Source organism: Schistocerca serialis, chromosome 6 (assembly GCF_023864345.2).
Source record: "Schistocerca serialis cubense isolate TAMUIC-IGC-003099 chromosome 6, iqSchSeri2.2, whole genome shotgun sequence".
NCBI lineage: Eukaryota > Metazoa > Arthropoda > Insecta > Orthoptera > Acrididae > Schistocerca > Schistocerca serialis.
In genome coordinates, this window is record NC_064643.1 from 178105737 (window position 1) to 178249915 (window position 144179).

The following is a 144179-nucleotide window of genomic DNA, read 5'->3' on the forward strand; positions in this document are numbered from 1 at the left end:
ACTATATTTCGAAATGTTAAAGCCCTCTACTGTTGACATAAATCAGCACTTTTACATAATACTTCTAACTGGAACAAACAGAAGCTGCCTTTACCAATATTCCAGATCACTTTAATGTACGAATAAAAATAAGTCAAAAGTTAAAGAACTATTGTTCATGGTTTTTCAAATATGAAGTGTACAGCCGTGTAAACAGCTTTAGTCCATTACTATCACTACAATTTTTGTACCTATACCTTTAGCTAAAATAAATAGAATCTACTCTTGATAATACCCAAGATCATGTTAACATAACAACATAAATAAGTCAACGGTTCATCTGAAGGTTTGTTATTAATTAAAATTTAAATATAAAGGTCCTAGTCATAGAGACAGCTAGATCTCACTGCAGATACAATAACTTTGTATAATTGATTCCGGGGTATTCATGTTAATGCCAACCATGACAAAAAAAAATTGCTGTAAACTGCCTGTATTATATCATATCACCTGAAGTTTATTCTTGTAGTAATTTATTTATTTACTTATTTATTTTTTGCTTTCATGTTATCATCAGTCTGATTAAAATATTTGCCCTTAAATCGACTTTAATACATGTAATGAAGAACAAATTACATCTCTTGTGCAAAGTAGGCCTATGCCATATCTTTCTGTCAAGATCTTTGTTACAAGCTACAGTTTTAAAGCGCATGATGGGAACTGGAAAATTCTAGCTGTCAGAGTGTAAATTAATATAGTTTGTGAGGAAGTGTGTTGTTGTGGTCTTCAGTCCTGCAACTAGTTTGATGCAGCTCTCCATGCTACTCTATCCTGTACAAGCTTCTTCATCTCCCAGTACCTAATGCAGTTTACATCCGTCTGAATCTGCTTAGTGTACTCATCTCTTGGTCTCCCTCTACGACTTTTACCCTCCACGCTGCCCTCCAGTACTAAATTGGTGATCCCTTGATGCCTCAGAAAATGTCCTACCAACCGGTCCCTTCTTCTAGTCAAGTTGTGCCACAAATTTCTCCTCTCCCCAATTCTTTTCAATACCTCCTCATTAGTTATGTGATCTACCTATCTAATCTTCAGCATTCTTCTGTAGCACCACATTTCGAATAACAACTGCATATCGAAATGGAGGCAGACAGATGGACACTCACCGAAAAAGCCGCCTATACTGACGCAGTAAGTAAAAACCTAAATTTATATCCATATCGACAGATGAGCTATAGTCATGGTGATACATGAAAGTGTGTTCCATCTTTGTGTCATAGAGCCAGCCTATAAATGGATGGACTGATATCAAATAGATACACTAAATTTTCATTTATATGTTTACTTCCCCAGCCATCGTGCGGTGTGTGGCGAAGGGTACCCCATACCACTACTAGTCATTCCCTTTCCTATTCGTCTCATAAATAGGGCGAGGGAAAGAGACTACCTCATGCCTCCCTAAGGGCACTGTTTCCTCATATCTGACTTCGTGGTCGTTATGGGAAATCTACGTTGGCGGCAGCAGAATCCTTTTGCAGTCAGAATAAAATGCCTGTTTTCAATAGTGTTCCTTGAAAAGAATGTCGTATTCCTTCCAGAGGTTCCCATTTGTGTTCTCAAGGCATCTGCCCTTCATTTTGGCGGGAACCAATAGGAGAGCTTCTGTAGGGCTGTATTCTGAGGGAAACCAAGCTTTGCAATCTCGTTCACGTTTGGGATGTGGCGATCAGTAGACAAATGATTTGTTATTTCTTATGTCAGCATTTGCGGTACCTTTCGAAAATACATCTCAGAACGTTTCGGTTTGCAGGAGGGAAGGGGAACCATATCGCCCAAGACCCTTTTACGTGTCTGGAATAATTAACAGCTCCCCTTAAAATGAGAGCAGTGGGTTGTCAGGCAGGCGTGGTACAGCCCTGATGGGTGTATGAAGGTTACCCACCCGGTGACAGCTGATCACATGCGTCCTGGTGGCGATGACGTTATGGGAACGGAGAAGAGAGTGAAACATACTACTGCCCCCATAGACCGACAGGTCTCCGCAGGATTAGTTAAGGAACAGTATACCACCACGACTAGGTAATGGGCGCTGGATGTCTTCAGACATTTGCCCAATGGTTACCAACTATTTTGGTATTAGGGGAAGTGATTACCTAGTTTGTGGGAAGCGAACAGAGACGTCACGGAATCGTCTGTAAGAGTTACCTGGCGAGTGTAATACGACTGCACGAGAAAAATTACTCACCTTTGAAAGGGACTCTCTTGATCAATTTAATTAATGAGAATATCAGTTTCACATCAGTGACGTGCTGCACGACGAATGGAAGCGAGGGCGAGAATACCGTGGATATGGTTATAGGGGTGGAGATGTAATAAGGCGGGTTTTCGAGGCAGAGAATTTCCGTCTCCCACCTACACAGGGACAGATGATTATTATCGTAAATAAGTCAGCTATATTGTTGAATGTATAATGTAATACCTAGTATGAACCTGACATTTACAACTACTCTGTGCTGTTACCCTGAGAGACATTGTATGTGATGAGATATTTGTTTCTTTTAAGAGGGGTCGCATGTGAGGGGGCATCTTGGGACAGAGAGCTCTTTGTACACCGTCATGAGCCAAAAATGAGTTTAATGGCTCTGAGCACTATGCGACTTAACTTCTGAGGTCATCAGTCGCCTAGAACTTAGAACTAATTAAACCTAAATAACCTAAGGACATCACACACATCCATGCCCGAGGCAGGATTCGAACCTGCGACCGTAGCGATGGCTCGGTTTCAGACTGTAGCGCCTAGAACCGCACGGCCACTCCGGCCGGCAATGAGTTTAATATTCTTGCCCTATGATGCAGGACGTGGCGGCTATTATGCTGACGAGAACAAGGTTTTCCACCGGTTGAGAGAGTACTTAGAGGAAATATATCCGAGGCCATAGTTTTGTACAGTGTTTTTACAAGAAGTAGCTATACGTCAGCAATGTAAAAACGCGTGAAGGGTCAAATTTCTTCTATCTTCGGAAATAACTCGTATAAAAGGGACTAATCTACATTTGGCATTAGATATTCTAGGCGTATTGGCGAAACAACATCCTCGTCTCGTAGTTTTGAATCTGAGGAGTCACGGGTAGGATTGCAGCTAGTCCAAATTGCCCCACATATTTTAACAAAAAATGGTTCAAACGGCTGTAAGCACCATGGGACTTAACATCCGAGTTCGTCAGTCCCCTAGACTTAAAACTACTTAAACCTAACTATCTTAAGGACATCACACACATCCATGCCCATGGCAGGATTCGACCCTACGACCGTAGCAGCAGCTCGGTTCCGGACTGAAGTAAGGTTTCCGTAATTTCCCTAAATCGCTTCACACAAATGTGGGATGGTAGCTTCGAAAAGGCACGGCCAGCTCCCTTCCCCGTCCTTCCCTAATCCGGTGGGACAGATGATATCGCTATTTGGTCCGTTCCCCAAAACCAACCAGACAATCTCTCTCTTCCTCTCTCGCAGAAATACCATAGGTGGACAGCTGCCAATGTTGTTGCAAGGAACAACGTAAGTTAAATGTAAGGAAGAACAATCAACAGCAAGTTGTTACAGAAAATAATGACCTCAGATCAATAGTGTTACCTGAATCGTTTAATAACTTCTCCTTTAGGTGCCACAAACAATATACTTTTTACATAAATGCCTGCGTTTCCGACCTAGCAGAAAATTAAATAGTTGTATGATACTGTGATAGAGCAAAGGTGGAACGCATGCCGTACGCTCGGATGCGAACGCCAGAAGGAATGAAGACAGACGCTAAAATATCTGCTCGTCATTTAAGAAATAACATTTAAAAATCGAAGATTAAGCAAAGCTAAGTCAAATTGCTTGTCTGGCTTCTGAACTTCTAAAATACCTTCATGAGTAAAAATTATATAAATATTTTGTAAAATTAATAGCCCCTTGGGTTCTGATATGACAGTACCCCACTGTTCATTGTTATCGAAAGTCTCATCATACCTGATGGGCTCGATGATTTCCGAGTGATAGAACCCAGTACATTGTTCTCGACGGCGAGTTTTCCCCATAGACAAGATCACTGCCAGGAGTTCCTAAGGGAAATGTAACAGGACCGCCCTTGTTCTCTATACACATGAACTGTCTAGGCAATAGTGTCAGTAGCAACTACCCCTAGCTACCTGTGGGTTCATTCTGAGCCGAAAAACATTTCCGCATCGAACTTGACGTGTGTTTTATGCCGCCTCCATGGTGTTACAATTGTAAGAATCATCATTGTCCATAAATACACCGACAGACGCTGTACGGTGCATGGAATCATCAGTGAACATAAATACTCCACCAGACACTTTACGCTGCATGGCAGATCCTGATATATAGCACCCTTTGTCATTCCTTTCCCTGTCCCAAATCAAGCAGTGTAAAAACGACTGTTAGTAATATGCTGCCTTCTTTACTTCTTGCTCCATGGGCGGACTTAATAATATGGAGAAAACATTACAAACATGTCTCAGTCCTGTCACAGCTAGTGCGTTCCTCTCGTGTTTCTCAGGTCTGACAACTGCAGTTTTATTTCTGCACAAGTTCTACATTAACTTTAACTCCCAGTGTGTCATGTACTGTATCACAAATTCAGGTTTCAAATAGTGTATTCCAATCAATACTGGCGAAACATTTTTCCATATTCTTTTCGATAAAGAAATGAAATGAATATAAAATGCCTTCTGGAAATCTTCGCACATAACTTTACGCTGATTCTTAGATTTTTAAAGAAAAACCGTACCCGTAAAAACATCTTCCGAACGACAACAAGTATTTACTTTTTGAAGGCCGCCCAAGACATTTGTCAAATCAATACAGTATATCTACTTTTTTAATCTGCAGCATTAACTGCTACCACGTGAAGACAAAAAGATAATTTCCAAACATTGAAACACGTCATTTATTTGTTGGCATAGGATAGCCTCAAACAAAGCCATCAATTTACGTTTCTGAATGACAAATTCTTTTTTAATGACACAACGAAACCGTATGACCACCACCTCTTCCGCAGGAGAACCGTCTTCCATCTTCAGTGTCTCCGTTTCATCGCGTAAACACACCTTGTCTGACATCAGATCATCAGAAAAACAGAGATCCCGGTGTAGGCGATACGCGTCATCGGGGAAGAACTCGATGAGATCCAGTTCTTCTAACAGGTCAGCCTCCATGTCCAGTACGTACTGTTCCATTTCCAAGTCATCAGCCATATAGCAAGGTCAATATCCGTATCGAAATCTATATCCATATCCAGATCCATATCGAAGTCCAGTTCCAGATCCATATCCACATCGAGATCCAACGGCCACCTTAAAGAAAATGGAGGTAAAATTACTTTGTGTTAAAAGATATGATACAAATAATAATACTAAAACATTTTCACCTTATGTCATTACTGTGTAGAATTTCGTCAGTGTAAAACGACTTCAGTGATTCACAACAGTTATGTTCATAGCGTAGAACTCCATTTAATGGACATCATAGTGTTCACAACAAACAGAGTTAACCAAATATTTAACAAAAGCAAGTTTACGTATTTACAAAATAAACCCTTAACATTGAATATCCGTGGGCTACAAGTAAAAAATGCATCAGACAAGAAAACTGCAGCAACTATAAGTGTATACATTTCTTATGCCATACCACACACGAGTTAACGCGTCACACGCGACAGTCCGCAGTCTATGCAGCCCTAGTACTCAAGCGACCTCATGTCTTTTTCGTCACAACCGGTGTCCATCATCGACTGGATGTCACAGACGTTTGCGAACGTGCTCGCGATATTGAAAATTACATGATGCTTGATAGTCCTGAATCCATCACGTTTTAATATCGGGTCAGCAAGATCACATATGTTAACGGGATATAGCATTTATGAACAGAAAGAAATCCACACGATCGCTATAAATGCTTTGTCTCAATAAGAACACGTGCCTAGTGCTCTTCCAGAAATTTATTTCGTACCTTTTACCACAGACTCCCAACATAACGCGCCACTGCTTAGCGAATCGAATGCACAACAAAAATTTCAGTCGTCGCTTCGAGTGTTGCCTTCATGTCTCGTGTGTCGTAATTGGCAAATGGAACAGTGCTGGCCAATTACAGATCTGCTGGTTTCAATCGACGGAGGTGTCTCATGATACAGGATGTGTTTAAATTTTACGTGGTTTGTCTTAATCACTTCGCACTTATTTCGTGACAGCTGTGAAAAGGGTATGGGCAGTATTCTTCCATCTGGTATCGTTGTCCAACCGCAATAAATTCTAATTTTCTAAATACACGCTATCAACAATATAATTTTCCTTACGTTAATTTCTGTTACATATAGCACAAATTTCACATCTGTTACGCCTCCCATACGACAACGGAGGTGTGACATAATTAGACAGGATGACTCAGGTCTGGTGTCTCACTAAACCGAAGCTGACGCTCACTGTCCACCTCGGCGGTGTATCTACCTTGAGGACTTTGCAGCAATGCCCCCCTCCCTACAAGCACTGACCTGCTATAAGCTGGTTGAACAGTAACCTCACTGATATAACTAATGAAACGTCACATAATTTGTTCTTCGAAAACACTTGTTACTTACATTTCACTTGAGAACATCAGCCCCCAAAGAAACCTGAAAAAGAAAATGAAAGAATATGCATTTTCGTAACTATTGAAATAGGGTAAGTTATTTATTTAGAGTAATAATAAGCAACACTAGACTGAGGTCATCAGAGCGACTCCTGTATCAGTAATCCTCAGCATAATATATTTACAATAGCAGCTGCTAATCGATATCGTCATTTTCAAACACCGAATTAACTAGTTTTATACACAAGGCTCCACTACGAGGTAGTATAAATTGCCCGTTTGTCAAGATATTCAGATACTCCAATAAAATGTTCAGCTTTTATTTGCAACCACTGACGTCAGTACAGCGATATCGACCAGTAGCTTTTAGTCTGAGAAGTGTGTGAGGTGGCAGAAGCCAGAAGAGGCTTACCAGGCGAGGATCGCGAAAGCAGCCTCCTCGAACGCAGTGCAGAGAAACTCAATCATCTTGACACGCAGCTCAGCACCAAATGAGTGTTTCCGTGGTTACCCCGGCTGTAGATCCATTGTCGAAACGAAAGACAAGCGAGTTGCACCACCCGCGATTGTTACGTCAAAACTGTGCTCGAGGAACGCACGCTTCAATTTCTTTATTTGACCTTTACGAGACGAAATGCAGCCACAACAAAACATTCGTAGCCGTCTTTGCCTTGGATGACACAGTTTAACTCGGACGTTTGAAAACTGTTTACACATTAACCCTGCATACATTCATAAGCGACACGTAAAAGTTACGCGAATCTACAGAGACTTAATCCTCCGTTATTCGCGCGAAAATTCGTGACATGGTCACTATCGCGGGAGTCAGGTGTCATCCAAAACTCGGGCGGTCTATTTGTATACTTTGATCAGTCTTTCTGACTAATTGTATGGTTTTTTATTGCATCTAAATCTAATACATTTATGATTCGTGCACAGTATAATATATTCTAACGTTTCAAACAGCTCGACCTTTCGAAGAACAATATCTGCATCTGAATTACTGGCATTACATGGTCCCTCTGGTTGCTTACTAAAGTACGGTTCTAAATTCCAAGTGTAAGCTGTCTTTACATCAACCAAATCAAACTCTTTTACCCCATACTTTGCTGGTTTCATAGGGATATATTGCCTGAATGGAATGGGCAGTTTCCTCTAAATGCCAAAAGCTGTCGTCAAGAGTATGATATTCACCAGGTGAATAATAGTTTTTGGAATTGTTCGTGAATAGTTCAAGTAGGAGCCAACTTGTCAGTCTCTCGGCGAAAATCTCTATCACGGACATTATCAAACCTAAGATATCTCAACAAAAACCTGAATCGGTTTTCACTTATGCATAAATAACATGATTCGAGTACGTTTCCCTTTGAACTCTTTCTAGAACATCTCAAAGATCCACACAGATATAACAAACCAATGAAATCTCTTATCTCTATTGCATCTTGATCTTTAGCATCCCTTTCCCCAGAGAAGTTACCATGCACTTCACTCACAAATATATTAGTGCATATTGCGATAATGCTGATTATGTGTTCATCCAAGAACAAATTCAGAATTTCTTTTTCTGTCTTTTTTGTACTAGCTTGATTTTTTGGTCCAGCCAAAAGCGTAATAATATTGCAAGCTCTGCTTCTAACAATGGTAGGATATTTACTTTTTCTCCGTTTAGTTATTCCATCTTTCGCTGAAAGGAATGCATCTTCTTGAGTCACTTCTTCCTGTGACTCATATTCATCATTCTCTGGCACTTCTCTGTTCCTGAATCATGAGTCAGCACTATCACTGTGAGCATCTTCATTACTCAGCTCATTGAACCATTAAAACCATACATTAGAATCTCATCCTGTCATCTAAACTCTGAGGGTTTTTTCTTTATTTTGACATTTCTTCCACAATCTAAAAATAAAGAGAATACTAGGTAACATGGAAAGTAACTGCAGTCAGTTTCAATAAGTCCAAATTTACGCACATGAAAGATCGATTGAATCTAGGAAAACAATAGAGTAATACAGACTTACTTTGTTTCAGACTCTAGCAGCAGAGCTCGCTCGGATGACAAGTGTCCTCCAGACTATAATAATGTTTCATAAACAATGTAACTTTCGTAACTGAAAGCCAACAATGAATGGAGCTAACTGTTAGAGAGTTAACAGAAATGTACAGAAAATGGCGCGGACACAACCCTGCCCTGTCAGACAAAATTGAGAGGGAAAGTCATGTGGATGACGAGTGTCATCCGCGCGAGCGACAGAGGAATAATAGATACTTGGGATATACAAATGAAACAGCACATATATTCTGACGTTCCTTCTTCGGTGGTCCTTTTTTCGTCATACATCTGGTCTACAGCTGAGTATCCGCTTCTTCCAAAAATGTTTCCAGCATAACACGGTCCACCATGCGTGAGCTGCCTGAACATTGTCGCAATATATTGACGTAAGCATTGTCGTGGATAAGACTCTCAAGCCACGGTAAGAATCGAAATCTTTTCATGGCGCAAAGATCTGATGGTTAACATCAGTGTCACAACTTTATGGAGATTATAGCACATGTTTCATATTTACTTCATCTTGTCTGACGTGTACATGGTTTTTAGAGGTACGAGGCCGTACATTTTTGTAATATAACTTTGTCTAGTAGAGTGACTGAGACATTTCTTTTCGTTCTAGTAAAGTCTGCATCGTCAAGACAGAGATAATGTCAGCGGCAAGTAATATGGTATGAATTTCTGTCACACTCAGATTTCCCTTTTTCTCTACCACCTCATATTGTGGATCCAAAGAAATTGCCCACCTCTATAGTGGAGCAAAGTTCTAGAGAAATTTCGATTATATTTTGAGTTCCATTTCTGGTCTCGTAGCAATGCTACGGTATTTGTAAGGTATATGGTCTTCCAGCATGTTGCAGTAGCTATGTTTCAGCAACATCTGTTAATCACTACAACGACAAACCTGTCCAAAGTTATTCACTCGATGACAAGTTTGGGGCCGAGACACATTCTAGAACCATCGTAACATAGTGAAAAACGGTATTTCAGACGATGTTAAAACCATATCACAACGTGCAAAGGACAGTTAAGGCGGGCACAGATAGTTATCTGTTATAAAAAAAAAACTAAAATTTGCAACTGTGAAGTGCTTTAGATTCTGCTTGTACCACTACACCACCCTGGTACACTGGCTTTGGACAAATCCACGTACTAGCCTAGCACGCCTCTTTCCTCAATCCAAATTTCCGTTCGTCGCTTCAGTCTGTCCAACATGTCTCGTAGATTTTTTGTCTGGTTCACATAAGCTAATTTTACAGTCCAGCTGAGATGTAATAGTGTGGGATAGTCTTCGTAAAACCGGTCACATATTCTTCTAGCCCGATGAACTTTACTGTTGCCGTCTTGATAAACCTGTACGAGTAATGTCCTCTTGCGAGGTGACATATTTCAAATGTTCATGACGTGCAGTTGCCATGGCAATCATCTATCGATAACAGGTTGGAATGGACCTCCATTCTCTGCCAGCAGCAATTCCTGTCGCGTTTCGAAGCGATTTCGATTCACAATCCGTGAAACGCGTATCGGGTCCCTCTCAGTCAGGATCGTTTCCCGAGCACAATTCTGACTACGTATTTCGTGGCCACTTGCTTAAACATCGCCGGTTGAAGACACAATGAATAGTCCGCCGCGAACACCAACAAATCCAGGTGCTACACAAACCGTATGGCCATTGTCACACCCAAACACGATTGCCATTTTCTGCTGTCACTTACTTAACGTTTACCCCGTTTACGTAAATGACCGCTTGAAACATATATGTCTCGCTGATCTCGACTGCCTTTCGCTAACGTAGAGCCAATGCGCACGCGGTTGAGCGCGGGACTCGAACACTGTACCATCTACGAAGGCTTAACGATTTATCTCCGGTTGCGCAATGGGGTGACTAATCTTTTGTCTGGCGAACTTAAATAACCATTTTCCGGACTGGGAAGGAGCGCCTGGTCCCCGGCACGAATCTGCCCGGGGGATTTGTGCCGAGGTCCGGTGAACCGGCCAGTCTGTGGATGGTTTTTAGGCGGTTTTCCATCTGCCTCGGCGAATGCGGGCTGGTTCGCATTATTCTGCCTCAGATACACTATGTCGGCGATTGCTGCGCAAACAAGTTCTCCACGCACGCGTACGCCACCATTACTCTATCACGCAAACATAGGGGTTAACTCGCCTGGTGTGGGACGTACCCTGAGGGGGGGGGGGGGGGGGGGGATTCCACCGGGGTCCGAACCGCACAATAATCGTGAAAGAGTGGTTCGGTGTGGGGCGGCGAAGGGGTGAAGTGAACTGCGGTAGTCGTCGTGGGGTTGTGGACCACTGCGGCTGCGGCGAGGACGGAGCCTCTCCGCCGTTCCTAGGTGCCCGGTTAACATACAACATACATACAACATACAAGTAACCATCAGTCCGACGACAACCGTATTAAGCAGCGGTAAACCTTAGTAAGGCCGAGACATCCGATACCCGTCGTTACATATGGGGTGCTGCACTCATTGTGGCGAGTAACCGTCCACTCTGGCTCACTAAGTACTGAATACGTCGAAGCTACTCTCAGTTACCAAACAGTGTCAGCATTTCCGATCAGTTGTTGACCGAAGCTGTGAAAGGACCTTCATGATTCGTTGTTGTCGTTTTATGTTCCGACGTATCCATGTGAAGCCTGTAACTGGAGAGTCTGTAGCACCAAGACTACGTGTGGACTTCATCCTTCACAGAGAGTTTGTTTGCGTCATATTCTGCCCATAAAATTTCCTCACAGTAATCGAGTAAGTATACGTGTAAATATCACTTGACCGTCTTTGGTACACGAGGGTACCCGGATCTCAGCTAGGAGCTTCTTGGATGGAGGATAAGTGGAGGAAATTAATCGTAATTTACTTTAAAATATGGCTACGTTGTCTGATCTTCAAACATGTTTATGTAACCATATGAAAATGGATACCTGCTACTTATAGCGCTCGAAGTGGCCGCGTGGTTTCAGGTGCCATGTCACGGACTGCGCAGCCCCTCCTGCCGGACCTCCGAGTGCTACCTCTGGCATGGGTATGTGTATGTGTGTGTGTTGTTCTTAGCATAAGTTAGTTAAAGTAGTGTGTAAGTCTAGGGACCCATGACCTCAGCAGTTTGGTCCCTTAGGAATTCACACACAATTGAACATGTGCTACCTTACTGTGCTTCATTATCATAAAGACACCATTTCTCACCGCCAGTTAAGAATGGTCGGTATTGTCAACAGCCAATTGATGACGAGCAAACAGAGATATACATTTGGCCACTAGATTTTTGTGATTTTGGCTTCGAGTATGCGGTACACACGCCCGATTTTTGATTCTTACACGTTGCTTGCAAATGTCGCACGATGGTGGAATGATCACATTTGATCTCATACATCAGTTGTCGAGTACACTGATGTCGATCATTGTGGATTAATGTTTTAAAACGATCTTCGTAAAACTCCGAAGGTCTCCCGGAACGTCGAAGTCACTGATGTCAAAATGATCGTCATTAAAACGAGAAAAGAATTTTCTTGCAGTTCTGAGTGGAATGGCGGTAGCCCCATACATGGCGCAAATCTCCGGTGCAGTTATTCCTCTACTTAACTGAAACAAAAGAATATGGCGGAAACGTTCCGATTTTTCCACTTGGCACTCCACTTTTTAGCCATACACAGTGCCACCCACTATCTTCAAATGACAAAACGGCAATATTTAAACTCAAATAGCAATAGTGATCTACAAATAAAAATGACAATCCATAAATAAACCTATATCAGCCGGAATACCATAGTGCGAAACAAGAACTTTATGCACTTATGCACCAAACTAATGTTTAGATGAATTTACAGCCTTTAGATTTGTGTGAATTATCGTGTAACCGAAATTTGGCAGTTTCCGCTTATTTCTCATGTGGATGACTTCACACTTTTCATTAAAAGGGTCGTTTGCTACTTTTAGTACCACACATATACCTTATATGAATCATTTTGGAATTGATTTTGATCATCTAATGACTTTGCAAGGAGGTATGTAACAGCATCACGAGCAAACAATCGATGATGATTGCACAAATTGTGTGGATCAGGAACAACCAAGGGCCTAGAACACTTCCTTGCGGAAGTCCACATATTACTCGTTTCACTCGATGATTTTCCATCAGTTACTACGACCGGTGAACTTTCTGACAGAAAATCAAGAATCCAATCGCACAACCGACCGATATTCTGTAGCACGCCAATCAACTTGAATTCTACTGTCGATAGCACTCATTACGTTGTGAGGAAAAAGAGCTAGTTGTGATTCGCAAGAACGAAATCTTCTGAATTTGACTTGGCTGTTTGTCAATAAATAGTTTTCTTTGAGATAATTAATAATCTTTGAGCACATTATATGTTCCAAAATCTAGCTGCACATCGACATCAGTGATATTGGCCTGCAATTCCACGGATCGAGCCTATTTCCTTTCTTGGATGTAGGTACTACTTGTGCAAGTTTGCAGTCTTTAGGTTCGACTCTCTCAATGAGTGAGTGGTTGTATGTGATCAACAAATATGGAACTATTGTATGAGCATCCTCTGAAATGAAGCTGACTGGTATACAGTCTGGATCGAAGGCCTTGCCTTCATTAATTAATTTGAGCTGCTTCGGCACACCGAGGATGTCTGCAGAAGTTACCCTTCTTGGCAGTTGTTGTTGACTCGAATTCTAAAGTATTTATTGCATCTTCATTGATGAAGGAATTTCGGAAAACCATGCTTAGTAACTCTGCTTTATCGGCAGTCATGAGTAACATTACCGTGATTATCGCTCAGTGAAGGTATTGATTGTGTCTTGCCACTGGTGTACTTTACGTACCACCAGAATCTATTTGGATTTTCTTCCACATTAAGAGACAGAGTTTCGTTCTGGAAATTATTAAAAGTATCTCGCATTGAAGATCGCGCTAAATTTCGAGCTTCTGTAGAACTTCGCCAATCTTACATGCGTGAATTTTGTAATCCCCGTTGTGAAATGATACGTCTACTTGTGTTGTGAGGCTCGATGCGAATTCGTTTAGAAAAAATTGTGAAATCATTTCCCTCGTCGAGGAGGTGCTGGCGCCTCTTGTGCGTACGTCCTTTCTAAGCAACTTCTTCCTTCGCGCGAACCGTATTGAGAGTCCACCATTAGTCGCTGCTCTTCTGGGGCTTATACAGAGACTTAATACCTTTTGAACACTCTTTAACACACGTTATGAGAGGGCCATAGCCGGTGGCTTGTATGGAATGGTTGGTCGTTGCACGAAACAGTTACGCAGTGTTAGAATACGTCATTCGCAAACTAGCAGTGCTACTGTTCGTTTAAGTGTCGCTACTGGTTATCAGTAGCAGCAGAGACGTTTGCATTAGTGTGACAAGTCAGCACCATGGCCCAATAAAGCTGGAGACTTTACATGAAACTATGTCTGGTTTTATCAACGGCTGCTTACAGATTGCTGCAAACATTATCCCATCGGACGTTAAAACAAAAATCGCTGTTGGACATATTTTTACACTTGGGATGGATGATCCTTTGGTCATAATGAAATGAAATGACTGTGTAACACTGATAGCCGGGAATCTCTATCTCGGGCAGTTCAGTAACCAAGTTGCAAATGTTTCCAGGTTACTCTACGATGAGCGACTTGCATATCGATGATGATGAAAAGATGATAATGACAACACAACACCCTGGCCTGTTGCATGTCAGTTGGGTTGAGCACTCAGATAAGGAGGCGGACAATCGAGATGTACTCACAAATCATGGATGTCCTACACAGCGCCGGCCGCTGTGGCCAAGCGGTTCTAGGCGCTACAGTCCGGAAGCGCGCCGCTGCTGCGGTCGCAGGTTCGAAATCTGCCTCGGGCGTGGATGTGTGTGACGTCCTTAGGTTAGTTAGGTTTAAGTAGTTCTAAGTTTAGGGGGTTGATGACCTCAGATGTTAAGTCCCATAGTGCTTAGAGCCATTTGAACCATCTGCCCTACACAAATTTACTCTATCATTTTGCTATATAATGGCAATGTATAAATTTAGGCTATCATTTGGCTATATAAAGACAATACACACCGACTGGACAGACATACGGAAGCACCAAATTCTCAACACATTACCACGCCTATAACGGTGTAAAAAACCAATTGGCATTGAGAACAGCTTCTAGTAAGTAGTCCCTATACGGATAAATATAGGTTCTTCGCGGTTTTCAACGAAATTTTATACCCCTACGGCTGCAAGCTAGTCGCAAGTTAAAGTAACGGTGATGCAGGTAGCTAGCCATGACGCCCCCTTCTCTCCAACGTAAACCTGAAACACTGAACAGTATTGACATCTGACGCCTGTTGTGGGCAGGCGAGATGCAACATTTCACCCTAGTGAATACGAGGTACGTGAATAGGCGTCACCACTGGGGCAACTAGTAATATACCATGGGATGGGTCCATGAAGCCAAAATGGTCTCATACGCCTTCGCAGTTACACCACATTACTGAGTCACCATGGAGCCCATGAAATAAGACGTTGTGGCTGCCCAGATCATGACCGAACACCACGCCACGTTTCATTCTTGCGACGTAATCTTGGCCAAAAGTTCGAAACAGTGTGCAGGAAGACTCATCCAACCAAATTATTTTCTTTCACTGCTCCACAGTCCAAGTTTTGTGGCTTCGGCGCCACGTTTCCCTTTTACGAGCATTAGCATCACTGATGAGTGGGTTTGGAGTACCTGCTTCTGGAGTTTCCTTCGTGTTATTTTGATGCTGACGGGCTTCGCGAGTGCGACATTCAGTTCTACGGTAACTTTTTCCACAGTCCCCGACTTACTTTTCTGTCACAAAGCTCTGGTGCCTCTGGATCACGGGGTCCCGGGTTCGATTCCCGGCCGCGTTGGAGACTTTCTGTGCCCGGGGACTAGGTGTTTGTGTTGTCCTCATCATTTCAGTACCACCATTTGTGACAGTTGATGCATTGGACTGTGTAAAAATTGGGACTTTTTGCGGGCACTGATAACCCCGCAGTTGAGCGCGCCACAAGCCAAACAACATATCGTCACAAAGCTCTTCAATGACCGTCACTTACGATTACTCAACAAACTCTTTCGTCCACATTGTGAGTCAGCATATGACGTGTCTCTGTTTTACCACCACGCTATAAAAATTTCCGATGTGGTGCCTTGTGAAACAACAAACACTTCGGCTACCTTGGCTACGGAAGCACGATTTATACGAGCACCAACTATTTGCCATGCACGAATTCAGTTAACTCCAACGTAATGCAGTCACAACTACACAGAACACTGTCCTGAACACCACTGACACTTGCAGCGATCGATGACGTTGGACAGAAGGCGTTCATGATCATGTACAACAGCGGAACCTCCAGGCTTGACTATCATCTGCATTTAGGCTCATACAATTATTTCTCGCGTTGTTTCCGTATTTTTGTCCAGCAACTGGACATCACTGTAGGTCTTTCAGGAAGACCAGTTAAAAAAGGTCTAAATTGCAATAAACTCTATTTAAAATTCTGTGAACGTGTGTAAATTTGTATGTAAAATACGTCACTAGGTGACTGGAAGACACTTAGTAAAATTTGAAATGATTGTATGGTGTTATTGGTTGCGAGACGTAAAGGATGTGCATCTTCATTTGCGCAAAGACTGATCCATAAAATTTCGGGCGAGCAGCCGCATAAATTCGACTTCTTCTTCTAATATTTCGGCTCAGTACCGTCAAGCTATCTTCAGAATGAGCCGAGGTGGCTGGCTTATAAACCTCCTTGTAAACCCGCGGACCGCACCAGTCCCCATGCGGCCACAGATACACAAGGCTTCAGAGACGTTGATCGGTGGCAAAGAGGTATCACATATGCATGGAATTACGTCCATGACTGCACAGTCGATCCACACGGTGATATCGATGTATCACTACGAGCTGCACCGTCGCCACATCCTTGTGATTTTAATAGAGAAATTGCCAGATTCCACGATTTGTCCAAGCTGAAACCGCTATCTCTATTAATTAAGTTCGTCGCTAACCTAATTTCAATTGCTTCCTTCACTACTGAGTCCCAGAACCAGAAGTCGAGACTAAAATTTCGAGGTTATCGTACTCCATTGAGTGCCCAGTGTCAATACAGTGCTCTGCCAACTTTTGCCTGAAATATTCATGGAATGCTTTGAACAACTTTTCGTCAGTAAAGAATCTATGAGTGTAATTATGAAACAATGGTTCACATGTGTCGATGATATATTTTTTGTTGGCCAGAAGAGAACTCGCCACATTTTTTCGTGGTTTAGTCTACATATAAACGATTAGCGCACAAGACACACTAGTGGCAGATTCATAGTGTGCTCAGACCTAAACTGATTTTAGTACACCGATACGTAATACACAGAAAAACAACTAAAAAACCATTGTACCTTCTTGATAACAACACCCAGCAGCACAGAAACGTGTAGGTTTTCACTGAACGGTGCACCATCTGCTGACTGTTCATGTGTATAAAGATTTCAAAGCATAGTTAGATAAGGTAAAACTTACTGTCATTAAATGAAACAACAAGTTTACTGTTACCAGTCACCGTGGTGACTGGTAACAGTAAACTTGTTGTTTCATTTAATGTCAGTAACAGTCACGGTAAAGCCTAACCTAAAAATGTTCGCATTTAAAGTAAAACTTACTGCCTCGACAAGAAGCTATAGCCAGCCCTCATTAACCACATCTTAAATCAAAAGAAAAACTGAAAATTATACCACCTCTGTATGCTTAGTTTGTTATCTATAAGATTCCCCAGTACGAAATGAATATCACAAGCGAGAGTATTTTAAATATCAAAGATAAGGCTCAATTACTAGCCAACAGTGATGCATATAAAATTGTTTGTCCCAAATGTGAGTTTTACATAGATCTTTCAGGAAGAGACGTAGTCAAGTAGGCTGATGATGAACGTAGCTGAAGGATGTAGAATTCTGACTCCATATTTTCCGGACGTATACAGAGCGAGTGTCAGAGTTACCAGTCGCTGTTTCATGTTCTCCACTTAGAAATCAAAGGCAAAATCCTTTTGGAAGATTTGAATTCAATAAACCTCTAGCACAAAGTCCACACATAATATAAAATGAGCTCAGCACTTTTCCCTAAACTTAACTTACACCTCCAATCTCCCACCCCCCACCCCCCACCCCACACACTACACGTTTGTCTAATTCTCCCCCTACTGTCTGTCCCAATACAATCCTCCATTTTTCCTCTGTTAATTCATTTTACTGTGGTGTCTATAGTCTATATATTCAGTTGATTTATTATCCGTAGATCTTCTTTACAGCAGTAAATAATTATTCATATCACTGACAAAAAATTTAACATATCTATTTCCTGTTAAAGGTGTCAGTTCTATGTTTTACACTATTCTTGCATAACCTGGGACATGTAATACTTGTTCATTCTTCAACACGCTTGTATTAAATTTGGTTCATTCTGATTCTTAATTTAATACAAATTGATACGTATGGTACTAAGTTGTTTCACGATACGTAAATCTTCTCTTTTGTTGAGTATTATTCATGTCAACATTTTCTTCCTCCTCTTACTCCTCAATTTGGCGCACACATTGTTTTTCCTTGTTTAGTTTCAATGTTTTTCTGGTTTGTTCGTTTTACATTTATTTGCAGTCTATCTTTAATCTTTTCAATTTCGTTACCATCAGAGAGATACTATACTCTATGTGCGCACTTCATGCACGCTGAGTAATTTACACTACTGGCCATTAAAATTGCTACACCACGAAGATGACGTGCTACAGCCGCGAAATTTAACCGACAGGAAAAAGATGCCGTGATATGCAAATGATTAGCTTTTCAGAGCATTTACACAAGGTTGGCGCCGGTGACGACACCACCTCGCGCTGCCATGAGGGAAGTTTCCAACCGATATCTCATACACAAACAGCAGTTGACTGGCGTTGCCTGGTGAAACGTTATTGTGATGCCTCGTGTAAGGAGGAGAAATGCGTACCATTACGTTTACGACTTTGATAAAGGTCGGACTGTAGCCTATCGCGATTGCCGTTTATCGTATCGCGACATTGCTGCTCGCGTTGGTCGAGATCCATTGACTGTTAGCAAAATATGGAATCGGTGGGTTCAGGAGGGTAATACGGAACGCCGTGCTGGATCCCAACGGCCTCGTATCACTAGCAGTCGAGATGACATGCATGGCTGTAACGGATCGTGCAGCCACGTCTCGATCCCTGAGTCAACAGATGGGGACGTTTGCAAGACAACAACCATCTGCACGAACAGTTCGACGACGTTTGCAGCAGCATGGACTATCAGCTCGGAGACCATGGCTGCGGTTACCCTTGACGCTGCATCACAGACAGAAGCGCCTGCGATGGTGTACTCAACGACGAACCTGGGTGCACGAATGACAAAACGTCATTTTTTCGGATGAATCCAGGTTCTGTTTACAGCATCATGATGGTCGAATCCGTGTTTGTCGACATAGCGTTGAACGCACATTGGAAGCGTGTATTCGTCATCGCCATACTGGCATATCACCCGGCGTGATGGTATGGGGTGCCATTGGTTACACGTCTCGGTCACCTCTTATTCGCATTCACGGCACTTTGAACAGTCGACGTTACATTTCAGATGTGTTACGACCCGTGGCTCTCTCCTTCGTTCGATCCCTGCGAAACCCTACATTTCAGCACGATAATGCACGACCGCATGTTAAAGATCCTCTATGGGCCTTTCTGGATACAGAAAATGTTCGACTGCTGCCCTGGCCAGCACATTCTCCAGATCACTCTCCAATTGAGAACGTCTGTCAATGGTGGCCGAGCAAATGGGTCGTCACAATGCGCCAGTCCTTACTCTTGATGAACTGTGGTATCGTGTTGAAGCTGCATGGGCAGCTGTACCTGTACACGCCATCCAAACTCTGTTTGACTCAATGCCCAGGCGTATCAAGGCGGTTATTACGGCTAGAGGTGGTTGTTCTGGGTACTGATTTCTCAGGATCTATGCACCCAAATTGCGTGAAAATGTAATCACATGTCAGTTCTAGTATAATATATGTGTCCAATGAATACCCGTTTATCATTGCTTTTCTTCTCGGTGTAGCAGTTTTAATGTCCAGTAGCGTATTTTGCAGTAGCATGCATTGTGCGGGGCCGTTGGTTGTGAAGGAATTCTGGCAGGGAAAAAACAAAAGTTTCCAGATTTTTATTACCTGCCTTTCAGCTTCAGTTTACGTAGAATCCCCGCTTGGTCTGACTACCCACCACAGTCAAACAACGAGCTGTTCATGTGGATAACACTCAGCTACCCCTGGGTAAAAATGGTGAATGCATTGCGCCGCTACTCCCGCGCTCCACCGAGAGGGAAGCAACAGTGTCTGACGGATCCATATCGTAAGGTCCTTGGGTGATCAGCGAGGAGACTTAGTCACGAAAGCGACGCGCTCGTTTCTGCTGGCTCCCGAACCGAACAGACGCACATACGCTTGTGTGCCTGATGGTTTCCTCTCAGCCCCCCTGTTTCATCTGAACTGACGACGTCCTTCTGAAGACGCTGTATACCGAACTTGAATAAATCTTCATTACGATTTAATTTGACATTTTGCTTCTAAACGAAGGAACGGCCCAACCTCGCCTGTCCTCTCCTGACCATCCTAAACAGCATCAATATTGTACCCTCTTTGATGACGATAATCAGTTAAAATCTACATTTACGGCCTTGTAAACCGAAAACTGGGTAACAAAATGAATTAATACTCTAGAATATCTATAATTTTTCATTTCACTGTGCATCATTCCGAATGGCAGTTCCATCCCAACTCCTGTTTGTTCTCTCTCTTTCCCGTCGCTCTATTCGAGGATCATAGATGCTGAAGGAGGTATGTACATTCAACCTCGTTTTGAGAAAATGAAGCACAAGATTCGGAAAGTGGCACTCTCCTTAGCTACGTTTATCTTAAATTGCAATTTACCTACACGTTATTCACGCGGAAGACTAAAATGCATTGAGTATGTACTACGTGGTCCATGATCAAACCGCTGGATAACGTACCGCTTCGGGATTCCGTGTTCTTCCACTGATGAGACAAAACATTATGGACCAAGTCCTTCACGAGATTAAGTGCGTCCTGCTTAAGCTGCGAACACTTGACGCGTTAAGGAATGAACACTACTGACAAAAAAAAAAAAAAAATAAAAAAAGTGCAGCACTCAGATGACGTGGTCTGTTAACAATGTAACTTCGTACACACACACACACACACACACTAACAATCGACGAGTATGTAGATAGTAGAGCTGAAATTCTGTGTGAGAGGTCGCACTATGACGACAGTGCCTTTGTGTTGTACGTGATGGTGTTGTTACCGGTACTGGTAGGTGACATTAAGGGCCTGGGCAGCTTCGGATGTAGGTTGCTCACTGCTGAGGGACACGCAGTGCCATTTAGTCGTGTGACATAGCCTTATCAGCAAGTAGGAGAATCTGGAAGATGCCTCGTTGTGGGTTTCCATTGGTCAACTCAAGACGTACATTTTGCTAAAGACCACAAAGTTAAGATAAGAGAAATATCAGTCCTTCAGAACCCAGATTTGCGTTGCATTGCAATGATTCTTCATCAGACTTCGAGAAACGAATCGAGAATAGACGCAGGTTCTTTTACTGACTATACAATACACATCCAAGGCAGCAGCAATGGAGTGTGATGAGTAGTATCACTGTATTCCTGACTCCCAATTTCGTTCGTCGCTCGCAGTTACAAGGCTGTAGAAGTATTTAAAATCAGGATATGATAAGGAATAATAACAATATTAAGTAAGAGAACTGTACCTTTAAATCAGATGTAATTAGTTAAGTTATACAGAGAAAACAAGGCCAAATTCCGCTTTCCGTGAAGAGAGGAGAGGTAGCAAAAAGAAGGAGACACATGAAGCTGGTAGAGTCCTAGCAATGCTTTTTAAAACAATTTCGTAACGAAAGGACTACAGAGATTTTACTTATACTTCACCTATTTACAAAATTATCTCACAGCTTGGGAAGCGGGTGGCACTCTTTTATAATGTTCTACAATAATAGACATTACATTCGAGTGGTTTTAACAGTAAGGCTTTTCAACAGTTATTGATAAACATAATAATCTTGGTCTGAATTTATCTCCATCGAAAACGTCTCCAGACTTTGAAGAAAGTATTATGAATGCTTGAATTGCAAATTGTGGACTGATGAAAGAATCGAAGGGTGTAAATTTCATCTAATACAGAGCTGGTGGTGCAAGATACAAACATTGACTACACTTGCAAGAAATGAAATCTGGAAATTTCAGTCTTACGTATTAGGCTTGCCAATGCTGGAACCTGCTGTGGTTCGTAATTGTTTTGTGTAGGACTTAATGTCAGAAATGATTATATCTCAAAAACTACACACTTCTTGTGCCTACTTAGTGGATACTTATGTAGACGAAAATGCAATCATTGCACCATTTGTGTAGGCAGAACTATGTTGCAATAGGAAGAAAACCCCAATTCTTGCGAATGTTTCTGCAGAACGGGTAATAGTTAGCTGTAGTCCTGCAGCCCAGATATACAAAGATTTCTTGGGGATGCAGCTAGAAACAAAAATTGCATTCAGTTCCTCAAAAAGGAAGAAAAAGGCTTGTATGGCTTTAAAACACTTCACGATGCAGCAAGTGAGGCACTTCAAAGCTGGAAAAATTACAAGAATGCAACACAAGAAATTATTTTTCGCAACTGGAAGTGTAATGCTATTGTATATATAATACTGCCATTAATCTGTATATTTTAAGATTTTTTGTTCCGTAATAATTTTGAAAAATTAGACAAATACTCTAAAGACAGTAAGCTTTTCTTGAGTGTAGTTTTTCTGTTTAAAATAACCTCTTTGACGTAGGAGGAATAAATGTATTAAAACATATTTTGTAAATAATTATGTAATATTTCAAGTACAACTGTAATTAATTATGTCAATTTTGTATGTATATGCTGTCATGCAATTGTAGATGGTTAATACGTAGGGTTTTTGTAAGCAGAAATGTAAATTGAAAAGGTGTAGGGATCATAGGTAGAACGGAACTCCGTTCTGTGGTGGAATGAAAAAGGTGGTGGGGCGCGCGAGTCAGATTTGGCGCGCAAGTGGCTCATACAGTCGGTAGCTGCCCTGCAAGTAGTAAACACGCATTACGTTGGTCAAGCACTAGAGGCCCCGAATTTACCTGCAACACTGGGTTTTGGCCTCGGACGTGTTCTACATGATTGGCGCAGTACGGCAATAAATTAATAGCTCAGAAATTTGTAATTTTATCGTGGCCACCAAGAGGAAGACAGAGCTATGTACATCAAGAGCCGTACCTGCGCAATGTTACTACGCGGCACCGCCTCACGCCACCTTCGACATCAGTAACAGGCAAAGTACTTTATTTAGAAGTCTATCACAGTATGAACCATCCATCTTCAATCAGTGGAATATAAGTGTTAAATTTACCTTTGTGTTTAACTGTAATTTTCCTATTTCATTTACCTCAGTAGGGTCCTTACCTGAACGAATTTATTCCGAGTATCCGGATGTTTATTGAAGCTTGAATAATAGTGAATTACTGGCAATAGTACTGTTTTGGTAGTAAATTCCTGAAAATCATTATTATATACTAAAGCTTGCACCTATCAGTTTAAGGGCCACCGCTTTGCGTGACCATGAGGACAAGTTTTCAATAGCATTTCTGAAAGTAAAGTCACATAATTGTTTAACTGCAACAATCTTCATAGTAATTGTTCGTGTTGCTTCTCCATGTCAAAGGACGCCAAACAAATATTGGTGTTAGTAAAACATTAACAAGTAACAGTCTTAAAGAAATGAAATTTAGTCGTGTTAAATAATAGTTTTGGTCATAAGAATGATGGCTATAAGTTTAATATTTTTTTTGTATCCTCGTTGAAGCATATGTGTGTCTTCTTTAAATAATTACTGAAGTACAGTGATAAATTCCATAAGTAACAGAAAGTGGAATTAATAGTACTTACTGCCAAGTGACCGTAGTAAATGGAAATTAAGTGGCTGTGTTTAAATTACGTAGTAAGTGAAAGTAGTTACACTCCTGGAAATTGAAATAAGAACACCGTGAATTCATTGCCCCAGGAAGGGGAAACTTTATTGACACATTCCTGGGGTCAGATACATCTCATGATCACACTGACAGAACCACAGGCACATAGACACAGGCAACAGAGCATGCACAATGTCGGCACAAGTACAGTGTATATCCACCTTTCGCAGCAATGCAGGCTGCTATTCTCCCATGGAGACGATCGTAGAGATGCTGGATGTAGTCCTGTGGAACGGCTTGCCATGCCATTTCCACTTGGCGCCTCAGTTGGACCAGCGTTCGTGCTGGACGTGCAGACCGCGTGAGACGACGCTTCGTCCAGTCCCAAACATGCTCAATGGGGGTCAGATCCGGAGATCTTGCTGGCCAGGGTAGTTGACTTACACCTTCTAGAGCACGTTGGGTGGCACGGGATACATGCGGACGTGCATTGTCCTGTTGGAACAGCAAGTTCCCTTGCCGGTCTAGGAATGGTAGAACGATGGGTTCGATGACGGTTTGGATGTAGCGTGTACTATTCAGTGTCCCCTCGACGATCACCAGTGGTGTACGGCCAGTGTAGGAGATCGCTCCCCACACCATGATGCCGGGTGTTGGCCCTGTGTGCCTCGGTCGTATGCAGTCCTGATTGTGGCGCTCACCTGCACGGCGCCAAACACGCATACGACCATCATTGGCACCAAGGCAGAAGCGACTCTCATCGCTGAAGACGACACGTCTCCATTCGTCCCTCCATTCACGCCTGTCGCGACACCACTGGAGGCGGGCTGCACGATGTTGGGGCGTGAGCGGAAGACGGCCTAACGGTGTGCGGGACCGTATCCCAGCTTCATGGAGACGGTTGCGAATGGTCCTCGCCGATATCCCAGGAGCAACAGTGTCCCTAATTTGCTGGGAAGTGGCAGTGCGGTCCCCTACGGCACTGCGTAGGATCCTACGGTCTTGGCGTACATCCGTGCGTCGCTGCGGTCCGGTCCCAGGTCGACGGGCACGTGCACCTTCCGCCGACCACTGGCGACAACATCGATGTACTGTGGAGACCTCACGCCCCACGTGTTGGGCAATTCGGCGGTACGTCCACCCGGCCTCCCGCATGCCCACTATACGCCCTCGCTCAAAGTCCGTCAACTGCACATACGGTTCACGTCCACGCTGTCGCGGCATGCTACCAGTGTTAAAGACTGCGATGGAGCTCCGTATGCCACGGCAAACTGGCTGACACTGACGGCGGCGGTGCACAAATGCTGCGCAGCTAGCGCCATTCGACGGCCAACACCGCGGTTCCTGGTGTGTCCGCTGTGCCGTGCGTGTGATCATTGCTTGTACAGCCCTTTCGCAGTGTCCGGAGCAAGTATGGTGGGTCTGACACACCGGTGTCAATGTGTTCTTTTTTCCATTTCCAGGAGTGTATTTATTCAGTGTCGAAAATTGACTGCATCTTTTTGTGTAGTACTGTGCCCGATTTGGGCTGGCGGCCATTTTGTTAAGCGGAACAGTTTATTGTTATAACAGGCTTTGTCTGATAAAAGGTTTCCAAAAGTAATTATTGTCACTGCTTTTCCCACAAACTGTATGATTCGGAGAAAAATAGTTCGATACTTTTGCATTAGGTTGAACACGGTTAAAATCTCTCTCCGAGAGTCGATGGTTTGGAGTGACAGTGCTGCGTGGTTTTGTGGTGGTGTTCCTGCCACTACTTACTACACTGTTCTGACATTCCGAATCGTGGATCTTCCGTCTTTACAGTGGTGGAACTTAAACGTTCTGGTACCGTATTGACGAGAACGCAAAAGTACCGTTGCAGAAGTACTAACTAAAATGGGAAATTTTGCCAACTTTAGAGATGAGTGAACATGGTAGTGTATGACAATCAGTTTGTCAATACATTTAAAAATGTAAATTTTTAATTACTTTGGAGGTGTCAGACAGTTTGCTCCCTCCCTGGATAACACTAAACGAACTGGTAAGAAACCTCTAACTTACATTTAAGTATTAGAGGGTCATTATCCTATAATCCGTAAGTGCAGGAGAATTAGAGATGATTTTCTTGTTGCCTACGATAGAAGCGAAAAAGTCTTATAACTTCTACTAGGACCGTACACGTACCTACTTGCGATGAAGGAGAGGACTGGACCACAGCTGGAGGTGCGGATTCTAACTGGATGAGTAGAACAAACAAATTAATTTACAGGCAGCAGTACATTACAGAAGCAATATGTATGTAAGTTTAGGCATGGATTAAAATAAAACAAAAATACCATGGAAATAAAAAAATTACAGGGAAATATGCGTATACACTCAATTTAAAATATGTCAAGAATGGTCACAAAGCTGTAAATCGAAGCAACGCATTTGAAATCACTTCAAATTAAGAATCGATTTTATGCAATGTTGTTTTTGTTGCTGTGGTCTGCAGTCCAAAGACTATTTTTACGCAGCTCTCCAACGCACTCTATCCTGTGCAAGCCTCATCTGCGAAAAACTATTGCAAACTACATCCATTGAATCTGATTTAGCGTGTATATCCTTTAGTCTCTCTATACAATCGCTATCCCTCACACTTCCCTCCATTACAAAAATGATGATTTCTTCTTTCCTCGAGATGATTCCTGTCTCTCAATACTTACTTTTATTCAAGTTTTGACAGAAATTTCTTTTCTACCCTTTTGTATTCAGTACCTCCTCATTAGTTACTCCATTACGCATCTTACCTTCTATCTTCTATACCACCAGATTTTGAAAGCTTCGATCCCCTTCCCATCCGAAACCATTCGTTCACATTTTACTTTCGTACAATGCTACACTCAAGACCAAATACCTTCATCAAAGATTTCCTGACACTTCAATTTCTGTTCGCTGTCAAGAAATTCCTCTTCTTTACACTTCCTCCATCCCCAGGTATTTTGCTACCCTAATACAACAATCGTCTACAACTTTCAGTGTACCTCTTCCTAGTGTAATTCTTTCATTTTGACGCTTACATTATAACTTCTTTCCAAGACACTACGAATTCCATTCCACCTGCTCGTTCTTCCTTTGCTAGCTCTCAAAGAACTGCGAACTAAACGCGAACTGCGAAGTTTTATATCTTCTCGCTGAACTTGAATTCCCTCTCCAAATTTCTCCTTCGTTTCTTTTACTGCTTACTCAGTTTACAGACTCATTAACATGAGGGATAGACTACACTCCAGTCTCATTCCCTTCTGAAACACTGCTCTAAAGCATGTCTTCCGACTTTAATAACTATAGCCTGATTTCTGTCGTCGATATCTTCAACTCCTTTTACTTCATTCTGCTACCTTCAGGATTCCAAAAATTGTTTTCTAGTAAACCTTTCTATAAACCTACAAAAGCTGTAGATGCAGGTTTGCTTTTCTTTAACCTATCTCCTGAGATGAGTCGTAGAGTTAGTACTGCCTTGCATATTCCTATAGTTCTCCGGTATTCTACATCTACATCTACATTGATACTCCGCAAGCCACCCAACGGTGTGTGGCGGAGGGCACTTTACGTGCCACTGTCATTACCTCCCTTTCCTGTTCCAGTCGCGTATGGTTCGCGGGAAGAACGACTGTCTGAAAGCCTCCGTGCGCGCTCTAATCTCTCTAATTTTACATTCGTGATCTCCTCTGGAAGTATAAGTAGGGGGAAGCAATATATTCGATACCTCATCCAGAAACGCACCCTCTCGAAACCTGGCGAGCAAGCTACACCGCGATGCAGAGCGCCTCTCTTGCAGAGTCTGCCACTTGAGTTTATTAAACATCTCCGTAACGCTATCACGGTTACCAAATAACCCAGTGACGAAACGCGCCGCTCTTCTTTGGATCTTCTCTATCTCCTCCGTCAACCCGACCTGGTACGGATCCCACACTGATGAGCAATACTCAAGTATAGGTCGAACGAGTGTTTTGTAAGCCACCTCCTTTATTGATGGACTACATTTTCTAAGCACTCTCCCAATGAATCTCAACCTGGTACCCGCCTTACCAACAATTAGTTTTATATGATCATTCCACTTCAAATCGTTCCGTACGCATACTCCCAGATATTTTACAGAAGTAACTGCTACCAGTGTTTGTTCCGCTATCATATAATCATACAATAAAGGATCCTTCTTTCTATGTATTCGCAATACATAACATTTGTCTATGTTAAGGGTCAGTTGCCACTCCCTGCACCAAGTGCCTATCCGCTGCAGATCTTCCTGTATTTCGCTGCAATTTTCTAATGCAGCAACTTCTCTGTATACTACAGCATCATCCGCGAAAAGCCGCATGGAACTTCCGACACTATCTACTAGGTCATTTATATATATTGTGAAAAGCAATGGTCCCATAACACTCCCCTGTGGCACGCCAGAGGTTACTTTAACGTCTGTAGACGTCTCTCCATTGATAACAACATGCTGTGTTCTGTTTGCTAAAAACTCTTCAATCCAGCCACACAGCTGGTCTGATATTCCGTAGGCTCTTACTTTGTTTATCAGGCGACAGTGCGGAACTGTATCGAACGCCTTCCGGAAGTCAAGAAAAATAGCATCTACCTGGGAGCCTGTATCTAATATTTTCTGGGTCTCATGAACAAATAAGGAGAGTTGGGTCTCACACGATCGCTGTTTCCGGAATCCATGTTTATTCCTACATAGTAGATTCTGGGTTTCCAGAAATGACATGATACGCGAGCAAAAAACATGTTCTAAAATTCTACAAGAGATCGACGTAAGAGATATAGGTCTATAGTTTTGCGCATCTGCTCGACGACCCTTCTTGAAGACTGGGACTATCTGTGCTCTTTTCCAATCATTTGGAACCCTCCGTTCCTCTAGAGACTTGCGGTACACGGCTGTTAGAAGGGGGGCAAGTTCTTTCGCGTACTCTGTGTAGAATCGAATTGGTATCCCGTCAGGTCCAGTGGACTTTCCTCTATTGAGTGATTCCAGTTGCTTTTCTATTCCTTGGACACTTATTTCGATGTCAGCCATTTTTTCGTTTGTGCGAGGATTTAGAGAAGGAACTGCAGTGCGGTCTTCCTCTGTGAAACAGCTTTGGAAAAAGGTGTTTAGTATTTCAGCTTTACGCGTGTCATCCTCTGTTTCAATGCCATCATCATCCCGTAGTGTCTGGATATGCTGTTTCGAGCCACTTACTGATTTAACGTAAGACCAGAACTTCCTAGGATTTTCTGTCAAGTCGGTACATAGAATTTTACTTTCGAATTCAATGAACGCTTCACGCATAGCCCTCCTTACGCTAACTTTGACATCGTTTAGCTTCTGTTTGTCTGAGAGGTTTTGGCTGCGTTTAAACTTGGAGTGGAGCTCCCTTTGCTTTCGCAGTAGTTTCCTAACTTTGTTGTTGTACCACGGTGGGTTTTTCCCGTCCCTCACAGTTTTACTCGGCACGTACCTGTCTAAAACGCATTTTACGATTGCCTTGAACTTTTTCCATAAACACTCAACATTGTCAGTGTCGGAACAGAAATTTTCGTTTTGATCTGTTAGGTAGTCTGAAATCTGCCTTCTATTACTCTTGCTAAACAGATAAACCTTCCTCCCTTTTTTTATATTCCTATTAACTTCTATATTCAGGGATGCTGCAACGGCCTTATGATCACTGATTCCCTGTTCTGTACATACAGATTCGAAAAGTTCGGGTCTGTTTGTTATCAGTAGGTCCAATATGTTATCTCCACGAGTCGGTTCTCTGTTTAATTGCTCGAGGTAATTTTCGGATAGTGCACTCAGTATAATGTCACTCGATGCTCTGTCCCTACCACCCGTCCTAAACATCTGAGTGTCCCAGTCTATATCTGGTAAATTGAAATCTCCACCTAAGACTATAACATGCTGAGAAAATTTATGTGAAATGTATTCCAAATTTTCTCTCAGTTGTTCTGCCACTAATGCTGCTGAGTCGGGAGGTCGGTAAAAGGAGCCAACTATTAACCTAGTTCGGTTGTTTAGTGTAACATCCACCCATAATAATTCACAGGAACTATCCACTTCTACTTCACTACAGGATAAACTACTACTAACAGCGATGAACACTCCACCACCGGTTACATGCAATCTATCCTTTCTAAACACCGTCTGTACCTTTGTAAAAATTTCGGCAGAATTTATCTCTGGCTTAAGCCAGCTTTCTGTATCTATAACGATTTCAGCTTCGGTGCTTTCTATCAGCGCTTGAAGTTCCGGTACTTTACCAACGCAGCTTCGACAGTTGACAATTACAATACCGATTGCTGCTTGGTCCCCGCATGTCCTGACTTTGCCCCGCACCCGTTGAGGCTGTTGCCCTTTCTGTACTTGCCCAAGGCCATCTAACCTAAAAAACCGCCCAGCCCACGCCACACAACCCCTGCTACCCGTGTAGCCGCTTGTTGCGTGTAGTGGACTCCTGACCTATCCAGCGGAACCCGAAACCCCACCACCCTATGGCGCAAGTCGAGGAATCTGCAGCCCACACGGTCGCAGAACCGTCTCAGCCTCTGATTCAGACCCTCCACTCGGCTCTGTACCAAAGGTCCGCAGTCAGTCCTGTCGACGATGCTGCAGATGGTGAGCTCTGCTTTCATCCCGCTAGCGAGACTGGCAGTCTTCACCAAATCAGATAGCCGCCGGAAGCCAGAGAGGATTTCCTCCGATCCATAGCGACACACATCATTGGTGCCGACATGGGCGACCACCTGCAGATGGGTGCGCCCTGTACCCTTCATGGCATCCGGAAGGACCCTTTCCACATCTGGAATGACTCCCCCCGGTATGCACACGGAGTGCACATTGGTTTTCTTCCCCTCTCTTGCTGCCATTTCCCTAAGGGGCCCCATTACGCGCCTGACGTTGGAGCTCCCAACTACCAGTAAGCCCACCCTCTGCGACTGCCCGGATCTTGCAGACTGAGGGGCAACCTCTGGAACAGGACAAGCAGCCATGTCAGGCCGAAGATCAGTATCAGCCTGAGACAGAGCCTGAAACCGGTTCGTCAGACAAACTGGAGAGGCTTTCCGTTCAGCCCTCCGGAATGTCTTTCGCCCCCTGCCACACCTTGAAACGACCTCCCACTCTACCACAGGTGAGGGATCAGCCTCAATGCGGGCAGTATCCCGGGCAACCACAGTCGTAGTCCGATCAGGGGATGCGTGGGACGAGCTGGCCGTCCCCGACAAACCCCCATCCCGACCCCCACAGTGATGCCCATTGGCAACAGCCTCAAGCTGTGTGACCGAAGCCAACACTGCCTGAAGCTGGGAGCGAAGGGATGCCAACTCAGCCTGCATCCGAACACAGCAGTTGCAGTCCCTATCCATGCTAAAAACTGTTTTGCTAAGAACGTCTGAACTAATCTACAGAGAGCGCAAACAAATCGACAAAATTTAAACGGTTATTAAAATACAAGATTGCCTAGTAAATGCAGTAATGCTGCTACTTGCGCACTGCTGACACTGCTCGGCGGCGGAAGGAGACTAAGCGAAATTACACTATTCAGGTACTAAAACACGATGCTACACTCTCAAATACTATAATACGCCCGAAATTTATGAATTAAACAATGCAAGAACCAAAAACACGCAAAGAAATTAAGAGTTAAACTATGTAACAAATGAGTGAGCTAGGAGTATACGACTTGCTGCTCAGCTGCTTATCCAACGGCGGCAGGGAGCACACTGACTGCGACCAACCGACACTGGCCGTTCAAAACAAAACAGTAGACAAACGACTACGCGAATTTACACTATTCAGGTACTAAAACGCGATGCTACAACTCTCAAATACTATAATACGCTCGAAATTTATGAATTAAACAATGCAAGTACCAAAAACACGCAAAGAAATTAAGAATTAAACTATGTAACAAATGAGTGAGCTAGGAGTATACGACTTGCTGCTCAGCTGCTTATCCAACGGCGGCAGGGAGCACACTGACTGCGACCAACCGACACTGGCCGTTCAAAACAAAACAGTAGACAAACGACTACGCGAATTTACACTATTCAGGTACTAAAACGCGATGCTACAACTCTCAAATACTATAATACGCCCGAAATTTATGAATTAAACAATGCAAGAACCAAAAACACGCAAAGAAATTAAGAATTAAACTATGTAACAAATGAGTGAGCTAGGAGTATACGACTTGCTGCTCAGCTGCTTATCCAACTGCCTTCTATAAGGCAGGCTTCTGAAGTTTTTCAATTCTTCTGTAAACAGGTTGTGTTATTATTTTGGAAGAATGACTTTTAAAATTGATAATTCGGGAAAATTGACTCCCATCGGCGTTTGCTTTCTTTATAATTGAAATTGTTACATTCTTCTTGAGATCCGAGGGTATTTGTTCTGCATCATACACATCGCACACCACATGGAATAGTTTAGTCAGTGCGCCCTTTGTATCTCAATTCAGACGGAATGTCGGCTACTGCAGGGACCATGTTTTCAGTTAGGTATTTCACTGCTCTGCAATACTCTTGACTTTCATATCTCTTAACTCGTCTTCATCTGTTTCCTCTTCCCTATCTGATAATATTCAAGTTCATTTTCCATTCATGAGCCTAGTACAGATTCCGTCCATCTTTCAGCTTTCCCTTCTTTGCATACTACTAGCTTCCCATCTACTTTATAATAAGTAGTAGGTTATCGAAGAAAACGTAAAACATGGGAAATATGAAACAACAGTACGATAAACGCATATCACTACACCAATTTCAGTAGCATGGAGAAAATAATTAAACTGTCAGTCCGGTAGACAACAATAACGTTATTTTAAGATTTCTTTAAAAAAATATATATAGATCCGCCAAGGAAGAGAACACTCAGATAACAGAACAACTACCAGAAAAAATGGAGAAATCAGTAAATCCAATGAAAAGAGGAAAACTCCAAGTGTATGACAGAATAACAGCATGTGATTCCACATGCTCGTCAAAAGACAATAAGAAATTAGAATTTATTATTAGATTAAAGAAAATGATTCACTTAAGGTTAAAAAGTAATTCAGATAGTTCTATAATCAATGAGTGCGCAAATTTGCGCACCAGTTTAATTTGTGATGTGATGGTGATTGAGAAATCATAACCAGACAATGATGATACATAGGTGTATAAGTATTTTGCCTCGCTATTTGCGAGTTAGTACCTAGTTCCATAGAAAAGTTACCAGTTATGAGCAAAATGGCGATTTCTTTTACAACGAGTCCATTTACGAGCTTGAATACTTTCACATGAATAAATAAATAGAGACAACGCCAAACAGGCCATTAGAAGACGCCAGTGGCTGCGATTTAACATTCTAGAGTGTGTTTCATGCAACCCCTATAAAACACATTACTAGGGTGTGCCATAGAAGGTAGTGTGTACATCTACCTGTCGAGTGTTATCTTTCGGAGCCGATGTGTTAAATAGCACGCAACGAAACAGTGGCCCTTACTATATGGATCGCCATAGAGACGTCGACACGTCAGGTGTCTGTGCGATGGGTACAGTCAGTTCCCGAGTCACGTGGGAAATAGACTGGGCGCCGTGTTGCAGCAGTGTTTCTGGGTGGTGAAGACCCACAAATTTTGAAGAGACTGCCAGTGTTCTGTTAGCAAACAATTTAAGCATGTTGTTGTTCGCTAGTCGCTACAAATCGATTAAAAAATACTACCATGACAGAACGAAAGTTCGATTGCAATCGACACACAAAGTAATCTATGTTGTTGCTCGGGCAACGCTAACTCACTGCTGATATTGTAGTATCATCTGACACAATCACAACTCCCTCACCTTTTTTCACTTATCTGTACAAAATCCTGTGTGCGGATTTCTCCTGTTTACCGATCAATGACAACTGCGGGGTTAATAATCTGTTAAACTGAACATCACGTTTTTCCTCTCCTTTCAGTGTATAACACTCCTGTCCGCTACTGCTATACCATAACCTCGAAGCTGGAGGCAGTTTGCAAAAGATAATTATTTTGTTAATTATGGTATAACGCAACAGAGCAGTGTTACGCTCTGAGAGGAATTTTATTATGTTGACCGTACTGTACCTAACGGAGGTGGCTTATCGGAAGTGAAAGTCAGAATTACGTAAATATTTGAACAGTACGAACAAAATTTTGCCTTATCTGCACTGTTCAACTGATAAAGAAAACGGTCGCCAGCCTAACTAGGCAAGAGAATGGATAACATTCTCGTTCAAGAAAATAGTTATTAGTAACTCTAATGGATAAACACAACCTATACTTGGTCACACGCGAGTGCAATGAACTCTGACACATACATATGTTTATGGTAAGATTGAAACTAACAGAGCAGCAGAAACTATTTGCAAAATTATAACAGATACCGAAACACACTATTACTTTCAGGGCTTATACAAACTGAATGGTCTTTATAACGTTATTATTACTATTCACTGCCGAATCATTAATTGGATATAAGTTAAGTCTCTCTCAGTTAAATACTTTATAATTTAAAATGAAAATTAATTGGAATCCACTAACAGGTTGCTTCTCATCATCATTTGAATAAAGAAATTATGGTTTTCATAATTAGTGGTCTTCCCATTACTTGTTACCCAGCATTAATACAATAGACAAACTGTGGATCCTGTTATATTATTAATATGCATTTCCTATACACAAGAGGGACATACACTTAACAAACATGAGTATATAAATTTTCACAACTGCAGTTTTCCACTTTTTACTGCAGTGAAACACAATATAGGCAAAATTCCAAGAAACTGACTCACTTTCTGCGATTTACAACAGGCAGTAATGTGATCATTTACTAAGCAAAACTTAATAAGCCTCAGTCTTAAGAACTTTTAATTTGAAGTTGACAACAACACATTAATAAGCAGTTTTACTAGGAAAATTATTTTCAGGAAGTATCATTAACTTTAACTCACTCTCTTGCCACATTAACTTAAACTTTCTCTTTACTACGTTCAAGAGGCATCAATTAGAAAACTGGGTTTTAATGTACTTTCAGTAAGGACACTAGGTAATCGCTTTAGTTCAAACGGAGAGGAACCTGAGAGGTGTTATGATGAGGAGAAAAATCAAGGTAGGTACATAAATTCAGAAATAAATTACCTTATATTTGAGCACATTAGCACATCCATTAAGCTGATCCTTCACTGTACATCATTATAGTATTACGTTACAGTGATTGCGCAACGTGGTGGCAACTGCATGTTGGTAGGTGGATTCGCAGACAGAATTGCTGGACTCTGTAATTTCTTGGTGGCGATGATAGATACAAATTCCAGAATAGTTCCAGCTATTTATCCATCCATCCGAGGCACTGGAAAGTAGCAGGAAAAGCCTCTCTCGGAACCAGCACAATATGCATCTTTTACTTGGCAGTGCACAGTTTGGTAGCTCGTCCCCGACTCGTAGCTCGTCACCGACTGACTCTTATGCCACCTTTTCTACCTAGGCCAACCACAATTCGCGCGCGCTACACAGTTCCATTCCCGAGGGGAACCACTACACCGTTTACATACAAACTAAGAACCCTAAGTGAGGATCAGCAATTTACATAACAGCAAACAAACACATTAAATAAAACAGAACATTTGCACATATCGACATCCCTACAAAAAATTATTCACACAAAATTACAATTATATACAGTAAGTTTTGTTCCCTCCAAATAGGACGAAGCATTTAAATGACAGATACACTATACAGCACAGAATCAAATCATGACATCAAAGTTTTAACAAGGAAAGGAGTAAACAATTTTGTGTTATCGTTCAATCAAACAATATTTACAGAAGCTTAACGGTGTAATATTAAATGAAACAAAAGCAAAATAAATCAGTAGAACTTAGAGCTATGGTGTTACAAGTGCTGTCGTATCATTTGCTTCAGCGAACTTACTGCGGTTGTAATTTAGTTTTTCGTTCAATATGTCTCTTTACTGAAGTCTTTCTACAAATTTCATTTGCGTAACTTTGAAATCTGGCTGTTTGTCTTTGGTTCCCATCAACAGCCTGATTATAGCCACAGTGCTACAGGAGAGGCCAAGGCTAAATACGGCTGCGAGTGTGGGAGGAAGCTAACGCGTGCGTCATACCATGCAAACGAAGATGTAAGACAAGTGCTGATTTTCGCAAAGAATACACACTATCGGGTGGAAATGTATTACGAGCTGGAATGATAAACAGCGGAAGAGTTATAACATGACGAGCTATCTACACAAAATTACACAAAGAATCGGCAGATACCAGTCACCATTTTTATGTGGTTTATGGACTACCAGGAAACATTGTGCAACGTACCATACCATTTCTCGTCCATACTGTACTGTGCTGTTGTCTACAGACGCTTAATGTGTACTAAATAATTCGGAAAGAATCTGTAAAGAACAGTTACCTAATGAGTTCAAACTCAAATGGTTCAAATGGCTCTGACCACTATGGGACTCAACTTCTGAGGTCATTAGTCCCCTAGAACTTAGAACTAGTTAAACCTAACTAACCTAAGGACATCACACACATCCATGCCCGAGGCAGGATTCGAACCTGCGACCGTAGCGTTCTCGCGGTTCCAGACTGCAGCGCCTAGAACCGCACGGCCACTTAGGCCGGCACCTAATGAGTTCAGTGTGCTATTAAAAATTCAAATCTCCCTAGTAAAAGTCAGAAAATGGTCGCCTTGTTATTATTTATTTTCACTCTGTTCTTCTGTATGCTAAATAAAAAATAATAGTCCAGAAAACTTCCGTTGTTTAGTTCCTGAATATTGACACAAATAAGATATAATTTAGTGAATCACTAACCAGATAATAACTAAAAAACTACAGTGTGTTTTGACCGTGACCTTGCTAAGAAATAGGCTATCAGTATCCAAACAGCCTGCACACTGTACAGTGACCATTGTAATTTCACTCCTTTCATACAAATATCACTTCCTACTTGCTCATTAATTTCTTCTTCAAAGGTCCACTTCACTGAGACAATGCAGCAACCACAACTTACATCGGAATAGTTAATTATCATGAGTGTTCCCGTTTCCATTTGAACACCTAAAAACCTTAGACTTTCTAAGTGTTGTTTTCCGTAAAGAAGTTTTGCAGTGTCTGAATCTAGATTCACTGTTAAAGCTCTTTGACAAAAACAGTGCCTTGTTGTACAAAACAAGTATAAACTCAGAGGCTTTCAGAAGTATTTTTGTCTGTACTAAAACAAATCATGTGTTACTAAATTCATCTGTGAGACAAGGAAACTAACTTTGCTTTATTGCAGAGTCTGGACCTTATTTCACAGTGATTAGACATTAGCTACCTTGCTGTCAGTTGGCAACTGCTGTTATGAAATGCTAGAGGGAAACTACATCCTATCTAGTCTTATGTAGGGCTACTTTTATAATGTAACATATAATGATGCTAATGTGAACAACTGTGAGGCTGTATAGATGCCTACATCATCTTTATAAAATTCTGATATAAGTACTGATTTAGCAGAAATGTATATTATTTCAGTAATGGTCTGAACCACATCTAGTTGTCACAGTACTAATACTTTGGTAAACTGCAGCTTGTTACTAGTGTAATGAACTAAAATAATATTACACAAACCTTTAATTAAGTAGCAAAATTATTCATTTATTGTTATCGCTGTTACTTTCAAATGTAATGAAGTTTTTATCTGGCGACTCTAGAAATTGCTATTTTCGTGCCTTTCAGTAGCACTAATCATCTATGAGTTCAGAAATTAATGAACCTTTACTCATTAAATATCTCTGTCAAGAATGTGTACAGTTAACAGCACATTTTTATCAACTGATGCTCTCTAGCCAACACAAATGTATCCAAATTTGAGGTCTCTTTCGTTAAATATTTCAGGAGATAATGACGTTAATTTTGCCAAGAAATCTTTACATACTTAACAGTAGTTCTAATTAAGGTGGCTATTAAATAACAAAAGATCTTTCACTTCATATTTTCAAAGGAACAGTAATTATCAAAGCGAAATCTATCTTTACATATAGATAAAACCTTAAGTTCTATGCTTGGTTGCTAACGTGGTGTTTCACTATACTTTTTAGAAGTGCCAATGTAAACACGAAGATTAAACTTAGAGCTGCTGGATGTGAAAACATCAAATATTCGGTTCATATTCCTCTTGATGTACCAACTTCGCCATTTAAATTCGTCTTGAAGTATTCTTATGCAAACGTCCCTTTGCAGCTGGGAATTATTATTTGCAGAGAAATAACGTCTACACCATTTCCTTACACTCTCGTCATGTAGTCTTCCTGGCATACAAAATCTCTAAATTGTGTAGTTACTCTTTACGCAACTTCAACCACTGAATTTCTCTTCACAGTCAAAGGAATTATTTTTATCCCCACTCTCAGAGACGTAAATACTGAGTCTTTCCATGCCGTTTCTAGCTCTTTCAGACTGGTCTTACTACGCAGTTCTGATAATGCGACCACACTGAATTAGCAACATTATTTGCCTTGCTTTCTGCTGCAGTAGTTCGCGCTTCTTATTCTTGGCGGGCTCCACATCACTGTAAGGTGGATTCGTATAATCTCTTTGAAAATTATGTGTATGTATTCGGTAGATCTGTCTACAGCAATGTACACATAAAGTTAAAATGAATGTAAATTTATAAAATTATGTTAATTATTTTAGAACGAACTTATTTTCAATTTAAGCAAAAAAAATTAAAATTTTTGTTGGCATATAATGCAGAAAATGTTCTCAGTACCCTTACGAACGGGCTCTGTCACAATAAACTCTGTGCATGCAGAACTGGATAACCAAGGAGGAGAATGTCCCTGCCTCTATCTTTTGAAGAATATATACAACAAGGCTGCAACTGCCATTACATTACATCAAAGGAGTGAAGAGCTCAGAACTGAGAATGGAGCTAGGCGAGGTGACTTTATTTCACCGTAGTCATCCTGTACAGCCTCGGAAGAGGACTTCACATCATCAGTTCGGATGAAGAAGGAATGCGCGCAAACAGATCTTATCTATAGATAAGTCTCTATTTATTTACTTTTTTAGATGAGGTCATCTAGCACCACGTTAAGCCTCGCAACATTTGGCAGCGAACTTCACTTTCTTTGAAGTCCAGATTTCCTCCATTCTGTATGAGTGGGCTTGTTTACGCTCCTTCGTCCAAGGGGCATCGCGTCCGTCATTGACAATGCAAGAGAAATTGTAATATCCATCCTTCTTTTATTCATATTCGTTTGAACAGTGTATTTTCTCTGTAGCTTTGGATTAAGTTCCATAGGAACAACTTTTATTGGTTATTTACGATGTCACCAATCATCTGAGACAAAGGATATGACAAAACATTCAAATCTTTTGTCATCGCCTGCAGCTGGGATTGTGGGTGTATTAAGTACCTTTTGCATACAGAAGACACAAAACATTTATTGCAATTACATTATCTTTTGTTCTTTTATTTGATCTTGAGCGTTTATAACGTTCGTGTATGCACTCCTTTACATCTTCATACTATACCTTGCAGGTGACTACGCTACATTTCCTTTATGCTAATTACGTTGTATGTCATGATGAATATCACCAAATGTCGTAAGCAATTACAAAATGGCGTCTGTTTTCTCGCATTTATGAGGTGGAATTGAACTTCCTTGCTGTCGTCTCCGACTTCGAAAAGACACAAAATAACACACAGGGGGTGAAATAAATCTTACCCCTACATATCATGGGTGATAGCGCCTGTATAATGTTACGTATCGATATGAAATATTGCTACAATAGAGGCACAAAATAGAATTGAAATATCACCAAACATTAGGCCAGGGCTGCACCAAGTGCATCTGGACAGACTATTACACCACACTAGTACATTCAAAGTTGGCCACGAAACAAAGAGAAACGTGTGTGTGTGTTAATTGCATTTAGTCAATGTATTTACAAGAATGATGATTAATTTATCTAGCTGAAAGACTAAGATGAGTAACTAAAAGTATATATTAACATTAGTTTATTCGAGTCAGTGAAGTAATAAGAAAGGTAATGAACTTACCTGACTGGAAGAACAAAATGAGTACTTTACTCCTCAAGGCAAGATGCTGGTTTTACTCCAAATGATTTTATAATTTCATAATGAAACACAGGAAAGAAGGTTGAAAAAGCCTTAAAACCAGTCCACAGATTGTCTTTTGATTATTACAACTGCTACAGCAGACATTATTAATGTCACAAGCTTGTTAGATTCAAATGAAGTTATAGTACTTTACGTTCAAGACAATAAACCAAACATTGTGAGATTAATCTCTGGCTGGTGCTATAATTACCTTTCCGCCACTTTCCGCTTGTTCCAGGTTTGCTAGTTACTTGTAACATGAGAAATGGATGTTTGCAACATGGTTCACAATCTCTATTATACTGTAGGTTCGCCCTATAACTGGCTAGCTATTTCTGCTCAAAGGTTAGACAATGGCAAAATATACCCTTTGTATCAGTACCATGCCTAATAAACCACTAAGACTATCAAACCAACTGTGCACTAAGGATAGGTTCACTTATTTTAACAATGCTTTTTATTAGTGCTTATTTTATTAGTGCTACCTAAAATTTCATACTGCCAACAGGTTCAGACAATCCTAGGTTATCTCTTCGTTTAATTTTCCTCTTGTTTACAATTCATGATAAATGACCTACTTTGTGTTGAGATACCCCATTGTCTGATATAAGCACAGAAACATGAAGTTAAATCATGTGGCACAGTACTGGCTCATAACAGATGACTATGTTAAGCTCCTGGCCACCTTCACTACAACGAAAAAGTTTCCAGGGCAGATGCCTGAGGCCTCCTGCCTTCCACCAGCACCTCCTACTCCACCCCCACCTCTATCCCGCCTCCCACCTCCCACAACCCGCATCCAGCCTCCCACCTACAGTCCCCCGCCTCTTACTTCCTGCCTCCCGCCTGCTGCCTCTCGCCCCCTGCCTCTCAACTCGCACTGCCCGCTTCCTGCATCCCGCCTCCTGCCTCCCACTTTCTGCCTCACACGTCCTACTTTCCGCCTCACGCATCCCATGTACTGGGGGTGGGAAGCAATCAGTGGGCCTACTTTGGCGACTGCCGCCCCACCCTGCATTAGGCCGTTAGTGCGCAGTTTTATGGTGACCATAAAAATCGCGTTAGCCAGGACAGGAGCCCAATGGCGCTGGCGCCTGCGACGGCCCAAGCGGCTTTACGGGAAATTTGCGAGTTCCCGGGTCGCCACTACCTGCGGTGCATTCCTTTTAAAGTCGCCGTTAATGTGACGTCACAAGAATTCTGAATATCACTGGGAAGCTTCTCTATTATTACTTCGCAGTAATCCATTTTATCTTAGCTTTTCACAGATGTTTGTTTGCAGAAGTTTTGTACTAAACTGGAACTGTTACAGTACACAAGTGAGTTTCTTTTTTTGGTGCTGAATGTAACAAGCTCTCACTTTGAGTTTCCACAAGCTAGTATAGGAGGAAAGACAAACAGATAATTAATGGATCAATATACTTGCTGCCTATATGATGTAGATTTCAATAAGATAGCGTATAGTAGAGTAGTAATAAAATGCAATATACATACTCTTCTGTGATATTAGCAGCTTTGCTTTAGGGAATAAGCATGACTGTAATACACAATTTATAATTTTGTGTATGAGGCACTTCCAGGCATAAATGGCAAGTTAAAGACATTAAAAATCATCTTTTATTTAACAAACCTGTTTGTTTATATGGACCAAGACATCCCTTTGTGTATCTATGAACAAACTTGGAATCTCTCTAGTCTAACTTGAAATGTTATGCTATTAAGGAAAATTCTGAGCAAGATTTCTTTACTTTCTTTGCTGTCATTAATCTTTTGGCTAGTTGGCGTGGCCTATTAATATTTCCTATTTTCTCCCAAACTCTTCATTTCAAAGTTGCATTTCCACCCTATACTCTAAATTATTTGTTGCAATTATTCCAATTTTTATCTGCATCAATTATTTTTAACGCTCTAATACTCCCTCCAGAACCTTGGAAATCATTCTCTGTTGTCTTAATGGATGATTTATCAATCTGTCCCTTCTTCTTATCAGTTTTCTCCATATATTCTTTTCGTGACCTATTCTGTGCAGAACCCTTCTAGAGCAACACATGTCAAAAGCTTTGAGTCTCCGCTGGTCCAGTTTTCCCACTTGATTCACATCCGCACAGTGCTGTGCTTCAAAGAAATTTCTAGTTCAAATTAAGGCTGATATTTAATACCGGTACTGTTAACGTGTGCTTATCTATTTCTAATGACCTACTTGCTTTGCTGTCATGAGTTATTTTGCTTCCAAGGTAGCAAAAGTATTTCGCTTAATCTACTTGTTCGTCACCTATTACGATATTAAGCTCTTTGCTAAACTCATTTCTCTACTTCCTCATTATTTTCGTCTTTCTTGGGTTTACTGCCACCCATATCCTATACCCGTTACACTGTTGACTGGAGTCGTCCAATCATATACTTCTTCTTCACTTTCTTCGAGAACACAATGTTATAAGTGAATCTTGTCACTGATATCCTCTACTTTGAATTTTAGTTCCACTCCTCAAAATTCCTTTTACTGGCCTCATTGCATATTCGATGTGTAGGTTTAACTATAGTGGTGAAAGACTGCGCCTTGCTTTACGCCGTTTTAAATCCTAGCACTTCGTTCTTAGTCTTCCATTATTATCACTTCCGTTTTGTTTTCGTACACGCTTAATACTACCTGTCTTTCCGTAAGGCTTACACCTTTTTTCCCAGAATTTCAAACATTTTGCACCAGTTTTCTAGGTCCACAAATCCTATGAAAATAGTTTGATTTCTAAAGTCTCATTTCAATTAAAATTTCACAGCATGCTTAATCCGTCCTTCTGACGACCATTTCTGTTTCAAATTCTTCACATTTTACCTGCGAGCATTCACTTGAGCTTCTCTGTATTTCATATTTATTTCATTTTTATGTGACTTATACTCGTACTGCAGTATTCCTGCCACATCCTGAATGTTTTGTATTTGCTTCTTTCATAGAAGCATTTAAACAGATCACTGTTATCCGTAGCTTCTTCAACGTTAACTTCTTGTCCTACATCTTTGATTAGCCTTTATAGAGATATCCCTTCCTCTCCAGCAGAACCGACTACTGTTGTATTATTATCGTAGTATCTACAGATTTAGAGAACTTCCAACAGGCTTCATCATTTCTAAGGGCTTTAGAATCCCACTTCATGTCAAATTGATTCTTCTAGACGATTGCCTTAAACTTAAACTTTCTCTTCATCATTACAAATTGTGATGAAAAATTATATGTGTTTGAGGGTTCGCCTTGCCATCCATTACCTGATTTTGGCATCTCTTTCTCGCCATTGTGTAATCCACTTGGCATCATCCCGTATTTCCAGCCTGTCTCCAAGTACAATTATTCCTCTTGTGACATTTGAAAAGTGTATTTATGGTTACCAGTTGACGGTTTTCTCCTCTCTAATTCCTACTGCCAAGCCATACTCTCCTGGAGACAGCCAGTAACGCTTCAGAGATAAAGGCATCGTTTATCTATTTATTTATTTATTTATTTATTTATTTATTTACACGTCAAGTTTCGTAGGACCAAATTGAGAAGCAAATCTGCAAGGTCGTGGTACGTGTCAGTGGATACATGAAATTACGACACAAAAGTAATAACAGATAAAAATAAATGTTTACGAACCCGAAAAAAGTCAGTCCATAAGTTCAAGTAAACGCAGTCAACAATGCAACAAGAATCAGCTTAATTTTTCAAGGAACTCCTAGACAGAATAGAAGGAGTGACTCATGAGGAAACTCTTCAGTTTCGATTTGAAAGCACGTGGATTACTGCTAAGATTTTCGAATTCGAGTGGTAGCTTATTGAAAATGGATGCAGTAGTATACTGCACACCTTTCTACACAAGAGTTAAGGAAGTCCGATGCAAATGCAGGTTTGATTTCTGTCGAGTATTAACTGAGTGAAAGCAGCTTATTCTTGCGAATAAGCTAATATTGTTCATATTGTTAACAAGAAATGACAGTAAGGAATATACATATATATATATATATATTGAGAGGCCAATATCAAAGTACCCAGACTCATGAAGAGGGGTCGACAAGAGGTTCGCGAGCTTACACCACTTATTGCCCGAACCGCCCCTTTTCTGAGTCAAAAATATCCTTTTAGAATGGGAAGAGTTAGAGTTACCCCAAAATATAATACCATACGACACAAGCGAATGAAAATAAGCAAAGTAGAACAATTTTCTTATCGAACGGTCACTCACTTCAGACACCGTTCAAATGGTAAAAATGGTAGTAGTAAATCTTTGAACAACGTCCTGAATGTGGGCTTTCCAGGACAGCTTAGTATCTATATGAACACCTAGAAATTTGAACTGTTCAGTTTGTGCGGATGCACAAACAGTACCCGAACTCTTACGGCACTCGGCAGAACGCAGCGAGTAATGAGTATAGTGGGCAGGGGCACTATGAATATAGTGCGGGACAATAAGTTAGGAATGTGGGCCTCACGGGAGGCGTGTCAGAGATAAGTCCCTGCAGTCGCACTGTCCTATATGTTCTCGGTGGCTCAGATGGAGCCGGCACGGTAGCTCATTGTGTTCGGTAAGAGGGCTGCGTGCTCTCTGTAATAAAAAAACTGAGTCAAGGAATCAACGATCAGCTTCAACGAATGTCTTGTGACGTCCGCCCAGACCAAACGCAACGAACTATATCGAAAAGCAAAGATGGATAGAGCGTTTGCCATGCAAGCAGGAGATCCCGGGTTCAGGTTCCAGTTAGGGCACACATTTTCAACTGTTCCCGTTGACTTATATAAACGCCTGTATGCAGCTAAGGGTATTCATTTCATTGTAATTTCATTCTAATGAGCTGCATTGCCACCGATGGTATCTGTTCTTTCGGACATGTCCGAATCTAAGTATGTGCTGGAGTAAGCCCCAGAACAAAAAAATTATATATATATATATATATATATATATATATATATATATATATATATAAATTTTTTTTGTTCTGTAGCTTGTGTTGTATTGTATGTTAACCGGGGACCTAGAAACGACGAAGAGGCTCCGTAACCGCCGCAGCCGCAGTGGTCCACAACCCCACGACGACTACCGCAGTCCACTTCACCCCTCCGCCGCCCCACACCGAACCCAGGGTTATTGTGCGGTTCCGCCCCCGGTGGACCCAACAGGGAACGTCTCACACCAGACGAGTGTAGCCCCTATGTTTGTGTGGTAGAGTAATGGTGGTGTTCGCGTACGTGGAGAACTTCGTTTGCGCAGCAATCGCCGACATAGTGTGACGGAGGCGGAATAAGGGTAACCAGCCCGCATTCGCCGAGACAGATGGAAAACCGCCTAAAAACCATCCACATACCGGCGGGTTGTCCGGACTGCGACACAAATCCGTCGGGCGGATTCGTGCCGGGGACCAGGCGCTCCTTCCCGCCCGGAAAGTTGTGCGTTAGACCGCACGGCCAACCGAGCGGGCTGTTCTGTAGCTTACTCCAGCACATTGAGTGTGGGCTCACAAATTACACTACTGACACCTGAACCAGTGTTCCCCGGATTCTGAATGCGAGTGTAGTTCCAAGCAGTACAAACAGTGACAATCTTCGTAAGTACCATTGTTGTCGTCAAAGAGACCTTCTTCGTACAATATTTCTTTTCCAAAACTAAGTTTACTCTTTGCTGTTTTCGGCTATTTGGAATGCAAGTTGTCTCTCATTCTTCATAGTTATACCAGATATGCGCGACTCCAGTAGTTTCAGTTCACTCTCCAATCTAGTGTTGAAAGTTGGCTGGAATGTACCCAGTCCTTTCTGAACACCACTGAACATATTGTTCGTATTCCTAATTCGTCTTCTGACCGTAGTCTGGAGAACTCCGAACGCTTTCGACGCCCGCAGCCTTTCCATCTCGCCTCTGGTAACATCATCTATAGCACACAGTATCTGCACCACATCCCGACTGTCTTGACGATTTCCTTCCTTAACTGCCTGCCATCAGAAAGGGGAAATCCTCGTACTTATATCTGGCCTACGAAAATTCATTGCATTTGAGTAGAATTGCACATTTATCAGTTCATATTTAACGTTTCGTTTAATTCATTTTATTATACTACACTCCTGGAAATGGAATAAAGAACACATTGACACCGGTGTGTCAGACCCACCATACTTGCTCCGGACACTGCGAGAGGGCTGTGCAAGCAATGATCACACGCACGGCACAGCGGACACACCAGGAACCGCGGTGATGGCCGTCGAATGGCGCTAGCTGCGCAGCATTTGTGCACCGCCGCCGTCAGTGTCAGCCAGTTTGCCGTGGCATACGGAGCTCCATCGCAGTCTTTAACACTGGTAGCATGCCGCGACAGCGTGGACGTGAACCGTATGTGCAGTTGACGGACTTTGAGCGAGGGCGTATAGTGGGCATGCGGGAGGCCGGGTGGACGTACCGCCGAATTGCTCAACACGTGGGGCGTGAGGTCTCCACAGTACATCGATGTTGTCGCCAGTGGTCGGCGGAAGGTGCACGTGCCCGTCGACCTGGGACCGGACCGCAGCGACGCACGGATGCAGTGCAGTGCCGTAGGGGACCGCACCGCCACTTCCCAGCAAATTAGGGGCACTGTTGCTCCTGGGGTATCGGCGAGGACCATTCGCAACCGTCTTCATGAAGCTGGGCTACGGTCCCGCACACCGTTAGGCCGTCTTCCGCTCACGCCCCAACATCGTGCAGCCCGCCTCCAGTGGTGTCGCGACAGGCGTGAATGGAGGGACGAATGGAGACGTGTCGTCTTCAGCGATGAGAGTCGATTCTGCCTTGGTGCCAATGATGGTCGTATGCGTGTTTGGCGCCGTGCAGGTGAGCGCCACAATCAGGACTGCATACGACCGAGGCACACAGGGCCAACACCCGGCATCATGGTGTGGGGAGCGATCTCCTACACTGGCCGTACACCACTGGTGATCGTCGAGGGGACACTGAATAGTGCACGGTACATCCAAACCGTCATCGAACCCATCGTTCTACCATTCCTAGACCGGCAAGGGAACTTGCTGTTCCAACAGGACAATGCACGTCCGCATGTATCCCGTGCCACCCAACGTGCTCTAGAAGGTGTAAGGCAACTACCCTGGCTAGCAAGGTCTCCGGATCTGCCCCCATTGAGCATGTTTGGGACTGGATGAAGCGTCGTCTCACGCGGTCTGCACGTCCAGCACGAACGCTGGTCCAACTGAGGCGCCAGGTGGAAATGGCATGGCAAGCCGTTCCACAGGACTACATCCAGCATCTCTACGATCGTCTCCATGGGAGAATAGCAGCCTGCATTGCTGCGAAAGGTGGATATACACTGTACTAGTGCCGACATTGTGCATGCTCTGTTGCCTGTGTCTATGTGCCTGTGGTTCTGTCAATGTGGTCGTGTGATGTATCTGACCCCAGGAATGTGTCAATAAAGTTTCCCCTTCATGGGACAATGAATTCACGGTGTTCTTACTTCAATTTCCAGGAGTGTATATAATGACCTGGTACTAAAGTTGTTGGTAGCGTTCTCGCTTCCCACGCCCGGGTTCCCGGGTTCGATTCTCGGCGGGGTCAGGGATTTTCTCTGCCTCGTGATGACTGGGTGTTATATGATGTCCTTAGGTTAGTTAGGTTTAAGTAGTTCTAAGCTCTAGGGGACTGATGACCATAGCTGTTAAGTCCCATAGTGCTCAGAGCCATTTTTGAACTACCGTTGTTGAATTGAAACAGATAGTAAAATAAATAGCTTCATTAATATAAAAGATCACACAGAAAAATAACTAGAGTCTACATAGGGGCAAAATGTAATTTTAACCTGATACATTGTATGTCATTGTAGCCTGAAACTCCTACTTTGACCCATTCAAGAAACGTTCAACTTCTGCGTGCTCTAGCATCTCCCATCTCTCAAAACATAGCTAAAAGGATGATTTACAAAATAAGTTATACTTTTCTCAAACATGTAATTACGTCAATACTAATGAATGTATATACGTGAATAAAAGTAAACAAGTTCGAGGCTTACCTGTGAGTTTTTCGCTGGCAGCTCGTCGCTATGTACATAGGAACAGGTTTGCCAATCGATCTATCTATACAGGTTAGTGCAGGTTGTACCACTTAACCGGTTTCGTCCATAGCCTTGCTGCGTCATTTTACCCGGATATGTCCTTAACAGCCTGACTTACCCTACGTTTGTTACTTTCACTGAACACTGACGTATCCCTCGATACACTACAACATAATAGTCTCTCTCTATAAACTTCGCTGCATCTCTGTCTAATACAACTGTCGCACTGCTGGCTATAGAGAGACGACGCTGTCGTCTTCGACGATGATTTCACTCTGGGCTGAGCGGCAGCCCGCTTTGACGTAAGCAAGCGTTCTCCCGCGGCGGCGTACGGAAAGGCTTGTGGACGTGTCTAAGTCACCGTCTGTCACTAGCTGTTGCCTCTAGCAGCGCCTGCACTTACTAGTTGTTCCGTCGCGAGATACCATCCTTGCGTTAGCACATTGTTCTTTGGACAACACGACAACTAACGCCGGTGATGAGGAAGAAATTTCGGAAAATGTACGTTTGGAACAAAACGTTGTGTGGAAGTAAGTCACTGACTGCGAAAAAATCAGAAAAGAAGAGAATATATGCGTTTTCGGTGTAATGCTACAGGAGTATGTTGAAAATTAGGTGGATTGATAGCACAAGGAAAGAGAGGATCTCCACAGAATCTGCGAGGAGAACAGCATATGGAAAATACTGACAAGAATGAGAGACAGGATGATAGGAGACCTGTTAACAGATCAATGAATAAACTTCCGTGGTACTGGAGGGAGCAGTATAGGGTAAAAACTGAAGGGGAAGATAATGACTGGAATAGGTACAACAACTATTTGAAGAGAGAGTGTGGAAGTACTGGTCTAACAAGGGAAACTCCCCATCGCAACCCCCTTAGATTTAGTGGTAAGTTGCCCCAGTGGGTAGCCTGTCAAAAACTGAACACAGACCAAGCATGAAAACAGGAAGAAGGTGTAATAAACTGAGAAAAAAAAGCAAAATAGAAACAGCGAACGGTCCAAGGTTAACATGTGCAACATTAAGCGAAGAAAAAAGAATCGATTGCGTTGTGGTTAAGTGCTCGTGGTATAGTGCTGCAAAGCGGCCAAGGAGTGTTCAAACCTCCCTCGTGGCCTTTCTCTTCCTCTCAATTCGAATTTGTGTCTGTATCGTGCTGTAACGTCCGTTCGCAACGGCGAGGTATGAGGAAGGGACCTATAATGAAAGTTGATGCCCTACAGCTACTCTATTAGCAGCGGAAAGGAAGTGGCTTTCGAACGGGAACCGCAAACATTTGATGACAAAGGCGATAATTCAACCGAATCCTCCACAGGAAAACACGTCTGGTGAGTAATAAACGGCACGAGAGACAGTACGTGTGTCATAAGATAGGACCTGATCTTTATGCGTCGTGAGTGAGTGAGATATGCCTCTTTGCCCGATGTAGGTGTTCATATGAATATGAACGTGATCACTCCCAAGGAAATGATGAAAACATAATAGTTTGCCTCTAAGCTGCAACAAATGAACGCAACAGTTGCACAATCACTCAGTTTCTCCGAGCTTTGTCTAAACATGTTTTTAACGTTGCGTTCCGTTTTGAATATTTTGACTCTTGATTCCTTTCCTATAACACAGTTCACATCCATTTATTTGGTGTTTCTATTTCTGTGAGAGGTCTATGTGGTATCTGGCTTACTCTCACTATCCGTCGCATTTACTTCCAAAGCTAATATACTCTTATCACATGACTTGTACACTACTGGCCATTACAATTGTTACACAACGAAGATGACGTGCTACAGACCCGAAATTTAACCGACAGGAAGAAGATGCTGTGATATGCAAATGATTAGTTTTTCAGAGCATTCACACAAGGTTGGCGCCGGTGGCAACACCTACAACGCGCTGACATGAGGAAAGTTTCCAACCGATTTCTCATACACAAACAGCAGTTGACCGGCGGTGCCTGGTGAAACGTTGTTGTGATGCCTCGTGTAAGGAGGAGAAATGCGTACCATCACAATTCCAACTTTGATAAAGGTCGGATTGTAGCCTATCACGATTGCGGATTATCCTATCGCGACATTGCTGCTCGCGCTGGTCGAGATCCAATGACTGTTAGCACAATATGGAATCGGTGGGTTCAGGAAGGTAATTCGGAAGCCGTGCTGGATCTCAACGGCCTCGTATCACCAGTAGTCGAGATGACTGGCATCTTATCCGCATGGCTGTAACGGATCGTGCAGCCACGTCTCGATCCCTGCGTCAAAAGATCGGGACGTTTGCAAGACAACAACCATCTGCACGAACAGTTCGAAGACGTTTGCAGCAGCGTGGACTATCAGCTCGGAGACCACGGCTGGAGTTACCCTTGACGCTGCATCACAGACATGAGCGTCTGCGATGGTGTACTCAACGACGAACCTGCGTGCACGAATGGCAAAACGTCATTCTTTTGGATGAATTCAGGTTCTGTTTACATCATCATGATGGTCGAATACGTGTTTGGCGACATCGCGGTGAACGCATATTGGAAGCATGTATTCGTAATCGCCATGTGTATCACCCGGCGTGAAGGTATGGGGTGCCATTGGTTACACGTCTCTGTCACCTCTTATTCGCTTTGACGGCACTTTGAACAGTGGACGTTACATTTCAGGTGTGTTAGGACCCGTGGCTCTACCCTTCATTCGATCCCTGCGAAACCCTAAATTTCAGCAGGATAATGCACGACCACATGATGCAGGTCCTGTACGGGCCTTTCTGGATACAGAAAATGTTCGACTGCTGCCCTGACCAGCACATTCTCCAGATCTCTCACCAACTGAAAACGTCTGGTCGATGGTGGCCGAGCAACTGGCTCGTCACAATACGCCAGTCACTACATTTGATTAACTGTGGTATCGTGTTGAAGCTGCATGGACAGCTGTACCTGTACATGCCATCCAATTTCTGTTTGACTCAATGCCCAGGCGTATCAGGGCCGTTATTACGGCAGAGGTGATTGTTCTGGGTACTGATTTCTCAGGATCTATGCACCCAAATTGCGCGAAAATGTAATGACATGTAAGTTCTAGTATAATATATTTGTCCAATGAATACCCGTTTATTATCTGCATTTCTTCTTGGTGTAGCAATTTTAATGGCCAGTAGAGCAATGTATAGTACGACAACTGCCAAGACTACAGAAGGAGAACGAACGTTTTAATGGCCGGACGATAAAGTTATGAAAAAAAAATAAAAGTCGCATGAGGGGATTTAGAACCCGGCTTGGTCGCTTCACCGCCCAGCACTCTGATCACTTAACCACGTCGCCATAGTTCCTACACCGTCCTCAATATTGTACTTGTTAAGCTTGGACCATTCATTGTTTCTATTTTGCTTTTTTTCCACAGTTCAGTAGACTTACTTCCTGTTTTCATGCTTCTTCATCTGTGTTCAGTTTTTGAGGCGCTATCCTCTGAGCAATCTTACCACTAAATCTGAAGGGGGGGGGGGGGTGCGATTGGGGTAGTTTCCCTCGTAAGAATAAGTTTGCATAGGGGTGGGAATTTTTGGCAGACCGCAGCAAACCACAGAGAGAGCTTCAAATGATTCACGTTGCGTAGCGGGGAAGGAAGTGAGATCGGTCTGCGAATATCGTAAATTCTTTCGAGGGAGAGACATTTTGCCCTCCCGTATTCCTTGCTGCCTACGGCTATGTTTTCAAGCAACGTCTGCAGTGAGAGGGTAGGAGGGGGAGGAGGGGCAAAGCGCTTCGTTCGCTCTAAACAACGATGCCGCAAATACCGCTTAGCCGCAGGCCTACCACGGCAGCTTGTGTAATTGCGGGGGATACGGACTTCGCGTAACTGGTAGAGCAGGATATATGGTCTGCGAGATTGGCCGCACTGAGCCACATCCCCTGCAGGCGGTATACTGTGTCCGTGGCGGTACCCTCTTGATGACAAGTTACCGAGTGCTCGGTCAGGCTGCTGCAAAATAAAGGTGCTAAATCCGGGATTTTCACTTGTTTATTTACATATGTAAGCCGACTTCCAGTACTCCCATTCTATACGAGAGAGATCGCCTCCGCCAGGTAAATTCCCTTCGAAAATATAGAACCTAACACTTTATGTGATGCTCTTTCACTGATTGCTCCAAAACACAAGGGTGTGTCGTGATATACCGTGTACTTTCTGAAGTACAGTGCAGCAGAAAACGTTTATCGTCTCACATCACCAGCTGTGAACTGTTGTTGTTTTTGTTGTGGTATTCAGTCCTTAGACTGGTTTGATGCAGCTCTCCATGCTACTCTATCCTGTGCAAGCTTCTTCATCTCCCAGTACCTACTGCAACCTACATCCTTCTGAATCTGCTTAGTGTATTCATCTCTCGGTCTCCCTCTACGATTTTTACCCTCCACACTGCCCTCCAATATTAAATTGGTGCGCTATTGATGCCTCAGAACATGTCCTACCAACCGATCGTTTCTTCTTGTCAAGTTGTTCCACAAACTCCTCTTCTCCCCAGTTCTATTCAATACCTCCTCATTAGTTATGTGATCTACCCACCTAATCTTCAGCATTCTTCTGTAGCACCACATTTCGAAAGCTTCCATTCTCGTCTTGTCCAAACTATTTATCGTCCATGTTTCATTTCCATACATGGCTACACTCCATACAAGTACTTTCAGAAACAACATCCTGACACTTCAGTCTATGCCCGATGTTAACAAATTTCAATTCTTCAGAAACACTTTCCTTGCCATTGCCAGTCTACATTTGATATCCTCTCTACTTCGACCATCATCAGTTATTTCGCTCCCCAAATAGCAAAATTCCTTTACTACTTTAAGTGTCTCATTTCCTAATCTAATTCCCTCAGCATCACCCGACTTAATTCGACTACATTCCACTATCCTCGTTTTGCTTTTGTTGATGTTCATCTTATATCCTCCTTTCAAGACACTGTCCATTCTATTCAACTGCTCTTCCAAGTAATTTGCTGTCTCTGACAGAATTACAATGTCATCGGCGGACATCAAAGTTTTTATTTCTTCTCCATGGATTTTAATACCTACTCCGAATTTTTCTTTTGTTTCCTTTACTGCTTGCTCAATATACAGATTGAATAACATCGGAGAGAGGCTACAACCCTGTCTCACTCCCTTCCCAACCACTGCTTCCCTTTTATGTCCCCCGACTCTTATTATTGCCTTCTTGTTTCTGTACAAATTCTAAATAGCCTTTCGCTCCTTGTATTTTACCCCTACCACCTTCAGAATTTGAAAGCTGTAAATTGGAACAGTAATTTCCTTAACATTTTGGCAGTAATATCCACCCTTTCTGACACTTGTGTGACACAGCTTCGTTCTATATCATGTCAATAATGATCCACGTAAAACGTTTAGCATTATCGTCATAAACATGATAGTATTGAAGTACTAGACTTTGTGGCTCCCCCGCCACAGAATTCATTACTCCGCGTATTTTGGTGACGTCCAACGTTTCTTTTTGCTACAGGATTATTAGTATTGCAGCTATGGTTGTTCTATCAACAAATACCAGTTGAACGTTGTTCTTCCATTTCAGTCTGTAGTTCTCAGGTATCGTTCTAATGGGTACTACACTTATCTCCTATCTAATATCTGCGTTTCTTTCATAGTACAGCAATGATACTCCCTCTACAAAACGAAGGAACTTCACCTCTGGTGATTCGATTTGGCGTGACTGATCTGATGTCAGGGTCCGGCGATCGCTACCAGACAGCACCAAAAGCGAGGCTATTACTTTCTATTCTTGCAATAATTTTTCCGTACGTTAAGTTTTAATGTACTTTGTACGGATGCACAGAAATATCTGAATCTGGCCAATTATAACTTCATCTGACTTGAGAAATTCAAAGTTGCATCCTTCATATTTAAACTCTCTTACTTTTCCAGTACTTGTCTAGTTATAACAGTGTTGTAGTTCCAATTTTTAAAAATGCCATCACTTATGTTTTATCTATCAACATTCTCATTCTGTATTTAGAGGCAATTTGACTGAATTTATGTTCTTCAATTCGTACGTTTTCTTCGGGTTTTCCTATTATAAGCCTGCATCAGCAAATAGCGGCGCCATGAAACTAAAATCATGACTTCTTAATGCGTCGCTTAATATACTAAGCCATTTGCGAGTGATATTACGAATACCAACTTTGAAAAGAGTAGGCGAAAATGGGCTGCCTTGTCTGACCCCGTCATTAGTAACGGCAGTTTCTGTGCAATTCCTTACACTTCGGATACTTATTTTGTTATTTTTTCGTTGTGACTGAATTGCCGTAATCAGATGTGCTGGAACTCTCGTTTACTTTAGCAATTCGTAAAATACTTTTTGTTTTCCCTTGTCAAACGCCTTTTCATAATCGATAGAAACATAATAAGATGGTAACCTTACTTCACTCCTTTTTCCAGTTTCTTGTACCAAAGTCAAAATGCAATCAGGACATGATCTACTTTTTCTAAAAGCATGCTGGGTCTCGAACTTAAATTCTTCCAGTACTTTCATCAGCATCTCGTTTATAATTTTAGGATACAGTTTGTAACAGGAAATTGGCCAACGTATTCTTCGGTAGTTTGCCTTTTTTTGTAAATAGGACATACAAAAGCTTCATGCGGTCCATCTGGCACATGTCCGGTGAGCCAGTAAATATTCATAAAATTTAAAATTCTATGCTTTAGTTGATCAGACGCATATTTAATCAACTCCATGCTTATACAATCAGTGCTCGGCAACGTTTTTTTCTCTTTCATGGATCACATTTTCAGCTCTTCCCTTGTTACATCTACAGAGCCACTGCCATTGGTATTTATTTCCTTTCTTCTTTACTATCACTCCATACACAAATAAAATACTTCAACCACTCAATGAAGAGGTATTCCGCAAATTGGTGAGGAAACGAATTTGGATATTTGGAAAACACTGACAAGAAGAAGGGACAGTATGACAGGACATCGGTTAAGACATCAGGAAATAACTTCCGTAGTGCTAGATTGAGCTGTACAGGGTAAATATGTAGAGGAAGACATGCGACAAATAATTGAGCACGTAGGTTGCAACTGCTATTGTGAGATGAAGTAGTTGGCACAGGACAGGAATTCGTAACGGGCTGCACGAAAGCAGTCAGAAGACTGATGACCCACTAAAGAAAAACTATGGCTGTTTCTAAAAACTTTGGAAATCTAACTGTGATTCACTTAGAAGATTAAATTTATTCAAGTAATTGCCGCCAGATTTTCTAGGCTTTCCTCTGACGTCATTCATTGGAGGCTATGGATGCTTGTTTCTACTGCAGGTCCAAGTCTGCCTCTCGGACAGAAAACGCTGGTTCTGGAACAAAAATTGCTGGCCCCCATCCCTCCCCCTCTACTGTTCTGTTGTGTTTAGTGGTTTTTTATGTCCTCTCCTCCCTATTCCCCTGGGTTTTCCACGTGTATTGTGTCCTAAGGTTACCTCCTACCCATTTCCCCTCTACTGTCATTCTCTAATTCCCGTATTGTTGCATTAAGTGGTTTTCCGTGTCCTCCTCTCCAAATTCCCCACAAGTTCCCAGTTCTGGAACAAAGGCTATGGTCTTTTAAGGTCACCCCCCTGCATATGGGATTCCCAGTTCTGAGACAAAGGGTATTGTCTCCCAGTGTTACCCCTATGACACAGGCCAATTAGTAGAAAACTCAAATTCTGGTGCAAATTCAAAAATAGTCCAGCTGTGCGAGTGGGTTTCTCCACCACTCCTACAATGTCACTATGCAAGCTGAGCTGTTGTCCTAAGCTAAATTGGTGAGAAATTGAAAAATAGAGGATCGTACATTGTCATGCTGGAATTGAAGAGGACTGAACAGAAACACAGCACAGCCTGCTTTTTAAAGAGATTTCTGCATTTTCCCCTAAAATATTTTTTTTTACTAATATAACTGCTGCACAAGTGCTCTTTTGGCCACAAAATAAAACTGCGACAAAATCACAAACATCTTGGTGATCAGATATATAGAGACAGTACAGTGGCACTGTAGCAGGAAACTCAGACTATCAGTATTGCAAGCGATGTCTGATGACAACTAGATTAAGAAGGTATTGGATTCTTCATTAATGTGAATCGTAAGTGCAACCCAATTAAACTGATAAGCTTATGTGAAACTAATTGGCTTAAGTCTGTTTGGGAAGCTGCTGTGTTTGAATTAAGTATAAGATTCATTTGTATGTTGCATTATTTTTGCTATCTGTCATTTACTTAACAAATATGTTTGCTTAAAGGTACAACGTACTGTTTTTAAAACTCGATTTGTGATTTTTTGCATCACCGTGAATCTCGGGTTTTGCTGCTGTATCTTTTCAAAAGCCGTAGTGGTGTTAGCAATGTTACTATTGAATCCAGTGGATAAGATTAATGCTTTCCGTTCTTTATTTTTTTTTTAATTTTACCAATTTAGAAAATCAACAATTGTATAGCAAAGTTTCATGCAATTAAACAGTAAACCTTAAATTTTGGATTATATGCTTTTTTTTACACCGAAACTAGAGAGGAAAATTCAAGTTGTCCATAAAGTCCCTTTACAATTCAAAATTTTATTACAACGGCAGTTGTTGAAATATTTTAACAACAATTCTGTTATTGTAATCAGTGTTTATAAAAGATTCTTTGACAGTGTTTCATAGAAGTCTATGTGGGTGCCTTTATTTGCACGAAGCAAATCAAGACGGTACTCGATTTCTTGCCATGTTCGCTGGTGGCAATGGCATTACAAATCCTTTGCTCCAAGTCAACAACGTCCCGTATCTGCGTTGATACACGATATCTTTTATATACCCCCATAAAAAAGTCCAAGGGAGTAATATCTGGCGAACGCGGTGGTCAAGGAATTGGCTCGTCCCTCCAATCCAGCTGCCTGGAAATGTTTCATTGAGGAACCGACGAACATGCAGCCCCCAAAGTGGTGGTGCACCATCTTGCTGAAAAATGATAGTGGTTCTTCATATTCGGTCAGAAGGTCGAGGTAAACATCTGCAGTAATTGTTGACTCGTTGAAGAAAAATGGACCAATTATTCAGTTGCACATGATTCCATACCAAATATTCACTTTTGGACTATCCCGGTGAAGCTCCCTAGTCACATAGGGGGTGTTCAGATCCCCAGATTCTCACATTGTGTCTGTTAAATGTCCCAGAAACATGAAAAGTTGTCTCGTCACTGAAACAAACTCCCTTGAGGAATACTTCATCCTCCGAAAGGGGTTCCAGCATGTTGAGTGCAAACTCTGTCCGTTTTGGCATGTCATTTGGCTGAGGTGTCTGTAACAGTTGCACTTTGTAAGCGTACAACCGTAAGTTCCTGTGGAGGAAAAAATGTTCAAATGTGTGTGATATCTTATGGGACTTAACTGCTAAGATCATCAGTCCCAAGGCTTACACACTACTTAACCTAAATTATCCTAAGGACAAACACACACACACACATGCCCAAGGGAGGACTCGAACATCCGCCGGGACCAGCCCCACAGTCCATGACTGCAGCGCCTCAGACCGCTCGGCTAATCCCGCGCGGCCTTGTGGAGGACCTCATCCACAGTTGAAGGTGGTAGTTGCAACTGTCTGGCAGCAGTGGGGATGGACTTTGTAGGTGAACGAGTAAAGACGTTTAAAACGCGATCGATGTTTTCCTCGGAGGTTCTTGGTAGCCTGCTCCTCCCTTTATCTAACACTGTCCCTGTCTCCATAAATTTTTTGTGCCATGCACGGATTGAAGGGCGTTGGTGGATCTCTTCCATACCTCGTTCTGAATTTACGTTGAGCCTGAACAAGAAATTTTGTTAGAATATTTCAACAACTGCCGTTGGAACAAAATTTTGAAGTTGTGAAGGGACTTCATGGATACCCTGTATTTCATGCACCTTATGTAAGCAACCCAACTTACGTCATCGGCACCATTTGTGGAAGCTGTAAATCTGGCTGCATATCTTAAGGAGCGTGAAATATTTTCCACTCCAGTGTTAGTTTTGCCCCCTGATAAATGCTGAGCTTTACAAGTTAATTAACACAAAATTTTCCCTTGTAGAGCCAGCGGAACATTCAGCGTAGGGGCATGCGCATCTCAAATAAGGACCTGTGTAGCACAAAAGGGAAACTGGTGCACGGCCTCCCTTTGTCTGAGCCTTCGGCCCTCCGGCATACCGTGTCCAGTATGTGCACACACGTACTCATCGCTGGTAGCACTGCCCAACATGCGAAAACATGGTGCCCGTTCTTTGCGATGCCATGATAGATGTTTTAGGTCTAGCACATACTGCACGCTGCAGAGGCAAAACAAAGGCACGGCAGAGCCGCAGAGATTCCACCAGCGCGCAATGAGAGCCCAGCAGGGGATCAGCAAAGCGCTGCTGCGTCCGCCACGTACCTCACGATGCAGTTAGGTTTAGATTTTGCGTCTGACTTTCGCACAGTGCATGTAAAAGCAGTGAAACGTGGAAATAGCAAATATCTGAAAAAGCGAAGAAAACATGGCGATTTCACGGAAGTTCACGATCAAGCATTCATGGAAAGATTCGTACGAAATAGGGACTACTTCAAATAGTTTCGCACACTGACAGATGAAGACACAAAAGCCAAACCAAGTGACATGCGGGACGCCATACCTACTGAAGTAAAATATGTAATATTTATGAGATGTAGATGTATTTTTTTTCACCCCTCCAAATTTGATGCCGGCCGCTGTGACCGAGCGGTTCTAGGCGCTTCAGTCCGGAACCGTACTGCTGCTACGGTCGCAGGTTCGAATCCTGCCTCGGGCATGAATGTGTGTGATGTCCTTAGCTTAATTAGATTTAAGTAGTTCTATGTCTAGGGGACTGATGACCTCGGATGTTAACTATCATAGTGCTTAGAGCCATTTTAAACATTTTTGAACCAAATTTGATGCAATTTACTGAAACCAATTTCATACATAAATTTAGGACTGTAAATAAATAGTGTGTATGATACACTGACGGAAAATATCGCAACGCCAAGAAGTGGTAGGGGAGCGCCGCTAGGAGAGGCTTAATAACCCGGAGCTTGTTCCCATGAAGGGAGGACCAGTGGTGAAGCCAAAGTGACACCACCAGCTGACAGATGGTAACACAGAGATCATCGGAGGGAATATAAGAAGTAGTGGGCAGAGGTATGAGGACTACAGCCTTGGCAGCAGCGTCAGTAGCCTCGTTTCCTGTCAAACCGACATGACCAGGAACCCACACAAACATCACAGTGGCTCCAGCAGTAGTGAGCAAGGGACAGCTTTCCTGTACCTGTTGCACTAAGGAATGGACGGTGTGCAGCATACAGAGGCTTTGAAGGGCGCTGAGAGAGTCTGACCAGACGACAAACGAAAAACCTGTGTCGCCGAGTGTACTGCGTGACCCGATACAGTGTGAAGATCTCTGCTGTGAATACTGAGCAGTATTCCAGAAGTCGATACCGGAAGACATCAGTGTCAATGACGAAGGCACATTTGACACCACGGTCAGTCCGACGGCCATTAGTGTACACAAAGGTACTAGCGCGAGGTTCCGTTCGAAGGTCGTGAAACTGAAGCAGATAGAGCGGGCCTGCAGTAGTGCCCTTAGGAAGTGAATGACGGCCAAGGTGAACACGGGCCGCTGCACGAAGCCAAGGTGGGGATGGGTTCGCACCCACCAGGAAAGTTGCAGGGAGCGAGAAGTTAACCTGCCGGACCAAGAGCCGGAAGTGGACTCCAGGAAGTAACAGAGAAGAGGGACGTGCCCCATACTGGCGATCAAAAGAGTCATCGAAGAAGGAGGCATAGCGTGGGTGGTCACACCTGGGAGACAAACGGCATGCATATCTACTGAGGAGGAAGTCACTGAGATAGGACAGCAGTAGTGTGGCAGCCTCTGGATACAGACTCTCAGCTGGGCTAGTGTAAAAGTCGCTATTGGCCAAATGGATGCCACGATGGTAGATAGTATTGAGACGACTTCAGAGGAACAGACGTGCACACCTGTAGTACAGTTTCAAACGGGCAAGGGAGCAGTACAAAAGGAGGTGAGTGGTTCGATCTGCACCCCAGGAAGTACCATTGAGGACACGTAGGACACTGAGGTACCACATATAGCGGGGTGCCAGGTACGACACGTGGGAGGACCATGAAAGCTTCCTATCGAGAATTAGCTCTAGGTATTTCGTAGTTTCAACGCACGGAAGAGCAGCAGACACAAGATGTAAGGACGGTGGAAGACTTCAAATGCTCCACCAGAAATTCATACAAACGGTTTTGTCAGCGGAAAAATGAAAGCCATTGGCGATGCTACATGAGTAAAGACGATCGAGACACCGCTGAAGACGCCGCTCAGTGAGACAATTCCATGAAGAACTACAATAGATGGCAAAATCGTCAATGAAAAGGGAGCCAGAGATACTTGGCGGGAGACAGGCCATTATAGGGTTAATATTGATAGCATAGAGGATAACGCTCGGGACTGAACCGTGACGCACTCCGTTTTCCTGGATAAAGGTGTCCGATAAAGGCATAACCCACACGGAACTTGAAAACTCGGACTTTTAAAAATTCCTGCAGGAAACGAGGCAGGCGGCCACGGAGAGTATGAAGGATACCATTCCTCCAGCAGGTGTCATAGGCTCTCTCCAAACGCCACTGTCTGGGATTTCCGCAGAAAACCTTTCATGACATGGGTGAACAAAGTGACACCATGGTCAACTGCAGAACGGCGCGCTCGAACTCCACACTATGCGGTGATTTTTAAATTGCGAGACTCGAGCCACCATACCAGCTAGGCATGGCTCATACGTTCCATCATCTTGCAAACACAGCTGCTGTGAGGAATGGGGCGGCAGCTAAAAGGAAGATGTTTGTCCTTACCTGGCTTAGGTACAGATATGACAGTGGCTTCACGCCAGCGTTTGGGAGACATGCCCTCTGCCCAGATGCAGTTGTACGTAATAACCAGAAGTGCTTGCCAGCAAGAGAAAGGTGGACAGCGTTTGGCCCTGGGGCAGAGGATCAGAATGAAGTGAGAGCATGATCTAGCCCCCTCATAGTAAAGGCAGCATTGTAGCACTCACGATTCGGAGAAGAGAAGGGTATCGTCCGATTCTCCTCCAGTTGTTTCCTTTGGAGGAAAGCAGGGTGATAGTGGTAGGAGCTCGAAATCTCTGCAAAATGGCGGCCCAAGATGTTGGAGATAGCAATAGGGACCACGATGACATCGTCCGCTACTGTCAGACCGGGAATTGGGGAATGGATCTTTGTCATAGAGAGCTATTGGAGGTTCGCCCACATCACAGAAGAGGGATTGGAACTGTTAAAAGAACTAGGGCATTTATGCTATCCCGAAGAACGCGACGACACTGCACACGCATGTGTTTATAATGAACGCACTTCTCCGTCGGGGATGATGGTTAAAAACGTGGGGAACACGCGAATTGTGGCACGCTTTAGTCCACCTAGGGACCAGGACACAGCATGGTGAAGTGGAAGTGTGAGGAATAGAACGCTCTGCAGCGGTGGGGATAATTTGGTCATCACAACTGGGGAAATCTTGTTCGTCGAAGGTCGCCAGCGAGGAGCAAAGCCTCCAGTAGGTATTAGTTAACTGCCATCTGAGTGTGCATAGTGAGGTACGATGCTGTAAACGGATAGCACATGGAAAATGGTCGTTCGAGTATGTGTCAGAGAGAACGGACTACTCTCGACGATGGGCAAGTTGGGCAGTGCAGAAAGATAGGTATAAATGCATTAGGTGTGCGATGAGTCTATAAGGAACGTGTAGCTTCTGTGTTGAGGTAGAAGAGGTTCAGGTGATTAAGAAGGTCAGCCAACAGAGCACCTATCGGATAGGTTCTGGGAGAACCCCAAATGGGATTGTTGTTGTTGTGGTCATCAGTCCTGAGACTGGTTTGATGCAGCTCTCGATGCTGCTCTATTATGTGCAAGCTTCTTCATCTCCCAGTACCTACTGCAACCTGCATCCTTCTGAATCTGTTTAGTGTATTCATCTCCTGGTCTCCCTCTACGATTTTTACCCTCCACGGCGGCCTCCAATACGAAATTAGTGATCCCTTGGTGCCTCAGAACATGTCCTACCAACCGATCCCTTCTTCTAGTGAAGTTGTGCCACAAACTTCTCTTCCACGCAATCCTATTCAATACCTCCTCATTAGTTACATGACCTACTCATCTAATCTTCAGCATTCTTCTGCAGCACCACATTTCGAAAGCTATTCTCTTCTTGTCCAAACTAGTTATCGTCCATTTTTCACTTCCATACATGGCTACGCTCCATACAAATACTTTCAGAAACGACTTCCTTACACTTCTTCAGAAACGATTTCCTTGCCATTGCCAGTCTACGTTTTATATCCTCTCTACTTCGTCCGTCATCAGTTATTTCGCTCCCCAAATAGCAAATAGGAAGGTTTATCTGTTTAGCAAGAGTAATAGAAGGCAGATTTCAGATTACCTAACAGATCAAAACGAAAATTTCTGTTACGACACTGACACTGTTGAGTGTTTATGGAAAAAGTTCAAGGCAATCGTAAATTGCGTTTTAGACAGGTACGTGCCGAGTAAAACTGTGAGGGACGGGAAAAACCCACCGTGGTTCAACAACAAAGTTAGGAAACTACTGCGAAAGCAAAGAGAGCTTCACTCCAAGTGTAAACGCAGCCAAAACCTCTCAGACAAACAGAAGCTAAACGATGTCAAAGTTAGCGTAAGGAGGGCTATGCGTGAAGCATTCAGTGAATTCGAAACTAAAATTCTATTTACCGACTCGACAGAAAATCCTAGGCAGCCCTGGTCTTACGTTAAATCAGTAAGTGGCTCGGAACAGCATATCCACACTCCGGGATGATGATGGCATTGAAACAGAGGATGACACGCGTAAAGCTGAAATACTAAACACCTTTTTCCAAAGCTGTTTCACAGAGGAAGACCGCACTGCAGTTCCTTCTCTAAATCCTCGCACAAGCGAAAAAATGGCTGACATCGAAATAAGTGTCCAAGGAATAGAAAAGCAACTGGAACCACTCAACAGAGGAAAGTCCACTGGACCTGACGGGATACCAATTCGATTCTACACAGAGTACACGAAAGAACTTGCCCCCCTTCTAACAGCCGTGTACCGCAAGTCTCTAGAGGAACGGAAGGTTCCAAATGATTGAAAAGAGCACAGGTATTCCCAGTCTTCAAAAAGGATCGTCGAGCAGATGCGCAAAACTATAGACCTATATCTCTGACGTCGATCTGTTGCAGAATTTTACAACATGTTTTTTGCTCGCGTATCATGTCGTTTTTGGAAACCCAGAATATACTCTGTAGGAATCAACATGGATTCCGGAAACAGCGATCGTGTGAGACCCAACTCGCTTTATTTGTTCATGAGACCCAGAAAATATTAGATACAGGCTCCTAGGTAGATGCTATTTTCCTCGACTTCCGGAAGGCGTTCGATACAGTTCCGCACTGTCGCCTGATAATAAAAGTAAGAGCCTACGGAATATCAGACCAGCTGTGTGGCTGGACTGAAGAATTTTTAGCAAACAGAACACAGCATGTTGTTATCAATGGAGAGACGTCTACAGACGTTACAGTAACCTCTGGCGTGCCACAGGGGAGTGTTATGGGACCATTGCTTTTCACAATATATATAAATGACCTAGTAGAAGTTCCATGCGGCTTTTCGCGGATGATGCTGTAGTATGCAGAGAAGTTGCAGCATTAGAAAATTGTAGCGAAATGCAGGAAGATCTGCAGCGGATAGGCACTTAGTGCAGGGAGTGGCAACTGATCCTTAACACAGACAAATGTAATGCATTGCGAATACATAGAAAGAAGGATCCTTTATTCTATGATTATATGATAGCGGAACAAACACTGGTGGCAGTTACTTCTGTAAAATATCTGGGAGTATGCGTGCGGAACGATTTGAAGTGGAATGATCATATAAAATTAATTGTTGGTAAGGCGGGTACCAGGTTGAGATTCATTGGGAGAGACCTTAGAAAATGTAGTCCATCAACAAAGGAGGTGGCTTACAAAACACTCGTTCGACCTATACTTGAGTATTGCTCATCAGTTTGGGATCCGTACCAGATCGGGTTGACGGAGGAGATAGAGAAGATCCAAAGAAGAGCGGCGCGTTTCGTCACAGGGTTATTTGGTAACCGTGATGGCGTTACGGAGATGTTTAGCAAACTCAAGTGGCCGACTCTGCGAGAGAGGCGCTCTGCATCGCGGTGTAGCTTGCTCGCCAGGTTTCGAGAGGGTGCGTTTCTGGATGAAGTACAGAATATATTGCTTCCCCCTCTTATATCTCCCGAGGAGATCACGAATGTAAAATTAGAGAGATTCGAGCGCGCACGGAGGCTTTCAGACAGTCGTTCTTCCCGCGAGCCATAAGCGACTGGAACAGAAAAGGGAGGTAATGACAAAAAAAATGGTTCAAATGGCTCTGAGCACTATGGGACTTAACTACTGTGGTCATCAGTCCCCTAGAACTTAGAACAACTTAAACCTAACTAACCTAAGGACATCACACACATCCATGCCCGAGGCAGGATTCGAACCTGCGACCGTAGCAGTCGCGCGGTTCCGGACTGCTCGCCTAGGAGGTAATGACAGTGGCGCGTAAAGTGCCCTCCACCACACAGCGTTGGGTGGCTTGCGGAGTATAAATGTAGATGTAGATGTAGAGCTCCTTTACTACTTTAAGTGTCTCATTTCCTAATCTAATTCCCTCAGCATCACCAGAGTTAATTCGACTCCATTCCATTATCCTTGTTGTGCTTTTGTTGATGTTCATCTTATATCCTCCTTTCAAGACTCTGTCCATCCCGTTCAACTGCTCTTGTAAGTCCTTTGCTGTCTCTGACAGAATTACAATGTCATCGGCGAACCTCAAAATTTTTATTTCTTCTCCATGGGTTTTAATACCTACTCCGAATTTTTCATTTGTTTCCCTCATTGCTTGCTCAATATACAGATTGAATAACATCGGGGAGAGGCTACAACCCTGTCTCACTCCCTTCACAACCACTGCTTCCCTTTCATGCCCCTCGACTCTTATAACTGCCACCTGGTTTCTGTACAAGTTGTAAATAGCCTTTCGCTCCCTGTATTTTACCCCTGCCACATTCTGAATTTGAAAGAGATTATTCCAGTCAACATTGTCAAAAGCTTTCTCTAAGTCTACAAATTCTAGAAACGTAGGTTTGCCTTTCCTTAATCTAGCTTCTAAGATAAGTCGTAGGGTCAGTATTGCCTCACGTGTTCCAATATTTCTACGGAATCCAAACTAACCTTCCCCGAGGTCGGCTTCTACCAGTTTTTCCATTCGTGTGTAAAGAATTCGCGTTAGTATTTTGCATCCGTGATTTATTAAATTGATTGTTCGGTAATATTCACATCTGTCAGCACCTGATTTCTTTGGGATTGGAATTATTATACTCTTCTTGAAGTCTGAGGGTATTTCGCCTGTCTCATACATCTTGCTCACCAGATGGTAGAGGTTTGTCAGGACTGGCTCTCCCAAGGCCGTCAGAGCTCTAATGGAATGTTGTCTACTCCCGAGGCCTTGTTTCAACTCAGGTCTTTCAGTGCTCTGTCAAACTCTTCACACAGTATCGTATCTCCCAATTCATCTTCATCTACATCCTCTTCCATTTCCATAATATTGTCCTCAAGTACATCGCCCTTGTATAGACCTTCTAGATACTCCTTCCACCTTTCTGCTTTCCCTTCTTTGCTTAGAACTGGGTTCCCATCTGAGCTCTCGATATTCATGTGAGTGGTTCTCTTTTCTCCAAAGGCCAAAGGGGATAATGTGTATTAAAGTCAAGCAGCAGAAAGATGTGAGGCAGCTCCTCAGTAAGCCGGAGCAGGTCGTCTCTTGTGACATCGAATGATGGAGGGATGTAAACGGTACAAAGGGAAAAGCGCAAGTGAGGAAGCAAAAGGCGAACTGCAACAGCTTGAAGATGGATATTCAGGGGCTGTGGTTGACTATGGACGTCATACAATAAGAACAGCATGACTCGCCCATGAGATGGAATGCTGACCTCTGGGGGAAGGTGAAAATGAATCAGGAAGAAATTCGAAAGTTCAAATCGGTCTTGAGAACGCAATTTTGTTTCCTGGAGGCAGAGAACAAGTGGACGCTGCGATTCTAAATCTTCGTTGTGGGATCGAAGGCCGCGAACGCTCCATTGGAGGAGAGTCATGATGAGGTAAAAATGAAGGGGTGGTACCTCGCCCTCAGCCGAGTGCCAGCCTTCGAAGACTCGCTGCTAGAGGGCACAGAAGCAGGAGGATCTTGCTTCATGAGGTCCACAGAAGCGTCGGCTTCCAACATAGAAAAACGGTTGGTGGTGCGCCACAGCGACACGGAAGCCAGCCGGGCTAAGGTATCACCGTCGAGGATGATCTTCGAGTCGGCGAAGGAGAAAACCGTTGGCGTTCTTCGAGCCCTTCCGGGTAGCAGAGGAAGAGTCAAGTTTTGGCTGTAGAGGCATAGGAAGTCTTCACGGGAGACCTTTCCAGCCTGCCGGTTGTGTAACTGGTGGGTTCGCCCCGTAAGGCGAGAATTTGATGGCTTTTTGCACAGCTGGATAAGGAGACGTCAATTCTACCATGACACTCGGCGATTTCACAACCTTTAAGCTGAATTTGACGTCACATGTCTGTGTGGCCATGTCCTTCATGGAGCGAGATGTAGCAGGAACAGTACCGTATGTGCCAAACCATAGAATGCATGGTTTACGACTAGCCAATAACTTGCGAGCGACCTGGTAAGGTACTTTTTCCTTTACCCGGATCTGCTGGACAGCCCACTCATCGAGATACACAGGACAATCTCGAGCCGAGGAGGCATGGTCACCATTGCAGTTGATACAGCAGGGAGAAGGGGCAGGCAGTCGCTCTCATGTGCATCCCTACCACAGATTACACATTTTTCCAGGCGTCGACAAGACATTTGAGCGTGGTTGAAACGATGACACTGGTAGCAGCGCATTGGGTTCGGAATGTGCCTTCTCACTGTGGTAACTTTATAGCCTGTTTTGATCTTGGACGGGGCACCATTCTCTCAAAGGTGAGAAAAAGAGTACGGGTGGGCACTAAGGAGGAATCTACTTTTTTCATCATCTGATGGACGGCAAATACACCCTGATCAGAGAGGTACGTTTGGATTTCGGCCTCAGTCAGACCGTCGAGCAGCCTAGTGTGAATAACATCATGGGAAGAATTCAGAGTTCCATGGGCTTCAACAACAAGAGAATAGCCTGGAGAAGTGAAGCAGCAAGCAATTGTGCTTGATAATCAGAAGTAGTCTCCAAGAGCGAAGTGCCATTCTGTAAACGACATAAGGATTTCACAAGGCCGGCAATTCCATCAACAGGTTTCTGAATAATAAACCGATTTATCATTGCGAAGTACTGACCGTCTTCAGTACGTGAAACCACAAGGAACCGTAGCGCAGCTGGAAGGGTCTTTGAATCTGTTTGCATTTTGTAGACATTAATTGTGTAGATGATTGGCTCATTGTGAGAAAATCCCCCATGATTGTTCACACCTAAGGTCGCACCTCCGGAACACCTGACAGAGGGAACAATCGGAAATTTTGGAAGGTAGCATGTGTGGCAATGACCCCTCTCTGGGCCTGGCATGTACCAGGGTGTAGGAATTACGCGTCATCCTGGAACCTGTTACGCGTCAAACGCGTGGGCTGGCTTTCGGGAACGCACCGGGAGGAAGAAGAAAAAAGAGAAAGCGGAGGAAGGAGAGGAGAAGGTGAAAGAAGAAAGGAAGAAGAAACGGGATACAGTGGTCAGACTTTTGTCCGATACAGGCAATGCGAAACATTCCCGAGACATGTACCCCAAGAAAGGGGAAAAGTTTTGTGTTAGCAGAAGAACCAACATCGTGTTGCGAGTGGAGGCCGAAATGCACGCGTTTTAGCTCACGCAGGCTGGCGTGAGGAGGGAAGAACTATACTGACGTGAGGTGTGGAACATGACAAGGAATGAGAATTCAGAAAGCGGACGTAATTAGTTTCATACTTAACTTTAATCCATTAATGATGAACGTCGCTCTTGACGGTACATGATTCACAACATTATCTGTTCAGAATACATTCTTGAAGATAGTAATTATAGTAACTGAATAGGGCGCCTTGCTAGGTCGTAGCAAATGACGTAGCTGAAGGCTATGCTAAACAGTCGTCTCTCGTCTCTGCAAATGAGAGCGTATGGGTCAGTGAACCATCGCTAGCAAAGTCGGCTGAACAACTGGGGCGAGTGCTAGGGAGTCTCTCTCGACTAGACCTGCCGTGTGGCGGCGCTCGGTCTGCAATCACTGATGGTGGCGACACGCGGGTCCGAAGTATACTAACGGACCGAGGCCGATTTAAAGGCTACCACCTAGCAAATGTGGTGTCTGGCGGTGACACCACAAAAAGAATAACAAGAGGATAGACATTGCAGATCGGTAGGGAAAACCTGGGGCCCCGTGGTAGCCAAGCACGAACCAGCCAAAGAGCGGCGAGCCCCCTGGAGAGGGGGGGTGGGGGGGGGGAAGTAAATCTGCGATCTCAACGTCGTGGCCTATCCTTGTTAGTGATAAGGCTTTTGTGTACCGTACGTATTCCCTAAAGAGTAACGAGTATTCCAGGATACTCGAAGCACCGTTACGTTATCTCCCGAAACGATTCGTTACTAGCATATTTTCATCCCCGCACATCATTTGTGCCGTCTTCGTATTTCTCCAGTTTCTTGTGCTCAACGGAACGAGTCGTTAGTGACACGAAGTATCGAATAAATTTTGTCATTCTGCTGCATTTTCGTTCGCACATGTAGTTTGTGTCCTATTCGGGTGGAGTCGGCAGTATTCGTAATCCTCCAATTAGTTCTATTCAGACGCTACGGTTTCCGCCGTGCGGCAAATAGTCGTTTCTTTTTTTTTCCATGCTCCACGGCGTTTAACGAAGTTTCTAACAGGGTTATAAGTGGACAGACCGCAGCTGTTGCCTCGTCACGGTAGCAGACCACCCTACGGCAGAATTACGTCTCAGGCCGTAGTGGCCTACGTGAGGCAGTGGCGTGGCCACTCTATTTGGAATTCCATTATCTGACAAAAAAGTGAAGCAGCATGAAAAGGACGACGAAATGAAACTGCACGTGCTGAGAGGGTATGTGACGTTGGTTGGATGGCTCATTTAAGGAGGCGAACAACAACGAGGTCATCGGTCCCTGCGGATTAGGGAAGGACAGGGAAGGAAGTCTACGGTGTCCTTTCAAAGGAACCATACCGGCATTTTCCTGAAGCGGTTTGGGAAAACCACGGAAAATGTAAATCAGGACGGCCGGAAGCGGGTTTGAACCGTCGTCCTCCCCAAAATGTATGTTATTACAGTGATCTCAGAATCGACTATACGAAGAACTTGGCAGTATGAGCCCAGTAATCCGGATGGCGTTGCACACCTTATGGGCTGAATGTATGCAGTGACTCGCTTCGGAAGGGTATGGTATCCTCTCCTGAGACAATCTGGCCCTGAACTGTTGTCATCGGGTCTTCACATCTTGCATACGGCTACTGCGACGGAGTTGACCTCTGAGCAAGCTCCATACTGTTAGTGACAGATTTGAGCATCTCGCTGGCCAAAATGAACTTCACGCAGACGGTGCGTAGACATACGTGCCATCTGCAGACGAGGACTGTCCCTTTGAAAAATTAGACGATGATAGTATCGCATGACAGGTGACACAGGAAAACCCTGCATGTGTGTGACGTTGCGTTCTGTCTGGGACAGTGCAGAACCACGATTCATCATTGAACACAGTGCGACGTATTTGATCAGCAGTGCATGGTTGCTGGTCAGGGGGCCACTCGAAACGCATCTATTAGTGTTGCGGTATTAACAGCAGCCTGCGCATTGGGCGGTAATTCGCTGGTCTACATGCAGCTACTCTGTAACCAATGACGCGGGAAAAAACAGTATGCTGTAGGGAGTCCATTATTTCTTCTCGGATGATAGACGCAGTTGTGTAGGAGTCATGATGAGCTCGGTGCTCAGTATGGCGATCCTCCTTTGTGGTGGTCGATCGCAACTGCAACAAGTAGTGTGGCTACCTTTACATTCCCGTACTGTCCAAACCCGGGCCACTGTTACACCCGATTGCTCCACGAATCAGGCCCCAATCAAACACTCTCAGGCTCTCATAACGCCGTCTCACTCCCGGACACGGGATCTTCTTGCCCTTATAATGATCACTCAAGATCCAACGCTATTCGTGCCATTTATGTACCCTAAAAAGACAAGCCTACAAACATTATTTTACTTTATTTATTTATTTCTCAAGTACATACCTGCTGCCTGTTATATACAGCATGTCGTACTTTGTGTGAATTTACATGTTAAATTAAATTTAGATGGCACCTCTATAGACTGTGTAAGAAATGCAAAATTTCTAGGAATGAATATTGATTCTCAGTTGATATGGTGTGAACACACAAAGGTACTTGCAAACATAATGTCATCAGCATGTTATGCCTTTAGAACCATATCATCAGTGTGTAACATGCAGTGTCTTATTCATATGTACACGCAAGTCTTAGCTATGGCATTCCATTTTTGGGAACAAATGCACAAAATATGAACGCAGTTTTCAAACACCAGAAAAGAGCCATAAGAATAATAACCAAAAATACTAGTTGAGCTCGCTGTAAAGATCTGTTGAGAACACTGGGGATTATTTTAATTGCTCCATGTGAACACATTTACCAGTCAGTTTTACACATCAAAAGTAACATTGGTAATTACTGCACAAACAGCTCTGTCCATTACCATGCAACAAGAGATACACTCAACTTACATCTACCAAGAAAAAAAAACAAAAAAAAACAAAAAAACATAAAACTCAAAACAGAATTTTCTACCAAAGAAGAAAACTGTACAATAAATTGCCAAAAGAGACTAAAGAAATTGAAAAATACACTTATTTAAAACGGTAGCTAAATAGTACCTGTTATGCAATACATTTTATACATTGAAGGATTACTTAGCTAAAACAGACTAGGGGTTTTGATAAAAAAATGTTATACAAATAAATAAATAATAATAATAATAATAATGATTATAAAATATCCAACATTCCACATAACACCTTCACTTTATGTTTTTTTTTTTCGTTCTTCCTTTCTAGAAATACTTGCCCCCAAGCTGTGCAAGTATGCATAGCACAATACTAACTCAACATCTTACTCATTATGGAGGGATGATGACTCAGTTTATCAGGATAGCAAATGGGAACTTGCAGTACAGAAAATGGCCCAGAGATCACCATTGTGGTGTGTGTGTGTGTGTGTGTGTGTGTGTGTGTGTGTGTGTGTGTGTGTATGTGTAGAGAGTGAAGTGTTATGAAACAATGTGTGTATAGTGTGTTCAAAAAATGGCTCTGAGCACTATGGGACTTAATAACCACTCAAAGACGGCAGGTGGCCGCGCTAGCAGTGAAGGGTATATAAACAGTGGGATTTAGATCTTTGCGTAGTTCCGAAAATTGAAAAAAATTAGTAGTTATTTACGTTATCGAAAGTAAAAATTACGTTGTTCTTTGGTAACAAGTACAATAAATTGTGAGTTCAGAAAATATAAAAGGTTTTTTGTTAGAATTTGCGTCTCAAACTTTCTGCCAATGAAAAGCTTCACGTCTGAACGTAGTCACCGTCGCCCCACTGTATCTGCCACGTACAAGATTCGAAAGCGTCCATCTCTGTGCCCTCCGACAGTGTTCCATCACATCTGATAACTTTTGGAAATTATTATCTCAAAATATACCAAAATCGTTACACACTGCTGGATTATTTTCCTGTCTCAGTGACCCATGTGGTATCGATAACAACGCATAGTTTCAAAGGTTGGCACTACCACGAGACACAGACGACAGCGCCCTCTAGCCGGTTCTGTCGAGGTCTACGAGCTCCGCGACTGCTTTAGCGCATTTCATCAGGTGCAGCCAGCCAAGACACTTCGCTTCAGTTTGCTCTCCATGCGACGGGTCGAAGACTTCGTATCTGTACAAAGTTATGTATTCTTTCTCGCACCACTGCAGTACCGACGTAATTTTTCTGCTCCCGTTGCTACCCACGCGCCGCCTCCCAGGCGGAATACAAAAACCCAACTTAACTCCCAGCCCTTGTGAGGCAAATTGAGGAGCTAAACTGGCACACGACCGGGAGACCACGTTCCCCTCCGTATCCCCATCCAGTGATGCCTGTAGACTGAGGATGACACGGCGGTCGGTCGGTACCGTTTGGCCTTCAGAGCCTATTCGAGCAAAGTTTTTTTTTAATGACACAACTTCACGCTCATTAAAACGTGCATCAGTGTAGAACAATCTACCTTGTCTAAGGTCCACAAATAGTAGTTTACTAACTCTTCTGCTTTTTTGGCACAATGTTCTTAAGTTAGTTCGTACTTCTCCAGTATCATTACCTTTCCTAATCCCTTGACCTAAAAAACAAAGTGGTCCAACTAGGACAACATTAAATAAAAGCCGCACATAGACTGTGACTCGTGGCAGGTTTGTACATGTGTACAGAATGAAAACATTGGAATCCCAGTACTGCAATCTTCATCGGTATAAACTTGCTGATCTTAACCACCTGATGGCTGCTCATGATTCAAAACAGAGCAGGGCAGCATTTATACACCATTAACCGAAGCAGGTGTACCCCGCCCACACGAGTTTGAGGACAATGCCCCGGCGATTTCAGCTAGTGGTTCACGTCATCCTGGGAATATTTTGGAAGAAGCACGAAGAATGTTAAAACACTAACCTTTTGATATCTCTGCAGTTTCAATGAAATATGGAAGTTCTTTGCAGCGCACCTGTAGTTTGAAGTTACATTTATGTGCTGCTTATGAATATACGGGGTGTTCGTAAATCCGTGTCAGAAATTTGTAGAGTGGAGTGGGTACGTAACATATTGAACAGGAACGCGTGTCCGGAAACCAACGACGCTACAGAGCGTCAAAGTTATACACGCCGGCGCCGGTAAATGTATGCATGTGCAGGGTTATTCCGCGATGATGTTACAAATTTTCAGGGATGATGGACAAGGATAATTTGTTTGAGGTACGGGTCTCTTACCGGAAACGAACCAGTCAAAAGTTATACGTGAAACCGTTCTGATACCTCTGACAGTGGAGAACACGTACCGGTAGTGTTGTTGGTAAGATTGTGGGGTAGGCAACTTTCACAGGTATGGACCAAAGCAAGGAAAAACTGCCCACTAAACATGGGCTCTAAAATGCATGCCTTACGAGCTATGAGAACTTGTTCGATAGAGGAGATGTGTTTCACGCTAGCGGTGATGAGCTAGTGCTCTTAGCTCCAAGAGTGTGCATTTTAGAGCCCATGTTTACTGGGCATGTTTTTCTTTTCTTGGTCAGTACTACGACCTCTGCATGCTGCATTCTTAGAAACAATGACACCGTTACATGTATTTCACTCTCAGGGGAATCAGAATGATTTTCGTCTGTAACTTTCAACACGTTCGTTTCCGACCCTTATCTCTAACTGATACATTTATGCGTCTCCATCGTCTTTGAAAATTTGTAAGATCACCACGGAATCACCCTATATATACACACACATATACAGGCGCCGGCGCCGACAGCTTTCCCACTGTAAGCGTCGTTGGATGACGTTTCCGGGCACGAGCTCGTATTCAAAATATTATGTATACACTTGGCTCTACAAGTGCTAGAGGATGGTACCGTCAATATCCTAACAGCCTGTACTAGGACTGAATGTGCAAATCACTTTCAAGTACCAATGTTTGTCAACAACAAGAGAGATTGCCAAATACATGTTCCCGCAGCTATATTCTGACAAGCAAAGATCATAAGAACGCCCAAACCATATCACTGACCCCTGCCCTGGCGTACGGGACTACAAGTCCCACCGCCACACCTTCACCTGCCCATGTTAGGCAAAATTCTTCTGCCTGACTCATGTAGTACTATCACCGTCAGAGGGTGGTACGGGACTACAAGTCCCACCGCCACACCTCCAAAGTGAATTGCAGTGACGGAGTCACTGCCCTGTGGAAATTTACTGCCTCACCAACACAGTTAGACCGCAATAGACCGGTGATGCTGTATTGTAACATATCACCCCGGACTACAAGTCCATATAAAAAAAAAAAAAAAAAAAAAAAATCACTGACTGCACGCAATTACAATAGATACTTAGGAGGAGCCCCAATGTGGATGTTAAGTATGGCAAGAGTAGCCGCAACACGGCCACTGCCCTCGCATATAACGACATCGTTTTGTGAGAGGATTACTATTTCCTTCTTCGGGGCAGACGGCCAATTACAGTCGCAAAAGACAAACTGATTTTCTGCTTTACATCCCTAAGATACTTAGCAGTCTTATTCCCTGGGCCAGACTGCATGTCCAGTTGACCGTTCATTGTGTCTCTGCTCTGTCGGAAAAAGTAGGACCCAAGGCATTTCGCCACTACACTGTCTGCAGAATTGACCGTGGCTGCGATACTACTTGCGCCATTAAGGGTTCACTTCTGCAAAATCTTAGAAACAGATCCACAGCTACCCGTATTGAAATAAACGTTCATGATGCAAAGCATCCTGTTCTCCAGATGTGAAAATATCATCTGATGTAACATGGAACACATCCCGTTTTTCGTGACTGCAATAATAGTCTTATTCATACCAGAGGCCTTTTGCTTTATTTTCAAAAATCTTCAGGGTCATTGTAAAAGCCGTGGGTTTCCTTCCTTGCATGTTTAGTAAGATCATAAACAATTCAGTTATTATTATTAAACATTTACGTTTTCAATTACTATTATTACTCAAGGTTCTTTTGTCTCCTACTTCATTTGCTGTAGTTGTTCTATACACGGTATGTTCGATTTTTACAACATTATTTTTAACTGACACAGAATATACGAGGTATGTCCACAAAGTAAGTTCCGTTTGGTTGTATAAAACAAACGTGTAGAGATGCAGAAAAATATTTATTGTACATAAATCTACAACTGTTAAACTACTTTTCTACATTGCTTCCGAAATTTTGTAGGCACTTGTCGTAGCGTGGCACAAGCTTTTGTATGCCTTCTTCATAGAAGGTTGCCGCCTGTGTATTCAACCACGTGGTAACATGTTCTTTCAGCTCGTCATCATCGATGAAGTGTTGATTTTAGGTGTAAGAAGAGAAGAAAGTCGCTAGGAGCGAGGTATGCGCTGTACGGAGGATGATCAAACGCGTCCCAGTGAAATTCCCGTAAGAGTTGTTTGGTCACATTCGCCGTGTGAGGTCGGGCATTAGCGTGGATAAAAAAAAACAACACCTTTTGACAGTAATCCTAGGCACTTGTTCTGTATTGCGTGGCGCAATTTCTTAATGGTCTCACAGTAAACATGTGCATTGATTGTTTGGCCTCGTGGTAAGAAATCAATCAGCAAAATGACTTTTCTGTCCCAAAACACGGTGCACATGACTTTTCGAGGTGTCAAAATTAGCTTAGGCTTAACCTTCGTTGGGGATGAAGTGTGCCTCCATTCCACTGACTGCCGTTTTGTTTCAGGGATGTCGTATGATACCCTAGTTTTATGCTGCGTGACTATCCGAGAAAGGAAACGATAGCCTTCTTCACTGTAGTATGTCAAAAACTAAAGTGCACTGACCATCCGTTGTTTTTTGTGTTGTTCAGTAAGGAGTTTGGATACCCAACGTGAGCAAAGTTTTCGAAATTTCAGATTTTCAGTAACAATTTTATGAATTAGTGATCGTGAGATTTGCGGAACTTCCGTAGCAATGACACTAAGTGGAAACTTACGGTTGAGCTTAATCTTCTCTTCAATTGCGTGAACCAGTTCATCAGTAACCACAGACGAGCGTCCACTTCGTTCTTCATCGTGCACTTGATCACGTCCTTCAGTGAACAGTCTGACCCATCTTCTAACCATTGAATCACTCATAGCATTTTGTCAATAAACCTCGCAGATTTGCTGATGAATTTCCTTTGGTTTAACTTTCTTTTCATTTAGAAAACGGATCACAGATCTGATTTCACACGCGGCGGCATTTTCAGTTACGGCTGACATTATAAAGAAGCACTACAAAGCACACGTCGGCAGCAGCGATCTGAAAATCTCGCACATGTCTTCTCCTTGAGTCAGAGTAACTTCGCGCATGCTCGGAACTGCGATCGTAGCGCTGCCGCGGATAGAAACGGAGACGGAACTTAATTTGTGGACGACCCTCGTATTTTAGTTTTCACGTTTTGTAAATCCATCCTCACCTCGTGTACTTTTTTTTTTTTTTTAATCGCGCCTTGTGGCAGTTGAGTGCAGTGTGCTAAACGGTCAATGACGTAAGGAAAGCACATATCAGACGCAGATGGATCGAAGCAGTCCCAAGGAAATGTAGCTCACCGTCGAAGGACTTCTTTAGAAAAATCCTAGTTAGAGCTATTCTTGAATTTTTTCGACTGTCCGGGAACATTGCCAAAATTAACTAACGGAAAATTTAGTGTCGAATTCTAAGAGCAGTTGGGTGCTTATCGCGCGCTTTATTCGCAAGAGCAAAAACGTAGCAGAATTAACAACAAACTACGCATAAAGACCTTACAAAAGAATTTGCTTTGAGGAGAGTGTTACTCTTAAAATTCCGATAGCATACCTTCCAATGAGAGTCTATAAACATATTACTTCTTCGAAATGACTCACATGACGCTCACAATGGTGAAAATAGCAAATTTCATATGAGTATGGAAAAGGCCGCTGTCAACCTTTGATCCTGCTCCGGAAACTGATTCTAGAACACTTCGTGTACTTCATACGCGCCTCACGTTGGGCAGCGGAGTACAGAAAGATGTCAGGAAAGACAAGTAATTTCTATGGCGAGAATGTGCTCCAGTTTCCACCAACTGTTAATTAACTGAAGGAGTACTTGTGAAATATTTCGACCACCTCTCCAGAAGTTTTGTCAGGCGGTAGCAGACATCTGAAGGCGTGACTTGCAATCGCGATAAGGGACACGACGAGCCGACTGCCTCCCACTCCTGTGGGTGTATTTCGATGGTGCGGCTATTACACCTGTCGGAGGTCGTGGCTGGACTTGACATACGGTGCAGAACCAGTGGATGCTTACTGGGTGCCGTCTATGTCAGTGAGAGTGCCCTGGATACCGACTCCACTGAGTTAGTAGCAAAAATACAGTAAATTAAAAAGTCATTGATAATGCGGCAGTTTCTCACGCATCCCAGTATTTGACGTCATATCTCCTCAGTTATTTGCCGTGCGTTGATATAGTTTTCAAGGTACATTCAGCGGCACATGCAGATCCTGTCTGCGATATGTGTTGCGAATAGACGTAGCAGTAAAGCAGTAATAAATTTAAGCCTCAAGCCTGATTTGGGATTTTTTGTCGCATCCCAGAGCTTATGACGTCATATCCCCTGAAGTATGCGTCGTACAATCATATAATTTCGCTGGTGCATACAGTGGTACATGTATGTGCTGTCTGCAGAAAGTGTCGCGAATACCGTTGTAAAGGAATAATAAATTAAGACGGTACGCCTGATGTGGGAGAATTCCTGCATCAACAGCGAAAACTGTTTTGCTTTCAATATTTTGTGGAGGTTGTCATTGAGAGAAAGTTTAGTAAAGGTTTGAAATTATGTGTAAAGTTTGCTGGCAGTCGCTAAGTGATCTCATTCTCAAATACTGGATGAATTTGGTGTGCCTATTTGTTTTGTCATGAACTACATTCCATTTCTACCCCAACGCCTTTGATAGTTAGGTGGTTCTTACCACCACAGCGATTCTTCCCAGACAGTAGGTGATACACGTACCACGTTGACCTGAAATCGGTCCAGTGATATAGAAGGAGATGCGAAAGATACACACAAACGAATACACATAGATAAAACGACGTAATATTTTGGCTTGAGCTGACGGAGTTGGTGCTCATGTGTGCATGAGGTGTGCTTGCTTGTGTGTATGAATGGTGGGTGTTTCTCTATTGCTGGTGAAGGCTGTGGCCGAAAGCTTTATGTAATTTATGTAATTTCCTTTTAAGTGTGCCTGTTTGAAACTTAACATGTCTTCCTTAGGCCAAGTAGCAATCTATCTGTTCCAACGTTGTTAATATTCCTACATGGAATATACCAGGGTAGAAGTACGAAACCGGAATTTCCCTATAGATGGCGCTAGCCGTCAGTGTAGGGCCAGTGAGACCGCTGTTTGCAGAGCTATCTGCGTCTTCAAACGGCTGACGACGAATGTCAACACGGGGTAGCCCAAGTTCCGTACATCGGTATCTTCTTTAAGGGGAGACGGAAGGCAAATGGACTTCAAATATTCGATTTTTATATTTTAGCATATTTGAAATGCCTGGTCTGTCCTGCCTGAAACAGTTTTTATTTTATATAAATACGACAATTTTTTCGTGAGATATGATGGTTTTCCTGACGCTCTGTGCAATCTGACATTTAAATGCCACGCCTTGCTTTTGCACCGCGCAGATAATGAACAGCATTCTTTTACTCCTTGTATATTATTTCATGCTGCTATTGTTTTATCGCTTCAATGTTTCCTACCCTGTATCTACTATCGATACTCGTTTTTTCGGATCGTGTTTGTTATTGGTTTCGAGCGTTAATGGTTATACTTAGTGAAGTTTGTTGTGAGTGAAGTACTTGTTGATTTGTATTTTCTTTTGTTTCGCGTGTTTTCATAAAAATGCTGCGAATAAAGAAATTCTCCCCTAAATTAAAATTCGGACGAAATAAATACGTAAAGGTGAATGAGGTTAGTGCGTCAAAGGACCCAGGAATGTTAGACATAAAGAAAATCAGCACATCAAACAAGAAGCTTGCGGAGATGAACATTCGTTTGGAAATATTATGGTGAACCTCAGGATGCTCTGTGATTTCATTCCCAAAAATACTTTGTGCAGAATATGTGGTGGTGTCGTACCTTTTGGTGAGAATCAGCGTCTTCATAAAGGGGTTGTGTCAAACCTGACATTGAGTTGCACAAAATATGGTACAGTTGCTACAACAATGACATCAAAACCGGCAAATAATAATTTATATGAGAGCAACATAAGGTTAGTTTATGGTCTCAGATATATTGGTAAAGGGATGGAGGTAGGAAAACTCTTATGTGCATTACGTGACATTCCAAATCCGCCTGCAAAATTTATGACTTAGAATAATATTATTGGTACTGCTGTTGCTGAAGTTTGTAACATCTTAATGAAGGAAGCAGCTGAAGAAGCACTCAAGGAAAGTGATGACAGTGAAAGTGGTGATATTTGTGCATGTTTTGATGGCAGCTGGCAGAAACGAGGACACACTTCACAAAATGGTGTCGTGACAGCTACATCATTTCTTACTGGCAAGGTAATTTATGTAGAGATTCTAAACAAGTACTGTAAGACTTGTGGCAGTGGAACTGAGAGAGAGCATGAACATAACTGTCAGGTGAATTACACTCGTCCTAGTAGTGGGATGGAAGTAGAATGAGTTCTCAGGATTTTTAATCGTTCAGTGGCAAACGCAAGTGTCAGATACACACAGTATTTAGGGGACGGTGACAGTAAGGCTTATGACCGGGTATGTGCAGAACAACCCTATGGTCCTAATGTCACAATTTCTAAATTATGGTACATTGGGCATGTCCAGAAGAGAATGGGGTCCAGGTTGAGAAGATTATTGAAAGAAAAGTCAAAAATAGTATTGAATGGTGGTAAGAAGATAGGGGTAAAGGTCGCCTGACAAAGATTACAGAACTTTTATAACTTGGCCATAAGAAGTAGTTTAGGGAATTTAGAAAACATGAAAGAAGTTGTATGGTCTATCTTTTCCCATAAGCTTTCCACAAATGAAAATCCAGTGCACGGTTTTTGCCAAAATGATCCTGACACTTGGTGCAAATAAAGGAGAACTGCCAGATATGACCACAAAAAATTCTTTACCCGCATCAGTAACGAATGAAATTAACCCCATATTTAAAGATCTTTATAAAGATACCTTGTTGAAGAAATTTCTTCATGGGAAAACCCAAAACTAAAATGAATGTGTGAATTCTGTCATTTGGAACCGGTTACCGAAAACTGTATTTGTTCAGCTTACAATCCTCAAATTTGGTTCAGTGCTCTCAGCACTATGGGACTTAACTTCTGAGGTCATCAGTTCACTAGAACTTAGTACTACTTAAACCTAACTAACCTAAGGACATACACACATCCATGCCCGAGGCAGGATTCCAACCTGCGACCGTGTGGTCGCGCGGTTCCAGACTGCAGCGCCTAGAACCCCACGGCGACTCCGGCCGGCAAAACTTGGTTTTTATGATGCTATTTTATGCTTCAATCGTGGTGCAATTAGAAAACTGGATGTTTTGGAATTAATGGTCATAAAATCTAGTGGAAATACTGCAAAATTCTTGGTGCAAATAGATAAAGAGAGAATCTGCGAAGCAGATATTACTAATTTAAAATGCGCAAAAGAAGCCAACAAAAAAGCAGAGGGACCAAAAGAAGAAAAGAAGATTAGTATTATTCAGATGATGCTCAGTATGGTGCAGGAAAATATTAGTGGTAAGTAATTCTCATCAATAACTACACTAGAATTGCAATATTAAACTTTTTTTCTTAGAACTACATTTTTTACTTTCAGGTACCACTATTCGATAAACTAATGGGGTTAGAAACATGACATTTGGTCAATTTTTACTGCAGATGGTAATAAGTTATAACAAGTAAATTGAGAACCACCAAATTAATGTACAAAAAAAGTTAAATTTTACTAGTGAAGGAATAATTTTTTTTCTTCAAACCCATAAGAGGTATTATGTTCATTTTTAATGTAAACTGAGGTATATATGTTATATATATGCAGCAAAAATTTCATTGTCTTATCCCCTATTCGAAGGGTAAAATAGCATTGACAGAATAGGGATAAAAATTGCCTTCCGTCTCCCCTTAAACCCTAAACATGTCCAGTTTTGTGCCTGCGAACTACGATTTGAGGACAGTATTGTTCTTCTGTTGTCGTTTGAAGAAAACTGCTGCATAATCACATCGAATGCTTGTCGAAGCTTTCGGCGAATATGCTCTTGAGGAAACACAGCGTTTTCGTCGTTCAAAAAATTCGAAAGTGGTCATTTTGAGGTGATAAATGAAAAGTGCGGGAACCACCGAAAAAGTTAGAAGAGAACAAATTGCAGGCCCTATTGGATGAAGATGATATTCAACAGGAACTCGCGGATGAATTGAATGTGACGCAGAAAGCTATGAGAAAGGTGCAGATAGCGGGAAATTGGGTTGAGCATGAACTGAATGAAAGACAGCAATCAAATGCAAAAATCACTTGTGAAATGCTGCTCGCCAGATACAAAAAGTCGTTTCTCCATCGAATAGTGGCCGGCGAAGAAAAATGCATATATTTTGATAATCCTAAGCGTCGTAAGTCATCGGTGAATCCCGGCAAACCATCGATATCCACTGCAAGACGAAATCGCTTTGGAAAGAAGACAATGCTCCTTGTTTGGGGGGGATCAGGTGGGTGTCATCGATTATGAGCTGCTAAAGCCTGGTGAAGCCGTTACCACAGATCGCTGCCGACAGTAAATGATCGCTGTACATCGAGCATTACGTGAAAAACGACCGGAATATGGAAAAAGGCAACACAAAGTCATAATGCTCCATGATAACGCCCCATCACACACAGAAAAACGTGTCAGAGAAACGATCTAGGGGTTCATTTGGGAAATAGTGGAGGACCCGTCTTATTCACCAGACTTGGCTCCGTCCGAGTGTATCTATTTGCATCATTGGGACCCGCTCTCGTTGAACAGTGCTTCATTTCGTATGAACATTTACGAAAACGGCTCGCAGACTGGTTCACTTCAAAAGAAGAGGTTTTTTTTCTGCCGTGCGATTCATAGCGTGCCATAGCGGTGGAAGAAATGTATAAATAACAATGGAGATTATTTTAAATAAAATATTGTTTATCAATTTCAAACGACAGACGTGTAATTATTATAATCAAATTTCGGTTTCACACTTGTACACATGGTACATAGACACACACATACGTGCGACCATTTTTATAAGATATATATATATATATATATATATATATATATATATATATATATATATATATATATATTATTGTTTGATTATGACTAAAAAATGGCTCTGAGCACTATGGGACTTAACGTCTGAGGTCATCAGTCCCCTAGAACTTAGAACTACTTAAACCTAACTAACCTAAAGACATCACACACATCCATGCCCCAGGCAGGATTCGAACCTGCGCAGTAGCGGTCGCGCGGTTCCAGACTGTAGCGCCTAGAACCGCTCGGCCACTCCGGCCGGCTTGATTATGACTGTGGAATTTTTAGTTATTTTATCTTTATCACTGAGCATGGCATTTCTGATATGTTTTTGGAGGTACGCCTTCCATATGTTAAAACGTAGAGAGAAAACACATGTAAAGCATTTGTGTTACAATGCTTCCGTGAGAGCGTCATTGCACAGAACGTCAAGAAAATAACGATATGCTGTATTCTGGCGTGTTGGTCGCTGAGTTTGTGTTGGTGTTAGGTATTCGTTGTTAGGATCTGTCCGAAGCTTCACCACTTACATACGGGTTCACAGTGGGTCAGTGGGAGACGACTCATTCCAACACCTGAAGGCGCTGATAAGTTATCATTAACTAAACAAACATTTGTCGTTCCAGAGTACAGAGTTGTTTCCATTCACGGCTGCCAGTGGCTATGGCAGACAGAAGTACCACCCGCCTCGTCGGAATGACTGATATTCGCGTGGTGGAAGAATGGTGTCGGTGTACAGTGACACCGCGCCCCACTTGCTTCAGGTCGGCCTGTGTTGGCAGCACTACCTCTGGCGCTAACAGGTCAGGAGAGTCGGTGACCGGGTCGCTCTCGCTAACGTCGTTAACTGGCTGGGCACGGAGTGTACAAAGTGAGACTGAGTCGCGTTGCGGCTTCCAGGAGTAGTAAGGCCCACAACATCGAACTAAGCAGACGGGAACGGGAGACAGAAAGCCGCAGCACGTCACTAGGCGATGCAGCGCGCTGACTCCTCCCTGAACTCGCTGGTTAGGTCACCAGAGGTCTAGTCTCAGCCACTGTTCCCCATCAGTCTTGATTTGAATGGCAGCACTGCGGCTTGCAGGGGAAATGTCCACCTACTACAGTGGTTCGCAACCTTTGAGGTTATTACCCCTGACTGCTATCAGATACAGGCTAGGACCCACGCCCCTCCCTCCACCAACATAGCTCCTAACTATACTTTAGAATGAAGAAGAGTTTTCTTTGAACGCTTTTATTTTTTAGATGATGGATGTTTCGTAGGTGTCTTATTAAACCCCGAAGTAACGAGTCAATGTGACAATTGGTACCGCTGAATTCTAACAACATCGTGAGTGTAACCTGTAAGTTCTACTCAGAAGAAGAAGCTAATCATCCTTATCGATGGTTTATCCTTACAAAACGTGCTGCCTCTGCATCACTCCCAAGTGAGAAGTGCTTCTCTCACACCCTGCAACTCCAGACTAAAATCAACCAAATAAAAGGGTGACATTGTAGCTCATGGTTGTGTGCCGCTAGCGCCCTGGACTCCTTTCCCACGAAATGGTAAAAATTGGAAGACTTTAGGCTGCTAGCACTTTGCATCTGATCAAAAATGGTTCAAATGGCTCTGAGTACTATGGGACTTAACATCTGTGGTCATCAGTCCCCTAGAACTTAGAACTACTTAAACCTAACTAACCTAAGGATATCACACACATCCATGCCCGAGGCACGATTCGAACCTGTGACCGTAGTAGTCGCGTGGTTCCGGACTGAGCGCCTGAACCGCTAGACCACCGCGGCCGGCGCGTCTGATCACTGCCGCACAGCACTGAAAAAGCCACATACGTAGTGCTGTGTTGTGATCTCAGTTTACTGTAGCGAAGTGAGTAATGGAGCAGTTTCTGGTCCAGTGTGGGAATAATATATAACTCCGAGCAGGCATTTTCTTGTTTCAATTTTATTGTCACAGATGGATGGTACAAAGTATATGTGCAGTAGATGGACTAACAAGGAAGATGGTGATCACTGTAAGCTCCACCACATTGTCCCACGCGTTAATGTTAGTATTTACAGTAATGTAATTATTGGTAACTTATGTAATCACTATTACAGTTTTACGGAACAGTGATGATACTGATAATGATCTTTTGAAAATAGTTCAGTTTCGATTCCCAAACAATAATGAACCCCTTTTTTTTACCACTAAGGGAGTATGACCCCCAGGTTCGAAGCCACTGACCTAGTAGTACTTAATGTTCCATTGCGAATTGAATGCAGTGTCGACGAGCAGAGGATAGAATGACAAAGGTCCAATCTCCAAGCTGGACCACTGGAAACTGGTACAAGTAGATCAAGCCGGTGAACGGTAAAAACTTTCATACAGGAACTCTCTCGCATGTGTAGCTACTGTGTGGCAAAGTTGAATTTACTTAGTCAGCTTTTCTTGACAGCTCAGCCTTCTGGAGACTCCACCTGAGGTGAGAGGTTGTAAGTAGGCTGTTTAGGTTTTTATGTTGGTAACGTCACGTAGCGCTCTGTATGAAATTCTCTGAGTGTGCTCTGTGCTGTCTGTGGCTGGTTGGCATTGTTGGAATATTCGCTATTGTGGTGTTGGTCAGTTGAATGTGAACAGCGCGTAGCGTTGCGCAGTTGGAGGTGAGCCGCCAGCAGTGGTGGATGTGGGGAGAGAGATGGCAGAATTTTAAGAGCGGACGATCTGGACGTGTGTCCGTCAGAAAAACGAAATTTGTAAGACCGGATGTCATGACTTTTGAACACTATTAAGGTAAATACATTGCTCGTTCTGCAACAAAATCTTTAATTTGCTAACTATGCCTATCAGTAGTTAGTGCCTTCAGTAGTTTGAATCCTTTATTTAGCTGGCATTATTGGCGCTCGCTGTATTGCAGTAGTTCGAGTAACGAAGATTTTTGTGAGGTAAGTGATTCATCGAAGGTATAAGTTATTGTTAGTCACGGGCATTCTTTTGTAGGGATTATTGAAAGTCAGATTGTGTGGGGCTAAAAATATTGTGTGTCAGTTTCGTGTTGATCAGAATAAGTAAAGAGAGAAATGTCTGAGTACGTTCAGTTCTGCTCAGCTGTTTGAAAATCAAATAAGGTACGGGTTTTAACAGCAGAGTCATTCATTCATTTTTCCAAGGGGATGTTTCAAGATGTCCCAGATTCGCGTTTCAGAATTTCGACTGGGTTTTGTCTTCTTGCTGTACTCTGTGTGGTCAACACAATGATGGCATTCCTCTGTCCCTATGATGCTATTCTGCTGCATACGTGCTTTGGTCTCCAAGTTCTTACTGTGTGTAGCAATTAACGGCATCTTGCGGCCGTATTACACGCAACTCATTTGTTGCATGCTAAACCTCTTTGCCCACCTCTTGCGTTATCAGCAGAAAACTTCTTAAATTTTACTTAGTTTCCGAGCCCAATGTTTCGGGGCACTCGAAATAAATTTTCTACAGATATTTAATAAATACTAAATGAAGTAGATAAACAATGAGAAGTCACATTAATGTGGCTTTTCTGTCTCCTTGTTATTGCTCGCCTAACAACTAATATATTGATAAGTGGATGAGGTAAAATATCTTACTACGAAAAGAGATACTTTGTAGGGATGCTGTGCTGTGACTTTCTTTGTATCATTAATTTTCAACAAAACAAAATATATTATGTTCATATTATTCTGGATCTGGCTTTCTATAAAAGGAACATTGTTTCGTTACTGTAATCCGCTATAAAGTTCAACATTTCTTTCTTACTTTACAGCTATTGAAAAGGCTACTGAAAATTATTTCGTTATCAATACTGATATTACAGTACACAATGTTTGTTCAACATCAAAATGTTGCTGTGGATTTTTGTTAACATTAAAACACTAATAAACACCACGACTAACACAAGAACGGGAGACTATTATCAGAGAAAAAATGTTTTTACTATAATGTTTGCCATACCAGAACTGCGCTCAGCAAGATTTCTTTTATGTCACGAAGGTAAATTATTTTTTTGCACTGTTAATAATATAACACCATCCACAGCCCGCGTCCACCTATAAAACACATCATAAAATCTGCTTCTCTGCCCTGAAACCCCGAAAGCTGAAAGAAATAATTTTAGTTCACTATTACCTGTCCGCTTCTTTGCGGTATGATTGGTTTCATTTAATACAGTTTGAATGCGCCGCGGCAGCGGCTCGTTAGTTCGAAGCGCAGCTCTACACCACGGATAATATTTAAATAGCTGAAAACGTCAAAAGGATGGGATTAAATACCAGGCCAGCTTATTACAAATCACAATGCAAGTTTTCACTAACTAACTCTATTCTAAATATTTAGAGAGATTAAATTCTTACACACCTTTACAAATCAAAGCCTACTGGCGTCCTTCTCTCAATCTTGACAAAAGAATGCTACACAAGCATACAATATAGCGTCACATGCTCTTCCTGCTCACGTAATTCAAAAATACGACAGAGAAATTAATGCTCGGCTACTACTATTTATACTCGGTTTAATACATTTAAATCTTTGTGTGATATTTAATAAGTATCGTCTGTGGCGGTTCCAGTACTCGCTGACACAGATATTATCTTTAAAAAATTGATACATAATTCTGTATAAGTAAAAAATATGACACATAATGATTTCTCTTTATTACATAAAGTTCATACAATCATTGACCGTGCAGAAATAAAATTACAATCATCTATTTTTTTCCTTTCTTTTACCACAAACAATACGTGTTCTACCAGGAGACGTTATAGACTGAACATTGACCGTCAAAACGCTAGAGTCAGAGCGGTTCTAGACAGCAATTTGGAGCGATGCTGGCTGCAGTGTCTGGCGAGCTGCGCTAGATTCCTCGGTTGAGGGTCCCAAACAGCCTGATTGAGGCAGTCCCACAGATTCTCGACTGAGTTTAAATCTGGGGTGTTTGGTGTCCCGGGGGGCACGATAAATTGTCGTGGTGCTCTTCAAACAACATACGTACTCTGTGTGCATTGTACGGCTAGTAGATGCCACCTTTCTAAGGAAAAACAAGCTGCATGTAGGGGTGGATGTGATCCCCAAGAATGGACGCATTCTTGTGTAGACCCACTGGATCTTCATCTGCATATACATTCATACTCTGCAAATCACATTAAGTGCCTGGCATAGGGTTCATGGAATCACCTTCACAATTCTCTATTATTCCAATCTCGTATAGCTCGCGGAAAGAATGAATACCTGTATCTTTCCGTACGAGCTCTGATTTCCCTTATTTTATCTTGGTGATCGTTCCTCCCTATGTAGGTCTGTATCAACAAAATATTTTCGCATTCGGAGAACAAAGTTGGTGATTGGAATTTCGTGAGAAGGTTTCGTCGCAACGAAAAACGCCTTTCTTTTAATGATGTCCAGCCCAAATCCTGTATCATTTCTGTGACACTCTCTCCCACATTTCGCGATAATACAAAACGTGCTGCCTTTCTTTGAACTTTTTCGATGTACTCCGTCACTCCTCTGGTAAGGATCCCACATCGCGCAGCAGTATTCTAAAAGAGGACGAACAAGCGTAGTGTAGGCAGTCTCCTTAGTACGTCTGTTACATTTTCTGAGTGTCCTGCCAATAAAACGCAGTCTTTGGTTAGACTTCCCCACAACATTTTCTGTGTGTTCCTTACAATTTAAGTTGTTCGCAATTGCAGTACCTAGGTATTTAGTTAGATGAGACTGATTTAGGGTCAACTGCCACTTTTCGCACCATTCAGATATTTTTTGCTAAATCGTTGTAAAGTTTGTTTTGATCTTCTGATGACTTTACTAGTTGATAAACGACAGAGACATTTGCAAACAACCGAAGACGGCTGCTCAGATTGGCTCCCAAATTGTTTATATGGATAAGGAACAACAGGAAAGGGCCTATAACACTACCTTGGGGAACGCCAGAAATCATTTCTGTTTTACTCGATGACTTTCCGTCAATTACTACAATCACATAACTGAGACGATATTCCATAAGCACACAATTTCACTACGAGCCGCTTGTGTGGTACAGTGTCAAAAGTCTGCCGGAAATCCAGAAATACGGAACTGATCTGAAATCCCTTGTGAAATCCCTGTTCAATACCACTTCATGTGAATAAAGAGATAGATGTGTTTCATAGGAACGCTCTTTTCTAAACCCACGTTGACTGTGTGTGAATAGACCGTTTTCTTCGAGGTAATTCATCATGTTCAAACACAATACATGTTCTAAAATCCTGCTGCATATCGACGTTAACGAAATAGGCCAATACTTTACTGGATTATTCTGCTACCTTTCCTGAATATTGGTGTGACCTGTACAACTTTCCAGTCTTTGGGTGCGGATCTTTCGTCGAACGAAAGGCGGTATATGATTATTAAGTACGGAGCTAATGCATCAGCATATTCCGGAAGGAACCTAACTGGTATACAGTCTGGACCAGAAGATTTGCTTTTATTGAGTGACTTTGGTTGCTTCACTACTCCGAGGATATTTACTTCTACGTTACTCATGTTGTCAGCTGTCCTCGATTCGAATTCTGGAATATTTACTTCGTATCCTCTTGTGAAGGCATTTCGGAAGACGGTGTTTAATAACTCTGCTTTGGCAGCACTGTCTTCTGTAGTATCTCCATTGCTATCGTGCAGAGAAGGCATTGATTGTTTCTTGCCGCTAACATACTTCACATACGACCAGAATCTCTTTGGATTTTCTGCAAGGTTTCGAGACAAAGTTTGTGGAAACTGTTATACGTATCTCGCATTGGAGACCGCGCTAAATTTAGAGTTTCTGTAAAGTTCGCCAACCTTGGTCATGTTGCGTCTGTTTAAATTTGGCATGTTTGTTTCGTTGTTTCTACAACAGTGTTCTAACCCGTTTTGTGTACCAAGGAGGATCAGCTCCGTCGTTTGTTGATTTATTTGGTATACATCTCTTAATTGCTGCCGATACTATTCCTTTGAATTCAAGCCACATCTGGTATAATATTGTCTCTCAGGAAGGCATCAAGTGAAATTTTATCTGCTTTTTTGAATAGGTATATTTTTCGTGGATTTGTGGATTACAGTATTCAATCTCGCTACGACAACCCTGTGTACACTAATCCCTGAATCGGTTTTGATGCTCGTTATTAACTCAGGATTATTTGTTGCTAAGAGATCAAATGCGTTTTCACAACCGTTTACTATTCACGTGGGCTCATAAACTAACTGCTCGAAATAATTTTCAGAGAAGCGTTTCGCACAATTTCGGATGATATTTTATGCATACCTCCGGAATTAAACATGTATTTTCGCCGACTTATCGACGGCAAATCAAAGTCATGACCAACTATTATCGTTTGAGTCGGGTACGTGTTTGAAATCAGACTCAAGTTTTCTTTGAAACTTTCAGCAACTGTATCATCTGAATTGGGAGGTCGGTAAAAGGATCGAATTATTATTTCATTCCGGTTGCCAACAATGACCTCTGCCCATACTAATTCACAGGAAGTACCTACTTCAATTTCGCGACAAGTTAAACTACTTCTGACAGCAACAAACACGCCACCGCCAACTGCGTTTAGCCTATCCTTTCGGAAAACCGTGAGGTTCTTCGTGAAAATTTCGCCTGAACTTATCTCCGGGCTTAGTCAGCTTTCCGTGCCCATAACGATTTGAGCATCAGTGTTTTCTATTAGCGCTTGGAGCTCCGGTACTTTCCCAACACAGCTACGACAATTTACAACTGTTATACCAATGGTTCCTGTACCTACCTTTCTCCTGTGTTCAGCCTGCACCCTTTGTGACTGAAGCCCTTCTTGTATTTTCCCGAGACCCTCTAGTCTAAAAAAAACCGCCCTGTCCACGCCGCACAGCCTCCGCTACCCGTGTAGCCGCCTCCTGCGTATAATGGATACCTGACCTATTCAGCGGAACCCGAAACCCAACCACTCTTTGGGCAGGTCGAGGAATCTGCAGCCTACACGGTAGCAGAACCCTCTGAGCCTCTGATTCAGACCCTCCATCGACTCTGTACCAGAGGTCCGCAATCGGTCCTGTCGACTATGCTGCAAATGGTCAGCTCTGCTTTCATCTTGCAAGCAAGAGTGGCAAGCTTTACCGCTTCTGTTAGCCGCTCGAAACCAGAGAGAATCTCTTCTGATCCAAAGTTACACACATCTTTGGTACCGACGTGAGCCATCACCTGCAGTTGGCTGCGCGCTGTGCTCTTCGTGGCATCTGGGAGGAGTATTTCCACATCTGGAATGACTCCACCCGGTATGCACACCGAGTGCACATTGGATTTCTTACCCTCCTTGTCAGCCAAGTCCCTAAGGGGCTCCATAACGCGCCTAACTTTGGAGCTCCCAACTACCAATAATACCATCCTCTGCGATTGTCCGGATCTTGGTGGTTTCCTCTGAAACAGGACAGACAACAGCACCAGGCTTTGCGACAGTGTCAGCCACAGACAGCACCTGGAATCTGATTGTCAGACAAACCGAGAAGGCCTTACTTGCGGCCGCCTGGGAAGTCATTCGCCGCCTGCTTCGCCCCGGGGAGACCACCCACTTTACCACCTCAGTGCCAGCAGTAAGTGGGTTGGCCACCGGTGAGGACCGATCGGAGGACTCTGACGTGATGGACGTCCGTTGGATCCCCTCGGGCGGCCCACAGCAGTGGCGCCCATCCACTCCCAAGAGCGTTACTAAAACATTCCCCAACAATACTCTCCCTCCTTGTGTACTTTCAGACGTTTCACACTGTAAACGCCAACGGCCGTCGGTCCGATGGAGCATAAAAGGTGATTCATCTGGAAAGGTGAGACGTTCTCACTCAGTGGAAGTCCAGTTGCGGTATCGGCGTACAAATTTCAGCCTTTGTCGCCACTGAACAGCTGTCAGAATGGGTACAGGAGCCTGATAAGAAGACCTATAGGCAGCAACGTTCGCTGAACTGTCGTTGAGCAGACATTGTTGGTAGTCCCTGGAAGGTCAGTTGCTCAACAGCTGCACGTCTGTTCGCAGTACACATCTCGGCAGCCGTCATTCACCCATGTCATTTATGGCTATGGCGCACCACAGTTACCTCTGGCGCCAGTTTTGAATAGCACCATTTTGCCATGCATGTTATACTTTAACCACGACAACTTGTAAACAATTTACGAACTTAGGGGTTTTGGAAATTCTTTCACAGTTGGTTCGAAAGCTATGATCATATCATTTTGGAATTCAGATAAACTGTTCCGTTTACGCGTTACGACAATGCCTGCACTGTTTTCGGCGTACTGCCGTCGTGTTTTATATAACTGCTACCGCTAGTGCTGCCAACTGATGTCTGGTGGTTGCACGATGACGTCAGACGTAATATGTTTTTGTAATATGTAAAGTTAACGAGAACACGAAGACTTTTGAATTCAGATACACCCCATTCCTGTCTCTATTTCTACCAGTACGATTACTGGAGAACAGCACCAGATAAAGAGAATTATTCGTTCCTAATTCCTGCATACTGGGAGGAGAGAAGGATCTTGCAAATAAGTTCCCAATACAGATGGGTGAACGATAGGACTCTTCCCTTATTGGAAACTTTACGGAGAACGTGGTCAGTAAACACAGAAGCAGAGGCAAACTGATTATAGCTAAGAGACGCAACAACAGAACCCGTAGTGAGGGAGCAAGCTGCAGCGTTTACCAATAAATGTATCGAAAATTCATAGATCGGAAATTAGTAAGTGAGACATCGAGTGGTAGAAGGGGAAAAAAGCTAACAAGTAATGATGTGGTTACTGCATAGTCACAAAAATAAGTGGGATGCACTCCACATAGGAGTATGGAAGCCGGATATACACACTGTACGAAGATTGACGACGTGTTCAATGATACAGGATAATTGTTTTATTTTATTTTTTGACTCCGGAGTAAGAACGATCAGGCGTACAGACATGAAGCATTTTACCTGGTCCATGAAATTCTTCAGTGTATGTGATTGCTCTGTCATTGTGTAAAATATCTCCAACGTTTCGGCCAATTTTGCAAATGGTCTTCTTCAGGGTGTTTTGCTTACTGGCCGAAATGTCGTAGGAATTTTACATATTGATAAAACGTTCACATACCCTGAAGAATATTATGGACAGCCACAACGTCCGCGGAAGCCTGTGCTTACATTTTACCGCTGGTGCTTGATTCTGGTTGTAAATAAAGTTTATTTCAGCAGCAGATCTTGTTGGTTCATAGCATGACTGTTCTAAAATATTTACTGGTTGTTGGGCATCGTCTACACAAAATTTTGCTGGCGCAAAGACATAGATTCAACAAAGATAGTTAATCATTCCATCAACTACTTATCGATATTAATAAAATCTGAACTGGATTCTGCTGGAACTGAAACTACACTGCAACGAATCGGACAAGCAAGATACACCTAAATGTACTTATGTCACTCGTGGTAAAATAGGGAGTCCTTTTTACAGGAATCTGTGTGCGAAAACCGTGGGTTCTATGCGCCCAACTTCAGATCCTCACGACTTCAGTTCCACAACTACTGTCACAAAACGTACTTTGTTTCAGCCCTGTGGAGGATAAGCGCTTGCACATAATAGTTTTAATAAATGTGACGGTAATAGGAGGAGGATTAAAATTTGCACGCAGTTTGTGGGAGAAACCAATAACTCCTTACAATAAACTCACACCTAAAAGAGACTTCAAATATTAAGTTAACTGCTAATTAATTTAATGCGTGTTGACATACTAATACGTACAGAAATCTCCCCTGGTTAAGTCCTTTTTACGTCTATGGGCACTGAACCATGAAAATACTAATACACTGAAGAGCCAAAGAAACTTGTATAACTACCTAATATCATGTAGGCCACACACGAGCACGCAGAAGTGCCGCAACACGATGTGGCATTGACTCGACTAATGTTTCAAGTAGTGCTAGAGGGAACTGACACCATGAATTCTGCAGGGCTGTCCGCATATCCGTAAGAGTACGAGGGGATGGAGATCTATTCTGAGCAGCACATAGCGAGGCATCCTAAATATACTCAAGCGGAAGTGTTTAAACTCAGAAGAGTGTTCCTGGAATCATTCTGTAGCAATTCTGGACGTGTGGGTGTCGCATTCTCCTGCGGAACTTGCCCAAGTCCGTCGGAATACACATTGGACATCAATTGATGCAGGTGATGAGACATGATGCTTAGCTACGTGTCAGAGTCGTATCTAGACGTATCACTCCAACTGCACACGCTCCGCACCATTACAAAGCCTCCACCAGCATGAACAGTCCCCTGCCGACATGCAGGGTCCATGGATTCATGAGGTTGTCTCCATTGACGTACAATTTGAAACTAGACATGTCCGACCAGCCAACATGTTTACAGTCATCAACAGTGCAACATAGGTGTTGACGGACCCAGGCGAGGCGTAAAGCTTTGTGTCGTGCAGTCATGAAGGGTACACGAGAGGGCCTTCGGCTCCGAAAGCCCAGATCGATGGTGTTTCGTTGAGTGGTTTGCACGCTGACATTTCTTGATGGCCCAGCATTGAAATCTGCTGCAATTTGCGGAAGGGCTGCACTTCTGTCACGTTGAACGATTCTCTTGAGGCGTCGTTGGTCCCGTTCTTGCGCGATCTTTTTCCTGCCGCAGCAACGTCGGGAAGTTTGATGTTTTACCGGATTCCTGATATTCACGGTACACTCATGAAACTGTCGTACGGGAAAATCTCCACTACATCGCTACCTCGGAGATGATGTGTCACATCGCTCGTGCGCAGACTATAACACTACTTTCAAACTCATTTAAATCTTGATAACCTGCCAATGTAGCAGAAGTAAAAGATCAAACAACTTTGCCAGACACTTGCTCTCGTATATAGGCGTTGCCGACCGCAGCGCCATATTCCGCCTGTTCACATATCCCTGTATCTGAATACCCATGCCTATACCAGTTTGGCGCTTCTGTGAATAATGCAATCTGACTTCATTTCTGGAGTAACAGAATACAGCCAAACACACTTCACTCAACAGTTAAATTCGGCATAGGAGGTTTCTAATTCACTTTAATGATTAAGTTTACTAAGAAAATATTAACAATTTGAGAATGAACAATTTTAATATGTTCCGAATTATAGGCAAAACATAGTCAATGATCTTGCTTGGCTCAGCAATGTGATTCTTTTTACAAGAACGTCAAAATATCGAACATTCGAAGGATATTGCCTGGAAGATAATATTGTATATCCTGCTCTGAAGATCGCGACAAATATTTACCTTTTGGAAACTGTATGTAATCTTACTCAGATTGAATGAATGCTCCACATCAAAAATAGCTCTTAGGTAGCAAATAGCCACACTGAATGCAAATGATCACAGAAAGACACCTAGAATTTATTGTGGCATCTGGTAGTTCAAGTTTCATGCATTGTGAGCTGCACTGAGGACCTTCCCCGTTACACGGCAGTGGTCTCTGTCTGGAGTTTAAGCCTCTCTGTCTACTGGAAGCTCACATACGAGGGTAATCCCAAAAGTAAGGTCTCCTGTTTTTTATAAGTACGTAGACCTGTTTATTTCTACAATGGGTTACATCAGTTTACAGCTTGAACATTTAGCTATTTTTCGACATAATCACCATTTCTGTCGATGCATTTCTGTAGACTCTGCGGCAGTTTTTTTATGCCCATGTCATAGCAGCTCGCAGCCATGCTGTTCAGAAAGTTATGAACCTCTTCTTTCACCTCGTCGTCGGAGCTGAATCGCTGGGACCACAATTAACGGTGACAGGTACTGTAAGGCTCTGAAAATACTCAGACGGGCAGTTCAGAACCGGAGAAGAGGAATGTCGAGCATTCTCTATGAAAACCCTCGCCCACACATCGCTTGACAAACCGTTTCTCTCCTGCAACAGTTTCAGTGGAACATAATCACTCACCCACCCTATAGTCCTGACTTGGCGCCCAAAGACTATCACCTGTTCCCTAGGTTAAAAGAACATTTGGCGGGAAAGCGATTCACCTCCGACGACGAGGTGGAAGAAGAGGTTCGTAACTTTCTGAACAGCATGGCGGCGAGCTGCTATGACATGGGCATACGAAAACTGCCACAGCGTCTACAAAAATGCATCGACAGAAATGGTGATTATGTCGAAAAATAGCTAAGTGTTCAAGCTGTAAACTGATGTAAACCACTGTAGAAACAAACAGGTCTATGTACTTATAAAAAATAGAAGACTTTACTTTTGGAATTACCCTCGTATATGCCATTTAACTGCTTTCTAGTATAATTTCTCGTTTTCCTGCGATTTTGTCATGGGAATGTTGGTGCGACAAATCACATCAACATCCCTTAGAAAGCAACCATCTTGCAGGAATTTCTCCGACTTAAGATTCAAAGCGATTATGACTCGAGTCACATTTGCATACAACATGGAACGTTGCCACATATGATACTCGTACATGCCGTTCTGTGAATGCACTGTGTGAGGCAGAGGGTAGCCTCACGACTCACAGTAGTAGTGAGGAGGCCCTCGGTCAGCGTGTACTACAAAGGTGTAACGTTCCTCGTAGTGGATATTCTTAAATTTTAAGAATTTATTTTTCTCATTGTGCATTTCCTGTTCAGAGCAGTTGAGTAGATGCTTTGCTAATAGATCACTTTCAGTAAAAGGATTCAGTCAACAAGGGCAGCTATGGTAGGCACCTGTATGTTTTAACAGTTGGGAGGAAAGTAGACAGGATATGTTCTCGGTCTAGGTGTAGTGTTGCTTTTACATCTGGAAGAATGGCAAAAATTCTACACGTCCCACATGCTGACCAGCTAGTTACTAACTGTAGAGGGGTGAAATGACTTCCTGTTAACATTATTCTGCGCATATTCACCATTCTCTTCTGACATACATTCTTCTTCGTTCAGGCCATAAACCTGAACTGATATACAGGGATCCTACTTCTCACATAAGTACATCCTAAAGTTTAATGAGGAAATCGATGCTATCCACAAATATCATCCCTTTCATATCGAGTTGCACACTTTACATTTTTCTTGTACTTTCTTTTGCAAGCCGTAGTTTACCATATAAAGCAAAATTCATGATGATTTTGGACATCAATAATGCCACATTCTTTTGTTATATTTTATGAAAGTGGGATATGGGATGACCTGCCCCCCTTCCATTTAATGTCAACAATGTGTGAGAGAAAATCCAGAAGGATTAAATGGCTTAATGACTTACCAGACCCTTTTTCCTGCATTTCAGAGGATTGGCCCAGTATGACATTGACGTTTAATTTTGGAACCACCCAGCAATTTAGTTGCCCAGTTTTCACCTCAATTATAGAGAACGGGTTTTTCTTCATCGCCACGACATATTGTTCCGGGATGTACATGAGTTCTCAGCAAGAAGCTGCACTCCACGTTATGGTGGAATACTATGCACTGTTAACGATTTGTGGAAGCTCTGTTTGTAAAATAGATACATATACATGGATTGGATCTTGTTAGCCAGCAGTAGAGTTATTAATGGTGACCTACATGATCCTGTCCTCAAATGTGCCTCCAACCATTGGGTGGGATAAATCAGATGCGTGACAAACCTGATGCTGCCCCAAAACTAGCAGAGTGGGCATGGAAACTGCTGCTAAATGGTTGGTAAGTGTATGTAGCCAGCAAACACATCAACAATCAAGGCAGATGTGACGACAGCCTAAGGCAAGGTGCATATGGTGATGGACAGAGCTGAGGTGAGCATGATGGCAGGGTGAGTAAAGGGAGTGTGATAATAAGGGTCTGAGTCAAGATGCTGTTTCAAGTTGATCCCAGACGGATCCAAATTTCCTGTTGGTAACAAGTATAACATGGATAAGCATTAAACATGAGAATCCCTAAAAGAAGAATCATATGCAAGTTTCAACAGCTTTTTTTTACTTGGTACTTATGTAGAAACTAACTGCCATCTGTACTTCTCAATACAGATCTCATCAACTCTTCATCAACTGGTAAAATGCCACTCAATAGATCACCAACCTGAGTGCAAGAATCTAAGTCATCCTCCATCGCAATAACATCTAGCCTCCTCCTTAGAAACAAAATAAAAGCATCTCATAGGCATTTCATGCAAGCTTAAATTAATTGTATACAAATATGAACTAATACTTAAATACGACTGTCACATCAACCCATTGAGACATTGCAACATCTTTATATAAGATGTCTTTTTGAAATGTAAGAAAAACATCTCATAAGCAATGTATACGTAAATTATTGTTGCAGGAACACATATGCGAATGACTAATACATCCATATCTGCTCACCCACTATCAGGCCTCTGCCCTGTGAACTTATAGTGGGAAATGAAGCCATAGGTTGTGGTGGGACCTGGGATATTTCTATAAATCGGAATATACAATGGTGTGTAAGTATCAGATATACATATATATATATATATATATATATATATATATATATATATATATATATATAATACACTCATTTACAGCCATTTGAGCAATATCATTCAAAAATCGTGAGGAGGTAAAGAGCGTTACGCCAGATAACTGTCACAACAAATAAATAAATACAAACACAGATATATGGGGAACAAATACATACTACTGCAAGTTTTGCTTATTAATAATTCTGGTTGAGTCGTTCTGAACCAGCTGTCTGCATACTAGAACCGATTACGAAGAAATCCAATGATTTGTTCCCCATCAATGGCGATCATATGTTGCAGTCGGTAACACTAAACAAAAAGTCATCATATTGTAGCTGTACATGAACACAGAGATGCACACAAAGTATTTTCGATATGTACATCCACCACTACCCAGATGGAGGTGTTCTCTTCCTTAATCAGCAGGTAAATCACACTGGCTCTACATAACTGCTGCTGCTGCTATTGTCAACAGTCAGAGTAACACTGAGGTGGATGGAAGCTGTACAGTATGCCTTATATAAAGTTGCGTAGGGCTGGGGGCGGGGTGGGGGGGCGAAGACAGGTGTGTCTACACCTTACTGCTATGTGTTGATGAGAGTCAGGTCTGCCCAGTGGCACTGACTGAGACTGGTTGAAGTCATGTACCACCCCTGTCACTATTGGTAATGAAAAGCTAATTATAACAAGCACAAAGTTTACTTGGAGCTATATATTTCAAGATTTAAGTCGGTACATTAATGCACTGAATCCAACCCCTATTTGGGAGACTTAAGCTGAAAGAAAGTTTATCAGAGGCTACAAATTTCGAGTCTGCATTATTAAACGTCTTTGTCACACTCCATTAATATGTAGAATCCGTAAATTATGTTAGTTATATATTGAAATGCATGGAGCTTGTGATAGTGGCAGAAAATCGGGAAGGCATGAGCTTTGCGTCATTCAGGCTGCATTGGTAGTTTACGAGGGGCGTTTGAAAAGTCCGTGCAAAAATAAAAACTACTTACGTGTTTGGGGTAAACCTTTTTTTATTTTTCGCCATAGTCTCCTTTTAGACTTATACACTTCGTCCAACGCTGTTCTAATTTGTTGATCCCTCCTGAATAATAGGAATTACCGAAGTCTGCAAAATACGTAGCTATTAGTTGCTGCAATCAACTCCTCGTTTGAATAAAATCTTTGTTCCGCCAGCCATTTCTTCAAATTGGGGAACAAATAGTAGTCCGAGGGACCCAAGTCTGGAGAACAGGGGGGATGTGAAACGAGGTGGAATCGTATTTCCATTAATTTTGCGACCACAACTGGTGAGGTATGTGCCGGTGCATTGCCTTAATAGAAAAGGACATTTTTGCGGTCCAATAACGATCAATAATATGCACCTGTAATATTTTTACCTTTTTCCGGATACTCGGTGAGGATTATCCCTTGCGAATCCCAAAAGACAGTCGCCATAACTTTTCCGGTCTTCGCCTTTTTTGGTGCAGATTCTCCCCTGGTAACCCATTGTTTAGATTGTTGTTTGATATCAGGAGTATAGTAATGTATCCATGTTTCATCCACAGTGACGAAACGGCGCTTGAAGTCCTGCGGATTCTTCCTGAAGAGCTGCAGACCATCCTTGAAACACTTCACACGATTCCGTTTTTGGTCAAGCGTGAGCAATCGCGGAACCCATCTTGCGGATAGCTTTCTCATGTCCAAATGTCTATGCAAAATATTGTGTACCCGTTCATTCGAGATGCCCACAGCACTGGGAATCTCACGCACCTTGACTCTTCTGTCGTCCATCACCATATCATGGATTTTATCAATGAATTGTGGAGTCGCAACCTCCACAGGGCGTCCAGAACGTTCAGCATCACTTGGGCCCATATGACCACTTATAAACTGTTCTAATCGAAGGTGCATAGTCACCGTAATGTTTATCAAGCTTCTCTGTAGTATCCTGAGGCGTTTCGCCTTTCATAAAGTAATGTTTAATCACCACACGAAATTCTTTATCGTCCATTCTTTGACAATCACTCAACTTCCTTGGTTCTCACGAATGCCAAACACAAAGAAATTGACGAATATGGCTGAAACTTGGTGTGCGCTCTTTCCAAAGATGCTACTAACTAAATATGAGCTCGATACGCGCCGGTGGTCCCATCTCTCGGACTTTTCAAATGCCCCTCGTATATACAAATACTCGAGTAGCTGTTTAAGGCAGGAGCAGCCTGTATGATGAAATGAGATTATGCTGCACTTGCTGACCCATGATGCATAGTGTGGTTTATAAGACATTTATCCACCTACTGCTCCAGACATGTTACGAATGACGAGTCATCAGTGCCTTCACCTCTGAGGAGTGTGTGCCACATACACACAAAGAGCTTTCTGTACACCCACTTTTGAACAATGTGTCAACAGTTGAGCAGCTATGTTTCAACATCAGGCAGCACAAAGTGACAGTAGCAGTAGTGACCAGGTACACATATGAGGCTGTCTCCGATGCAGTGAGCCAACTGCAGTACATCAAATTATCTTTTAAATAGAGCAATGTAGTGAGTATAAATTTGGAAATTTGTCGTAAGGTCGTATGGGACCAGACTGCTGAGGTCATCGCTCCCTAAACTTACGCATTACTTAATGTAACTTAGACTAACTTACACTAAGGAAAACACACACCGCCATGCCCGAGGGAGGACTCGAACCTCCGATGAGGAGCCGAGTGCACCGTGACAAGGCGCTATAACCCACTCGGTGCAGTGAGTGTATAGAAAAGTTCCTCCATATTTCTTGTAGTGGACAAAAGAGTCTCAGATGGCTGTGACATCATAGTGGGTAAAAAACTATGCTAGCTACATACGTGCACTGATCAGTATTGGGTTAGATATATAATAATCAATAAGATAATTCAGCCAACAGGATAACACCCCACCAGCTTCACACATCCACTGCAATGTCAAAGTATCTAGACAGCCATTACGTTTTTGGATCATGACTTACAATACAGGTAATTCAGAAAATAGGATACTCCCCTAACACCAGCACCCACTCAGCCTAGAGGAGTGGGAGACGGGAGGAGGAAAGGTGGCCATTTATTGGGGTCTCACATAATGGCCACTAAGGTTATGCTAAAAGCATATGGTAATAAATTACACTTATATGAACATAACAGCATCTGGTGGCCATTTTTCCCAGACAGGTGACCAGTTTGTTTACATTATGGTCATAAAGTAGGCTTCCATGAAAATAACTTAAGAGCACAAGTGAGCCATTGGTGTACATAGGGACGTTATGCCAAGTGACCAGACTGCTTCAAGCACAGCAGTGGGACCATTGTGCTGAAACCCGCTAATGATTCCAGATTATTTCTGTGCCTCCAGACTTCATTCTCATTATTTTCAATGTTTCAAATGTCTAACTCTACCTCACATTGCAGAAGACACTATCTAGATGCATAGAGGCCATGGAAGTATTCGTAATAGTGCTATACCACCTTCCAATATCAAATGCGATTAGAAAATTGCTCCTGTGGATTCCCGAATGTAAGTTAATCATCGTCCAGTAATGTTTGCGTTTATTTGTTTCTGTTCTTCTGCACGTTGCTTATCTCAAGAATTTGTAAACTCAATGTATTGCAATGGATGATTGATACCTCCCACATTTACGAAATCGTGCCTCTTTCAGTAGTGTAGTGGAATAGTTTTCTGGTTGATAACTCCCACATTTATCAAATCATGCCTCCTTCAGTAGTGTAATGGGATCCTTTTGTAGGAATGTGATGGTTTGTCACTTCATTTATAAACAATAGACACAGATTGACAAAGACAACGTAATCGTCTCAGGTTTGCGTCTTTGTAGTATACGTCTATTGTCTTCCCATGTTCTACATGAATCAGTGGTACCGTTTTCCATGTTTTACATGGGCCAGTGGTACCGTTTTTCTAGCTCTTACATTACATGCCTCAAGAATTACTACTAACTTATCCAGAACTACCTTTAACGTCCATCAATACATGTCTATCGACCTTCCCTTTATCAAATATATTTCCTTCCTTATTATGTAAATTTTGCTTCTGTCGTTAATGAGGGAAATACGATGCAAGATCAAAACATTGTTACATTTAACAACGAAGCATATTTCATCACAGTATACACAAAGAGATAAATTATAAGTGGCCCATCTGAAGCGAGACCAGTGCCAATAATGTAATTACAAAGTTGTGCAGATGAAAAACTTAACCGAAAGGGACCGGCGGACCACTGAGTAGCAGGAGAGTCCCGTGCTGGCAGCTCCTGCGCGGAAAGCACCTCCCGCCAAAGTAGTGTGAGGGACCAATCAATACAAAGGCTGTGCCACTGCATCTCATGCTCATAGGTCTGATTCATCGAAAGCGACTGATACCGAGCTTTGAATGATGACGAGAATGTTCAATGAAAACATTACTAGCGAAACATCTTTCACATCGAAAAACAGAGTTACTAACGAATTTAGAGTCTGAAGCCTTACAGAAAAGGTATACTTTTATTACCAATTTTCCACACAAAAAAACAACCAATGAGAGTACAAAATACTCATTCGTGCCCATCCCTTTGGGTGTTGTTACAGATGCTACAGATAAGTCCAAATAGTTAAAAGAGCTCATTGCTCCCCACATTTTACTTGCGCTGTTGTGCCAATCGTCTGCTTACGTGAAAGCGCTATTATTAACAGTCTGTACTCATATTTTGTGACAGTGTAAGATTATTTATATACAGAAGCCACTTACGGTGTGTACAATCTCTCATACCACAAGATCAGCACACTGGATTGCAAATCTGCCAATGCATTTTAAAACGGAACACTAATGAAACATAGTTCACAACTATCACTTTATTTGCTGATGAAGCAGCATTCACAGCGAGTGGGACAGTATATCACCAGAAAAACCAAATGTGGGCGGACGCTAACCCCCGAGCAGTCACTGAAGCAAGTATCAGTTTAGCTTTGAAATAAAGTTGTGGGCAATAGTTGTAGATGTCAGATTCACAGGACAGTGCACTTTACCATGAAAACTAACAGTTGCCTTTTATCGTCAGATTCTGCACGCCAAATTACCCAGGCTAATGGAGAACGTTACCGGAGCAGATAGACAATGGATGTGGTTTTTGAAAGACGGCAGTCCAGTCCACTTCCTGCACCTCATACGACAGTATCTTACTTAGACGGTTAATTAGTGATTCGTTGGTCCAAGAAACGGAGAAAGGGGAAAAAATCTCATTATCCTCAATGTCGATAGCTGCATCATCAGCCCATTCAATCATTTCAATATCGTAATATAACCTGTCTAAAAACTCAAGGAAAAACTCGTAAGTAATGTATGTGTAAATTATTATTGTAGTAGCCCTCGTATGTGAATGACTGCTGCATATGTATCCGCTCATTCTCAATCAGAACCCTGTGAACTTAGGGCTGAAAATGGAGTCCTACACTCTGATGGAACCTGGGGTATTTCTGTAAAACTAATAGTTGATGATATATATATATATATATATATATATATATATATATATATATATATAGAGAGAGAGAGAGAGAGAGAGAGAGAGAGAGAGAGAGAGAGAGAGAAAATCATATTATTCAGAATGGGATTTTCACTCTGCAGCGGAGTGTACGCTGATGTGAAACTTCCTAGCAGGTTAAAACCGTGTGCCGGACCGAGATTCAAACGCGGGACCTTTGCCTTACGCGGGCGAGTGCTCTACCATTTGAGCTACCCAAGCACGACACACGCCCCGTCCTCACAGCTTTACTTCTGCCAGTACCTCGTCTCCTACCTTCCAAACTTACAGAAGCTCTCCTGCAAACCTTACAGAACTAGTACTCCTGAAAGAAATGATATTGCGGAGACACGGCTTAGCCACAACCTGGGGGATTTTTCCAGAATGAGACTTTCACTCTGCAGTCGAGTGTGCGCCGATATGAAACTTCCTGGCAGATTAGAACTGTGTGCCGGACCGAGACTCGAACACGGTCTGGCACACAGTTTTAATCTAACAGGAGGTTTCAGATATTATTACTTGTACTGATGTGCAGCCAGCGGACCAGTCTCAGGTGGGACTGGAGTAGTGCCTGCATTCCAGAAGCTAACCATACGTGGAGTCGGCAGATTGGCTGAGAGTCTACATCCAAGGAGCACACATTTATCAGACTGGGCTTCACCATAATGCTCTCATCCACACCCATTTGAGCAACGTCATTGAACAAATCTATGGCTGGAGCGGTGGGGTGGGAGTGGGGGCAGCATTACGTCAGAAAATTACTGTAAAAAGAACTACTCATGCACACAGTTGATGTGTACTTACTATTGCAATCTTCGCTTGTTTCAGTCATCCTGAAGCAGTCACCTCCCTCCTAAAAATTGATTATGAACAGGCCCAATATTCTTGTCCCATAAATGCTGGTGGTATGCTGCAGTCACTAACACAGAAGATAAAGTCATTAGATTTTTGCTGCACACCAACATACGCATGCACACACATAAAGTATTTCCGATACACACTTGAACCACCACCCAACTTAGGGCGCTCTCTTCCTTCCTCATCAAATCTATCACATATTCACTAAATAGTTACTCTAGTGCTACTGTCGATGGTGAGAGTAACATTGAGGTGGGTTGAAGGTGCACAGTATGTCTTACATGTAGCAGAGCTGTGGGAGAAAGCCAGGTGTGCTTAGGTCTAGCTTTTGTATCCTGGAGTCAAAGCTGCACAATGGAGTAATTTCCCACTGTTTTACAGTGCAATTACTGACTGGAGGATAGCTGAAGTCATTATTTGGGAATTGTATTAGTCTTGTCTTTCGTGTGCATTAACATACTGAATCCGACTACTTTATGGGTGTTTGGTAGTGTGCAGGAATTTTACCAGAGGCTACATATTTCGACATTTAAGCTGGTTCATTGAATAATTGAATCCAACCACTGTTTTTGGAATAGACAGTACACAGAAAGTTTGTCAGAGGTTAGAAATTTCGAGCATGTATAATTCCGCACCTCTGTCAGTCTCCATTAACATACATAAGGTGTAAATTAATCCAAATGCACAGAACTTGTAACAGTGGCAGCAAAACTAGGAGGCATCAGCTTTGTATTATTCAGACTGCATTGGGAGTTTATATGCAATGACTCGGAGGAGCTGTTTAATGTAGAATCAGCCTCTGTGATGCAATGTGATGGTGCTGCATTTGCTGGACTGTGAGGCATGGTGGGGTTTATGAGACTTCTGTCTATCCACTGCTGCATATGTATTGTGAATGATAACTCATCAACACTTTCATATCTGAGGAGTGTGTGTCACATCTACAGGTAGCAAACTGCTGTGTAAAGAATTTATTGACTGTGTACAAACATTAAGCAGCTGTGTATGTCGTAAGAGACGATCTATAACATGTGGCATAGGGCACAAAGTGGCAGTAGTAGTAGTAGTAGTAGTAGTAGTAGTAGTAGTAGTGATCAGGTGCACCTGAGAAACTGTCTCCAATTCAGTGGTCCAGCTGGTGGGAATGATGGTGACAGGCTGAGTCATGTGATCAGACCTACATGAGTGGCAGTGTTCCAATAAACATGTAAGTGCACGCATTTCTCATTACAAACGATAGTGATATGTGTTTGAGGCTGCAACTGTGAGCTATACGTTTTTCAGCTTGAGTTAAGTGGATAATTGCCCGTCCACTGTTGACTATGTTACGTATTTCTGATCGGTGCAACACATCACTAAAAAATTATAATAGATCCAATTATCTTTTACTATAGCACTGCAGAGAGTATGTAGCAACGTACCTATATATTCCCTGGGGTGGAGAAAAAATGTCAAGTGACCATTAAATGGTAGTGGGTATGGAATTATGCTAACTAAATGCATGCAGTTAGCAATTTTGGGACTTAAATTATAGTAATTAAGATAATTCAGCAAATAGGACAATGCCACACCAGTTCCACATATCCACTGTAATGTCAGAGTGTCTGGACACCCAAGACGACATTTTTGGCTTATAAATTACGGTACTTCAGTCAATAGGATAATGCTCCCCCTCCAAACCGGCCTAGAGGAGTGGGGGAGGGGAGAGGGAAAACTGGCAGTTTTGTTGGTCACAAATTATGGCCATTAAGATTACTCCAATAGCATCTTGTCATACATTATACATACATACATAAAAGATGAAGCTATCAAGGCTGAGATTCGAACTTGGGTCTCCTAGGCATATGCGCTAACCACCATACAATCCTGGCACAGTGGCTTTGCACAACCGTATGTACTGCCCTAGCATGGCTCCCTCTTCAATCCCATTGCCCATCATTAGGTTCGTTTATATTAGGTTTGTTTATATTAGGTTCATAAATAAGGCTTGCATAAACATAACTTAAAAAGAGCACAAGAGAACGGGTAATTTACATAAGGATGCTAGGCCAAAGTGGCGAGTTAGTTTACATAAGGAGAACCATGGGCCCATTGTGATGAAATCTGCTTTGCCTACCTAGACAAAAGCCGGCCGGAGTGGCCGAGTGGTTCTAGGCGCTGCAGTCTGGAACCGCGTGACCGCTACGGTCGCAGGTTCGAATCCTGCCTCGAGCATGGATGTGTGTGGTGTCCTTAGGTTAGTTAGGTTTAAGTAGTTCTAAGTTCTAGGGGACTGATGACCTCAGAAGTTAAGTCCCATAGTGGTCAGAGCCATTTGAACCATTTTTTCAAACAAAATATTGTTTCTCGATTTCACATTGCAGACTGTTTCTGTACCTCCAGCCTTTATTCGTATTATGTTGAATGCTTCAGATCCCGAGCTTACATTACAGAAGGCATTCTATAGGGCCACAAACGTCACGAAAGTATTCGTGGCTGTCCAATTACACCTTTCAGTACTAAACGCCATTTCAAATTTGCTCCCTGGATTCCTCAAGTTAAACTAATATCCGTTAGATAATGTTTTCGTATATTTTTACTCCACTCAAGACTTGACAGCTGTATGATAATGTAATGGTTGATTGTGCTTCTTTTAGTAGTATAGTGGGATACTTTTCCAGATAGCTGATGGCATATACCGTCTTTTATAATTAGTACACACAAAATCACTTATGACTATAATTACTGATCCTGGCAATGGGTTTGATTATTTCAAAGGTAACATGATAGTCTCAGGTTCGCATCTCTGCGTATATGTCTTGCGTTCTGTCTTCTATAGGGATCGGTGGTATCTCTTTTCCACCTCCTACATGGTGAGCCTCCTTTCTGTAATGTTGGAGAGACGGCGCAAGACCGAAATACTGGCCTGAGTGAACCGCAATGTTAAATTTAACAACTTAGCTTGACCTTTCGCAGTATACACAAAGTGGAAGGTAACAATTAAGCCAGCTGTAGCAAGGCCAGTGTAAGTAATGTAATTATAGAATTGTACAGGTGAAAAACGTAACCAAAAGAGAATGGCAGGCCATTAACTATTAGAGGGGTTACGTGCTGATAGCTCCTGCGTGGAGAGCATCTCCCGTACAAGCAGACTGAGGGACTAATCAATACAAAGGCAGTACCACTGCATCTCACGCTCGTTGATCTGATTCACGCGATGCCGAGCTTTGAAAGATGACGAAAATATGCAATGAAAACGTTAGTAGCGGAATATCTTTCACGTGGAAAAACATCGTTCCCAACAAATTTAAAATCTGAAGCATTACAGAAAATCTAATTTTTATTACCTATTCCTCACAAAGAAACAACCAGTGTGAGTACAAAACTACTCATTAGTGCCCGTGCCTTTCGGTGTTATACGACAAGTGCTACAAAGTAGACCCGACTCAATGCTTAACCGTGCGGTTAAAGGCGCTGCAGTCTGGAACCGCAGGACCGCTACGGTCGCAGGTTCGAATCCTGCTTCGGGCATGCATGTTTGTGATGTCCTTAGGTTAGTTAGGTTTAACTAGTTCTAAGTTCTAGGGGACTAATGACCTCAGCAGTTGAGTCTCATAGTGCTCAGAGCCATTTGAACCATCAGTTCTTAAAGGAGCTCGTTGCTGCCTACGTTTTACTTGCGCTGTGCTGTCAATCGTCTGCTTCAGCACTTGCTATTCTTAACCGTCTATGTCTGTATTTTGTGACAGTATGAAATCATTTCTACATCTACATCCATACTCCGCAAGCCACCTGACGGTGTGTGGCGGAGGGTACCTTGAGTACTTCTATCGGTTCTCCCTTCTATTCCAGTCTCGTATTGTTCGTGGAAAGAAGGATTGTCGGTATGCTTCTGTGTGGGCTCTGATCTCTCTGATTTTATCCTCATGGTCTCTTCGCGAGATATACGTAGGAGGGAGCAATATACTGCTTGACTCTTCGGTGAAGGTATGTTCCCGAAACTTTAACAAAAGCCCGTACCGAGCTACTGAGCGTCTCCTCTGCAAAGTCTTCCACTGGAGTTTATCTACCATCTCCGTAATGCTTTCGCGATTACTAAATGATCCTGTAACGAAGCGCGCTGCTCTTCGTTGGATCTTCTCTATCTCTTCTATCAACCCTATCTGGTACGGATCCCACACTGCCGAGCAGTATTCAAGCAGTGGGCGAACAAGCGTACTGTAACCTACTTCCGTTGTTTTCGGATTGCATTTCCTTAGGAATCTCAGTCTGGCATCTGCTTTACCAACGATCAACTTTATATGATCATTCCATTTTAAATCACTCCTAATGCGTACTCCCAGATAATTTATGGAATTAACTGCTTCCAGTTGCTGACCTGCTATTTTGTAGCTAAATGCACCTGCTAGAACAGACAGATAGCTGCCATAGAAGGGAACGGCGCACGTCTCAACAAGTAGGACTACTTGTTTTCGGACATATCTTTACCGACCGTTATTCCGCCAGTACTGTCTCCTGTCAGTATATGGGACACTTACAGAAACACCTGTACACTCAAGGAATGAAATGGAAGAACTGAGACCCCAATCAAATGTATACGTTTTAAGAACTCGGATGCTGAAATGATCCGCTATATTAATGATTCGGTGTTGTCTATTTGCTCTCCGTTCATCCGAAGTTCCTTTTTCTCTTCGACCATCAAACTGAAACCAAACTTTGCAGTAACTCTAACGAGGAAACCTCCCCATCGCTCCCCCCCCCCCCCCCCCCCAGATTTAGTTATAAGTTGGCACAGTAGATAGGCCTTGAAAAACTGAACACAGATCAATCGAGAAAACAGGAAGAAGTTGTGTGGAACTATGAAAAAATAAGCAAAATAAACAAACTGAGTAGTCCATGCACAACATATGCAACATCAAGGAGAAAGTGAGCTGTGTAGAGCGGTGGTCCCGTGGTTAGCGTGAGCAGCTGTAGAATGAGAGGTCCTTGGTTCAAGTCTTCCTTGGAGTGAAAATATTATTTCCTATATTTTCCCATAGTTATGATCTGTCCGTTCGTTCATTGACGTCTCTGTTCACTGTAATAAGTTTAGTGTCTGTGTTTCGCGACCGCACCGCAAAACCGTGCGATTAGTAGACGAAACGACGTGCCTCTTCAATGGGAACCGAAAACATTTGATCACAAGGTCATAGGTCAACCGATTCCTCCACAGGAAAACACGTCTGATATATTCTATACGACACAGGTGACGGCATGTGCGTCACATGACTGGAATATGTTGTCGACCCACCTAACCTGTACACTTGGCGAATGGGTAAAAAGATTCTTCTACCTTGCCCGATTTAGGTTTTCTTGTGGATGTGATAATCACTCCCAAAAAAGTGATGAAAACATAAAGAGTTTGTGACATAAACTGTAAATAAAAAATTAAAAGTTATCACGCGAGGGAAGACTTGAACCAAGGACCTCTCGTCCCGTAGCTGCTCACGCTAACCACGGCACCACCGCTCTCCAGAGCTCAGTACCACCTTATTGTTGCATATATTGCGCATGGACTACTCAGTTTGTATATTTTGCTTATTTTTTCATAGTTCCACATAACTTCTTCCTGTTTTCTCGATTGATCTGTGTTCAGTTTTCAAGGCCTATCCACTGTGCCAACTTATAATTAAATCTCAGGGGGTCGCGATGGGGAGGTTCCCTTGTAAGCATTATCAAGTTTTCGGTTAACATTTCTTGGTACGAGCCAACTGAAATTCTAACCTGTTCCATTAGCTCCCCTGTATTGAGACGACTGAGCACATCAGATCCCTTTCTGTACTTCCTTAAAACACTTTCTTGTGAACCAGTTCAGCCACCAAAACGTCAAAAACAGTAATATGAGACGAGTAAAAATTGGTGTAAAAGTGTAGCAAATGTGATTACCATCAGATTACAACAAAAATACATTTCTTTGCATTTCGAGAATGTCTCTGATGTAAAAACTTATGATTCGACTGAGAACATGTATAAAGTTATATATATTAAAAAAAGAATATTTTTGATCCTAAAAGCACACGAACTGTATATGCAGCCAACGAAAATCCGATTTCGGATTTTTTCTTCACTACAGTCTCATAGAGAACTTAGTGCAGTGTTGACGCCATTAGGGTGATCTATATCTGTATCTACACTGATACTTTGCAAATCACATTTAAGTGCCTGGGAGAGGGTTCATCGACCCACTTTCACAACCTTCACAATAATTCTCTATGATTCCAATGTTTGACAGCGCGCGGAAAAAGCGAACATTTATATGTTTTCCGTGCGACCCTTTTTTTAATGATATCAACCCCAAATTCTTTATCATTTCAGTGACACTCTCCCGTATTTCGCGATGATACAAAATGTGCTGCCCTTCTTTGGACTTTCTCCACGCACCACGTCTGTCCTATCTGGTAAGTACCCCACACCACGCAGCAGTTCTCGAAAAGAGGACGGCCAAGCTTACTGTAGCAGTCTCCTTAGTAGATCTGTTACCTTTTCTAAGTGTCCTGCCAATAAAACGCAGTCTTTGGTTAGCCTTCCCCACAACATTTTCTATGTGTCCCTTCCAAAGTTGTTCGTAATTGTAATTCTTAGATATTTAGTTGAATTTACGGCCATTAAATTTGACTGATTTATGGTGTAACCGAAGTTTGACTTCTTTTAGCACTCATGTGGATGACCTCACACTTTTCATTATTCGCGGTCAGCTGCCAATTTCTGCATCATACAGATAACTTTTCTAAATCGTTGTGCAATTTGTTTTGATCTTCTAATGACCTTATTAGTCGATAAAGGGTAGCATCAACTGGAAACAAGACGGCTGCACAGATTGTCTCCTGACAGGGCGGCCATTGCCGTGAGTCTCGATGCCCTAGGGTGATGGGCATCTATTACTCGGCATACGTGAGGAGTTAATGGTGCAGGCATCAGCAGAGCGATCCATGTGTGGTCAGTTGGCTAAAACCAACAGGGTACATGGCGGCCTCACCACAACAGACTGGCTACCCTGCTGGATATCAGGTTCAAACCAAGCATTATCAACGCCAGCGTAGAAAACGATACTGCACAGTTGATGGAAAATAAGCACCCAGGAGGGTGACATCGCCGAACAGTTTGAGAATGAACAGAAGTGCAGATCCACATCCATGAAGGATGCAATAGGTCTCAGCGCATGATGGACACGATGCACCATGTAAGACGCCCATCCTCAATTGGCTCACTCTTAGGGAAAATTTTGAAAAATGGAGGTCAAACCCCACAGCGAACCATCACATAAAGGCCAAAACGTGTGAGACTCCTTTTAGTCGCCTTTTACGACAGGCAGGAATATCTCGGGCCTATTCTAGCCCCTGGACCCACTGGGGGTTAGAAATATGCAGTCATTTTGAAATCCCTTGTCAATAGCACTCAACACTTCGTGTGAGTAAAGAGCTAGCTGTGTTTCATGAGAACTATAGTTTCTAAATCCGTGTTGACTGTGTGTCAATAGACCGTTCTCCTCGAGGTAATGCATAATTTTCGAATACAATATATGTTCCAAAAAGCTGTTGTATATCGATGACATGGGCCTGTAATTTACTGGATTACTCTTACTACCTTTCTTGGATATTCGTGTGACCTGTGCAACTTTCCAGTATTTAGGTACAGATCTGTCGTCGAACGAACGGTTGTATGTGATTGTTACGTATGGAGCAATTGTATCAGCATCCTCTGAAAGGAACCTAACTGGTATCCAGTCTGGACCGGAGGACTTGCTTTTGTTAAGTTATTTAAATTGCTTCACTACTCCGAGGATATCCATTTCTATGTTACTCATGTTTGCAGCTGTTCTTGAGTCTAATCCTGGAATATTTACTTTGTCTTCTTTGTTGAAGGAAGTTCGGAAAACTATGTTTAGTAACCTGGTTTGGCAGGACTGTCGTCAGTAGTATTTCCATTCTCAGAGAAGGCATTGATTGTGTCTTGCCGTTATCATACTTCACATACAACAAGAGCCTCTTTGGGTTTTCTGCCAGGTCTCAAGACAAAGTTTCGTACTGGAAACTGTTGTAAGTATCTCACTTTGATGTCCGCACTAAATTTCGAACTTCTGTAAAAGATCGCCAATCTCGGAGATTTTGCCCCCGTTTAAATTTGGTATGGCTTTTTCGTTATTTCTGCAAGAGTGTTCTGACCCGTTTTATGTACCAAGGAGGATGAGCTCCATTGTTTATTTATTTATTTGGTATAAATCTTTCAATTGCTGTCGATACTATTTCTTTGAATTCAAGCCACATCTTGTCTACACTTACATTGTCAATTTTGAAAAAGTGGTGATTGTCTCTCAGGAAGGCGTCAAGCGAATTTTTATCTGCTTTTTTAAACAGGTATATTTTTCGTTAATCTTTGGAGTATTTGAAGGTTACAATATTGAATTTCATTACGACAACTCTGTGTTCACTAATCCCTGTATCCGTTTTGATGCTTGTTATTAGCTGAGGACTATTTGTCGCTAACAGTACAAGTGTGTTTTCACATGCATTTACCACAAATGATGTTTTATGCGTACCTCCGGATTTAAACATGTATTTTCGCCAGTATATCGAGGGTAAATTAAGGTCACCAACAACTATAATTGTATGAATCGGGTACGTGTTTCAGATTAAACTCAAGCTTTCTTTGGAACCTTTCAGCAGTTGTATCACCTGAGTTGGGAGGTCGGTAGAAGAATCTACTTTTTATTTTATTCCGGTTGTCAAGAATGACCTCTGGTCATACTAACTCACAGGAACTACGTAATTCAGTTTCGTTACAAGCTAAACTACTGATAGCAACAAACACGCCACCGCCAGTTGAGTTTAGCCTATCCTTTCGGAACACCGTTAGGTTTTCCGCAAACATTTCGGCTGGACGTATCTCCGGCTTTAGCCAGATTTCAATGCCTATACCGACTTGAACATCAGTACTTTCTATTAGCACTTGGAACTCTAGTACTTTCCCAACACAGCTACGACAATTTACAACTACTTTACCAATGGTTGCTGTATATGTTCTTCCTTGTTCGGCTTGCAGCCTTTGAGACTGAAGCCCTTTTTGTGTTTTCCTGAGACTCTCTACCGTATAAAACCGCCCAGTACACGCCACACAGCCCCTGCTACCGTGTAGCCGCCTCCTGCGTGTAGTGTACTCCTGAGCTATCCAGCGGAATCCGAAACCCAACCACCCCATGGCGCAAGTCCAGTGCAGCCTACACGGTCGCATAACCGACTGAGGAATCAGTTGGAATCGACCCTGATTAACCTTCATTCGGATCATAACACTAACAATTCCCTAAGCGCAGCTGTCTCCACTGTACCAAAGTCCGATTAGTATCGCTAATGTTCTCATGGCGTAGGGCTTTGTCCTTTTTGACCTGTGAGGGTTTGCACACTTTATTCCACTCTCTTGTATCTAGGTACTTTATCTTGGGAATGAAGCATAACTATGGCACCAGTCTGTTCTTCGTAGATTTTTTTCATGTCGGATCCGAAGCCGGGATCATAAGTGTCCTAGAGACAATATTTCAGCTGTTCCTCTTGTAGCCATCTTCAAGGGAGAATACTGTTTGCTACATCACGTCTAAACTGACACTTACGGCGAAAAGCGACACTTTTATATGCCACGCCAATTAATACTCCGGGAAACTAGAAGTACTCATAACAGTTTGTGTCCTCCTTCGCCATTCTAAAAGACTCTCTTCTAAATAGTTTCCTTTCTTTTATGAGATTTTATCCATCAAATTACGATACAGTGTCCCTTCCCGGTTAGCTGACACACGTTGGTCGTTATCAAGTATGCTACTGGATGAACAGCCACCCTCTTCCTGAGGCGTTTGAGCACGTTGATTGGAGATTTAGAGTTAGAATGATGACATGCTTGCGTGTCAATGAATAGATATAGTTTGCAGCTGCCCCGATGGGCAATCCGCATCCCTTAACCTGTCCGTGAATGATGCTCCAGCTTGAGGTTGCTCTATAGTTCAATGTGCTCTGATCTGTTTCCGTATTTCATGGTAAAATACTAGCTTTTTGCCCACGGCTTCGCCCACGTGGATACATGTCACATATATTTAAGGCATATCACACATATTTGTACTCATCTTTCATTAGCATCTGTAGCGAATTTCCCCCTAAAGTTTCTTCTGATTCCTGAGGAAACTTTCAATTCTGCCTCTGTAAAAAGTATGTAAAATGTCGTGACTGTGATACGAATTTTTAGATGTGACAGTGGAGCAAACCCTTTTTGTGTTTGTAACAGTGTTTGCCGCAGTGGTAACACCGGTTCCCCTCAGATCACCGAAGTTACGCGCTGTCGGGCTGGGCTAGCACTTGGATGGGTGACCATCCAGTCCGCCGAGCGCTGTCGGCAAGCGGGGTGCACTCAATCCTTGTGAGGCAAACTGAGGAGCTATTTGATTGAGAAGTAGCGGCTCCGGTGTCGGAAACTGACATACGGCCGGGAGAGCGGTGAGCTGACCACATGCACCTCAATACCCGCATCCAGTGACGCCTGTGGGCTGAGGATGACACGGCGGCCAGTCGGTACCTTTGGGCCTTCATGGCCTGTGCGGGAAAAAATTCGTTTCAATAGTGTAAGTACTTCATTTAATTTTTTTTACATTTACTCACGTCGCTTCTTTTTTCTAATTTTTTTATCCTAATACACTGAAGAACCAAAGAAATTGGTACACCTGCCTAATATCGTGTAAGACCCCCGCGAGCACGCAGAAGTGCCGCAACACGACGTGGTATGAAGTCGACTAATGTCTGAAGTAGTGCTAGAGGGAATTGACACCATGATCCGTAAGAGCACGACCGGGTGGTGATTTCTCCTGAACGGCACTGTGCAAGGCATCCCAGATATGCTCAATAATGTTCATGTCTGGGAAGGTCGGAGGCCAGCGGAAGTGTTTAAACGCAAAAGAGCGTTCATGAAGCCACTCTGAAGCACTTCAGAATGCGTGGCGTGTCTCATTGTCCTGCTGGAATTGCCCAAGTCCGTCGGAATGCACAATGGACATGAATGGATGCAGTAGATCGGACAGGATGCTTAGGTACGTGTCGCCTGTCAGAGTCGTATCTAGACGTGTCAGGTGTCCCATATCACGCTAGCTGCATACGTCCCAAAACGTTACAGAAACTCCACCAGCTTGAACAGTCCCCTGCTGACATACAGTGTCCATGGATTCATGAGATTGTCTCCAAACCCGTACACGTCCCTCTTCTCGATACAATTTGAAACGTGACTCGTCCGACCAGGCAACATGTTTATAATTATCAACAGTTCAATGTCAGTGTTGACGGTCCAGGCAAGGCAAATATCTTTGTGTCGTGCGGTCATCAAGGATACACGAGTGGGCCTTCGATTCCGAAAGCCCGTACCGATGGTGTTCCGTTGAATGGTTCGCACACTGACACTTGTAGATGATACAGCACTGAAATGTGCATCAGTTTGACGAAGGGTTGCACTTCGATCACGTAGGTCAATTCTCTTCAGTCGTCGTTGGCCCCGTTCTTGCAGGGCCTTTATCCGGCCGCAGCGATGTCGTAGATTTCATGTTTAACCGGCTTTCTGATAGTCACGGCACACCCGTGAAATGGTCGTACGGGAAAAACGTCACTTTATCGCTACCTCGGGGGATGCTGCGTCCCATCGCTCGTGCGCCAACTATAACAGCACGTTCAAACTCATGTAAATCGTGATAACCTGCCATTGTAGCAGCAATAACCGATATAACAACCACGCCAGACACTTGTTTTATATAGGCGTTGCCGACCGCAGCGCCATATTCTGCCTGTTTACGTATCTCTGTATTGGAACACGCATACCTATACCAGTTTCTATGCCGCTTCAGTGTATCTTTACCTTAAATGAATAGTTCAGGAGTTTTAAAAGTAACATCTATCTGAAATTGCAAAGAATATACTACTACTTCAAAAACAAATGAACTCATTGTGTTCTACATCTACATGGATACTCTGCAAATCACATTTAAGTGCCTGCCAGAGGGTTCATCGAACCACCTTCACAATTCTCTATTATTCCAATCTCGTACAGCGCGTGGAAAGAATGAACACCTGTATCTTTCTGTACGAACTCTGATTTCCCTTATTTTATCGTGCTCATTGTTCCTCCATATGTAGGTCGGTGTCGACATAATATTTTCGCATTCGCAGGAGAAAGTTAGTGATTGGAATTTCGTGAGAAGATTCCGTCGCAGCCAAAAAGGCCTTTCTTTTAATGATTTCCAGCCCAAATCCTGTATCATTTCTGTGACACACACTCCCATATTTCGTAATAATACAAAACGTGTTGCCTTTCTTTGAACTTTTTCAATGTACTCCGTCAGTTCTATCTGGTAAGGATCCCACAGCGCGCAGCAGTATTCTAAAAGAGGTCGGACAAGCGTAGTGTAGGCAGTCTCCTTAGTAGGTCTGTTATATTTTCTGAGTGTTCTGCCAATAAAAGGCAGTATTTGGTTAGCCTTCCCCACAACATTTTCTACGTGTTCTTTCCAATTTAAGTTGTTTGTAACTGTAATACCTAGATATTTAGTTGAATTTACGACTTTTAGACTAGGCTGATTTATCGTATAATCGAAGTTTAATGTATATAAGTATATTATCGAAATGGAACAGGACGAGGAGTTGAGAGATATGATACTGAGTGAAGAATTTGACAGAGCACTGAAAGACGTAAGTGGAAACAAGACCCCTGGAGTAGACAACATTCTGTTATACCTACTGATAGCCTTGAGAGAACCGGCCATGACAAAACTCTTCCATCTGGTGAGCAAGATGTATGTATTAGGCAAAATATCCTCAGACTTCAAGAAGAATATAATAATTCCAAGTACAAAGAAAGCATGTGCTGACTGGTGTGAAAATTACCGAACTATCAGTTTATTAAGTCACTCTTGCAAATGCTAACACGAATTCTTTGCAGACGGATGGAAGAACTGATAGAATCTGACCTCAGGAAATATCAGTTTGGACTCCGGAGATATCTAGGAACACGCGAGGCAATACTGACCCTACGGCTTGTCATAGAACGTAGGTTCATGAGAGGAAAACCTAGGTTTATAGCTTTTGGGGGGAGGGGGGGGGGGTAGAGAAAGCTTCTGACAATGTTGAGTGGAATATTCTCTTTCAAATTCTGTAGGTGACAGGGGTAAAATACAGAGAGTTAAAGACTATTTACAACTTGTAGAGAAACCAGGCGGCAGTTATACGAATCGAGGGGCATGAAAGGGAGCAGTGGTTGAGTAGGGAGAGAAATAGGGTTGTAACCTATCCCCAATCTGTACACTGAACATACACTAAAGGAAACCAGAGAAAATTATGGAGTAGGAATTAAAGTCCAGGGAGAAAAATAAAAACTTTGAGGGTTTGCCGATGACACTGTAATTCTGTCAGAGAAGTAAAAGTCTTGACAGAGCAGTTGAACGGAATGGACAGCGTCTTGAAAGGGGACATAAGATGAATATCAACAAAAGCAAAACATGGATAATGGAATGTAGTCGAATTAAGTCAGGTGATACTGAAGGAAACAGACTAGGAAATGAGACACTTAAAGTAGTAGACGAGTTTTGCTATTTGAGCATCAAAATACTGATGATGGTCGAAGCAGAGAGGATATAAAATGCAGACTGGAAATGAGGAGAAATCTGTTGACATCGAATACAGATTTAAGTGTCAGGAAATGTTTTCTGAAAATATTTGTATAGAGTGTAGCGATGTATTGAAGTGAAACATGGACGATAAACAGATTGTACAAGAAGAGAATAGAAGCTTTTGAGATATCATGCTACAAAAGAATGCTGAAGATTAGATGGGTAGATCACGTGACTAATGAACAGACACTGAATAGAACTGGGGACAAAAGAAGTTTGTTGCATAACCTGACTAGAAGATGGGATCGGTTGGTAAGACACATCCTGAGACATCAAGGGATCACGAATTTAGTACTGGAGGGAAGCGTGAGGGGGGGGGGGGGGGGGGGACCGTAGAAATAGATGTGGACTGAAGACCACAAGAACAACAACATATAATTGCACTGAGAGAAAAATATTTCAAATTCGTAAGACTTTTTCCTTATATTTTCATTTGCACTAAGAAATTAATAAAAGAAATTAGAATGATTGGCAAAGCACATATTTACTGTAGATTCTTCCTAAAGAGACTGGCGACATGTTATTTAAGATATGCCCAAGAGTGCTTTTCACCCGATACCTGGTAAAACTTAAGTTTGGTTGAAACCGATCCATTGGTTTAAGGCGAGATGTCTAACATACACACATACAGTGAGTTTTGTAAATATATAGACAGGTCCAAAACTAAACCTGTCTCAAAGACGGTTTCGCGGAAATCTTGCTCAAACAGTAACAGTGTGGTGTCACCGTCAGACACCACACTTGATAGGTGGCCTTTAAATCGGCCGCGGTCCGCTAGTATACGTCGGACCCGCGTGTCGCCACTATCAGTGATTGCAGACCGAGCGCCGCCACACGGCAGGTCTAGAGAGACTTACTAGCACTCGCCCCAGTTGTACAGCCGACTTTGCTAGCGATGGTTCAATGACAAATTACGCTCTCATTTGCCGAGACGATAATTAGCATAGCCTTCAGCTACGTCATTTGCTACGACCTAGCAAGGCGCCATTATCAATTGCTATTTATCTTGTGATGCATGTATCGTCAAGAGCGATGTTCGCCAATTATGGATTAAAGTTAAGTATTCCAGAAGCTACGTCCGTTTTTCTAGGTTCTCATTTCCGTGTCCTGTTCCAGACCTCACGCCAGCCTGCGTGAGCTTAAAAGCGTGCCCTTCGGCCTCCCGTCCTAGTGGATTGGCTGTCTTGCCAGTCCACAAAAAACAGTCGCCAAGATATAGATTGACACCCATCAGAGACAGCTCCGTAACTCTGTCTCGCAAATGGTGGAGTGATGTGGTTAAACAAACAGAGATTAAAGAAACAAGCGGCACAAAGCTTCAGAAAGTTATCCGAGAGGGAATCAGAGGGAGGTCAGGCTTGCTTCACTGAGAATTTGCGGGGTCAGTTCTCTTGTTGTAAATGGAGTGATGCTTTTCTTTAATCTTAAATAAAAGAACTTTTTTGAAGTTGAAATCGTATCTCCAAGATGTCGCCTTGTAGCTTTATACTGGCATTTATCGAGCTTCTCTAATAAGTTATCGAAGCTGGACACAGCGCATTTACTTTGCTATCCGCCTAAGAGAGGGCGTTAAATAATGATGCTTGTATCGTAGCGTGCACATCGGCTGCGACGTCACATTACTCCGGCTACTTCATCGTCTTGTGAATGGGAGTTTGAAAACGAAAGTCTCTCTGGTTGAGGCCCAATTTCAGACATATGACGCCAGAAAAATAGAAACCGTTCGTAAAGCTACATGCCACCTCGAGAACTATAACAATAAGCTTCTAAGGCTGGTTAAAATGTTTAGGTGCACTTTTCAACTAACTTTTTAGCATATTCAGAAAAAATCACAACTGTCCATGTACCAACTTTCACTGAAATTACGATTTGTTAACTCGGAAGATCATGGCAGAAACAGGGCACTTTGCTGCCAGGCAAAGAAGAAAGTTTGGAGATTTTGTTTCCTTGGCTAATAGTTACTGTACCTACTCGTAAATTCCACAATTTTTGCTTGTTATGAGCAAATAAGACACGTCGAACCACCGAGCTGAAGGTATACATGTGGCACTTACGTCCAATTTCGAAATACTGATCAGATAGAACGATGTTATGACATTGTGTTTTTATTTCCTTTCTAGATATTCGTGTATAGTGATGATTTGAATAGTGCTGCACGTGGTTAAGACTAATAAACATGAACCAGATAATGACGGAATAGATAACGCGCAGCACAAAAACAGCACTGAGGTTGGTTAAAGCAATGAGAGATGTCTTAAGTTACTAATACTTACAACAGATATCGGAATAGCAGGAATTCTGGAAGAAGACACGTTTTTTTTTCTCATTTTCTCCCTATGCAAATTCATACGTTTTTATTCACTGGTATCATCACGAGTGAGGAACTCGGCCGTGGATCGAGTGAAGGCATAAATTTACAAATGAAATCATAAGTAAGTAACCAATGCACTGTGTTAACGATACTGTCTAGTACTATTTCCTGGTTAGTACTATCGGTCGTTAGGGAAGCTAAGAGCATGCCAGTGAATCAGACGAAACACCACAGCGTTTAAAAAAAGAAAAAACTGCTGCTTTATCAGTCGCATTACCTAGCTTTGGTTTACTTTCTGTTCACTGCCTAACATTTTCTTGATCGCACTTACGTTTCCAAAGAACACAGTCATCCAAATCTGTACCAACAGAGAGAGGGTTATTCTGCTACCTGATATTCAGCATTAAAAGCAGCAGTGTCACTTGCCGTGTAGTTCATACGAATTTTATATCCTTCAGATAACAAGAATTTATAGAGGTCACTTCTTGGTAGTACAAGCTAATATTTAAGGGTGACAGCAAACAGTTTCGGTTTGATCCGTCGATATTTATTTGTTACATACCGGTCTTACATCGCTACGGTCGCAGGTTCGAATCCTGCCTCGGGCATGGATGTGTGTGATGTCCTTAGGTTGGTTAGGTTTAATTAGTTCTAAGTTCTAGGCGACTGATGACCTCAGAAGTTAAGTCGCATAGTGCTCAGAGCCATTTGAACCATTTGAACCGGTCTTACACGTATTCGGAAATTACATTGGGGAACAATTTGTAACTTAATTTCTGTTAACTTCGATTATTAGTCTGTTTTAGAGGTAAATTAACATGCTGATTCCAAAACTGTAATTAGTTTTTTCCTATCACGTCAAGTTTTGTTTCTACAGTTGTTGCGCATGCGATTACGGTTCTGACAGGTAACTTGTTTGTCACAGAAACCAGTGCCGCACTCTGTCGGCGAACCTTAAACCAGTGACGACTGGAGGGGACAGTGACGCCGCGCGACAGCTTTAGATTCATATTGTCTAGACTTACCTTGTCTAGACGTACCTTCCAAACTTTACAGAAGCTTTCCTTTATTTCAGGAGTGCTAGTTCTGCAAGGTTCGCAGGAGAGCTTCTGTAAAGTTTGGAAGGTAGGAGACGAGGTACTGGCAGAAGTAAAGCTGTGAGTACCGGGCGTGAGTCGTGCTTCGGCAGCTCAGATGATAGAGCACTTGCCCGCGAAAGGCAAAGGTCCCGAGTTCAAGTCTCGGTCGGGCACACAGTTTTAATCTGCCAGGAAGTTTCATATCAGCGCACACTCCGCTGCAGAGTGAAAATCTCATTCTGGATCAGTAATTTTGTTGTTGGTGTTGTTGTGGTCTTCAGTCCTGAGACTGGTTTGATGCAGCTCTCCATCCTACTCTGTCCTGTGCAAGCTTCTTCATCTCCCAGTTCCTACTGCAGCCTACATCCTTCTGAATCTGCTTAGTGTATTCATCTCTTGGTCGCCCTCTACGATTTTTACCCTCCACGCTGCCCTCCAATACTAAATTGGTGATCCCTTGATGCCTCATAATATGCCCTACCAACCGATCCCTTCTTCTCGTCAAGTTGTGCCACAAACTACTCTTCTCCCCATTTCTATTCAATACCTCCTCATTAGTTATGTGATCAACCCATCTAATCTTCAACATTCTTCTGTAGCACCACATTTCGAAAGCATCTATTCTCTTCTTGTCCAAACTATTTATCGTCCATGTTTCACTTCCATACATGGCCGCACTCCATACAAATACTTTCAGGAACGACTTTCTGACACTTAAATCAATACTCGATGTTAACAAATTTCTCTTCTTCAGAAACGCTTTCATTGCCATTCCCAGTCTACATTTTATATCCGATCATCATCAGTTATTTTGCTTCCCAAATAGCAAAACGCCTTTACTACTTCAAGTGTCTCATTTCCTAATCTAATTCCCTCAGCATCACCCGACTTAATTCGGCTACATTCCATTATCCTCGTTTTGCTTCTGTTGATGTTCATCTTATACCCTCATTTCAAGACACTGTCCATTCCGTTCAACTACTCTTCCAAGTCCAGTGTTAGGGAAGCCTATTTTGCTTATTCAAAAGTAAAAATTGGCGACCAAGATAAATCATGGGCCCCTAACAATGTCTGCATGCAGTGTGTGGAGGGTTTGAGAATGTGGACAAAAGGGACACGCGATAAACTTCCGGTTGGCATACCAATGATATGGCGAGAATCCAAAGACCACTCCAACGATTGTTACTTTCGTATAGCAAAATAGATATATATATATATATATATGGGGGCGGGCAAACGTTGCACGCGGCTCATGAGCGCACAGCGCTGCACGTGTGCTGCTCGCGTGCAGGCGTCGAGCGGGGCTGTGGCGACAGCCGGCAGGTTGCGGCAGTGTAGTGCCAGGCTAAGCTGCGGACTTTGATGGGAAGCGGCCACTACGTAGTGAACGTTGTATTTCAAGAATCGGAAAATGCAGAGTGAAACAAGGAAACGGAGAAGTGGAGATTTACTATCTTTTAAAAAGTATTGGGAGAATCATTTTTTCTTTGTGCAAAAACGTGAAAATTCGAAATGTTTAATATGTGGCCGTATTCTCGCTGGTCAGCGGAAGTTTAGTATTGAAGGCCATTATAATAAATTTCACAAGGACGAGTACAATTTATTGTCGGATTCTGAGCGGATGGGGAAATTGACTGAGCATAAGAAGAGCGATCTGACTATACTAGATGAATCTGTCGTAGTTGCTGTTGTCTCGAGAGATCTGCGACTTTCTTTCGTCATGTCTCTCATTTAACTGATTTAACATTTTAAGGAGCACTGTTTTCAATTTTTCAGGACGACAACAATAATAGCCCAGCGGTACGTGCAAGTTACAAGATTGCGCTTAATATAGCGAGAGCTGGAAAACCATTTGCTGAATTAATAAGTCTCGGTTAAGAAAAAACATCAGTGATGAAAATTTACGTAACTGTTTGCGTCTGTCTGTATGTAGAAATTTTGTTCCAGATATTAAACGTATTGTAAACCCCATCTGTGTTAATTAAACAAAACGTATCGTAGGTTATAGGTACTCTTTCAAACCATGATTTGTTTCAAGCAGTCCTACTAACTTTATTCCTTCATTCAATAAAGCAAGCTAGGAAACAAAACGCATTACAGAGGAAGGAGCGGACAGAAGGTATGGTGGGGAAGGGAGATAAGCGGGTGGCCAGATTGCCCCTGTGTGCACGCAGAAAACGTGTTAACTGCACGCGTGCAAGTGCGCCACAAACGTGCAGGATTCCTGCCCACCCCTATATATATATATATATATATATATATATATATATATATATATATAGTGCCAGTGTTTCAAGAATTATACTCTTTGGAAATACAAGGAGATGCATCGGGGGAAGATCGAAGTGACCGCAGCGACCAAGATTTTAATGGTGACGATGATTCGGTTCGTAAATAAATTACTCAGCTCGAGTTAAATGACTTGGAACGGGATTTGGGACTGTCCAAAAAAGCATCAGAACTTCTAGGATCAAGACTGCACGAAATAATCGAGAGAAAGTGCATTTCTGCAGTTCTTTCTGAGTACTGATGGATTTGTGTATTGCCACAACATACCTGGATTAATGAAGGAATTGGGAATGGCGATTGTTTATAGATAGCTCAAAACGTAGCTTGAAGTGTGTTCTCCTCCACAATGGAAATTTATACGGTTCTGTCCCAATAGGCCATTCAGTTTTTTGCATGAAAAATACGAAGACATGAAGAAGGTCATTGACGTGCTGCAGTATAACTTGCACCAATGGATCATCTTGTTGACCTTAAAATCGTTTCTTTCCTTCTTGGCCAGCCACGCGGATATACCAAGTATCCGTGTTTTCTGTGTATGTGGGACAGCAGAGCTCGCAAGAAGCATTGGGTGCAGTCAAGTGGCCGCCGTGATCTGACCTGAAACCTGGTGATCCAAACATTGTAAATCATCCTCTTGTCGACAGAAAAAACATTATATTTCCGCCTTTGCATATAAAACTAGGTCTCATGAAGCAAATTGTTAGAGCTTTGTTAACTGAAGGGGACTGTTTTAAGTATATGATTTCGGCATTTCCTAGCTTCTCATATGAAAAGATGAAGGCTGGTGTCTTTGGCGGGCCACAGATTCGGCAACTAATTAAAGATGATCGTTCTACAGGAACAATGACCTAACTTGAAAAGAATGCTTGGTTGACATTCGAAAGTATTGTCAAGGACTTTCTAGGAAATGTATGAGCCCAGAATTACGTCGAAATTGTTCAACAACTCTTAGGGAGGTTTAAAAAGCTTGGCTGTAACATGAGTATCAAACTGTATTTCTTACATAGCCATCTTGTTAACTTTCAAGAAAATCTTTGTGCTGTTAGCGATGAACAGGGTGGCCGATTCCATCAAGATTTCAAGGTCGTGGAAGCAAGGTATCAAGGTAGATGGTATGTCGGTAGGATGACTGACTACTGTTGGAGCATCGAGCGAGAATGTTCCCAGATGGAATATTGTAGGAAAAGTTATAAGCGAACATTTGTACCCCAATATCTTTGTTTTTATTATTTGTATAAACACACTGTAACTTTGAATATTATAATAACCTTTGAATGAATAAAATATTCTAATATTCTACTACGTTTTTAGTACCCAGCTGCCGGGGTGGCCGAACGGTTATAGGTGCTACGGTCGCAGGTTCGAATCCTGCCTCGGGCATGGATGTGGGTGATGTCCTTAGGTTAGTTAGGTTTAAGTAGTTCTAAGTTCTAGGGGACGGAAGAACTCAGCAGTTAAGTCCCATAGTGCTCAGAGCCATTTTTTTTAGTACCCCCTTTATTGTCCTTTGTATGGCCAGTTTTAATGACTTTTACGGTAAAGAGAGAGTATCCTGCAGTTTAAAAACTTGACGTGATAGAGAAAAACTGCTAACAGTTTTGGATTCAGAGACCAAAAATTAGTTAAGAACAAGTCACAGATCTAGGACAACAAAATGGCTGTTCCCCAGTGTCCTAATCATCATCATTTCATCCCCATCGAGCCGCAAGTCGCCGATGTGGCGTCAAATCGAAAGACTTGCACCCGGCAAGCGGTCTACTCGACGGGAGGCCCTAGTCACACGACATTATTATTATTATGTAACTACCGCATTTCTTTTGATTTTTAGGGGATCCTCAGTTCGTTGAAAATCTTTCCACAAAAGTAAATAATTCCTCTTGAAACATGGGCAAGGACGCAAACTCTTTAGGCATTAATCAACACATGAAACGACAAAAACGTCACTGTAGGAAAACCAGTCTATGCTCTGGTTACATCATTTATGTAGGGTCATAATTTCCTCGTGATGATGCCTAAACCTCAGAATGCCACGCAGGAATAAAATTTAAGAAACGTGACGACAATCATTGACTGGGAATACTTTATAACTGCGTTTCTGTATGAACCAGAGGTAGTAAATGAACTATACTGAAACGTCACGCCAGAGATGCTGTTTTCGGTAGGTAGAAACAGGCAGCGCATTATGCGAATAATGGAACATTTATTCCGAGCTCTGAAATCGACGAATTCAGCATGGCTCTACGTTATGTCAACAGCAGTTAATTAACAGCAGTGGTACGCACCGCCTGCGTTGTGCCTAAGGTCGTAACTGCCGAGAAAGGGACGAGAAAGAGCAAACGGTATGCGCGCGGCACGTTGCGTGCGTGAGCGCAGAATCGTGTTCCGTTTCCATTTGCTAACAGCCTCTCTCTTACCGGCTGCTTGTAAATTCTCGCGTTTTACAATTCACATTTGCCCTGAGGACTCCAGCGCGAGACCCGTAAAGAATAATTACTTTATTTTCCTTTCCACTCGTGCATAGCGTTCCATGGATAGCTTTACGTAGGAGAGCTTTCAAGAAGATGGAACTTAACAAAATATAGTTTAACTACTTCCTTACTCGATTCTGAAGCTACCAATTTCGTTTTTTATTTTCTGTTTGCGGAATAACTATGGTTTTCACAGCACCATCTCCAGCAAAAGGTCAAATTATTATCTTTCCCATATTCAACCAGCCATGGGTCATCTTTAATGTGCCTTAATGTGCTTATGAAAGAAATATGATATAGGTGTTACCGTTTCTCTTAAGCTGTCGCGACTGAACTCCTTCCGTTACATTAGTAAGATTGAAATTATAAAATTGGTTCGCTGTGTTTTTTTGTTTGTTTTATGATATGGCACCGTGTTTTTCTAAGAGGGTATGTGTCATATGACATATTTTAACTTTTCTAAACCAAAGTGTTTATTTTTTGTGAACTAAACCTGTGTTAGACTGGTTTTCTTCGTGTATCTGCGTTGTCGTCCTGAACAATGCATGTCGTGTAATCACAGAAACGATACCTCATTAAATGAGTCGCCAAAACTATCTGAAATTGTATAACTGTATTTGAAGAGACTTTTGCCAAAACAACGAGAAAACCTAAAACTGTATGCTAAAGAAGCATATGAAATTCTGTACTGTTCAGTGTAGTGAGCTATGCCAGAATGTGTGACATCACAACATGTCACTTGCAAATCCAGCACTCAGAGCTAAAAGAATAAAAATAGAATTTAGAAAGAATAAATAACCAAACTGTTTCTATGAAAATGTCGCGTGATTTTACTTACACAAAGAGCCTAAAGAAAATTCCAGACCCTAAGTGATGCCCACGGAAATGTAACACTGTACTTTGAGAATAAATCAATCTGCATATGAAATGGAATCTGAACTGATCTTTCCCTAAACTGAACTTGATATTAATTTTGAAATGCAATGCCTAACGATGAATGTTGTTATCGACTTGACTGATTGAACTGTAACTGCCCATAACAGATTTTCGTGGCCTACCTGTGGCACCAGAATCAAGGTACACTCGAAGTGATGAACATAAAAGAAATGCAGTGCAGCAGCAAACCAACTAAAGCAAAGAAAACCTCGCGTAGTGCAATGCAAGGACGTTTGAATATGCTAAGCAGATCATGCTTCGATCATTGTGTTTCAGAAAGCGTAATACGGTGACACACACAACCAGAATATAAACTTTCTTAAGGAGACGGTTGTAGAATTAAAACTTGCTGAATGACTGAAAAGGAAAAAAAAATCTATATTGTGAATTCTGACACTCACTGACTGTTCGTACAAAAATTAGTTGTTATTACGAAATTAAATTTTGAAATGGATGGCGAGAGATTGGTAAATCTATAACTTCTGAGTATTGTCCCGGTTAACAGATAACTTTCGATAATCACGTCGGAACAATGAATCTGATTAACCCAAAGCAATAAAGAAAAATCCTGCTGAAACTTCCCATACCCAAACACAAGCAAGCAGTGCAGCAAGAACAGTACATGGAAATCTTCATTTCTCAATTAATCATATTTCCAAAATTCATGACAATCTGTATCTTTATCTGTGTGCTCTCAAGCTACTTCCACACAACCCAGTAGCCTGACCAACAAGCAACTCCCTCACTAACATCTCTTAGAATGCTACAGAAACGATAATGCTGTCAACAACCAAAGATCACATTGCTTGTACTCAGAATCCCTGTGGCGTAAAACCTTTGTTTCGAAGAATATGAAGTCTGACACAGAGAATGAGAAATAGAGCTTACATCGTTTTTGTTGAATACCAAATATTTTGTCTTCTATCGCTTGTTTCCTCCATGGCATTGATGTGTCTCTGTGAAAAAGCCAAGTTTTGCATCGTTAAGTCTAGGTTCCTTAAGGCATGGATGAGTAAGTCAGTGCGAAGTCTGGAGGAAGGCAAGCTCACATCCCGCCAATAGAGCAACGCCTACCCTGGATGGCAAAACGCTGCGGTGTGCAAACCAACATTTGGGTTGAATACAGTTTTACCTTTCTCCTGATAATAACATCAATGAATATTCTGGGCTTACGTTTTAGCTGTAGTGTGTTTCCTGTGAGTATAGTGTTGATTACATTCTTGACTAGTTTATTACCACTCCTTAAATTACTTTATTGTTGTATTTTCCGGCAGTATGGAACACAAAAGTGGATGGAGAGTAGGTGAAACACTGCACAGTTATTGATGTAAATTCAAGACAGCGTCTAACAGTTAAGTGGGTAGAGCTATGGAACAAACTATACTATTGAGCACGCCAATAACAGACACCAAGGATGAAAAATTTGTCAAAAACCGCAACCGCAGCATATCCACTACGGTTACTCTCGAAAATACTCTCTACAAACGTAATTGTCAGGACATGAAATGTGCAACAACTTGCCACGAGGTGAAATATTGATCTGGAATGTGCTACTTTAAGACGAGTGCTAGCATAAAAAGTAGATGTACGTATTGTAATTTTCTGGACTAAAATAATGATCAGAATCATAACAAATTTTACAAATGCAGCTAGTTGTACAGAAGGTGCAGTGCAGATACTAAAATTTGTCTTGGTAATAAAAGAAAAACCGATGGGCTCTTGCAGAAATTTGTGTCATTAAAAACAAATATGAATTAGCAGACACAGGCACTTGTAAGGCGCTGCAAGCGAAGGCCTTATTAAGGATCGAAAAAAATTACTTAATTCGGAAATCAGAACCAGAAGACCGTGACGCCGACCTCCCATCGTGTCATCCTCTGCCATGCGGATGCGGTAAGGCGGGTATGGGGGTCAGCAGAAGTAACGCCAGTTTCATCGATTTCGGGTGAGTAGTTAATTAGAAAAAAAATTGGAGGCCTTAGAACTTGAATACACCTCGTACAGCAACTCGACGCAGCATGGACTCAACAGGTTGCTGGAAGCCCCTGCAGAGATTGAGCCATGCCGCCTCTAGCGGTCTATAATTGCAAAAGTGTTTCCTATGCAGGATGTTGTGCACAAACTGACCTCTCCATACTGACCCATGACGTTCGATGTGTTTCGTGACGGGCAATCAGTGTGGCCAAATCATGTGCTCGAATTGTCCAGAATGTTCTTCAGGCCAATCGCGAACTATTATGGCCCAATGACAGGACATTGTTGTTAGGGAACATGAAGTCCATGAATGGCTGGAAATGGTCTCCAAGTAGACTAACATAAACATTTACAGTGAGAGATCGGCTCAGCTGGACTACAGGACCCAGTCCATTTCATGTAAACACAGACCACACCACTATCGAGTCAGCACCAGCTTGCACAGTGTCTTGTTGACAACTTGGTCCCATGGCATCGTGGGGCCTGCGCCACACTCGTGACCTACCGTCAGCTCTTACCAACTGAAATCAGGACTCACCCAACAAGGTCATGGTTTTCCAGGCGTCTATGGTCCAACTGACGTGGGCACAAGACCAGGAGAGGCGGTGCAGGCGATGTCGTGCTGTTAACAAAGACACTCGCGTCGGTCGTCTGATGCCATAGCCCATTAACGCCCAATTTCGCCACACTGTTCTAACGGATACGTTCGCCATGCATCAAACGTTGATTGCTATGGTTATTTCACGCTGTGTTGCTCGTCTGCTGCCACTGGCAACTCTATGGAAACGCCACTGTTCTGGTTCGTTAAACGAAAGTCGTCGTCCACTGTGTTCTCCTTAATGAAAGGTAATGCCCGAAATTTGGTGTTCTCGGCACGCTCTTGACATTGTGGCTGTTAGAATATTGAATTGCCTAACGATTTACGAAATGTAGTGTCCCATGTATCTAGCTCAAACTATCATTCTGCATTCAAAGTCTGCTGGTTCCCGTCGTACGTCCACAATCATGTCGGAAACCTTTTCATGAATCATCTGAGTACAAATGACAGCTCTGCCAATGCACTGCCCATGTATCCCATGACTTTTACACCTCAGTGTATAATTAGCTTGCTTATCATTTATGTGAGTACATTGATAACTGCGGAGTTGTAATGCACAAATTTTAGAAAAATTAAAGGGGGCATGTTTCCTGACTGGAAGACTGAAGGAAGATGGATAACATTGAAAGTGCACTGAGGCTTTTTGCGGATGATGCTGTAGTATATCGAGAGGTTGTAACAATGGAAGATTGTACTGAAATGCAGGAGGATCTGCAACGAATTAACGCATGGTGCAGGGAATGGCAATTGAATCACAAGTGTAATGTGCTGCGAATACATAGAAACAAAGATCCTTTATCATTTAGCTACAATATAGCAGGTCAGCAACTGGAAGCAGTTAATTCCATAAATCATCAGGGAGTAGGCATTAGGAGTGATTTAAAATTGAGTGACCATATAAAGTTGATCGTCGGTAAAGCAGATGCCAGACTGAGATTCATTGGAAGAATCCTAAGGAAATGCAATCCGAAAACAAAGGAAGTAGGTTACAGTACGCTTGTTCGCTCGCTGCTTGAATACTTCTCAGCAGTGTGGGATCCGTATCAGATAGGGTTGATAGAAGAGATAGAGAAGATCCAACGGAGAGCAGGGCGCTTCGTTACAGGATCATTTAGTAATCGCGAAAGCGTTACGGAGATGACAGATAAACTCCAGTGGAAGACTCTGCAAGAGAGACGCTCAGTAGCTCGGTACGGGCTTTTGTTGAAGTTTCGAGAACATACCTTCACCGAAGAGTCAAGCAGTATATTGCTCCCTACTATGTATATCACGCGAAGAGACCATGAGGATAAAATCAGAGAAATTAGAGCCCACGTAGAGGCATACCGGCAATCTCTTTCCACGGACAATACGAGACTGGAATAGAAGGGAGAACCGATAGATGTACTCAAAGTACCCCCCGCTACACACCATCAGGTGGCTTGTGGAGTATGGATGTAGATGTAGAAGCTGGAGCTTGAACTCCAAACAATTGGGTATGACAGCCTCCATAGAACGAAATAATGTAATTTCGAGCACTGACACAACAATTTAAAAAAAGAGCAAAAAAAGAAAATATATTCTGTGAAACATATCAACACACTTGATGTGATGCTATGAGGTGGCTTAAGAGGTCTCTGTGTGTTTACACGAGACGGCCCACTAGCCAAGAGAGGTACCTCATTGGCCATCAGCACTGTGGCCCCTGTACGTGAGGGAAGTAATCGATTCCAAAAGAAATTTTCCGAAAAAAGACATTTTTCTGAGATGTTTTTAGAAAGAGGTATTTTGGCAAATGCGAAGCATGGCCCAAAAGGGCAGTACGGAACAGCAAGGGAAATTACAGTCAAATAATTATATTGGTGCTATGAAGGATTCCAGCAGTCCAATCCCTTGGGTTTTTCCGGTGGATATGCTGAATGTGTGACTCGAGTCTCATGCTTTATCGCGCTTTGTGTATTCCATCAACTGCTCAACATCTTCAGGTGCTACAGTCCGTTACTGTGGCCTCGTTTGAAAGCAATGCATCTGCAATCTTGTTAGTAGCAGACAGATGCCGATATATTCCATAACTCGCTCCAGGCAGCAAAGCTGCGACGTTTTGTGCATCAGGGTAACTGGTACTGGTGCCAATTGTCACTATGGCTAGGAAACAATTCAATATTGTTGCTAGGTGGGCCATCCCCTATGTTGCGGTTAACCTATTGTCGGAAAAGCTCATTTCCATCCACACACAATTGCAGGAAACACAGGATTCCAGGGTGCATTTCATTCTATTGCTGAGTTCCTATTGATTACATTATCCGCTGTAAGAATATACACTGAACACTCAAAGAATTGGTACACCTGTCTAATATCGTATAGGGTCCCCGCGAACACGCAAAAGTGCTCCAACACGACGCGGCATGTACTTCACTAATGTCTGAAGTACTGCTGGAGGAATTGACACCATGACTCCTGCAGGGCTGTCCATAATTCTGTAAGAGTACGGGGGGAGGGGGGGGGGGTGGAGATCTCTTCCGAACAGTACGTTTCCAAGCATTCCAGATATGCTCAATAATGTTCATGTCTGCAGAGTTTGGCGGCCAGCGGAAGTGTTTAAACTCACAAGGGTCTTCCTGGAGCCACTCTGTAGCAATTCTGTACGTGTGGGGTATGGTATTGTCCTGCTGAAATTGTCCGAGGCTGCCCCATCAGGCAACAGGTTTCCAGTTATCAAAACTCCAATGTCAGTGCTAACAGACCCAGGCGAGGCATAGAGCTTTGTGTCGTGCAGTTATCAAGGGTACACGAGTGGGCTTTCGGCTCCGAAAGCCCATATTGATGATGTTTCGTTGAATGGTTTCCACGCTGACACTTGCTGATGACCCAGCACTGAAACCTGCAGGAATTTGGGGAAGGTTCAAAATGGTTTAAATGGCTCTGAGCACTATGGGACTTAATATCTGAGGGCATCAGTCCGCTAGATCTTAGAACTACTTAAACCTAATTAACCTAAGGACATCATAAAAATCCAAGCCCGAGGCAGGATTCGAACCTGCGGCGGTAGCGGTCGCGCGGTTCCAGACTGAAGCGCCTAGAACCCCTCGGCCACACCGGCCGGCTTTGGGGAAGGGTTACATTTCTGTCACGTTGAATGATTCTCTTCAGTCGTCGTTCGTCCCGTTCTTGCAGGTTTTTTTCCGCCCGCAGTGATGTCGGAGATTTCATGTTTTACCAGATTCCCGATATGCACGGTACACTCGTGAAATGATCGTATAGGAATAGCCCCCACTTCAACGCTACGTCGGAGATGCTGTGTCCCATCGCTCGTGCGACGACTGTAACACCACGTTCAAATTCACTTGACTCTTGATATCCTGGCATTGTCACAGCAGTAACCGACCTAACAACTGCGCCAGACACTTGTCTTATACAGGTGATGTCGACCGTAGCGCCTTATTGTGCCTGTTTGCATATCTGTATTTGAATACATGTGCCTGTACCCATTTCTTCGGCGCTTCAGTGCATATGGCCTCTATTATTACACAGTACCAGGAAGAAATAAATAAATGGGGAGGGAGTGGTGTGGGAGCGTAATGCTCACCACACCTATGGTATTCGCAATAAACCGAACGTGCCTCCTGGGTTGTTCTAACTGGAGAGCCCCTCATGGAGTTCAGCCTTCGTTCACTAGGTATGGGTTTTGCGAACACAGGTTTCCTTAGCTGTAGCTGGTGAGCATCCCCAGTCCTTTGTCACCTAAACTCTGAGGATATCACGAGGTCCTTCCATGGAATTTTGTGTGTGACAGGGAACAGGGACCTTGGCTTATGCACATGGATAGTGAGATGATACAAACCTTGAGATGATACAAAGCTCTGTATGGAAATCCTGGAATTCGAAATGTTCTATGAGCTGATGGGACGAATGGCTACTGAGGTGGAATGGTCATTAGTGGCAAACCTCTGGAGATCCTGCTGCACCTCAGTTGTTTAAGGCTTACCCAATCAGGTGGGTCTCTGTATGTGTGGACTGATTGTTCCCCTAGAGGCTCGTGGGAATACCACGCCATCCACGAATTCTCAAACAATCACTTCCAATGGTTCAGGTGATCCACCGGGCAGTAAAAACAGCCATCCATCAAAGAGAACTCTTGCGCAGGTATAATCTAAAATTAAAGCAATATACCGTAACAGGCATGCCCAGCGTGTCACAAAGTCCTTAGTGTGATAAGCAGAAAGGAATGTGCTTTCGAGAAAGTGTTAACCTCCTGTATAAAAAAGGCGGTTTGATTGCAGCCCTAAAACCTTTTAAGCTGCTATGTAATGAAATGTTACTGGCAGAAACAGCGACATCACTCCAAACAACCAACCTTCTGGAGTCGAAGCTGTTGGGTCAGTATCGCATTCCAGTTGAAATCCGGCGTACCTTAATTACAGTCGAGTAGTAGTCACATGCAGCGACATTTTGCATTTTAACACGGCAGAGTTTAAGGAGTTGGGTGACGAAGGGCTCACTGAATTGCGTAATGCAGTGCGTCTAGTGAATGGATCACTAGAGAAAACAATTGTTCAGCCTGACATCCGATGCGCCACTCTCGCCAGATTACATTATAGCTGAGTTTGTAGCTCTATAGCGCGTCCACAATCCTATGAGGTGTTTCCCGTGCAGAAACTCAGGAACAGCTCAATGGAGTGTAACGATCTGGCTGTGTGTAGTAAGCATGCTATGGCCGACCATGCTGAAGGAACTTCGTGTACCTCCCCAAACGTCTGTGACAATTGCTCATGTCAATATCCATCGTATAGCAAAATGGTATTCAGAGAAGAAATGAAAATCCTCGAACTGAAGGGAAGTAAGTTCATACCACAAGCTGAAACGACGATATACAAATCTCTTGAATACTCAACCTTTACTACAACGTTTGATGCAGCATTCATGGAAAAATGAATGAATGAGTGCTCCCAGACAGGCGTCAGCAGTAGTTTCTGGCACAAAAATATGCTCTTACAAATTCACAAGCGGAACAAAAAATTGAAAGACACTACTGCTGTCACCAAACCAATTTCAATGATAAGCTCCACTTCAGCACTTGGCGTAGCTTCTGCATTATAAGGGAAACTGCTGAAAGACAGCTTGCCTTAGCCTAAACCGCTGTCAGCAAATCCGAAAGAGAAGACCTTAGTGTAATGTCAACAAGCGAAATCGACGCATTCTGACCGTAAGATACATAACTCTCAGATATGACGACACGATCATGCACATTGAGGTCAGCTTACGTGAACCTTCAAGTCTTCTCGGGTGTCCCCTCCTGAAACCGGTTCTCCTTCACTCAGAGAAAGGCAAAGACATAAACTTCACTGATTAATACTTATTATGATGAAATGGAACTTGAACGGCTTCAGATTTGGAGGTGTTGAAACTGTCCACATAGAGGAGACCCGTATGTCTGTCACTTAAGGGAACAGTTTAAACTTAGTGACACCCGTGTTCATTGTATACGGTCACCACCGAGTCGTTGAACTCAGTGGGAACAGGGCTAAAGGTGAAGTGACCAGAGTGACCATCTTTATGGATGACGCTTACCACTCCACTTCTATTTCTCTCAGAACAGATATTCAATCATTTGCTATGAAAGTGCACATTCTGCATAAAATTACTCTTTGTATTGTGTACCTGCCACTTGATGAAGTCTTTGATAGAAAAGCTTTTTGTGGCCTCATTTCACAGCTTCGCTAACCACTCTTCCTTGTAGGACATTTTAATACACATAATGTATAATGGTGATCTACATCGATATGCCCCAGACGTCGAGTTCTTGAAGGCCTCATTGTGTCAGGAGAGTTGTGCTTTCTTATTTCTGGCAGTACCAGACGATTTAGTACTGCATTGGGACGATTCTCCTCCACACACCTCTCCTGCTCTTATAGGTGCTATTCAGGGGGAAGTGCTCGATGATTCGCATTCGAATGTCCACTTCCACATCTGGCTTCACCGTTCAGATAGAGCTGTCCCTGAAAGGATTCCCTTCTCGAGGGATGTTTATCAGACCAAGCTGGACGTTGTAAAGCCAATGGGCTGCTTTTGTACACCGATACAGCGTCCAGAAGTGGATGGATCACATTACCAACATGATGCACCAAGACAAAGTTGTCAGGCTGACTTCAGAGATGACACATTTCGTGTTGCAACGAAGAGTGTCGCTTCGTAATCGAGTTTATACACACAATCTTGCGCCACGACGGTTCAGGTACCAACCGTCTGCGTTAGGGCTCAGGCGCGAAAGACAATCAAAGAATCGAAGAAGAGGTCATGGCAGACGAGTTTCTGAACTCTATGAATTGTGTGCAACATCACATCATCTCACCTAAGAAGACAGAAAACCCATCCTCGAGTACAGGCAATAATGCGGGAGAACAAGTCTCTCTCCATGCAGAAAGTAATTCGACTAAAATCTCGTCAGCCTGCCTTAGAACCACCGTGAGCCTAATACTCAGCTCTTTCAGTCCTGTAGAGGTTACGAGTATTGCAGCAAGGCTTCTTGCCAGTCATAAATCCAACTTTCAGTCTCCAAACTTTCTGGCGCCTCGCAGAGAAAGCCCTATACTTTGTTGTTTTGTTAATGAAAAATATCCTCCCGTCAGATGATTCCAGAACCCGCAACGCCAGTGGATTATTTAGTTACCTAGAGGTAGTTGATTTGTCCAAGACTGCAGGTTCGCAGCATCACATAAAGTTTCTGTTGACTTTAAATCTATACTTGACGAACAAAACCTTTTCCTAATGTCTGTCCATTAACATTCACCATAAGACGATAAAAAGCATACCTCTATATTATCGTTTCATTTCACGTAACCACCACATTGCTTAATAGAATGGAATCATCAGGAGCATACTGCCAGAAAGCGCCCTAACCAAGCGAACGGTCTCCAGATCTGCCCTCTTGCACACGCTCGGCTCAGGTGATTTCTTTTATTATGACGTCATTGATGTGGTGCCAAACAAGCCCTCAGCCCGACATACAAAGTGTCTTATGTACCAATGCTGCATCTCGTCAGATATCAATGTGTTTGTATCAATTAATATTAATTAGAACATAATTGTGTGGATGAAACAAGTTATATAAATCGAGATATTTTGACTTTGTACATCGATTACGAAACTTCAGTTACTTCAGAGTGATTTTCAAAGAAATTGTCGTTACGAAGGTTTATCAGCGCTCACATATCTGCCCTTTCAAGATTAGTTTGTAGACGTTAGGCTCCACAAAACTTATTATGTCACTGTGAATAAGAGGTGGCTGTGATTTCCAACTAATGTTAGTAATGCTGGGGACAATTTCTTACACGGAAAGCGTATACGAAAACTTTAATCACACAAAGAAACGAGATAAAAATCGATGTGAAAGAGACGGACTGATTCAAAGTATTTCATGTAGTACACGAAGAACCTTTTATATTATATCTCAACCCAATTTTAAATTAGTACCTTAATTTAAGACGAACAAAGGACATCCCTTCTAAACTACTTGCCTAGGAATAGGTCAAAGAGTCCCAATCGATCTTTTATTTACAAAAATGGTGGAGAATTATATCACAACCTGTTGCAAACACAGCCGAGACGTATGTTGTACGACACGAACAGTTGCACCTGTCCACAGCTATCGCGGAGACTGTGCAGTAGTTAGCGTTCTGGAGGACGACGGTTCGGATCTGCGTCCATCCAGATTTAGGTTTTCCGTGATTTACCTAAATCTTTCCAAGCAAACGCCGGGTTGGTTCCTTTGAAAGAGCACGGCCAATTTATTTCCGCGTCTCAAGCTAATCCTAGCTTGTGCTCTGTCTCTAATGACATCGCTGTCGACCGGAAGTTGCACCCTAATCATCCTTCTTTCCTTCCTTTCTTAGTTAATCAGCTGGGGCTGGCAGTATCCTCTAAGCTGTGATTTCCACTTGTACGATTTTGGGGAATTATCTATGTGGACAGAATCGCGTCGGCTCCAATGCAGCTGCGTCACTGGAAAACTTGCACAGTGATATTTAATGATTCCACTCCGTTTATTTTACTGGTTGCAGACGGATTTGTGTTTGTCGATGCAAGATATGATACTGCAAGAATAATCCGACAGAGAACTGAAAGACCTAAGAGGGAAAATTTCTCCTGGAGGAAACGGCGTGACCTCAAATTACTGAGATCCTTGGGAGAGCTAGCCCTGACAAAACTATTCTAGCTGGTTTTTCTAAGACAAGAGAAATATCCTCAGATGTCAAGAAGAACGCAATTCATCCTATTCGAAAGAAGGCAGGTGCCTACAGGTGCAAATATTAGGAAACAGTCAGTTTAATAGGACATGGCTGTAAATTACTGACATGCTTTATTCATAGAAGAATGGAAAACTGAAAGCTGCTGGCCTCAGGGAACATAAGTTGTAGTTTCGAACAAATGTAGGCACACGCAAGGCTTTACTGACTCTACAACCTCTGTTACGGAGACAGGTTAAAGACTAAAATTTAAAACAGTCTTGATCGCAATTTTTTTTATTTATTAGAGTGAGTGACCGGTTTCGACTCTTTCATAGAGTCATCTTCAGACTTCAGAGCGGTGGATGGACGCTGCCAGACGAGTTTCATCGACCTTCGACGCTCGTGTAACTGAAATTTCAAAATTTCAAAACTTTTACACGCTAAAGAAACGTACTCCGGGAACTTTTGACATTTTTACATGGACTACACTCTTCAAACGTGTGAAGGTGGTAGGAGCACAGTGCAGGGAGCGATAGGTTATCTACAGCATTTACACTCGAGTGTAAATATAGGAGTCGTGGGAGACGAAAGAAAAGCAGTAGTTGAGACGTTATTGAGAGACGGTGACATCATGTCACAGATGTAATTAAATCAGTACACTGAACAAGGAAATAGGAAACCAAGGAGAAATTTGGAATTAAAGTTTAAAGGCCAGAAATAAAACCACTGAGTTTTGCTGATGATACTGTAATTCTGTCTGAGACAGCTAATCACGCGGAAGATCACTTTAATGGAATGGTCCTCAAAAGAGATTGTAAGAAGAAATTTCAACAAAACATTGGTAATGTAGTCGAATTAAATTAGGCGATGCTGAGTGAATTAGACTAGGAAATGAGACACTAAGTAGGAAATAAGTTTTGGTATTTAGGCAGAAAATAACTAATGATGGCCGGAGCTCAGGTAACGCAGACGGAGAGTAACAATACAGCGCTTATGGTAAAGACGAATTTATTAACATCTCATAAATTTATCTGTTAGGACATGAAATGAAATGATACTATGACATTATTGGACAGGAGACTCCTCCTGGGGGTTGTTCGGCCCCCTACTGTAATTCATTCTATGTGACGTGACTTCGTCGATTTTAGCGTCGATCTTGATGAGATGAAGCGATGAGGGCAACACAAATACCAAATCCTACAGCAGAGAAAATCTCCAGGAGTCGAACCCGCAACTCTCATCGCCAGAGAAACAAGCTGCGAACTTGTACAGCAAATCTTATCTGACGGTATTTCTCTGGAGTAGAGCCTTGTTTGGAAGTGAACCAGTGAAGCAGTTCAGATGAGAAGAGAACAAAATCTTTTAAAATTTCTTGTTACACACGGATGTTGGAAATCAGACCGGGAGATCGAATAGATAATAAGGAGGTACTCAATTGCAACTGGCAAAAAAGAGATTTATTGCACAATTTGACTGGAAGAGGAGGCAAGATGACAGGACACATCGCGAGGCATGAGGGAAACGTCAATTTCGCATTGGAGGAAAGTTTGAGATCGTAAAAATAGTAGAGGGAAATGAAAGTGTGAATAAAGTACTCAGATATACTGAGAATTTTGTTTTTCATGGTTCGATCAGCCACGAAATGGAAACCACAGTGGAAATCAAAAATGTTTTATTTGCAACATTTAGCTACGACCTGCAGCTGCTTCCCTACATAGCCAGTATTCCGACTTAGACAATTGTTTGTGTTAAAATCAGTCTTGGTTGCAATGTATTCTCTTATTAACAACATGTTTCGCCTTCGTGGGTCACCTCTTATAATGTTCTTAAAATTTTATTTTTATAACCATTTTAAAAACCTTAGAACGACTCTGAGCGTTAATAAAACAATAAAAGAATAAATTGCAACCACGACTTTTTTAATTCAAATATTCTATATACGGTTCCTGCACCTGACGGTCTAATGGAGCGGAAGATATTTTAGACACCTGTAGTGTAGTACCAGCTTCCCAGTACCCTTGTCATAGAAGGCAACAAACAACCTGTTATTTCCGCCAGTTGGCTACGCTGGCCTGTAGCTCGCTGTCTCTGCCAAAGCTGCCATCGGTTTATGTGACGAAAGAGATGGAAATCAGAGAGTGACAAGCCCGAGCTGAATTCTGGGTGATCACACACTCCCCATCGGAAACGACGCAGGAATGTCTCTATTGCAACTTGAGACCGGTAGTGATTTTCTGTTATTTTATTTTCGAATTTCAAAAATAAAGCCATTTGATTAATAGGAAAATCCCTTATTAGCTTCATATATAGAACAAGCTTACTTAGTTGTCACCGATTCTAACATAGTATGCAACAGTAATGTCATTAGATACATTGAATGTGTTGTGCAAAAGCATTTTGTTTAATTTTTTGGATGTCATAGTGTGAACAGGAAGGCAGCCTAACGAAGACGCATGGTATTTACTAATCTATTGTTTCATGTATAGCGAAAGTGTAATAAGAAGTTCGATGATGGCTCCAGGTTGTCAAAATAATGACTTAATAGACATTGTCGCTGAATAAAGATCTAAAAAGATTTCATCTAGTCGGGAGTTAGACGGCTTCTACGGGTCGGATACGAGGGTTAGAACTTAAATAGTGGCAACTATTTATCCACAACCGATACAAAAGAGTTACGTGTTTTCTCCTGTTACTGTCCTTCAAAGTAGTCACCGGCGATGTGGAAGGCGTAGTGTACGGTTAGCAGAGCCTGTTCTGTTGATGGTGCGAATGGAGTGGTCTACTGCCTGTCGAATCTCTGGAACAGTTCTGAAGCGAATGCCACGAAGTGGATCCTTCATCTTCCGAATCAAATCAAAGTCACAAGGACCTGAGTCCGGGGAGTATGGTGGATGGTACAGTACTTCCCAGTCCCACCGACCGAACAGAGCAGCCACAGCTTGCGCTGTATGCGCCCGCGCATTGTCGTGCAAAATGGTGGGTGGGTTGCGCAGAAAGTGTCTCGGCTTCTTTCGCAAAGCTGGTCACAGGTGATGCTACGAAGACGAACAGTAATACTGTGCATTGACGGTCTGATGTGGAGGAACGTAATGCGTTTGGATAACACCATTACAGTAGTACACGAGAATCACCATAACTTCCAGCATACTGTGGCTCTGACGCACTTTCGACTTTCGCGGCCATTCGTTGTATTGGCGTTTCAGTTTTTGCTCGTACGATGTGGCCCATGTGTCATCCAGTGTTACGATAAGACGTAAAAAAGCCTCTACTTCGCGCTCATAGCGCTCGAAGTGCGTCTGAGCAGCGTCGTAACGCATCCATTTCTGCATTTCCGTCAAGTCATGTGTAACCCATCGTGGTGCAATTTTTCGCATGCCCAGGTGTTCCTTCAGGATGCGAAGCACAGTCGTATGCGCTAATTCGGTTTCGTGGGCGAGTTCACGAATCGTATGGCGTCGATCATCGTCCCGTATCGCGGCAACAGCATGCACTTCTTCTTCAGAGATGCTAGGACGACCTGCCCGATGCATGTCTGCCACAGTTTGCCGACCTTGGGTGAAGGCTTTTACCCAACGTGCCACTGTTTTGTGCGGCAGTGCCGATTCCCCGCACCCCTATTGAAGACCTTTATGACACTGTCGTGCTGTACGACCTCTGGCACATTCAGTCTTGATCCAACTCCGTTGTTCCTGTTTCGTAAACATACTGACACCGTTACGTTAGACCGCTATCTCACGAGTGACTGTGTTCCCCTCGACTCTGCACACGCCGGTGACGTGGTACTGGCGAGTCCACTTACTCGGAGGTAAGATAGGTATGTCAGCAACGTGTGCTACCAGCGACAATGATAGATTCCATTGCATAGTGTCTACACAGGAGTGTTGCCACTATTTAAGTACCAACCTACGTATGTAGTCTGTTAATAACACACATCCACATCCACATCGACCAAACTCCCGCACGCTGCGGTGTGCGGCAGAGAATTTTCATGAAGGAGGGCAATACGCGATGACAGCATTCCTCTTCGTTTGTTCTGAATTCCCTTCGTAGATGATTCACTAAAATGGCCTGATCCGCTAACTGATCATCATAGTTTGACAGACGCTTCCTTCCCTGAGCGCCTGTGCCTTGAATGTCTGTACGTCCTACTTCAAAGTTCCTGCAGCACAGCCGCACTTTGGCGTCATGCATGACAGTTATGTTACGTGGGCTGCTTGAAATTATACGGAATCCCTCAGCACGAAAAAATCGAATGAAGTGCGCACATCATAGTTGGCGTTAAACTCTTATTCCTTAGGCTTCTTTATGTGCTCAGAATGCGCTCAGAACTGAACTGAAAAGTGCGATGTGAGGTAATCGACGGGTATACTAGATGTAGAGGGAAGATCGGAAAATTACGCACAGTAATTTTATTACTAAAACGTTTAACAAGTAACAAAAAAACAAATGAACTCTTTTAGCTACTTTTCTATATAGTTACCATTGTTTTGGAAACATTCATCGTGGTACCAGTTTCAATATGAACTCTCCGTAGAAGTCCATTGGGTTGGAGTACGGCCATCTGCGGACTGCTGATTTCACTTCGGCATCTGTCCCAAAGCGTTGGCCAGCCAGGAATTTCCTCATGTGTCCTAACAGATGAAATCCCGATGGTGCAAGATCCGGACTGTATGTTGGAGCACATCGCACCTAAATTTCGCCATTTTTCGCTTGGAGGCGAGCACTGCCATTGAACAAGTCTGACAGCATCAGCATTAATGCTGTGACGTTTTGTCGAAAAAGGCATTACCAATGTTAACCCAAGTTGTAATGTAGGTTGCAGCATTCACAATGGTTCTGTGTTCAGCAAAGTCCACCAATAACTCACCATGCACATCCCAGAATACTGTCACACGCACTTGCCTAGCAGACTGAGGCACTCTGAATATTTTTCACTCTGGGGAACCAGCTTGTTTCCACTCCATAAAGGTCTGCTTGGTTTTGGGAGTGTAATGGTACACCGACGACTCATCACCAGTGACGATTCCTGTCACACCCTCCTGTAGCGTGTTGAGTGATCCAAGTTTGTTATCATTCGCTGGCCCTTGTGGTTGTCTGTCTGGTTCTTAGGCACCCAGAGAGCACAAACTTTAGTAACTTTCAACGTGTCATGAACAGTATCGTACACCGCACCGTAGAAAATACTGAACTGCTTCGGTTAAGATTCGCAGTGCATACGCCGGTCATTCAGACTTGTTGCCTCAATGGCTCTGACATTCTGCAGGGCTGCAGCCGTTACCGACCCCTCGGAGCGTGGCGAATCGCAAAAATTCACACGGCCCTCTTGGGCGAATGCAACCGCCTTGAGACGTTGATACAGTCGATACAATCGTCCCCATAAGCACCACGCGTGTCCAAGCGCTTTATGTCCTTTGGCCCACGAATACCGAGCTAAACTCAGCTCCTGTTCAGAAGTTGACTACAGTAATATGCACGCCATATTTGTATCGTTGTTCAGGCTTCTCTCGCTAGAGCTGCACATGAAAACAAAGCACCCTCTGCAGCGCAAACTGCAAACTATATCGTTGGGAAATTTAAACATTCCAGCTGTAATACGAGAGGAGAAAAAAAAACTGCGTTACTTTCCGATCCTCCCTCATACAATGCGCAACACATCCGTGCGAAGTTTCATCGGATATTCACAATAGTTTTAATTTCACAACCGAAAATAGCCGACATAGAGTGCAGTAGTCACGCAGAGATGAAAACGCCTCCACAGAATATGAGGTGCGACAATAAAGTAAAGAGACTGATTGTCTTTGCAAGATGTGGCAAACCTGCAGGCTTGCATAGGCACAATATCTTTGACCTCAGTGTATAAGCTGCTTCTTGTCCAAGCGGCACATCGATCCAACTGCTCAGTTGTGAGTTGTGCTCTAATAAGTTAACACGTGTTGTAAGTAGGCTGTTTAGGTTTTCATATTGGTAACGCCACGTAGCGCTCTGTATGAAAATCACTGGCTGTGCTGTGTGCAGTCTGTGGCTGGTTGACATTGTTGTAATATTCGCTATTGTAGTGATGGGCAGTTGGAGGTGAGCCGCCAGCAGTGGTGGATGTGGGGAGAGAGATGTGGAATTTTGAGAGCGGACGATCTGGACGTGTGTCCATCAGAAAGAGTAAATTTGTAATATTGGATACGATGGACTGATATAGATATTATGACTTTTGAACACTATTAAGGTAAATACATTGTTTGTTCTCTATCAAAATCTTTCATTTGCTGACTATGCCTATCAGTAGTTAGTGCCTTCTGTAGTTTAAACCTTTTATTTAGCTGGCAGTAGTGGCGCTCGCTGTATTGCAGTAGTTCGAGTAACGAAGATTTTTGTGAGGTAAGTGATTTGTGATAAGTATAGTTTAATGTTAGTCGGGGCCATTCTTTTGTTGGGATTATTGAAAGTCAGATTGCGTTGCGCTAAAAATATTGTGTGTCATTTTAGTGTTGATCAGAATAGGTAAAGAGCGAAATGCGAAATGTCTGAGTACGTTCAGTTCCGCTCAGCTGTTTGAAAAGCAAATAATGTTAGAGGTTTATCAACACAGTAATTCACTAATTTTTCTAAGGAGACGTTTCAGTGTTTGTGTCTCGTCATGGAAATGGAACCGCATAATATTGCGCAACGGTATGCCATTTCTTTTTACGTTAAATTGGGTGAAAACGCGATGACAACTTATGGTAAGCCTCAGAA

At 42.7% G+C, this 144179-nt stretch overlaps 1 protein-coding gene across 1 annotated transcript; it reads left to right on the forward strand.

Moving 5' to 3' along the window:
* Positions 1 to 40484: 40484 nt before the first annotated feature.
* On the forward strand, positions 40485 to 105080 carry LOC126484731 (uncharacterized). Its single transcript, XM_050108326.1, has 2 exons — positions 40485 to 40888; positions 104936 to 105080. The coding sequence occupies exons 1-2, from the start codon at positions 40485 to 40487 to the stop codon at positions 105078 to 105080; spliced, it is 549 nt and encodes a 182-aa protein (XP_049964283.1).
* The last annotated feature ends 39099 nt before the right edge of the window (positions 105081 to 144179 follow it).

Excerpts from the sequence above, each read along its gene's own strand:
- LOC126484731 (XM_050108326.1), top strand. The coding sequence starts at position 40,485 with ATGAAGTTAAATCATGTGGCACAGTACTGGCTCATAACAGATGACTAT. Across the intron at positions 40,889-104,935 it reads GCCCCACCCTGCATTAGGCC|GGCACAAAGTGGCAGTAGTA; the intron begins GTTAGTGCGCAG and ends CATGTGGCATAG.